Here is a 143,505-nt window from a genome sequence, read left to right as displayed (position 1 = left end):
CTCCTTTTGCGGTTCGTCGATCGTCACTCGAGCCATGGAAGTTTAAAGTTGCAGAAGCGTTCCCCTGAATCTCGTAACCACCGGATGAGCCACGGTTGGTTTGGGGATTTATTTACGATCACACATACCCCAGCAGTGCATTGGAAACAAGGGCCTCGCTCATGTCGGTGCCGGTTGGGAATATGGAAAAGAAAGTGAAAGTGCCATTTCGGGTGGAAGGAGGCAGCCTTTATCCACTTTTGCATGCGGTTTTTGTATTTCCACAGCTCCCGGAGGCGGTTGTTTGTCGACTCTCCACTTTCGGCGGATATATGTTGCTCGAATTTGAACGGTACGTGAAACAGGGCCCAAGTTCGTTCGATGCATTGTCTGCCATCTGCCATTTTGAAGCTGCTCATGTACAAACCTGAATATCCGGGAAGGGTGGGATCAGCCTGCAGACGACAGCCGTCAGACAGAGCGTTTGCGGATAGCTTCAGCGATATCTTGTGGGTGTTGCTCGACGACATATGCTGAATTGCGGTTGGTCGGATGCTTGATTAAATGGGAAATGTCACCACTTTCAAGTATACGAAACAAAACCTATTTGAAATGAATTGCCAAAATTTGCTAGGATTGCCCTTAAACCCTCAGTGTATTGATATTTCTGCACAATTTCTAAAAATGTTATGCGTTATATAAAACTCAATTCTCGCCCGGTTTGATATTCTACTTATACGCCTTATTTAACATTCCCGAGACAGCAATGAGTATGTTCGTTCACTGCTCTGGCAATGTTTCGTTTTCTGTTTGTACAAATTGTGGTACTATTTACTCCACCAGTATACCACCACCAGCAACGGTTTGCAATTGCTTCCGGCTTTCCACCTTGCAAAGGCGCGGAAAACAATTCACATCCTGGCCACCACATTTAGCGAAACAACCAGCACTCGGTGAAGGCTTTCTTAATGGAAAAACTTTTCCGATTTTAACATTGCTCCTCGAGGCTGCTCCACTCTAATGCACTTGTTTTACGCTAGTTACTTACTCCATTTCCGGTGCCGGCACTTGCAAGGCGTACGGTTGTTTCTTCAGTTGTGTTGTGTTTACTCATTGTTCCCATTTTTTAGTTCAACCGCGATTTTGTTTATTTCTCGTTTCTGAAGCATTTGAAGTTCCGCGATGGAAAGTTTTCCCTTGTGGATGGTGTGCTTTATTACATCGTAATGTAAATCAGGAGGTATTGCATCATAATGACACTTTTGAATACCGTTGGTGTGAAGCTAAAATTGTTTTTGAGTTATTTTTCATAGATTTATTTGATGATTCAACCCTGGTTAGTACGGTTAGATAAGAAGAAAAAGGGGAGTTCACAAACACCATACCAATTGGTAAAATTCCCATAGTATGGTAAAACAAAACTAGTCCCATTAATGCAATGTGTTGGCAATCAACAAATCAAATAGAATAGAAAGCTTTCAACCTTTAATGGCAATCCGCTAAGTTGTTAATATTGTTCTGCAGTTCTATAATTAAAATTCAGATTATTTTTTTAGATTTATAAATCTTTGGATGAGAGATTCATGAATACTAAAGAATCCTTTATGTTAGAAGAACAGCAAAGCAAAACTCAGGAAATGTAAATAAATACGGGAAGAACGACACCCTTTTTTGTCGCATGATTCACGCCAATCAAAGAATTATGAAGATTCATTACGGTGTCCAAAGATTCATCATTGTTTGAAGATTAGAATCTCAAAACATTCTCGAATCAAGCTGAAAGACTGTTAGGTGAAAGATCAATGTGAATGAATCTCACCTAAAGATTCATAACGCTTAACACTAGTCAATATTAGTGTTGGGTCGTGCGCTACTGTGCTAGCCAACACACACTGCACAGTAAAGTGTGTCACTACACACGACACAGAAAAAAATTGTGGTACCACAATGACGTTTTACCAAATAATTTAGTCAAAACGTTATACCAATAATGTGTATGAACCGTTCTTTGGTTCCTTGGTGTACCAATTCCATAACTACCATAGGATAGGAGTAAATCGTCCAGTCATTGGAATTTTGAACATCGTTATCACATAATCGAAATATTATTATTTGTATAAAAAAAAAATGACCCCCATACGAAACAAGGCTACAATTGAAGCGTGATAGGCACAAATATACTTGAAATAAAAACGAAAAGAATCTAAAATTCCAAAAGCAGGATTTTCGAACAGATCAGCTTTTAACAACTAATGATTTCTTATAAGATTCAGTGTTCTTATTTAAAACACTGGCTCTAATTGCTTAAGGATTACATATTAAGGTTAAACTACAGCCCTTAACGAGCATGCATAATATCAAGCAAAATTAGGCACCTTATTCGTGTAGTTCCTTAGAAAATGTATACTTATTTTGTATTGTTACTTTTGCACCCTTTTGTGATTATTTTTATGCGCATAGTTACCACACTCTGCACACACTTTTTGAACCGAACATTTTGACCAATCGAAAAGGTGTTGCTGACTAAATAGAGATATTGTATGACTGTATGACACTTTACTGTGCTAGCATAAATGCACAGCACAGTAAATTGTGTGTGGTACCACACAGCGGCACATCGAAAAGAGTTACTTTACCCAACACTAGTCAATATACATGTTTATCAGCTTACCTTACCATCAACGTATGATGAAAGCTTCCATTGATATTAACACACATGTGTTTCGAGGTTTTTTTTAGTTTAGTTTCGAAGTTTTTTTTATAACGTCACAGAGCATGTGGGGATGGACAACTTTTTAATACCTTCACGATCATAAACATGGTATTCTCAAAACAGATCATAGTTTGGTAGCTCGTAGTGTCATGCTTTCCCTGGATTTTATAGACTGCTTTTCATTCAACGTGTCTCACCGTGTGTTCATTCGATGACAATCACATATGTTTCCATTCCCTCCTGATTTCTTGTATTTGAAATTATTCACGATAGAAATGAAGTTCAGTACATCAGGGTTTTCTTGTACATTATAACACATATATCAATCAAAATACAGTTAATTTCAAAAGTATAGGGACAGTACCAATTCTTTCGTTCTTGACTAAGTTTTGTACTAATCCAAAACTTATAAAAATCGTCATGCGGAATCCACAACAATTTTCGTACTTTATGAGAAACCATCAGTTAAACTGGAAACTGTTGTTCCAGCAAATAATCTCTGGGAAACCATATAAGTTCAAGCGTTATTTAAAGATTACCACTTGATTGCCTGGACTTGAAAAATATACTTATATATAAAATATACTTATGTTGTTTTCAACAAAATTATAGTACAATAACATCAGAAACTTAACAAAGTTAAATAAATTATGCAAAACAGTAGAAACCTGTACAGAAAGCGCCATAAATGTTAACGCGTAATAGAACAAAACTATATCGGTTTCTCAAGGTACTAACAGTTACAAAATAATGTATTTTGTAGACTGGATGAAAGTGGTTATAATGACCGAGATGCACCTACTGCATTACCAAACTACACCAACTTTGCTCAGGAATTATTATACCGAGATTTTTAATGATACTACATATAATGCGCATAGTACACTAAAATGCGCTAGGACACGACATACTTCATGAGCATAAGCATAATATAGGGAAAAATAAGATAGCTATTATTGACGGAAAAGAACAATACAAAATGAAGAGATCATAAAATATGGCGTGCTAAGAAACACAAGAACGGATAAACGTTGCGGAATGTGATGGTTCAATGGGTTCGTGATCATTATTGCCGTCCTAGGGGGTGCCCGAACGGTTACGCAGGATAAAAAATCGGCTAGTCCTAACCGACACTTGGACTTTGGACACTTGGACGGTAACAACGCGATTAAACAAGAAAGCCGATTTACACGACGATATTCACACTATACCTTCATTTTTTTAGGTTTACTGTATTTGGCTTCATCATTTGAATTGAGCGAGACATTCAAACTCACTAATTATCACTCACTAGCGGCGCCAAATATCCTGATGACGTTTTTAGTAGATCATACTACACGGATCAACCAACTGGTTGGTTGCTCGTTAATGTTTCACACCATTCTCCTTTTCAGTGGCATCCACTTAATATCACAGGCAAAATGTTTCCACTAGTTTTCGTCGCCATGGGAGATTTGATGTGCCAATTCTAAAAGTTGGTTTTACAGTTCAACATTTCAATGGGGTAATTAAGGTGCTGAGAAGATGTGACGTCATTGAAAACCATCTGTAGCTGTGCATCTAGCATGAAAGTTGGTCCTACATTTGATGTGACGAGTGGTGCCAACTCTATACTGGAGCATGGAATATTTCCATCAACGGTATGATAATTGCTTCGGGTCACTTGACGAAAATGAGTGCGTTTTAATGGCAGTTGATAGTTACAAACAGTCGAAAGGATGTTTCTGGACTTGTTTATCTCGTTTACTGTGACTATGACATGGGAAAGCTTCATCTGTTTGGAGCAGATTGCAGCTGTCAATATGATAAACCAACATTGACATTATTTTTTCTAACCATTATATGTTGGTCTTGGTCTCTGAAGTTCTCTGCAATAATGTTAAGTGGTGCATAATATGTAGTGTGCATTATTTCAAACAAGTTTTTGCATTGGTCGAACGAACTATATGTAAGTTATGGGATAGACCTTGCTCTTTCGAGTTTCAAGAATCAACTAACTATATTTCCTGCTTAACGACTATGCTTAACGACTAAATACAATCTATTCGTATCCTTACGCTACTCACACTTATATCCTATACTATCGTCTTCTTCTTCTTGGCGTAACGACCTCTTGGTCATGCCTGCCCATTAAGGACTTACGAGACTTGTTTCCCTGTTGTACGTGGATAGTCACTACTCTCGTACAGGGGAGGGTCCGGTCTCGGTAGGGACTCGAACCCACGCCGTCGAGGTGCTGAGCCTCGGCGCTCATGGGCCGATTTTCTAACCGGTGCTACCGCTCGGCTGTCGCGGACCCCCCCTTATACTATCTTACGACAACTAATTTGTACATAGCACCCTGTGCCGTAACGTGTATACTATGATTGTATACATGGCCTTGTAGCGCAATCGAACAATTTTCATTAAAATCGAATGTTTCTGGCCATTCGGTTTTAATAGTTTTTTTTATAGTTAAACGCAAAGAGAAATGAGAGGCATGTCCTGGGGTTTAAAGGTTAAGTAGTGGCATTTTGTGATAGAAAGTTCTGTCATATTATCGCATTATTTTCCAGACAATTATAACTCATCTTTAACAATATGTAAAAAAAACATAAAATCCTTAGAACAACACTTCGTTAATTCATGCCGGATTTTATACTTAAATATTGAACCACTTATCAAACCAACCAGCATTTCATAATCATTGTTAGTTTCTTTTCCTTTACTATGCCTTCACACTTTTACCGCAGGAAATGTCGTTTTCATTTCCTCCTCGTATAGGATTTACTGGGCAGCAGTTACATTGCAGTGGTTTTTCCTTTTCTCGTTCAAATGCCAATATTTTTTCCATTGAGCAGCTCATTTGCCACGGACAATCGACCACGAAAAATGCGGCGCCGGCAGACATCCAGCCGTTGTGTGTGCGAGTGTGTTTTTGTGTGCACTTCCGATCGGCCCAAAGGCGCTTCACTTACACCCGACCTTCTGCACCGGATATCGGTGTCATTAAATCTGCCCGCGGAACCGTACCGACAGCACTGTGTCCGGTCCACCCCACCGGGCTGTAAAAAGTAGGTTACCCGACCATTAAACGGACCAGCCCGAGGCCCCCAGGAAGGGTGAAACAGGTACGTGGAAAAAAGCAGACATTTTATGAGTAATGTGCAACATCGGCAATCGACCGGAACGGGAAATGTCGCTTCGTGGGCTCGGAAACAAAAAGAAAACGAAACGGGTGAACTCGGTGCCACCATCGCCACATGCCTGACCACGGACAATCGGGGCTTTTGCCATCCTTGCGGATCAATTAAAATGCCGTTCGAAAGGAAATGGGAACAAAATCGGTTTGGTGCTCCCGGCCGTTCCGCTGGGTTTTTCACGGTGCCGGTTGGCGAAAAGGCGCTTGTTTGCCGACCGTTAGCCCGTAAATCAATATAATTCGCTCATAAAAATGGGAATGCCCTTTTTCGAAGCGAGTAGGCCGACAGCGCTTCCTGTGCATTGCCACGTTGTCCCTACTTCCGGGACCTTGCCGCAGAACCGTGCAGAGGATTGATTTTAACTTCGCACAACGCAAACACGCGACCCGCAACGTGGTCGATCGAGGATCGTGTCGTGTTCGATTGGATTTAAATTTACGGTGGAGCCCTGGATTGCTCGCGGTGCAATGTAATAAAAGGTTCCGGTATTAATTATACACCATGCGGGACGTAAGAAATGTTTGATGCAGTAAAAGAACTTTAAATACCACCCATAAAAATCGGTTCGGCTCTATTTTATGATGAAGCAGGACTGCGTGTGCAAGTTCAGCACGCCAAGCTTTAGTATTAACTAAAGTAAATCGATTTTGTTTATAGTCTCTACTAAAGAAAATATACGGTCATATAATGTTTGGCATAGCACCAACTTACAATACTGCAGATAATGGTTCGATTTATTTATTTTCTATCAAATGAAATGATAATCTGCTTTGAAATAAAATCGGTTGATGGAACATTGACTTTGAAGATTTTTAATTCGTTGAAATAAAATCAAATAATTGAGCAAAAAGCTATCGAGTATAACTCACCGTTTGAAGTATTTGATCTGCAATATGTTGTTTGTTTTTAGGTTGGACCAAAGGAGTTGCCCCGAGCGATGCTATTTTCGATGCTTCCAGCAACACCAAACATGCCGCACTTGCGACGCGGGGAGAGCAAAGGCAGGACGAAAAATTAATAATCCCATCGCCACCCCGTGGCTGCAATGCAAATTGCAAACTTTTCGGTGATAAAATCTCAATAAAATATTCACGTTCGATATGGAAATTTGGTGCTTTCCTTCGCTCCGACCGCGTTGACCTCTGACCGCGGAGCGTCGTCCATGATGCATGTTGCTGATTATGAATTCTGCTAGCATCGGGAGCAAAGCGCACCACAATATTGGGGGCCCAGAAAACAATGCAGAATTCCTTTGCTTTTGGCAAAAAATGCTAAGCGCGGTGACGGTGGGAAATGGGATGATCCTCCGGTCGGTCGATCCGATGATTGCAAGAAGTGAATCGCAGCGGCAGCTGGCAAGAAATACTGTTTATCTGCATCGAGTGCCCGTTCGGAGTTTGATTTAGTTAAGCGTCCCGACGCTCGATAAGTATCCGAAGCTGGTGTGGCATTTATTATTTTTTCGTCCTTTGCTGTGGGGTTGGGATGCGATTTTTCATCGGTTTACTGCAGTGGCCTTTGCACACTCGACACTGCGGACAAATCGAACCCGAGCGTCGCCCGAGCGGCTGCCAATATTGGAAAATGCATTTGACAAACGACGCCTTCGGGTTTTGGGCGCATTTGCAAAATTAAAGAAAAAGTGACGAGGGCAAGCAAGCGGTGCAATGGTCGTAAATGTCAGCGTGGTGTCACTTTTGGCGCCCATTTCGAACGACGCCATCGTGATGACGCCCCACAGCCGTTTGTTTATGCAAATGGAGTACGCTTGCACCCTTGCTTCCCGATCGCAGTAGACCGCGCTGAGTGCTGTGCTCTGTTTGTTTTCGATCCCGATGTTTGTCAGTTGGCCCGACGCCATCTTAGTTAGCTGTGAAATTTAGTGCCGCACGAACCGGCTCGAAGCTCTGTGCTTTGAAGAGATAGCGAGATGAAGTTTGAAAGCAACGAAGGGACTGCGGGAAAGCAGCGCGGCCCCAGAGTGTCGTGCGTCCCCGGTCTGGACCGTCAATTCTTTCCGTACGCTTTTACGAACCCTGCTGCCGGCGTTAGACGGGCCGCCCTGAACCCGGGCGATATTGCGAATCTTCACGAGCGCATCACGCACCTGCGTCCGCTGTGGTTCGAGGGCTTCCAGCTGAACGTGTCGAAGGGGTTCGGCGTGCATCGCACCGTCGGGGCCAGTTGGACCCTGAGCCACGTGACACCGACCGGTTTCCGGTTCGGTGGCCGCTTCCAGCACCGATGCGACGACAGCGTTCTGGTACGAACCGTGTCTCAATATCGGACGGCTTCTTCTTTGCGCAACTTTTCCTTTTCCGTTCGACTTTGTTCCAGAAAACGCCACTTGTAGCATTCGACGTCAACCCGAGCAGCCTGTCCTCCAACCTGCAGTTCCTGTACCGGCCGGTCCGTTCACTCTGCCTCGAGCTAGGCCTCCAGCTGCGTCCCAACGAGGCGCCGCACGTCGAGGAGCTTTCGCTGCAACATACGGGCACGAGCCGGACCTCGACGGTGCGCTGTTGCATGCCGGGCTCGTTGGACTCGTACCGGCTCAGCGTGGATCACCTGGTCAGCCTGACCAATCGGCTCTGCGTCGGGGTGGAAGTGCTGTGCGAGGGACATGGGGAAGCGCAACGGACGAGTGTTGCATTTGCTGGAAGGTAGGTGTACATAACGGCCACCGTGGAGGGATGCTTAAGCACCCGGGATTAAGTGTGCATCTGCTAATTGCTAACCTGTAGCCATAATTATATGCATCGCGATGCACTGATTCAACGCAACCCATCCCACAGTCCAGTGTTGCGGAAAACCTGTTGCATAATTCGAACAATCATAATTAAATATTTCGTTCATCACATGGCTTTGAATGAGAAACACTTATTTACACATTTCTAACTGAAGCATTTAACAAAGTTTCCATGAACATTTCAAACGATTTTATTACATGATCCTCTAAGGTCGGCAAAGGTTAATCTTCTAAACTCCACTTGGACGAATATCGAACTACTGAAAAACTCTTCATGATCTCATGTTTGCTTTTCATTATAATGTTAAAATGCTATACATTCTGCAATAACTCTTGAAAATTATACTACATTTTTGTTTTTTCGTGATTCTGTTAACAGATATAATCGGGAAACGTGGACACTGGCTGCCACGGTGTCTCCGTTCGAAGCGTTCGATTTAAGCTACTGGCAAAAAGCCTCCTCCAGGCTGCAGCTCGGCTCCTCGCTGATCGTAAACCTGCCCCAACGTCGTGCCCTCGGCAGCATCTGCTATCGGTACGAGAATCCGGGAACGGTATTACGCGGTTCGTTCGACTCCGACTGGACCGTCGGTTTCACTTACGGCAGGTAGGTGGCAAAGGGCTGAGGGATGCCAGGCCGAATTTGGGACCAATTAAAACGGAAATTGAATCCGCCCACCGTTTCCCGTTTATCTCTCTTTTTCATTTCACATGCATCGAAATGAAAACCGAAAAAATCCGGCTGCAAAATACAATCAATCCATGCGCTGCGCGTATCTCCCGACCGCATGCTGATGTTAATGATCACCGGCAATGATGATGCTGATGATGACGATGCCCGGAATGGCGGGTGCAGGAAGCTTATGCCGGACGCTTTCAGCCTCTGCCTGAGTTTGTTGTTTTGCATCCCGAAAAACACGTTTCAGTGTGGATTTCGGATTGATTTGGATTCTAATTTGCTCTGATCATCGCACTTCTGCTGCCGTTTTTCCCCATCCGCCACGAAAGCCCTCCTTCCGCACTGTATGACCACTGGCCCGATGTCATCGAATTAGCGCCTAGCCAAACCTGGCACGTGGTTACGGAGTTGAGGGAAAAAGTACTAGTGATCCAAAGAAAAAAACCGAACGAAGCGCATATCAACGTCAACATCAGCCTGACGGGAAGATTAAATGACAGCGGAATGCGCTCCAGCGGTGTGACCACAGGCCGGCGACCCCACACACTGGCCTAAATTAGTCCGATGGCTCGCAGCGGACATCATCGGCTCGGGTGCAATCGAGTCGTGGTTTTGAGTGGAAATACACCGGCGGTGATAAAAAAAAATGGGGAAGTAGGTTAAGCATGGTGAGAGACAAAGCCGGGAAAATTGGAGGCGAGCATTTCAACTGCCATTAACACCGCCATGTTTTTGCCGCAAGTCCCTTCTGCTCCGGGGCTATCTGATCGAGTGCCTTACTGTGGATTGGCCAGGTTATTTCGCCTTCCGCTTATTTGTGTTATTTTTCCTACCGATGCTGAACCGATAAAGGATCGAATGTGGTCATTCCTATTGATTTCGTTTTAAATTCATACCATTTTGTTCATTTTTACGAACAGTGTAACTCGTATCAGTAGCAGCAATAATCGACGTTATTGTTTTAATTATGCTAAGGTTTCTGCTACTCCGACATTAATTGGATGGAAATGGAATGTTCTTTAAGCTCAAGCATACGTGGAAGTTCAATCAGTCGCTCTCTATTCTGCGAATATTTTCTTTAGCACTGTCGTCGATAAAAGATTTGGAAAGCTTTACCAGCCTGTGAAAACGATTCAGATGCGATAATTGATTTCACTTCCAGGGTTTATTAGTCCTACTGGCAAAAATTGAACAAAAACGTGAATGAGGGTAAATTTGAAGTGGAGCTTTTTTTTGTAGTTTCTCCGCAATCCAATAAATTTATAATAAGAATACTTTTCATCGGCTTTTGCAATGCGTAGAAAAGTTTGTGTTCATTAGTTATCAATTGATTAAATGCCACGCCGAATTTCAGCTTATCCTGCTGGTGTTTCGTGACTAATTTCACCTTTTTATATGATTAAATGTATTGAAAATTGTGATGAAAGTGGCGTTTCTAAATAATTCCATAATTTTAATTAGCTCCTTCAAACGCTACCGGGTTCATCGAGTACTTTCCAATCACCAGATGCCAGGAATCTTGGAATTCATGCCGATGGCATGCAACTTTCGACTCGAACCACTCATGTCAGGGGTTAAACGCGAAACGAGAAGCGGAAACAAGCTCCTTTCAAGCAGCATGATTAGCGGGGTAAAAGTTCAAGTTGACTTTATTCAAATACACATTTCCCATTTGCAAACGGGCCTTTCGGTGCGGGCACAGTAAGCCCACAAGCTGGGAGAAGGTGCGAGCGGAGAGAATGAGTAGAAAAAAATATTCCTTCTGCCAGGAATGGCTAATTTGACCAAATGCTAGATGGCGGGTCGGTTACAGTGGTTTGCTGGTGGGTCGGATGCTGGGAAAAGTTTTGCCAAACGTGGCTTTCAAAATTATGCCAGGGAGGAAACATTGACAGAAGACATGTGCAGTTGACCACGTTTTACCCGGCGAGCGGGGGCTGGTCAGGGGTTTGACTTTATTTAGCATGTCAGCATCTGACCGTTCTAGAACCGGCCCCCCAGGAGAAGCACCCATTTTGTGGGCTGCTCGTGAAGGCATTACAAACCTGCCAATATTTCCTTGAGGGAGGGATAGTAATGTATGGAAAAGTTTTTCGTTGATTGCTTTTCCGGATTCCGCAGGTATTGCTTTGTGCTAGTTAGGCTTTCGGGATAAAATGTTCTTCTGTGTTGGCTTAATAATTTTAAATCCGTTTCTGTGTGACTTTACATGGACAAGATAACTTCTAAAATTTTCTACTTTAAACAAGTTTTACTATTTTATACTGATGACTAGCTGATTAACCCGATTTCATCCGGGTAGAAATAAATTCCACACGAAAGAGTGTTTGCATTCAGTATCAGTTTTCAGTTTAACAATCTTAAATTTTGCTATGTGTTGAAAATTTTAGTATTACCTTTAGTCGACGAAACCATGTAAATATACATTTTGCATACATTACCTAACTATGCTTCCAGCTTAGTGCAAGCATTTAAAATTAATCTATTAAAGCAAGCATGAGAAAAACTGTGCCTAAACCACTGTTGGACCAGGACAACAGACAATCGACGATTATTTAAGGGCACTTCTACCATCAACCCGCGATATTAACGGTGTCAAATAGTGTCTTTGTTTTAAACCCGTCGCATCTGTCGTAAGGTGGATGTCATCATAAATTTTTAGATATTTTATATCGTTCAAGTGATAGAAAGTTGTAGGCAGGAAGGAAGCATAAGAATGTTGGACATTTCAAACTTGAAAAATTGGCTTTCTTATAATTATGTTTGATTGAATTGATTAGACAGATTTTGTGTAATTGAGAATATTTGCTACGTAGGACAGATGAGATTGAGCACACAAACTGTGACCATTCGATTTAGTGACCCCAAATTGTACGAAAATGATACCCATATTGCATTGTAACCATTGTTGAGCCAGGGAGTACGATGGTAGTCCCCCTTACCCCTTCCGCCAAATGGATAAAATATTATCACAATATGGCTACATGTTGAAATAGTATGTGTACCAAATGTTGTAAAAATCCATTCCATAATTGTTGAATTATTATTATTTTTCATCTTTTTAAGGCATAGGTATTGTGAAGGGGGAAAGGGAAGGAGGGTATTAGAAAAAAAATTAGCTACACTCCATCCAAGTTTGACACAGATACACTAAGTAGATTTTGCGCTACATACGTGTGATAAGAATTAACGTTTTTAGTTTTGAGCATTGCTATTTTTTACTGAAGAGGAGAAGGGTAAAGGGAGACTGGGCTAAGATTGAACATTATGAGTGACGCCATTCGATTCAGAAACCATAAATACTGCGAAATTGATACCCATATTGCATTTTAACCCTTTTTTTAGGGTAGGGGGAAGTATGGGAGCCCCCTTTTCCCCTTCCCCTGGAAAGATGAAATTTTAATCCATGCTATGTCTCTACGTAAGCAGCATGTTTATCATTTTTTATGAAAATCCAATCACTAATGGTGGAGCTATAATTGTTTTTCATTAATTTTAGAGGGTAGGTGTTCGGGAGGGGTAAGGTGGTATGGGAATATCAACAAACGAAGTTCAGATCATTCAACCATGGAAAATTAGCTACCTTCCTGCCAAGTTTGGTGTAAATCGGCCCGGTAGATTTTGCGTGATGCGATCACATACATACATATATATATATATACAGACAACGGTGACTTTTATATATTAGATTTGGAGCATCGATCCGGTATTTAAGAACGACTTGCTCAAATTGATAAACAAAGTTAATTTAATCTTAAATAATGCTATCACTCGAGCCATATATTTATATTGTTACTTGCATAAAACTCTCGAACGTTGCCGGTCACTATCAGCATGGGTAACGGTAAATATCAGCATAATCATATTACGACCACAATTAAAGCAACCTGCCCGGGGTGTAATTATGTTCGTTTCCCACTGTTTTATGCATCATTTGGCTTCACCTTCCGGCCAAGATTTATGATTCGACTGTTTACACCCCAGCCATTTATCCCGCGATGCCATGGATAGCCGCCCACGCAGTACGGTTGGGTTTGCTGTTTGCCGGGAAGATGATACCCGGAGCTTTGTTTAATGATTTGACGTTCACAAAAAACGACTTTTCTAACCCTCTTCCCGAAAACGGCAATGAAACATGGGCAATTCGAAGAGCCCTTCTTCGCCAACGTCTATCTCGGTCCCTAATGTATTGTAATTTCTCCTTTTACTTTCTTTTTGTTTTGGAACAATGTTTTACTACTACATTTTTTACGAATAAAGGTTTTCTTTTAAAATGGGTTTCGTGTGCCTTTTTCAAACATTTCTCATTGCCGAGGGTGGTGAAATGGTTGACCGAGGGAGTGGGAAGGGAAGTTTAGGCAAAACCCAACCATCCCCAAGTTTCCGCAACCTTTAAGCGGCTGCGAGCGAAAATTTCTGTAATTACTCTCATTGGTGCGATTAAAAAATTAAACATTTATTATCTTCATTAATCCTTGAAGAGTTTTTCCTTGGGCCGTCGGAGACACCCAGGCCGAGGGACGGCGCGGGAAAGGTTGGAAAATGTCGTGCAAATCTGCACGAGTGCGTCTTGTTTATCCAAGCGGAATCCCGTGGCCCCTCCCTTACTCCTTGGCATGTGCATTTTGTCTTGTGCTTCAAATTTGTTTCCCGTTTTCTTAGAAAAGATGTTTTTCACATTTGCGGGCCCGCCTGCCACCCCGCCCGAACGAGAACTTTTCACCAACCCATTCATGCTTCATTTGCCCCACCATTAGCTAGCTTCCCTTCTACCACATCGGGGTTCTTGAGGCGTTTTTTTTATTGCCGCGCTATGTTCGGAGAAGGCAAAGTTTGCCGGCGGAAAAAGCACCTGCCTGCGCCCACTCGCCCACCCGTACACTCGATGCTCAATTTTTCTTTCTGTGAAAATTTAATGAAGCGATAAATTTTCCCCTTTTCGCCCAAAAGGCGAGCTTTCCTTCCTCCGGGTTGCCGCCGATGCGATAGCTCTGGATCAGGGTTCCGTTAAGAAGCGTTTCCTTTTGTAAGCGCGAATGGTACGGGTTGCTCCACCGGACGGGTGATAAATTCAGTGCTGGCCGTGGGGAACGTTATACGACTGCTTCGGGACGCGGGCCGACGAAAGGGGGTTGGTAAGGCGGTGTTTTGCTGTTTGGCGTCGAGTTTCGTCGGTAATTAAATTTGATAGAATGCCGATAAAAGGCGAACAAAACACCACGGACAAAGGCACAGCGAACCGGGACGGGTAGGGACGCAAGATTAACGGGTTAGCATCGCCAGAGGCGCAAAAGGAAGCGATTGTGGTGATTGTTGAATTGGCTAGCTAATGAGAACGAAGATAAACAATTTGCGGAACCCGAGGCGCGATGGAGACGCATGGTAAGTCGAAGTTGTGCGTTCGTTCGCCAAGAAGGCAAAGATAGAGGAATGTAAAACCGTAGTAAATCACTCACATGTGATCGATTGAATTTGCGGGGGTGATAAGCATTCATTGTACCCAGTTCAGCTTCAAATCAATTCGCAAGTTCATCTGTCAGGTGTTGTCTTCAATTGGCTTGAACAAAAACAGCATTAAGTAAATCCTCCAATCAGAAGCTGAAAAATTAACAAAAGTTTCTGAACCATAAATCCTTGAATGTTATAAAACAACAATTTTGAATCCTTCTTGCGCGTACAACACAGTCAGAATTGATGTGTTTAGAGCTGCTTTCAATCCTTAGCTAATATTTTTAACCTATTATAATTAGCGTTAGGTCAAGTAACTCTTTCTGATGTGCGGTACTGTGTTACCATGCTAAATTTATTGTGCTGTGCTTTTGTTGTTGTACAGTAAATTGTCATAAACATTACTATTTGTTCGGTGACACCTTTCGATATTTATTTCACGTTTACTTGCGTTGTGTAATTTCAACTTAAAAGATTGGATTAAAAATTGTGTGCACAATGTTTAAGTGAATTTCTTACACATTTTTTTATGGTCCCAACAAAACATACTCATAACTCACAGTTAGTGTATTAAAATTCACTCGAAATTATGTTAGATGAATTATGTTTTCGCAATTTTACTAGTTTTTAACAATGTTTACCGTTTTGTTTTTTTCATGTATTTATTAATTTTATTTGGAACAATTGTTTGCCGCTTGGGCTTTACAAAACATGACTTAACACTAGCTTAGTTGGATTGCGGGATTTGGGAGGGGATGCGGGTACGGAATAGGGAGATGGTGATGTTGTAGTCAAACAGGGTACTCACGGCATTGAAGGCCGACAGCGAGCGAAGTAACGGATCGTTCTGGCCATAAATAGTACGACGAGTGGGAAGAAGGTAAGGAGGTCTATCGCGAAGATGACGCGAAGGGATATAGAAGGGTAAGGACGATAGGAGGAGAGGGGCATCAAGGTTATGGAGGAGAAGGTTTGCAATAAACAAGGATTGGGAGGTCGCGTGTCGTTGCCGAATGGTTTGAAGCCCAAGCAAATGACAACGCGCAGGGTAGGGGGGAATAGGAGTTTTTACATCATCGGTTTTTTTGGAAAATTCTCGTTTGTATTGCACAAATAATACCGGTATGCTAGGTGTATGTATAATCGGCATTTGAAACAAGACTTGAAAATTATTTTTGTCCAACTTTCACCAGTGAATACACTTTAATGTATTGACGGTATGGCACTTTCTTGTGTCACCACAATTTGTTTTCATAGTGCGTGTGTGGTGCCACATTGTACTGTGCTGTGTGTGTTGGGTAGCACAATAGCAACACTAATTATGACATAGCATAATTGACCAACATTAACAATAAAAGTATCACTGGAATTTATTTTATAAAAACTTTAATATTGTAATATATTCTAAACATTAGTTTTATTGTCAGTTTGTAAATATGTTCTCTTCGAATAGATAATTATCAACAGCTGGAACATTCTATAGTATATTTAAAACGAAAAACAGTTTTGCAAGGATGTTCCTGCACACTTTTCATCAACTTTGAATTTCGAATAAAGCAATGCAATCTATATTTCACATCAGAATTCATGACAATATTTGTGACACTGTGTTAAGTTCCTCCTGCATTCATCGTCTTCCGTTATATGCGGTATGGTTTGCAGTGGAAATGCATTTCCCTCGTCTGCACGTTTCCAGAATATCGCTAGTTCGTGTTGTATCGGAACAACACCGGCCACAGAGCTGGAAGTTCAAGCGAACCCAAGGAAGCACAGCCAAGAAACCGTTCGCCTGCTCGGAAGCACGTAGGCGATATAAATCCCAACCGAAGCACTTCCATGACTAATGGTAGCGAAACAGGCTACCGACCGCGCGGTGGTCGGTTGACTTCTGAAGATAAATTTTCAAATATTATTCAGTCGAGAAGCTCATACACTGAGCCTGGCGGATTTGCGAAGCTAAAACATTCCCTCGATAGGGCTGTCATTTGATTATGTTTCGTAATCGTTTGCGTTATGATTGAGGTTTTCTGAACCGCGCAGCGCTTTCACGGGATAAAATAATAATCGAAGCGCACACCGCGCTACCAGCGTTACCGACGGCATTTTCAAAGGACCTGGCCGCCCAAGGAGCTTCGATATGCTTCGATGCCACAATTATACCGCAGCACCAAGTGCCTTAGGATTTTTTTCCCTCGCTAGCTTTGCTTCTTCTGCTTCAAACGAAAGCGCCGCTCCAGTGTTGCTGAGGGCAGAAGCTTGAAAATTTCTATGCCGTGACGAGGGAAACGAGGACTAGCCAGGGGGCGGTGGTGGATTTTCTTCGTGTCTTAAGCACACAAAGGCTGACTCCGGACCCACGGTCCCAGTTCAAAGCGACGGCTTTTGAAGACGTGTACCGGTCCGATGGATTCCTCGAGTGTGCGCCAAGAAGCGTAAACATTTACGACAATCTCATAAAAATGCTTTCGTTTAAATTTCCGTACGAGCGGATGGCCCGTTATTGAAGGCATGTTCCGCCAACGATGACGATTAACGTGGGCCTGCTCATACCCGGAAGCGAATGGTTGAATGCAAAACCCCCAGTATTCCGTTGGCCAGCTTTTTCACTTTTAAATTAAATTTTCGTCTTCGAAAAACTTTACTAGTGTAACCTATTTTTTTAACGGGGCAACTCCGTCACATGTACGTTCAAATTTCATTCTATTTGATGTTTCGGAAAATAATGAAAAACGAAGCAAAAGAAAAAACAAACTAAATTTGCCTCACATTCGTTCAATTAATATCAATCTATATCTATAAAATTCTTGTGTCACGGTGTTAGTGTTCAAACTCCTCCTAAACGACTGAACCATTTAAACTCAAACTTTGCACACACGTTCCTTAGGTATGAGAATAGGTTTTTAAGTATGTCTCATATCTGTAAATTTTATACTTTTTTAATTAATTACAATTTTCTATCGTCATACATTGGTTTGTTTGTTTTGTTTACATTCAGCAATGACACATAAAGTGAACTACAACAAGTATAAACGGACACAGCAACATGCCTTTTGACATACTGTGGTGGTGAGTTTAATACAAAAGTGGTGAATTTAATTCAAACAAGTCGTTTCATATAAGTGACGATAGTAAAATCGTTGTTAATTTTTGGTAATAATAACTAATGTTGTTAATTGGTGGTAGTAGAATATGTGTTCAAATTATTGTTGCTTAGAGCAGTGAGAAAACCTTCTCATTTACCAGTGTTGTGAAAACGAATTTCAGTATAGCTACTACAGCGAGGCTATGAACTCGCGAGTAGGGACGAGCATGCTTATTCGTCACGTTTACATGCAATCCAACGTGGCGTTAGTTTTACTGTTACCAGGACAAAATGCGGCGCATAGTCATGATAGAACAAAACGTGTGTTCAAACATTAATGTCGCTGAATTTAGTCCGACAAGCTATGATTAGTATCGAGGATCGTTGCATGGTAATTAAAAATTTACCGCTAAGTTATTATTATGTTTTAAGTTCGCCGAATCGAAGTGCATCTATTTTGATGGACACTGAAATAAGTCGTGAACTGCAGCATAATATTGCAGTCATGTTGGATATCGTTTCTCACAACGTATTAATGTTGACTGATGAACAAGCATATGTTATTAGTGATTTTGATTGAAGATATGTTAAATAAGCGGTTCCCTCTCAGTGTCAACTCTTCAATATGAAGTATGAACGATATGGCAGAGGAAATCCGCAATACGCGAAAATTCGATATACGCTATTGCGTTTGGTCCCAAACATTCGCGTACTGCGGAGACCAACTGTACTGTGTTTCTCCTCGCAGGTGATTTCAGGCAAACTCTTCCCGTAGTGCCACAATCCACCTATGCTGATAAGATCACCTGAGCTTGCCTTACTCATCGGTGTTGTGAAGCAATTTTGAAAAACTTTAGCTAAGCATAAACAGGCACGTCCAAATGCTACAGGATACATCAGCTTCTACTTTCTCCAAACAGTTATTAGACATCGGCAATGCACCTTAGCAGTTTCTTAAAAAGCTCTAATAGAAACCCGATTTAGAAAACTAATATGTACGTCATACATGGCTTACCAGGCGTACAAAAAACATCGTTCATTCAATTGGTCTGCTTGATTAATAACAAAATAAGAATGATAATCATTAGCAGTCTCACTATAAGCTTATTACGACGTAAAAAGTGTAAATACAATGGATTAATGTACTTAAGAAATATAATGTGACCTTTAAACCAATTTTTAACAACATCAAACGGGTCAGCTAGTAGATTGATATTAATTCACGGTAAGCGTCCATTTAGCAATTGCAAGTGATTTCAATCAAAAAATCAATTTAATCTAGACAAAACCATGAATTTGTGCTTTGCTAATCATTTTCGTGATTTGTCGTAAATGCGTAAGTATTGGTTGCTACTTAGGATCCCTTCATCCGACAAAAGACAAGGAGAATAAAACTTTCCATTTGCGTCTTCTAATGTTTGAATTTAAAGCACGAACAAAATATAAACGGGAAAACCACGCAAGTAAAAATGCTAATGGCACATTTTGCTCGGGCCCCTTCCAAACCTCTGCAACCGGTGAACCAGGATACCGCAAAGTAAAGTCCTTCGAGCGGTAGAGAGAGAGTGTATGCGTGTGTGTGCGAGCGTTTTTAAGTGGCACTTTGGCGTTAAAAATGCTTCAACAACAAACAACGATCCGACCGGGACGCCGGGTGTCGTGGCGAGAAGCGCGTCCTGTTGAATTATGAATTACTTTCAAAACCGAGCAGCTGCGATTTATCATCCGGGAGGGGGGCTTGGATGAGAGCATCCTCAATCTTACAACGGAACGAAGGGGTTCCGAGGCTGCCAGCAGCAGCACTGCTCGAGCGGTCCGACTGAAGGACTAATTATGCTGCTTCCTCGCGAGCGCTATGTCCTTCATCTCTGGCGACACGTTAAATTCAATTACCAACCATCCGCCAACCACGTCCCGAACGTGCGTGTGACGTACGCCGGAAGCCGATGGAAGGGCTGCATCCACGGTCCGGAAGTGTTTTGCTGCCGCAAAGGGGTCTCCTTGGGCCACCTCTCGGCGACAAAGTTTACCCTGATTAAATGAGCGAAAGCGGGAAAACTCGGTTCATTTGTGTCACTTTCTGACGATGCCCGGCGAACGCGGTGGGGCGGCGGATTTTCGGGGATAAATTGAATATAATCTTGAGTCATCCGCGCTCGGCTGGGTAAGCTCCGGTTGGCACGCGGATTGAAGCACGTTGAATAATTCAACCTGCCCGGGGAAAACCTGTTACATGGCAACGCGGTGATATCGGTTCATCACGGTGGCAGCTTTCACTTCGGGTAAGTAAAAACAAGTGAGTGGATGGCGGGGTATCAGAATCTAAAAACGGAAAAGAAGCAAATGAAGGAAATGGTGCGTGCCGACAACAAACATCCGAACATTCCGCTCGCCAACGGCTTCCCACGGACCTGCCGGCTAGCCGCTTGACGATGGAAATCATTTTTCATTGCCTCGATTGATTTTCGTTTGAAACATCGCTAGGTGAATGAGGAATAAAATTTTAATTAAAACGCTCAAGATTTATTGGCCGAAACAAGTGACTTCGGGAGCTTATCGGAGGGGAAGTCAACATCACGCGAAAGTATAACCAAGGAATATTAGAATCGGTTGGCACGTTGCAAACTTGGGTTATTCGCGGAAAGCACGCGCTCCTGCCAGGTTCCGGGCGGGTTTGCTGGACAGTTGAAGGTTAAAAATAGGAAAAAAAAATCCATCACTGCATGGCTGGGGGGGTTTAATTGAAAATTAATATCTCGCTAAAACCGTGTGATTTACCGGGATTTCGAAAGTGGCAGAGTTCGCGTCGTAGCGTGTGATCGATGAGTTCTTCGCCACTGGAAACGTTGCTTATTGGACAATTAAGATTTCTCTCCCCTCCGAAAAAACGAACCTTTCCCGGTTGCGTAGACAAAACGGCACTGCAGCCAAATATTTATGGACCAACATTTAATGAACGTCAATAGAGAGTCATAATATTGCTCTACAAGTGCGTCAGCTCGGTTTGTGCAATATGTCAGTATTCATATTAAAGGCAACATCGTGCACGAAAGCGGGCCAGATTGCTAGCAGATTCCCTATTCCACAAGAACACTCGGCAGCAACCGTAAGTAATACGATTAGTGTCGGTAGGTTTTTGTTTTATCCACGGAGGTGGGGGTTTCCGGTGGTTTGCTCGTTGCATGTAACAAATTGCTTCCGACCCAAAAGGGGAACTCTATCACGGGAAATCAGCCTGATGGGTTTGTGGGCTAGAAAAGATGACGTTACAGTTCCGAGCAAAAGGGCCACTGCATCACACATATTAAAATAACAGTTGGATTGGAATGACAGCGTGTCGAATGTTATTACCGAGGGAAGTAAACTAGGTATCTCCTGTTCTATACAGGGAAAACAAATTGTCTGTTTTGAGGTAAAAAACAACTTTTTAATAAGAGTGATTCGTTTCGAGAAACAATATTAAAATGATTCAAATGTAAAATTGTAAAAGGTGACAAAGTGAGCCAAAGAATGTCTCTTTTGTTTCACCTAAAGAAGATTCTCATGAGGACATGGCAAATTACAGGTAAATACTTACGATATTCGGCGTCGAAGGGAATCGCCCGACTGGTTGCTTTCCAGCTGGCCACCCAAAGCCAAGGCCGGGACACATCCAACTTTAGCTCGCAACTGTTACGACATAATTTATGTTAAGTAGATTAAAATCTTTTCACTTCACTTCTCACTTGTCGTTCGTATTTTTTCTTTTTCCGGCACGCTGTATTGTTTCAACGTCCCATCGCTTCCACTGGTCCGAGTCGGGTTTTTGTTTTTGGAATTTTATGTAGGGATTTTTGCGTTTCGCTCCGGTTCGCCAAAGTCCCGGTCACCGGATGGGGAAAGGGGACGGTGCGGGGATTTAATGTACACGGACATTCGCGGAAACAAAACTGTCGCATCTTACGGCGAAGGGACGAATGGTTTTACCATAAATTATGCAAAAATACAATAGATAATACCGGTCGGAGACATACGGTGTTTCGGAGTTTAGTCCTACTCGAACGGTTCGCTTTTCTTTCTTTTACAGCCAACGGACAAAAGTATGTACACTTTGTCCATTTGAGGACGCGCTGGGATGAAATAAAGTTTTCTCGGCTGGGGGTTTTCCGTACTTGAATGGGTAAGGCGCCGGAAATGGAGGACAAACTGTACAGAAATAATACAGCTTCGTTCCGAATCGCAAAGTAGGCGAAAAGGGTTGGCATTAAAAATTATGGGAAGAAAGCAAATCGAATCGGCCAAGTTCAGAGCCCGTCCTTCAGGTGTTTGAATATGTAACAGCCGAAGTTCCCGCTCAAAAAAAAAACCAAAAGGTATACTGCAATGCGCCACGCTTCGCTATTGGCGAGGCGGTAAACACTCATCCGGAGGCAATTTACCTCCGATGACGAAGCGCGATGACGTTAAGACGTCCCGCTGTCGAACCCGAAGACGATCGGAACAGATCTTAACAGCGTTTCAACCTCAAGTGCGGAAAAAAGCGATCCCGTTTACAATTCAAATAGAGTTTACGTGGTGCTTTACTTTTCCAAGCGGGAAAGTGTGTGCTTTTCTCTCTCCCTTCGTTAAATAGAGTTGTCGATTGGTGTTGGCGATGCTGTATCAAACAAGAAGGGCGAAAAGAAATCAACGCAGCAAGGTACAACAAACGAAGGTGGGTAAATTTTCTACCAGCAAGAAAGAATTAGTGGGGAGGGTTGTTGGAAAAGTTTTGCACGCCAGGTCGATTTGCATTTGGAGCTATTTTTTTTTTTTGTTTGGGGGTTTTCTGCCTTCATGCTTCGATGAACACTTCTCGTCTGCATAATCCCATTGGACAGTGGCAAAGCAGAGGCAGAAAAAAAAATCCCGACTTACTCAATGAAAGGGGAGAGTGAGGGTGAATTTGTGGGTGTGGAAGCTTTTTTCCTTTCAGAAGACGACACGATGAAAGCAGCTCCAACCGACCTCTTACCTCGAATGTGGTGAAAAAAATCGTTTACAATTCGCTCGTTTTCGAGAGTCTTGCGCACCACTTTAATACGCACAACATTTTGCTTCGGTAAGAAGATACTTTCCTTGAGGGTTTGTCCATTTTCGGTTGCTTCGAATTTTTCGGTTGACGAAATATTTTTTATTTTAACACTTGTGGTGCTTCTTAATTTTTCACATGGGGCTAACAAGTAGAAAGGAAACTAAAACAAACCCTGCTCGATTCGGATATGTCGGTGTGCGTAAGAGAGCAAACTTCCTGCCAACCGTCGGTGCTCCATTTGGTTCGCCCTAAGAGGCTTAGGTGTACCGTTTGCAAGGAAGCGGATCCTGTGAAAGCATTAATTAACGTACCATTGCTGTCTTAAGCATGCAGTCAAGATGTAACGTAAACTCACTTCACGCTGACGTCTCCTTGCATTCACACACTCGCACACACGCCTTCGTATCCTTTTTGTCACACGCTCCCTGGGTGTAATCACTCTGTGGTGCAAACCGAACCGAATCCCGTCGTACGACATCCGTCAGATAATAACATTAATTAGAATCCCAGTCGCTGCTGAATGCCATTTGCACAATTTTGCGGGCGAAGGGGAGCGGGGGGCATGTGGGCGGAGGTTCCACTGGAAGCGTCACTGCGATCCACCCGGCGACGTTCCGCGATCCCATCCACATCCTGCTGTCCACGAGCAAACGAGCTCCGAGAAGCTGTCGACTTGCCAGAAATAGTTAGTCTTCTTCGCCAGTGAAAGCTTGGAGATGTCGCCCTTCCGTGTCCCCATTCTTTCACACACCGTGAATCTGCACCGACCGGAAATGCGTCTGACGGCAGGAAGCCTTCGCTCGCTGCGCGTTCGCGAAAGGAGTTAAGCGGATGCCGGAGACCACCCTAGCCGACGCCGGGAAAAGGAAAACTAAACGCAACAGACCGCGTTCCGCGGCATGAAGTGAATGGTTCATTTAAATTTCAAACAAGTCCTCTCCGTCCCGGAATCGTCCAACCCGTGCAACGAACGGGCACTCGTGGGGTAGAAGGATTTATGGAGATGTCCTTGAAGAAGCGTGCACGGATTTCCGTACTGCTCCGCGAAAGTTAGTCGATGTGATGAAGTCGGTGGTTTTGGTTTTGTTTCCGGCAACAATGGTCGTTCGGGTGTGCTTTGGTTTCCGAACATCAAAAAGTAAGCGCGAAAACAAACCGGTTTCCGCGTGAGGAAAAACATAAGCCTAGAGGGTAAAATACTTCACCTGGTTTCAACGGGAAACGGGGTGGAGGCGTTCGGTTCAAATGACAAATTGGGTAAACACTAAAGGGATGGAATCTTACCAGCGAGTCGGGACTTGGTGGATATTTCTCTTTCTACTCTGTTGCGATGCAAATTGCCCGACCGTCGAGTAGCACTGGATAGTATTTGCACTTGACACCTGTCAGTCTGGACGCTTGCCGTACGTATGGCGTCAGTGCTGAGTATGTCCGGTGTTTGGTGCCCAGTACGAATCTAGCTTGTATTACTAATTAGCGAAGAGGAAGTAATGAAGTGAACACTGTTTTCTTGTTTAACTAGGTAAAACGGCCCGGTTACACGGGCCCATGTAGAGTCTATTGGGGGCTATTAATAATAATTTAAATCGCAATAAATTACGAATTTCGGAAATCTTTGCAAGGTAAGTACCATTGATCTTCTAATTGCTAGCCGGGGCGAGAGTACAGTGCTGCTACAACAGTATGAAGAACACATTTGGTCGATAGCTCGAAAAAACACGATAATTACGCGATCGAAGTGAAGGTAAAGAATACTGAATCATTCTCACTCGATCTCACTCTTTGGAGGCACAAGATCAATGATGGAGTAAATTTTATTGTAAAACAATATCAATAAAGCACTCTGAAGGCTATTTTGTCGGCCTATCAGGCGGATATCCGGCCGTTGGCCAGAAATTTGACCGTATTTCCGCGCACTTTCTCACCGGCACGTCTTTCCATGCGCATGTTGCCTCTCTGCAGTCGTTCCGGCCTTAGCGTTTGTAGGGGCAACTTCCACGGAAGAACGTTTATATTCTGACCATAGAGTCTTTGACTGTTTGTGTCGATTGGATTTCCTCAACAGTCAGACAGGGAAAAAGTTTTTAGAATTTTATACCCACCACAAGCTAAATTGACCATAAACAACACTTAAAAAATGATTGGATATTGCTCCATTTTAACATGCAGTTTAATTATGTTACAATTTTCCTCAACGCTATAAAATACGTAGCCCCGAATGGATCCGCACGATCGCACGAGATGCTTCTTACGACTAAGATAATATATTTTCAAACCAGCCACGGATTGGCGTACTGCAGCCGAACATACCGTCTTAGTATAACATTTTGGCGATCAGAAGCATTGCAATCAAATGAATCTCCGTTGGAAGCCGCGCACTTTGAGAACGACTCTTCTCATCAGCAACCTCTACCAGCGAAGGTTTGCAAAAGTCCGCCGTCTGCTTCGTGGCGCGCCATTTGTGCTCAGATCGCTTAAAGTGACTTTCAAGGAATAGTGTGACAACATCGGTGTCACGGTTGTTGAGCTGCGTTTGTCGAGAGAGCACTCTTGCCGATTCTAGTACGGGGTGAAAATAAAGTGGTCAGCGTTATTGGAGATCGATAAAGCGTTACTTGCGATCGCTTACCTGTGTAGTGTGAGGCATTAATCGATATGCAGGAATAAACGATAGCGTAGCTGTCGTAATTTATGGCAACAATTTCTACATGACCATCTGGAACGAAAGATTTTCAAAATTGCTTTTGTTTTACCTTATTTTTTCCATTTTTACCGGATTCACCACAGAAAAGCTGCTAACAATGGGTAGCGGGGTGCATTTTCATATGGTATTCTCTAGTACTTAGGTAACAGTATTTTGTAATGGTTATTTAATGTCTTTTCTTTTTTTGTATTTTTCATGTTCTCATGTTTTCATACTGATTATCAATTTATGCTTAAATAAAAATAAAACAATTTGCGCTGCTGGATTTTATCAAGGACAAAAATGATCTGCTGGACGTTATCGAGGAGAACTCCCCCTCATTTTAGTAATAACTTAGACAAATCTTTGTTATAGCATGATCAAACAACATCCAACCGCAGCTGATAAGGTTGTCCCGCTGATGGCACAATAATATTTTTACTCGAAATAGAAAACTGGTCGAAAGGAAAAATGTTGTTTAACTACGACGATGTTTACCCTTACCAATTTTCATGTAAAAGTTTGAACGTCAATTACTTTCTCTAATTTGTGCGAGCCTTTATTTTGAAAAGGTCTTTGAACAACGGCGATACGTAGAGATAGTCATTTTCTTTTTATAAGAAACATCAAATGGTTTAGAGCTGCTGATGTGTGTGTGCGAGTTTATCATAAGCTATTAATGTAAAGCCTCTGATATGTTTGCAATGGCTTCCTTGGTTCTCCTTTCGTAGCTACGTTAGAGCATTTTTTCCATTTTGCTGGCATGTTTCACATACTTACCAGGTTCACTGTTTTTGGTCGTGTTGTACCGTTCGAGGAACTTTGGCACCTTCGAGTTTTCAAACACTTCCGGTTCCGCTACGCCACTGACATAGATCGGTGAGCCTTCTTCGGTGATTTGGTATGACTGCAATATATCATAATGTCCCTTCTCTCCAGCCTTGTAGTTCATCACCACGCAATCCTCCTGCTCGGGATCGGATGGATCGTACAGCCGGCGCACCTCGTACCACGTTCCAAGATACTGCGAATGGATTGATCCTGTGTAAAATTTTACTGGCAACCAGTAGCGCCGCGAAGAGGGTGTTACCTTTGTTTCATCGAAATTGTAATTTTCCTCCATTTTAAGGCACGTTGTCGTAAAGATCACGCTATAGCTCGAACCAACGGCACACCACAAGCACAGCGCCAGAAGCGACCATTTCGGAAACGAAACCATTTTCGGTAAACTCGTTCCACTCGAGCTCTCGCTTTTGGGATACCGATGGGTTAAAAATGTTTCGACGTAAAAAGTTTCGGACGCCCCTTTTGTGATAAAATCTTTTGTATGCGGCGCTGAAATGACTCAAAAACTGTGCACTTCCAACCCGTACGATCTTCTCAAAGAGATGGTGCTCTCGCGATCTTCAACCGCTGGTTCAGATGAACGCCAAAACTGCACTGCGGGTTGCAGCTGCCGAACTGCGCGTGTGATCAAGTACAGCGCGATAGTGTGTGTGCGATGCTGATAATAGCATTATACCAAAAACGAACCGTACAAGCAAAAAGTTTTCATGCGATTCTCGGTAGCGATCGGGTAGTCAAAGGAGCAATCAAATGAAGCGACCCAGCTGGCCCAACGCAGCTAGTCAACTCCAGCCATCTCCCATCTCAAGCCCCCAACCACCAACCAAGACCGTAAGCATGACAAATCGCAACCAACAGCGCGGCGAACGCTAGAACAGCGCATCAGCAAATCACAGCCACGGTCGGAACTTAGTGATGTGCCAACTGAATCAGAGTGAGTGAGTGAACCAATTCATCGCAATAAATTAATTGATTCAATTCACAAAGATAATTACCAAGATGATTCAATTCACCAAGGCTCGTTAATGATTCGGATTAGTGAGAATGTATTGACTCGGTAAGAATGAATTGGCTCAGGGAGAGTGGATTGGCTCACGAAGAGTGACTTGTCTATTTCGCGAGCTGAAAAATTGTTCAGTTTTTCGATGGATAATAACTCAACTTTGGATCAACTGAACTGATCTGGTACCCACTGATTCCATCGAAGAAATGCGCAGTTTTATGCTCGTGATATAGTCAAAAGCTAATTCACCCTCCCTGAGCCAATTCACTCTCCCTGAGTCAATTAACTCTCAGTGAGTCAATACCTTTCACTGAGCCAATACAGTCTCACTGAACCGAATCATTAACGAGCCAAAATTAACCAACCATTAGGGAATTGAATCAATTCATTTATTGCAATGAATTGGCTCACTCACTCACTCTGACTCGCCTTGCTCATCACTAGTCGGAACCCGCATCGCGAGCCACAAAACTGCCGAAAATTAATCGTCAGCAGAATGCAGCGTCGAACCTTCGACATGCAACCCCACAAGCACCGATCGGAAATGACTTGGGACCGACTGATCCAGTAACACGGAGGTAAACAGACAACTACCGCGACCTCGTTATGAGTTGTAGAAAATTGTGGAAGTAAGCTGTTAACAAAACAAAGTGCGCCTGATGGCCAACTGGAACAGCATAACAGAACGGTTGACCAATACCTAGCTGAAGAATCGCGGACACCAAGGGATGTTTCCAAACAACGGCGACGGAAGACGAAACGGAGCGGAGGCTTAGGTGTAGCGATGACGAGGGGACCGAGAGCTGAAGGGTCAACAAGTTTGGTTAAAGTAAATAAGAACAATTAATTGTAAAACAAAGGCTCGCAATTTTGACCTGGAAATGCCAGGGTTAAGTCACATTAGTACGCGTCGAGTTTTACTTCTTTGATCGATTGGTTTTACGTTTAAGTCAGAAGAAACGTTTCATCGGGTAAGTTCTAGTGTTGTGCCCTATGAATCTTTTGGCAAGATTGATACATATGGATCTTTCATCTAAGATTAATTCACATGAATCTTTCACCTAAGATTCATTCAGATGGATTCATGAATCTCGTGGGATTCGAATCTTAAAAGGTTGATGAATCTTTCCAATCCTTCATGAATCTTTCATGAATCTTTGACGAATCACCATGATTCGTTATTTGGCGTGGATCATGCGACTGAAAAACAAGAGGATCCATCGGCCCATGTTTAGCTTATCAGCTTTTTATCAGCTGATTCATGAATCTCTAACACGCAAAGAATCATTCAGATTCTTGAATCAGGATCTGGATTTTACAACTCTAGTAAGTTCAGTTTCACACGTTACGTCTGTGCTAACGATATCGTTATCAACTGTGCACAAGGCTAGAATGCAAGAGTAAAACACAGATGCACAAAACTCACTCATTGATTTACTGTAATCGGTCTTCTGCTCTTCTCATGCTATGCTCTCTTTCTTTGTTGTATTTTATTTCTTGCTCCAATCTAGGCATTCGTTTTCCATTGGATGACGTGATGCTGATGGCGGAAATAGAAAAAAAAAAACGCTATACAAACTAGCGGTTTGTGGCAAACAAAACCCTGCGAAGTATATGCACAAACATTCAACGTTTTGATGTTTCAAGAACAGTTTATGCACAGTAAAATCTACTTTCACTGAGGTTTTGCTAATTATCGAAGTTCGCCTTGAATGTTCCATTTCAGTGAAAAGCTTATTATGAACGAAAACCCAAATTGCTTCGGGGTCCTGTAAAACTTTCCCTTTCCGCAATGCAAATCCGTCCGGCGAGCGGGCCAGATTTCATTAACTTTCAGTTTTCGTTCAAAACTTTGCATCCTCAGCGCCGATTCTCGTCTGTCTGAGTTCAGCGCAAAGCTTTCCGCAGGATATTCCGGCGTGTGCTCGAACTTGCGACTAATAAAAATTAGCCATAGTCATTAGCGAAGAATTTTTAGCTGATCCTCGTGTTCTCCCGATGGCTTTCGTCATAGTTTGAAGTTGCATCTCGACACTTGGCATTGGTGTAGAGTAAATTTCATCGAACGGGCAACTATTTTAAAGTGGAAAATATTTGGGACCAGTAGTAATAAACTCGATAAAAGTGTCATTGAATTGTGTCATAAAAAATATCTCCAAAACGATTCTAGGTTTTCCAAACACACTTCACGATCTACATCTAGAATAAATTGGATTGTCATAAGCAGGGTTGTTTTTCATATATTTTCTCGTAAATGTAAACTCTATCATTCATTTTTATAGTTGAAATGGTTATGTTGTTTTATGTTTGTAGCGTATATTGAATGTAACTAAAACGAAGCATTTTTTTATGTGTTAAAATGTGTTTTCCGTTTAACTCATTTTTTGTTTGTCCTACTACCTGGTTTGCACCTTTAAATCCCATCAGTATACTTGCATCTGTAACGACAGTGGTAAGCAAATTAAAATTTCATCACAAAGTTCCGTTACTAATCTTCCCCAAGAACCTTTGCTTGGAGATGTGCACTCACTTAGACTGGCTCTGCTCTGTAACGCGCATATCCTGCCTCACGAGGTACTTATCGACAATCTTGTCCACCACGTCGCGGACCGATGGGTTGATCGTTCGCTGCTTCGACAGCACCCAGGCAGCTTCGGCCGATTTGGTGTCAGAAATGTTCTTGCAGAAGTAGATCACCGCAAAGTTGTCATAGTCCGTCTCCATGATCCAGTAGTTGGAATTGTTTGGAGCTAAAACGATGAGAATGGTTGGGGGTATTCACGATCCGTCACGATTGATGAAGCGACCAGCGTTCCAAACTTACGTCCACCAAACGTTACGTTGAACTTTCCCTCCACCGGGAACTGATCCGGGAAGCTGACTACTGCCTTGCCGATGCTACATTTGACCGTCGTATTCGGTAGCCGTTCGCAGCAGTTCTCTACCTTGACTGAACCGTCATCTTGGGGTGTGTACGTGGCGTACCCGCAATCGCAATCCTTCTCAAAATGTTGATCGTATCGTAGAATCTCGTACCAGCGGCCATCCACGTACTGATAACCGGTTGTCATGATCATCAAAATCGTTCGAAAAGATATCAATCGTTTGACCACAAGCATCTACCTACCCGTACTAGATCGAAGTACTGAACAATCGGTCGGCTTTCCGGATCCGGACACAACTGATTGACGATCCTCTGAGCGTGGAGATCACCGGGTACGCCAACAATCACCAAACCGACTATTAGAACATCCCAAAAGGGGACTTTAGACAACATAGTTTCACTATTATTTAATTCTGGGTATTAAAGTAAATAAAACGCCACTGACTTGTCGGAGCAACGGCAGGACTCAGACTGAAGTATTACTTTCGGAAATTAAACCACCCGTTAGACGATTATAACTACTAAGTACGATTAATCGGCTCCAGGCTTTTTACTCTTTTGCTGTCATCTCCGGTTGTTTATTATAGTTATTATTTATGGGTGTAAAGATCATGCTGACTTATCTGCTGGTTACGCTATTGCTGCACTGGCCTATAAAGCGGGAGCACTGCTTCATCGCCCTACACCGGATCGATGCGTCTTGCTTACTCTAGTTGGTGTCAAACGATGAGGGGATGCCTTCTCTACAAGGGTGGTAAAACGACCGAACTCGGTGCTGGTGGTAGTGACGGCGTCGACGGGCAGCTGATCAGATAAAGCAAAAAGAGGGAATCGAAACGTTTATAGAAGATCCTCGTTGCAAATTTTCCTTCATTGAGCGTGAAGGATAGACACGTACAGTTCCTCGGTTTGATTCGTGCGGCGCATATGAGCCTCCTCGAAGTACGTTGTACGAATGTAATTGATTCGAGTCAGTACACCCGTATCGGTGATTCTCTTCTGGGAGCGCGTCAACAACCAGTACCCCTCGACCGACTGATCCGACTCGAGGTATGTCGTACAGGAGTAGACGATCGCATAGTTCACGTAGTCCGTATCCACTATCCAGTAGTTGGTAGCGTTCAAACCTGACGGGCGACAAATCGAAGTTCAAGATCACTCCTTCAAAGCGCTTTGAGATGCAGCGCCACTTACCCGGCCCAAGGCTAATGTTTAGTTTGGCGACCGTTCCGTTAGCGGAAGGCTCTTCGCTGAACAACCCGATGCCAGAGAACATTTGGAATTTCTCATCCTTTGGAAGGAAGCCGCTGGTTTTAACCTCCAGCATACCGATCGGCCGGCTGCTCCGATAAAGGATTGTGACGCATTCCAAATTGCGTTCGAAGTCCTGTTCGTATCGTTCCCGCTCGTACCACACTCCTAAGTACTGAAATTTAGTGAACAAGTGGATGTTAATTAACGATCTGCAAATTTTTCTTTACATATTTTATTTTGGCAACATTAATGTAAATGGTTTCTAATTATTGATAATAAGTTTTAAGGATATAAAAGTGCAAAGAAGGTGTCCGAAAAAAGAGCAAATGTTTTGAAAATTTAAAGGCAAATCTATTTAACATTCGTATTTTCTATTTTAGAATTTTAGGTTTATCCAGTTCATTTTCTTCTGTTTAAACTGTTTCATGTTACATATCGAAGGAACTTTCAATTCAATTCAATTCAATTTCCATTTTCATTATTAGTTTTTGAATTATTTATGGTATCGAAAGTTTGTTTGTATTACTATTATTGTTTTTGTTTTAAAATTATCTGTAGAAATATTCTACATACTTCAACCCGTAAAAACATACTTAAATAATTTCAAATATATTCGTGAAGGAATTTGACAAACGATTCAACTATGTGCTTGCAAAATGCAAAATAGAACGAGCATGGTATAAGGATTATCACATATTGGTTGACAGACACTTAATGCATTTCCTTTTTCTACTAAAAAAGTAGTTCTAATAACCTCCTCATAAAATTCGTTTAATTTAAAATACGTAATTACCCATTAATTTATGTTCAGTAATCATAAAATCTCTATTATAAACAAAAACGCTCATTCAAGCTTACAAAAGATCCATTCGCAGTGCACAGGTCATGGAAACGAACACCCTTTTATGGCGGACCTGATCAAACGGTCATCCTTACAGTCAATGACAACAATGCCTACCAAGCTGCAGACTACCTTCCGCCTTCTGGAAGTTTCTGAATAAATCATTGAACTAATGTGGAAGTTCAACTTGCTCCCGCCAACCCCGTGTGTCCAAAGATTACATTCCTCTAAACTGTCATCGACTTCGAATGTGCTTAGAGACGCGAGACTCAAGGCGGGTTATGCAAATTTGATGATCGATCCAACGGCCTTGACCAGGCCGTTAATAACGCTCACTAGAGTGTCCATTGCCAGCGCGAGCTTTTTTGTCCTCTCCTGCGTGTTGCATTTATTCGCGGTTGTGCGCATCAGCAAGCGTGGTCTTACAATACGGCGCGCACCCTTTAATCTGCAGATGAAGACGATGCCAAGCGTCCGATCTTCGGCTACAAATTGGGAAGCCACACTTATGCAATGCTTTTGACGACGACAGTCACACGCTACTTCTCGACCACAGCGGCAATCGGTCACGAAACATAATTAAAGAAACTTCATCACGGGCAAAGGCTCGGCATTCCGAAGAAGAAGAGCCCTCAACGCCCACCGGCGGGCAAAGGAAAGCATAACAAACGGTGACATCGTTAGGCGCGTTGGTCGATCCCGGAGCCTGCTTGGAGCAACCGCATTAATGGCGCTCGAAAGGGGAACTTCGTAATGTTTATGTAATATCCGCGGCAGATTCGACCCATTTCGAAAGGTTACCTGCACTGTTGACATTTTGTGGTAACCATCTTCCGTTACTGTTCATAGTGTTTTATCTTGAAGACTCTTCATGAAAATATTGATGGATTTTTAGAGTCACAAAATATTCTTACCTTTTCAACATCTAAATTTTTCACAAACGGCAAATTAGTCGATAGCACTGAGCAGTTTCCATCTTTTACAATGAATCCTTGCACCTGATGGCTACCGATCCACAACGCCACAAGGAACGCGTAGACACTTACGCTGGACATTGTAACTGTTTAAATTCGCTCGATTTTTCAAACTTCAAACACAAACTTCTTTATTACACGTGCGCACTTTTAAACTTTCGGTGGGATGAGGTAAACGCAGATGGAGATCACTGCAGGCTGTCTGCCTTCGCTTTGATCCGTTCCGGTCGAACTCCAAAAGAAAACTGAAGATGTTTTGCCAAATCCACCGGCTTAAGATAAAATTGATTACGAGGCAGCATCTTCGCTTTCTGCGCGCTTCCAATTCCGAGCATGTTAGTGGTGGACTAGCTTTCGGAATTCCGGAATCGGGTCCGGAGCATAACACTGGTATCGTCAAAACCTCCAGAGCAGCCTGGGTGTAATAGTGTGATTTGCTTAAAAAACGATTACGAAATGAAGTACAGAATTCAGTTAAATACTTTTAATTAAATTTACGAAATCTTCACCTCCTAATCCGTTAAAATATGAAACAACAACTAAGTCTGCTTAACGAAAAATTAAGAGCTGTTTGAAAACGATTAAACGTTCGTTCGTGTACATCCCTAGTTGCAGCGCAGACGACTTCGTCGATATGTTAAGTGCTTTGCATACATTTAGGAGTAACTACAAGTATATGAACTTTTTCCAGAGGCTGCCAACTTCTCCTCACTGGCAGCTAAATGGAGTGTAAATAATGTGCAAATGGAAAGGGATGGATTGTAAAATACTAAATAATGATTTTAAAAATGGGACCCGTGGTTCCTCCTCATCCCGCACCACATTAGGTTGATTACGTAGCCGAATATTAACGGTCCCCATAACGGTTCAAACAGTCGTAGGTTGAAGTTAACGTATTAAATGTATAATGCCGGGGCTTCATTGACTCTTTTACCGAGAAAACTCTTGACCTTATACGCCAAAAATGGTATCAAAACAATTAGATACCTCACAACAGGTCTTAGTGTTGTATGTTTTAATAATTAGTTTTTACTTTCAATTCCAGATGAAGCGAGATCAAATTGAGATGTAATTAATAACAATTGTAGGTTCGGAATTAAGCATATTGAATACGATTTCGACCATCTTATTTGCAAGTAACAATTTGTTTCACATTTTGTATAGTGAAATGCTTACAATTTTGCTATTTATTATTTACTCCTCCATAAGGATCTAATATCGCGAAAGTATTGCTGTAAAATGTTGCAAAAATGCTGTTTTACAAACCCGTTTTACTGACGGTTTTTACGCTTATTTTGGCATCTGAAAAAATAACCATATTATTTGTAAGCATTTCCCAGTACACGAAAGTTAGTTCATCAAAACTTACTCATCGGCGAAATGTTCCGTAATGATAAGCTCATCATCGACGATTCCATTTGCTTCCTTCAGCTGAACAATCTTTTCCCGCAGCTCCTCATCCTCCGGCAAGGTAGGCGTACGCGACAGCAGCCAGTAGTATTCTATGGATAGACGAAGGCCACATCAAACATCTCTCTACCCGGGAAGTATGGTGCACTAACGGGTCAGGAACTTACCAAGTGATCGCTCCTGACCGATGGGTTCACAGCTCCAAACAATCGAATAGTTCTCGTAGTCCGTGTCCAGCACCCAATAGTTTGATTCATCGTTCGCTACGAATGGCCAGCGGAGGTGTTAGTGTGCGAGACGGGAGAGATGTACATTGTTATCGATAGCGTCTGCCGGTACGCCAAAACTTACGTGCTCCATAGAACGATACGTTCAGCTTGGCCTCGAGCACGTCCACCTCCGGATAGCTGAGCAGGGCCCGTCCATCGACGGCATACAGCAGGCCATCGGTGAGCCGGACGGCAGAATTGAACACCCGGATCGAACCGTCCTCGTACCGGCTATACTCGGCCGTTACGCAATCGGTGTTTTGCTCGAAGCTGGCCTCGTAGTGTTCCAGATCGTACCACAGGCCGAGATACTGGCCTCGCGTGAGATGAATGTTCAATTAGAGACACTACACTTTTTCCACCCGCCCTGCCGACCTACCTGCTCGACCTGGAAGTCCTGCACGACGGTCACATCGGTACGACACGGTCGCTCGAAAATCGTCCCCTGGGCAACTCCCAGAACGACGCAAAGCAGGCACAAATAGTAGTTAAACATGGTGAATCGGAGCGGCTTTCGGTTGCACTATGTGCGTTCAACCCCATCGGGAAGCCTTTTTATATCATCATTTGCATAGATAAGAGTCCACCCGTGTCTAATTGACGGGAGCCCCAAGTGGCGGGTAAGGTGTGATAACGGAAATCTTCGACTTCGATACATCTCCCGGGCAGCATCTCCCGTGTATCATTTTCGCTTCCAAACCATCATCATTGGAATCGTTGGGGTGTTCAACATCGGTTCTTCCCTTCCTCGGTGCGATGACTAAATGTGCGTACCTTGACGAACCCCTACACCCGCCTGTTCCGATTTGTTCTCGAACAACCGTTTTGCGCGAGTCACCGCGTACGAAAACAAACCGTGGAGCCGAAAATTGAAATATCATTCAACCGGAAGCCATCAAATCGTGGCAGCACTGGGCATGCACGAGTGAACGTTACATAAACCCAGACCACCCCGTCGGGGCTTCTTGCGTCAAAGATAACCCCTCACCAAGCTGGCCCCCACTGCGTATACCTTACACCTTATCTCTTCGGGGAACTGCGGGGGACGGTTTCCTGTGAAAGGTGGCACGGCAGGTGATTTCGGAAACAATTTTATGCACGACTGGCATCGAAAGGAAATTCATCTACCGGTACCCGGGTTTCCAGTCGCGGGCAGATTTTAAGACAACAAAGCCCAAATTTGCGGCGGATGGCGTGATAGGCCAATTTGGCGAGCAGGGAGTGCCTGGTAAATATGGGAGCCCCAAAAGAACCTTCTCCATTCTGCGATAAGGGTGGAGGAGAGGAAACAACACACATTTTAATCATGCCATGTTGTGCTGATACACACAGGTATCGTTCCTATCTCGACCAGTGCGAGTGTGATTCCGATGTATTATCAGGACAGATACTGGCACCTGCCTCGGTTGGTATAAAATCAATACCCAGTCCCGATTGGAACCAGCAGTTAGCTTGACGGAAGAAGAAGCAAAGGGTGCACACTAGAACCATGAGAAACGTTACGTTCCTACTGGCCCTGGCGCTGGTCGTCGGGTTGGCGTCGGCGGGTGCCGTCTTCGAACGGGCCTGCCCGACGGACGTCGAGGCCAAGCAGTACTTCTCCGTGGACGCCTACCTTGGCAAGTGGTACGAAATGCAGCGCTACGAGAGTGAGTTCGAGCTGAACTATGACTGCGTGCAGGTGCGCTACGAGCTCAACGATGACCAGTCCGTGTCCGTCTCGAACTCGGCCTACAATCTGTTCAACAGCTCGACCATCAACGCGCTCGGCCGGGCGGTGCTGTCCTTCCCGGATGAGGAAGTCATCCAGGGCAAGCTGAATGTGTCCTTCTTCGGTGCACGTAAGTCAAGCATAATTTCCTCCCACTCGCTTCCAAGATCGAGCACCTTTTGATCACACGATTTGCCTGTTGCTACATTGTACAGCGAACGATCGCTCGAACTACTGGGTACTGGATACGGACTATCAGACGTACTCCGTCGTTTGGTCCTGCGAGGAGCTCGAAGAGAATCTCTCCGAGGAAAGCTTCTGGGTGCTCTCGAGGACGCCCACGATGACCACCGACCGGGACGCTCTGTTCCGCATCCATAACATTATGCGGCGGTACATTGACAGGAGTCAGCTGCGATTCACCCGACAATTGGATGAACAGTATGTAGCAAGTTGGAAAAGTGTTCCTTGCAAGTGATGGCAGCATTAACCGTTTCCTTTTCTTTTCTTTAGGTGCCCTGTGTTTTAGCTCCACTATTAACAGTAAAGCGATCTCTTCCAGTCATTACGGGAAAAAAATGGAATATAAAGTAATCAAGTACAAATAAAACCATTCGAAAATTGTTTTTAAATCTGCGATGAAGAAAGAATGAGTTGAAAAAGTAATCATTTGTATTAAATACTGCCCATTGTGTAATGATGCAATACATAATAAACACTCAATTTACAACATAACATAAAATTAAAAAACATGTATAAATATGTAAATGACCAATTTCTAAATAATTTTAAACAAAAACCCTCAACCCCTGGGCAATGATCAATTTTGATACTTTCATGGTGAATACGCCTGGCTGTGTTTCAATACAATATTATTTATTCCCCCGATTCTAATCGATACAATTTTTCATTTTTTTAAAGCAAGATTTTGGAGTGTAAACAAAAAGTTTAATTGATTGTTGTAGGATTCAAAAATAAATCACAGCATTGTTACTTCCAACAATGCGTGTGACATAATGGAGGAACAGAATAACACAGAATAACAAAAATGTCCCAAACAAAGCTTGGCTCAGATGGCACATGTAACTGCTTTTAAGATATGAAATGTGTGTTCTTGGCTATGTGTATTGAGAATATTTAGTCAAAAGAAACGAATTACAGAATAACTGGTACATGGTACTACAACATTGCTCGTGGTTGATGGCACAGATTTAAGTTAAATGCCATTTTATACACAATCCAAAAGCATAAAAATAGAATCATACAATTCTTTTCATGATTGAAATGTTTATTAGCTCATCTCAGAGCTCGACAGATTCGTTTCCAGGTAATTAAAGGGATAAAATGTATGTTTCAACGTTCACTTAAACCGTCAGAAAAGGGATTTATTGTTGATGCACATATTTTCGGCACCTCGTTTGGTAGAATAATGTGGCTTGCTCTCCTTAGGGTGAAATGCAACCTTGTCTTTTGAATACAATCTTCTCCTTGATCACTTCAACTCCTTCGTTTTAATACGATCGAGGGCATCTAGAATAAGTAAAAAACAAATTAAACAAATTATAAGCCAGCCAATGTCTATAACAAGACCACAAATTCCTTCTAAATACGTACCGTTCATCCGACTGGTTTGGTACCTCGAACTTGGACGCATCGCCGTACTTCTTGACCAACTCATCCACTCGCTTGACCACAGTCTCGTCGGTCGGGAAGGTGGGTGTGCGTGAAAAAATCCAGAATCCCACTACCGAAGGGTGAATACATTAATAACGACACGACGATACGACGATTATGTGGGACTGTAGAACAATACTTACGGACATTCTTGGAGGAATCTTTGAAGAAAGGCTCACAGGAGAAGACAACCCCGTAGGAAGTGTAGTCCGTGTCTAGCACCCAGTAGTTGCTACGATCGGGCGCTACATCGAGTATGGGAAATATTTACTATCGGCTGACTGTTACTGGAGATAGATATGTTTAGTGCAACTTACTCGCTCCAAAGAAGGCAACACTCAACTTGCCCGGCTGTTGCGTATCGTCCGGGAAGGAAAGCACGGCGGTTCCATCAGCAACAACCCGCGTGTTGTTGGCTAAGCTAAACGCACCGTTCTTCACGGAGATGGTATTCTTCCCGGTCGGCTGGTACTCGGCCACAACGCAGTCAAGGTCCTTCTCGTAGAACTGCTCGTAGCGTTTGATCTCGTACCAACGGCCAGCAAAGTCTGCCAGCGAAAAGCCCTGCTTTACTTGCACGTCCTGTGGACAGGCCTCGTCCGAGAGCAGCCCCGAAACGGAAACTAACAAACTACCGGCCAGCATGAACACTGTTAACCCACGCGCCATCATTCTGCAGCACAAGAGTCACTTCAACAACGTACCGAACCTGAAAGAACCTTTCCGGATGACTTCACGAACCCAACTGACACCGAACCTTGATCGACAGCTCGCCTCAACTGGCGGAACTGATCGGCCTACGGATTACCGGGTTCCGGAATACAAACACACTTACAGAATCAACGAGTCAGTGACCGACAGGAGGATGGTTATTGCAGTGTTCGGTAGCGTGTTCTCAACTCACGAAACGACTAGAACAAACACTTTAGGTAATTATGCGAACATCAAACCACCGAATCTCCACCACCACCAAGTCGCTGGATGTGTTATTCGTCGTCTGCTACAATGTTTGCCTTTGAGACGGACGATGCTGTTATCGCGTCGTTCTTTGCAGGATGTCTAATTTTACGAATCGTTGTGATTACTTGATCGTCTGGCCAAAGGTGCAACATGGCTTCTCACTCTCCCGCCTTCGCTCATACGTTTGTTTTCATTGCGATAACCCAAAGGTGGCGTTCATGTGTTCCTCGATCGGGAAAGTGCCAGATTCAGCCTTTGAGCGGATCCACCTCCAGAAATCATCTGTTGCTACGATCGGACGGTAGGTGTTAATTGCTTTACAGGGATGTATGGAATAATCGTGAATATATTCCAACAGTAGAAAAAATATTATCAAATATGCGACCTTTGCGAAGCTCAGTCTATTGATGAACTTATGTTCCAAAGGTGGTCAATTTCTTTTAAATACTTCATAATTTTTTTACAAAATCTGAAACTTCAAAAGCATAAACTAAGATAGAGACTCAGTTATGTGTAATAGCTGTTTTTGTCAATAAGCAAAATTAGTCATGTTAAATTAGTCGTGCTAAAGTTAAATTTTACGGAAAAAATGTGGATAACCTCTAATTTCATGTCTGTATGTTTGTGTTTGCAGTACACAAAAACTCAATTAGGATATAATTTAGGAAGCCCCCTAACGGTCAGGCATAATCCAAGACGGTAATTACACCAAAAAGAATATACTTGGTTTGAATACACCACCAAATCTATTAACCCAAACTGATCTTGCTAAAGAGACGTTCCGGGTCTTTTCAATGATGCGGTTTGTTTAATGTGTTTAGTTTATGTTGCTACATCTGATGGAAACTAACTCCCTATTCAACATTTGATTCTCACACGCTGTGTGTTACGCAACGTTTTTATATTATTTATAAAATATTCGCTCGTTTAAAAGGAACCATCTTTTTTGTTTGGTTCGAGTTTCTTGGTTTTTCATATTTTTGGGTTTTTATTTAACACTGGAATTTTACCCGTATGCTTCTTAGCTGCGGTCAAAATGACTGCTCTTTTTAACACGTTACAAAACATTACTTTTGAAGATTCGTTAATCGCTACCTTTTCGTATATTTGTTGACTATCGAAAAGACCGCAAGGTCCAATTAGTGATCAACTTGGAGATATTAACATCGAAAATTGCGTTACGGTCAAATTTACTGCTGTTTGGATTCTAGTGTTAACAAACGTTTGTCACTAAGAGTGCCCTTTTTCGGATTACTAAATATTTCAACTCTAATCGTTGTTCAATGTACATAAAATGAAGTTAGGATAATTTTATTGACCTTTATATATAAAATTAAGATTCTTATTTATGGCACCATAGGATCCCACTACGATACGTAGAGGTCATTTATTGACATGGAGGGAAAGAGGTCACCTCAGGATCAACCGAGCAGCAGCTGTGGGTAAGAGAAAAATCCACATGAACATGTGTTTCCCACATATAACACGGTGGATAGATGCTTGAGTTACTTACAACTGAGGATCCTGAATAGTCGTTCGGAGATCATCCTCATCTAGATACAGGTTGACGTACTCTTGCACCTGTTGCAACGCGGCCGGGCTCAGCTGGGGTGTACGGGAGAGAATCCAGGCACTTTCGGCACGCAGCGTATCGCCGACTCCGAAGCAACCCCAGACGACGGCAAAGCTGTCGTAGTCCGTACCAAGTACCCAGTAGTTGGCCGAAATGTCAATGTCGGGATCTGGGGCAACGAAAGCAACTCCAATACGTTAGACCACCGTGCGATGGAAGGAGCTCGGTGTAGACTTACTTGTTCCGAAGGTGACGTTCAGCTTGGCCTCCAGCGGGGACTCATCCGGGAAGGCAATGACAGCGTTGCCAATGTCGGACGAGCGAGCCTGAGCCGGTGGGACCACCATGGAGTTGAACACGCGCACACTTCCGTCGGCGTTCAGTGAGTACTCGGCGGTAACGCACTCGCCACCAAGCTGGAACACCTGCTCGTAGCGACGGATCTCGTACCAGAGCCCCAGGTACCGGGGAACGTCGAAGTTTACGTGCACCGGATGGTTTGGGCAGGCACCGATGCCGATCTGCTGGGCACTGGCCAGCTGAACCAGGCCTAGGACAAACGCTGCAGCGATCAGTTGAACGGACTTCATATTTTGGCAGTGGAAACTGTTTACTGATTGGAGCTCAAGGGACTGTTTATACCCAAACAAATTCGGCCGGACTCTTTTATACAACTCTTTTGGTCGGACTTCTCTTATCAAGAAAACCAGAACGATACTAGATCGAAGATAAACGCGTTGGGTGAACAACAGTATTTACTACTTCACTATCGTGGTATCAGCAAATCAACTGCAGATATCGATAAGCACTATCGGGCACCGTCCTTTCTTTGCTAGGGAGATTTTTGGGAACGATTTTCGATAGCCATGTTATGTCACCCTTCCAGTGCATTCGGCGTGGGAACGACAAGGACATGTCCACCTAGGGTCTATAATCTGAGCAGAACGCTATCAGCTGTAAATCAGATTTTCCGGTACCGATCAGGTTGCTCTTTAAGTTGTGTGCGAGATCGGACCTTCTGGAAAGAAAGTGTGTTATTGTGCTATCGCAGACAGCGCGTGTTCGGACGATAAGAAATGGCACATATTAGGTAGCTCAAGGATGGCGGCACAAAGGGAAAGGGAATGGTTATTTGCCATTTATTTGGGCAATTTAGGCACATGTTCAGGCATACCCTTTGGAACGGTGAAGTGTTTTTATAGACTCAGGCAAGCAATAAATAGAGGTATGGTTTGCGGCGTTTTTATTATACAATTTCATAATAAAACACACAAGCAATCAATAGAATGTTTAGTATAGAACTAGTTTTAAATTTATGTACCAAATTTAATTTCTTTTGAAACAGGTTATCTTTAGAGAAGGTATGGAGAAATGTATAAAAAACATTAAATTATTTACATTTAAAAGCATTAGCATTTAATTAAAAGCATTAAAGTATTTTATTATGCTTTAGCATCAAAGTAAAGTTTCCGAGAATTTTTAACTTTTGTCAATATCTCCTTTTGTTTTGTTCAATTTATTTATTATTGGTTGTGTGTTTTAACTCCAGCAAACGACGTAACCCCGGCATCCTTCCGGTTCGGTCTATTTCGCAACGGTTGATAATATTAACAATTCCGTAGTATTTCCTATTGATAACCCACGCGTATCAATGGACACAATCGAATTTACCTGGCGCGTGTAAAAAGGAAATTGATAAACACACGTTGTCGATAACGGCCAGAGTTTTCGTGTACCTGCAAAATCAGTTTTTCAGCTACAAAAAATAAATAAAACCGGAAAATTAATGTTTGCGGTGATTTCAATTCCTGATATTGGTCGGATCATAACATATTATGTTTTTGCGAAAGATTTAACGGCTCCAATAGTTTCACAGTTTATAGTAATTCTATTCTGGGCAACTATATTCAGTTTATAATTGTGACTAATCAATTATGATTAATTCTTAAATTCTCTAATTCTTTCGCAAGACGCATACAAAAGCAAACTACTATTTTAGAATAAATTAAATCGTGTGCAGCGATTTGAAGAAATGTTTAAGTTTCAATTTTACATTTTTTATTTCGATTTCGATCAATAAAAGAATTTTATTTTATAAATATATAATCCATAAGTACCATTATATTTTCAGTAATTTTCAATTGCGAAGATTGATGTCATATATGACTTGGTAATTATAACGTAGTAATTATTTAGGCGCTAAACGATTTAAAATATTGTTCATGCAATCGTAGAAAAAAACTGAAGTAGTAATGATAAAACTGCTTGCGAAACGGTATTTCTTTAAACATTTTAAAGTTTACATATTACCGTCAAAAATCGTTTTTGCTAGTGTAGCTACGATTGCATACATTTTGGCGTAAAAAGAGAAAACATTACACCGTTACGTTAAAGGAAGTGACTTGCATTTGCATCTAAAACATAGAATTCGTTTCAAACGCTAACTAAAAAGGGAAATAAAATGGTTTTTTCACTTTTAATAAACTACATTCCTTTAGAATTCAAGAGTTTAATCATGCTGTTTTATAACCATAAATTTCATCTAAGATTTAATGACTTTCTAGTTGGTTATAAATAAATATATGGTTTTTTAACAAACTTGCAGGATTCTCTTACATTTCTCTCCAACCATACACGTTTTCCAAACTCGAAGATGACTCATTAAAATTGTACATTTTTCATGTGTCCCTGTAGACCAAAGAATGGACTTACCACTCGAACCACCTCACCTCTCCGACTCAGGGCCGGCCTGAGAACGGGAACAAAAAAACACCCACTCGCTTTCATTACCAACGGCTGCATCAATTAAAAGGCTGTCGTTATTGAATTGATAATATTCTTACGCTTCGATAACGTCCCACATTACCGGATTCGGGATGCGTTTGGACGGTGAAAGCGACCTCCGTTTCCACCGGCCACCGTGGGTGTGTGATAACGCGTCCGTCCCTTCCCTTTGGCGGCCATTAATTTCGTTCTGTTCATTGCATTCGTTTATTACACTGCACACATTTTCGCAACCATTACGTTCTCGGTGCGGCCCCACGTGATTTCCATTATGCTTCGGTGAATGCTGCAAACTCGGTGCGGGTCCTTTCTTCCCCGCTAGAGAGTCCTTCTTCGATGAGTTGCTACCACTGTTCCTTTGGAAAAAAACGAAACGAAACAGCAGAAGGATTCCGAAACCCATTCCTTTGTTCACTGTCTCAATCAACAACGTTAATGTACACAAAATTCAATTAAATTATTTATTGAATCCACACCCTCTACTTTTTTTACGTAAAAAGTTTCACGGATCGAAACGGTAACTTTCCAGTTTTTTTTTCCAAAAACCGATATACAGTTTCAGTTTTTGCTCCATGTAGCCCGCTGGTCGGAATGTGCACAGTTTATTCTCCCTCCAACCAAATTTGCGACAATCTACCATTTTCAATCCGCTTGTGGATGCCGAAATGCGAAATTAAGTGCATAATATGTGCACCACGTGGGGTACGATCGACCATTAATGTGAAACACTTCATCCCGCACCCAAGTTTATTTATTTTATTTTAAATTTCAGGGAGAAAAGCTTTATCTCATTATTTGTGATATGTTCATTCAAAAATGTCATCAATTTATAGAATTATTGCAATACGAAATTAAACACAATAAAATAAGTTAATTTTTATGTTTTCAATTTTATTAATTCTTTTTCACTAGAGCTCTACATTCGATATTTTATTCGGACCCTTATCCTTTCCCTGTTTGCACTTCTCGCTCACTCTCTCTCACTCTACACTCTCACCCTCTATTCCGCTTTCATTCTCGCTGCAGCCTTTTCGCCCTGGATCAGCGTCATTATTGTACCGGAAAAATGATTGGGTTTAGTTTGATGATGATTGATTGGTTGATTCGCTAGCTTCTGTATGCTGCGTTCTTGACCGCCGACTCTCCCCTCGCCCCAAATATATGTACACAGAGACTCATTTTACCTCCTATTAGTTCGACTGTTTTCCGTTTTGTGTTCTTGTCTCATTGCTTGCCGACCACAAACCGTTTCGACTTTTTGTGTTCGCTTCTTGCGTTAAGATACAAGTTTATGTACAAAGATGGTTCGATGCCTTCTGCTTCCTTCATGTATACCCTAGCCAAGCTTTCAGTCCGACTACACCAATCATTGGTTGATATTAGTTGCCTTGTTCTGCGTCACTAAGAGATGTTCATAATGTTTGTAGTTAGTTTTTGGTTTGACATTGCTCCCGATTAGAAACGCAAATTCTCCCTTCGGATGCAAACATTCACCTTCTTTTTGTCTTCCTTTCACCCTCATCTCTGGCGAGTTTCCTCTTGTGCTACTAGAGGCTCCTTCTACTCCGTATACTACACTCTAAAATGATATGGTAATCTTGCTTGCTTGTATTGTTTGTCTTCTGGTTAAATGCTGCATTCTTATCTTTGCATCATGGTACTCTTTTCCTCGCCCTCGCTGTTTGTGTTGTAATAATTGATAGTTATTGCGATTTTATCTGCTTATTCCCAGCGCTGATTCATCACGCATCGGTAAGTGTTTTATTTTCCTGTTTTTTTCCTTTTTGTAGCCTAACGCCAAACACCGAATCTTTTTCTTTGCTTTTATTGGGTTTTAACTACCATGGGGAAAATAGAAGTATTCAACACACTCGCGTGCGATAGTACATTTTTTGTTTCTAATTTTCTCTGAAATCTTCTACTTTCTATTCGATTGGTTTTACTTCCACCTACTTTTCACTACGGTTCCGGAAAGAGACAAACAGGTACAGAGAGACTTGTTGGATGGAGAAAAATGGGACATGAACAGTTAAAGATAATTCGTTTTATTTATTTTTTAATGAGTTTGACAAAAATAAAACAAAGAAAAAGGAAAAAAACCGTATCGGGTTGGCCCAGTTGTAAGAAAATAACTGTTTTGGGTTGGTGAAGGGAACAAACTGAACAACGAGTATAAGTGATTTGAAGGCGAAGGATTTGTATTTGTTACGGTTTTATTTTATTTCACATTTTTTCTCCTATTCTGTACAGTTTTTCTTATTTACAAGGTTCATCCATCCGAGGCAAAGCGTTGGCGTCTATCGGCAGGACGAACCCGACTCTCCCATTTTTTTTCGCTGCTCTGCACGAAATGGTCGCTCTGTGTGTATAATAACTGAATTTCTCGATGCCGGGTAAAATAATAAAGACGAGATTTACTATTATAAACAATAATTCATGAAGTTTATCCATTGTAAAGAAAAATGAAAACTAAAAATTCCAAAGTGCCACTCAAAAAATCTTTCAGAATCGTCAAACTATGAACGCTGGCGTAAACAAAAGGCGTGGTTAAGACCATGCGAACAGGGTGCGTCCTCAGAGACCCCAGCACCACCACCATCACCATGCAAAACGTATTCCGCAAATGCAGGCAACCAGGTATTAAAAAAGACCCTTAACCTCGACCGTCCGGGGAGGGTCCGAAAGGTGGGAACCAAACCCCCTTCGTGGATGCGTGTGCGGTGGGGCGCAACATGGTGCGAAACGGATACGGCCGTAAGCGATGTCATTATTGCTCCGGCCGCACACATCCCTCTCTGCAACTCGGCGGGATGAATGTGAATGGCGCCGTTCACGCACTCGTTATACGGCGCACCATTTTGAAGATTCATCCCCCTTTTGTTTTAGGGCTCGAATCGTCAAATGGCGGCGTAAAGTGGTCCGCCGAACGTAAAGCAAAGTGAGGAGCGAACGTTCAAACGCGTTTCATGGGAAGGTGGAGAGTGACTAGAAACGAAAAACAAAAACATCCTTCCGACTCGTGACAGAAAGAAGGAAACGGATACGCAAGTGTGAAAGACCGAGTAATTATATGCTCTGCGGTGTTTCGATCGGTTGCCATGGAGTTCTTCTGCTCACTACGCGGTTCGGTTTATGCGAATCGTTGTGCGTAGTGTGCTCTGTTGGGAGCCAAAAGTACGAAAACTATCTTTTTGAACCGAAAAAATCATGTGGGTAAGGATTGATTATTTTGCAAACTTCCATTAAACAAAAAATTTAATAATAAAAGATAGAAATATAATAAACAAAAAAAGTGAAAATGATTGCCATCATTTTGACAGAAAAAATACATGGCATACGCCATGTAATTTGTTGAATCGTATCACCGCCTCCTTGATTCGAACCGAATCATACACAGAACAGTTGACCAGCTAACGAGAACACTGGGAATGTCCTGACGAACGGACGGACCAGCACGCATCGACCGCTGGATGGATGACTTCTATCGTGTCTAAACTATTTCCGAATTACAACCACAAGAGTAGATCATCGCGAAGGCGGACCGCCGCGTATCGATGATCGAATCACGAGAGGAGAATTTGTTGCAGGGGGGGATGAAACCAATAGAAAGAATTGGAGTAAAATTGTTCCGACTAATTCCGTCTTCGAGGAGTATATTTATCGTTATGTACAGCATGACTTTGACTCGCTCCCTCTCTCTCTCTCTCTATTTCAAGGCGAGATCACGTCACGCGCATCGTTAGAAAACTGAGTTGAAACTGCGTCTGCCATTAGGATACCTTCGACTGTGCTCGTTTGTTTGTTTCGTAATTCATTTTGCTATCATAGTTCTAGGTTTTGCTGTTTCGTTAAAAAAAAGCTCCGATTTCTCACCGCTAGTATTTCATCGTCTTTCTGAATGCGTGAATGTGCAAGAGAGTATTGTTTCCTGTTACTTCTTTTTTTGTTGTTCTGTACACAAACTATAAACTGACTGCTTTTAAGTACTTCCTTCCGCTACAAATGTGTATCATACACTCCTGCTTTACATACTAGTTCCCGTGTTGGAGGCGATCAGAGGGTTGGGGGGGGGACGAATTGGAGATGGATATAGTTAAGTTAAGATTAGTTAAGAACCCTTCCCACCCCCGGCCCTCCCATTGGCGACGATTCCATGGCGGGTCTCTCGGAGAAGGGGGGCGGGTAACGCTCGTACGGGAGTATGATTGTGTGCTTAAAAGTTACGCTTTAGTTAACAGTCTTTTTGCGCTGTAGCAATCAGTGTGCATCTCCGGTCCCCTCCAGCCAGCCCTCTCCAATCTCCTACCTTTCTCCTCCTCCCGATTAGATTTCCTTTCGCCCTTCTTCCTTCCCATGTAAACTGTACACTCGTTTTCGTCATTTACAAATGTCCTTACAAAAGAAACAAATTCTACAGTTCTTGCTGATGGATTGATACTAAAATTAAAATCACATTCTTGGTTTTTTTTTTAATTTCTTGTCTTACGATGATCTAATGTCCCACGGCAACGGGATACCGCAGCGACCGAGGAGCGTTCTACACGCTTCCTTCCGTGGAGTGGCTTTACGCCATTTGTAAAGAAACTCAAATCGCACACCCCCGATGGTAGCGTGGGTTTTGGTGGCCTGGCAAGTGAAGCGGGGGGGGGGGGAAAGTGTAGACAAGTTTGACTTAATTTTGCCTTCCCGCCGCCGCCGCCGCCGACGTCGGTGCTGCCGCTTTTTAGAGTAGAATCTTCCCGTACACAATACTGGATATGAAGGGCTCGAACGCCGTCAGCTGCATCTCGCCGCCATCGATCAGAGCGTGAGCTTTTCCTCAAGAGTCCACCGTTGCCAGGGTGGTGGTGTGTTGCTGGGGTGGCGGAGGTGGCGGCGGCTGCTGCTGTTGCTGTTGATCCGTGACCGTCTTCGGGTGTGTCGGTGGCGGTGATGGCGGTATCCGGTCCGTCTGGTGGAGTGTGGTTCCCGCCGTGGCCGCGGATGGCGTGGCGGGCCCTCCGCTGTTGGCCGGTCGACGTTGGCTCCAGCCGGCCGCACTCCGGTTGGAGGTTTGCGTATGCTGACTGTAGCCCGAGTCCGACCCGAAGCTGGAATCGCGCGAGTACAGAGATTGAGCGCCGACCGCGGGCGGTCCGCCCGGGCCGGTGCCATTGCGGAACGTGGTGAACTGTGGCAGGATGTACGGGTACGCGGCCACTCCACCGGTGCTACCCGTCCCCGTGCTTCCACTGCCGCCGCTACGGTCCGAGTAGGTGTGCGAGAGGCACCCATCGTAGATGAGTCCCTCGTGGAAGACGGGCTCGTGGTAGATGTACTGCGACGGATCCGGTGTCGATATCACCGCAAGGTGGCCACCACCACCACCACCGCCAACACCGTTGCCATTACCGTTGTTCGCTTGGTGCGACGCGTTCCGTCCCCTTCGGTCGGAGGACCGCGGATTCGTTCGGGATCGGACGCCGACCATGGATGGCGGTTGATGACTATGATTGTTGTTGTTATTGTTGTTGATGTTGCTGTGCGGCAAGCACGCCGCTCGATGGTGTCCTCCGTTGCGGAAGATGGTCGACACACCACCACCACCACCCGCTGGCCCACCGTGGTGGATCAAACCGGAGGAGGCGGACAACTGTGCGTTGATGCGATTCCGTCGCTCGACCGGATCGAGCAGCTCGTCGTCGATTGTACTGTAGTAGTTGGCCCGGAGCGGACCATGGTTGTTGTTGTTCACGCCGTTCAAATGCTGATGGTGCGGGTGATGATGCGGGTGCGGATGGTGATGGTGGTGGGTGGCGTGGTTATACGCCGGCGGGGGTAACGTCATCAAGGCACGCTCGTCGTACATCGGTGGCAGCACGACCGGATCACACCCGACGTCCGGCCCTAGGCCACCACCGCCGTCCACCACCAGTGCGTCTCGTCCCCGACCACCCCCCCTTCGACCGGATCCACCCAACGTGGCGGCTGCCGGGTGCGGATGTTTCCTTGCCCGAAACAGTCCCAGGCCGGAACTGAGCGAACCGCCGGTTCCGGTTGCTCCGGCGTTGGCGCTACTGTGACCGCCGTTGCCATTGGTATTGTTATTCCCGCTGTGACTGCTGACGCAATCGGTGCTGGAGTTGGAGTTGCGATTACTGTTGCTCGCGCTACTACTATTGCTGCCGTTATTGTTGCTACCATTGCCTGCCCCACCACTCCCGCCGTTGGCGCCCGGCTGGGGCGGCCCTCCACTGGTGCCACCTCCACCTCCACCACCATTGCCACTTCCTCCGCCACCGGGTCCGTGTCGGGGATGCAGCGGGTGGTTGTTGTCGTTGCCGGACGACGATGAGGACGAAAGGAGCGAGTTCCGTTCGGTTCGATTGCGATCGAGATAGCTCCCGGGGAGGGTACTTCCACCTACCGCCACACCTCCTGCTGCTCCTCCTGCTCCCTGACCGTCCGCTGCCGGTACGGTCGAGGTGGAGGCCGTCGTGGCCGCACTGTTGCTGCTGCCACCGTTGCTGCGATCGTGGTAGATCGTGGCCACCGTCGTGCCGTCCGAGGGCGACTTGTGGAAGGACCGATCGCCCGGTAGGCTCAGCTCGTCCTCCGCGAAATCGTCGTCGGACTGAATCGGCGGCTCCGAGTCCGTGTCCCGGCCGACGTGGCCGTGCTCCAGCTCCTCGTACACGTTGTCGTGCGAACGGTACGGATCCGGGCCCGGCGAGGAACAGATGAACAGGGGCGGCGACCGTGGCATGGGGTAGCCGCTAGGATAATGGATCTGCTTCGCGTGCAGCTGCAAAGAAAGGGACGAAAAGAACAAAGAAACGAACACGATTAAAATCGGCACCATCGGTTCCACACTCGTCCTCCCCCAGCAGCCTCGTCGACTCTAGCGGGGACCATCTTATTCCAAGAGCGCGTTTTCCCAGACCCAGAAAAAGGGGGAAACCGAGATGACACTCGGAGAGCAACACCATTCACACCATGGAGAGGGGTTGTTGCACGATGTGTGTGTGTGATAAAATCGCGAGAGTTCCTTCACTCCACTTAACCTAACAAAGAATAATGAAGCAGCGACCGTGAATGGTTCGCACCCGTCAAGAGGACCCTCCATCTCTCCGTTGCTGTATATTGGGTACTTATAACAGGAACCGTTGAATCCTTGCTCCGAAAATTCATCGCACAAAAAAACAATACACTAAACGAGCAAATGTGTGTGTATGAGCACAAAAGTGTCAGATTTTCACACTTGACGCCTCCTGTTTGACACCATGCGACGGTTAGGGAGCCAGACGCATTATTTTCCCGTGCTGGTTTGCTGTTCTAGTGGAACGGATTTTCAAATCGTCATACAAATGCAGCACTTCAAAATTATCTTTGCCTATTGTTACAGGCCAACGCATCGCCAGATCAAGTGAAAGACATAGCCCTCAATGTGGTATGACGTTAAAGTACAGTTCACGAGTCTGAGTATAGGTTATTTACAAAAAAGATATATTGAAATTCAGCAAATGAGACTGCATTCGGTCAAATGAAAACAATGTATTTCAGGAAAAACGAATCTTTGGTACACCAAACAGCTTGTGCATAATACAAGTTGATAAACGTAACGAAAAATAACTTTCATCCTTCTTTGAATAAAAAGCAATCAGATCTATGAAACATACATTAAAATAAGTGAAAAGTGTAATAGAAACCAATTTACCACTCAACATACTGACTTCGTAATCTCCACATGATCTGAACACAACAACGACACTAATAGTTAAGAGACGTGATTGTAGGATGTATTTTAAATGACAGATATGCTACTCGTTAATTCCCTGGGTTTTTAGAAATTTTTCCCAACGGTTACATTTCCGCCACTCAAAATTAAGTATCCTTAATAAGTTCATGTAACTCCAGAAATATTGTCTTAAGGTTCCAATAGCGAGGTAATCAGTATCAATCTAACTTTAGTTATTGTAACCGAAGCATGTAAATGTATGAATAATAAATATTCTCTACTATTTATACTACGGTAAGTATAATTATACACTTATTATGAAACTTATTCGAGCAACTCAGATGACAAATAGAAACAACTAGAAAATGAATCGAAGGCGTTTCCAATTATGGACGATGACTGATTCTTACGATTCTTTCATCAATAATCTTATTAAAAAGTTTTTTCTTGCCACCGCTTAGCAATTGTTGTTAAACTAAAGAAAAAAAATTATACTCATTTTTACCGGTAGGGCTGGTAACTTAATTCTTTCCACATCATTTGTGCCGACATTCTTGCTACTAAAAATAAATTATATTCTGTTACTTTTACTAAGAACCGTTGAAAAGAATAATTGATTTTCTTTCAAACCAAAATAGTCACCTATAAATCAAGCCACAAACATATGAATGACTGACAATTGTGAACCGAAAATGATTTTCAATGTAAGTGCCTCCCAATGACCAAAGAGATTGAAATGTCACCCTTAAACCCTTCCTTACTGTAGCCCCTTTCAACTAACAATTTTTCCGAGCTTCGGGTTCAAAGGCGTTCAGGCGAAAACGGATTTCTTGTGGCTGGATTCACGACGAAATGAAACCCAAAAAAGAAGCGTCGCTGTGTTTGTTTAATGGTGCAAACTTTTCGATGAAACAAGTGAAATGCCATTATCGAAACCCCATTAGGGCACCTCCGACGACGACGACACCGACGGATGATGGGCGGCACTGGAGTGCTTCCCATTTCTTGCGCGATTCCCGAGCATCCCTGTTCTAAATCCCATTTCGCACAATACGCCGGGCAGAGGCACACGGGGGAGAGGGAGCAGAAGAGGGTAAATGCATTAGGAAGTTTTACCCGTCGGGGGCGCGATTTCTTGCCACAGTTCCGATTGCCGGCGAACTTTTGGTCCGCCGGCGGGAAGTTAGAAAATCGATTCGAAAGTGTGAAATTCGAACCACTTGAGTGAGTTTTATGTTAACAGCTCCAAGTCGACGGACAATGCACCGATGTGTGGCCGATGTAAGTGTGAGCACAAAGCCAACCATGTACCCGCAGAAGAGTTGTGCAAATACCGCCGGTCGGGATTTTCGATCGCTCCACTTCCGGTTTTTGGGAAGCCAAAGGATATCAACGCCCGTTTGCTGTACGATCTTTTTATTTGCTTTGTGCTGGCGTGTTAGTGAAGGTTTGTGGGGTGTTTTTTTCTCCCCCAGGATTCGAAGCGTGTGTGGGTGGGTTGTTGTTTGCATGCTGATACTATCACCACGACCTTCCCCACTCCCCTTCACACCATCAGCAAGAATTCAAAAATCCATCGGGCTCCACTTTCTGGCCTTTTCTTCACGCCTTTTGTGAGGTGGAAAGTTGGCTGAAGGCAAGTAGCAAGATGTAACTGAATTTGCTCTGCTGCTGCGGACATCCTGGCACAACACGCCACCACCTCCACCCACGTCTTCATATACGGAGTCACACAAATTGTTCATCCTTGCATTCGCACACATTCAAATGTCAATGCTCAGCTTGCACACTCTGGTGGCTGAGGATGGCATTTTCCACAGTAAAAGGCAGACAGTTGAACACAATCTCTCTTGGTACATGACGGTTGTATGTGTGTATGTGCAGTCATTGTCCTTTTGAGGGGGGAATGGATGGATCGGGAATCATCCTTCCACAGAGGGCTTTTCTTGGCGGGAGACATCGTGCAATCCTGGAATGCTACGCGAACGAAGCTCCCAGAATTGTATTGCACTCCCGGTAAGGGGGTTGCAATTGTGCACATTATCGTACGACCGGAACTCGTCCTCACTCGAGTAAAACTCCGACAGTTTGTAAGGAGCTAGCAGAAGGCGGATGCGGTGCAAATTCGAACTCGCCGTTCGAGCTCGGAAAAGCATCACCGACAATGGCAAACTTATCGCCACCACCCACTGGGGGTGGCTTTCCTTCACTTGCGAGACGCAGTAAATGTGCGATTTCCTTTACCATCCTTGGCAACGATAAAGGCGAGCAAGACAGATAACCTACAAATTCCACACCGTACACACGTTCACACACCAGAAAACACAATTGGTAGGGAAGAGATTGGAAATTGCTTTTTCTAGTTCCACATCGAATACAGCAACATCATATTTATAACAATATTATGTTGAGTTTCATTTTTTTTTCCAACATCGAAATCAGAACAGCATATCTGGAGATTATGGTGTGCGAAAGGGGAAATCCACGATGCACTTTCCGGACGTACAACAAAGTGCATAATACTGCCTTGCAGCGGACAAAATGTCGGATGCACACCTGCGACACAACGGGATGGGCTGCTGGTGGTGGTGGTGTTGTGCAGTCGGATAAGATATTTTTATGAATTTCCAATGGTGCACAATCTTCCGTGCACTTTTGCTGAAACCGATTTTGCATTCAAATTTTGCAGCAAAGCGAACGTGCGGAATCCGTAAACAGCATCGCGTCGTGCCATCTTGACAATTTCCCCCAAAAAGGTGGTTCCGCCGGTGGCACCGGTGCGAATCGGACCCACTTGCCTCGCGCTGAAGAGACGAGCATGTATATTGTAGCGTTTTTCCGAAAATATATGTACATATTTAGATGAGAGAAGGCCCCGGAAAGAAAGCTACCGAGCAGAAAGTGTGCAAACGAAGTGTCTTTTCCCGGCTCGAAGATCGCAAGAAGCAAAACCCCATTGCGATCGGGTGGTTTTGAGCGTGAACAGGGTGGTGACGGGAGACGGATGAAGTGTTGAAAATATACCATTGGGGTACTTGAGGGGCAGTGGCCCTGGTCACGTACGGCGGGGCGCGGTTGAGGCTTCGAGCTGAATGGAACAGTTGATTGTTCGTGTTCGTGTGGATATCATTATGCCATAAATGTAGAAACGGAGCTGCTGATTTTTCTTCACCATTTGTGGACGTGTGGACGTCCGCGGGAGGATGACGAACCACGACCCCGGAGGACAACGGACCACCACTCACACACCTGCCTTCCCCCCACACCATGCTCGGGGAGCTAGCGAAGGCTGGGAAAGTTTGTACAATAAATTTGGGGAATTTGAATTCGAGAACCATTATGATAAGCACACTCTCAAGGGGTTACGTTTCTTTTCATACCACTGCCACCGGTGGTAATCCCCGCCCAGATGATGAGGGCTTCCATCACCCATCATCAGCACACTCGAAGTGCCATAAACGGATGGGAGCGGTTTTGGGAAGCGAGCGGAGACACATGATTGTGAAACAAGAAACATGATCATCCACGATCTAACATCACTCGAGTATAACAGCGCATTGTTTGAACAACAAACAGCGTATCAGCATTACTGTCTAAATATATGCGATACGTAGAGTGTTTGAGAGAACACAGCGCGGTTTGGAAACAACGCGCGCGATGCGAGAAGAGAAGCTGTACATTTTGATTTGTGTTGCGCGCCAGTGTTTACCTTTCGTTTTATCAAAAACACACCACCCCTTTACGAGTCGCAAAAGGGGCCCTGGCGATGTGAGGGAGGGGGGCAGGGTGCGCAAGAAATGGCCACTCGACTCGCGCCCCCTCGACGACGATCGTGGAACATCATGCGCGTGCGTCTCCGAAGGTGTAGGTGAAGTACCACCTCGCGAAGATGATGAACGGGCGCTGCCGGGCGCGAGCAGAACGGGTTGACCATCTGCCGTCGAGCCCGGGTCCGCCGTTGGTGTGCTGGTGCGCGTGTGTGGTCCCGCGAGGGATAAGGGCCGACGACCACCCAGATCGCGGGAGCAAAACCGGGAGATCGACACGATCGCTCGTAGATCTCTTCGTCTCGTCCGTCCGCGTTTAAGACGTCGTCCGTCATAAGAAGGTGTTTTGTCTTGCGTTCGATCAACGTGTCTGTGTGTGTGTGTCTCGTGTGTTTCTGGTTTAGGCTGCAGCCTAATGCCGTGCGCGATAGGATAGGATAGTGTTCGAATCCTTCAGGGAGAGGAGTTGACATCGACGACGCGGAATAAAAAATTACATAGAGAAGTGGCATGGAAGGTAGGAATTTTTCCCCCATTTTCCCTCCCATCGACTACTTCCACCCCATCCGTGTCGCAAGAAATAGATTCCTGTCGGCCGGCTTTACGGTCTAACGCGCTCGAACGCGCGCACGTCGATCAACGTTTTCTCACTGCCCAACTGCTGCTATGTGCTCCGTTCCATTCCGTTTGACTCAACTGACCGCAGGAGTTAACCCCTCTAATCCCCTCCCATTCCGAGGATCTCTATAGAGAGAAGGTGGGGGGGGGGGGGGGGGGGGGAGGAGGAGAGAGGTTGGAGAGCCTGAGCAACAGACTGACGGCCAGCTCTCGGGCTGAGGTGGAAGTTTGGGATGAAACTAAATATTATTGGTTTCGGGAGTTTTAGCATAACAAAAAGCCACAAGGAGGGGGGCGCGGCCGCCGGTGATAAGCGGGGAATCTTCTCCGGGGGGTTTTCGGTTTTGTTTTTGTTTCAACAAGAAAACAAGATACCCAGACCCATTGTTGGTGGGAGGAATGCGGTCGCCGGCCGGCCGATGCTGAGCCGTGTGAAACCTCCAGCAGGCAACTGGTGGCGGATGAAAGTGCAACCTGATGTGTGAAGATGTTGAAAGGTTTCACACCAAAGCCGTTTTTTTCTCCTTCGTTTTCCTTAATTTAATTTTTTTACTTGCGTGCATTTTTTTACTCCACTATAGTGCAACGGAATTTAATTGAAATTATTTCAGACCAGTCGGTCAAAACAAATGGACGTAAAAATCAATGTACGCATTATTAGTAACAATTTTAATTAAATAAACACACAATTTTACATTATCGAAACCAACACCATTGCATTGAAAATTTTCCATAAAATTAAGAAGCTTATCAGAGAGAAATAGTCCAAATTCAGTCACCATCGTTGATTGTTTACATCCATAGAATATATTTAGAAGAATTATTTTGAAACCATTTAATAATGAGAAGATTCTTTTGGAAGATTAAAAGAATTATCAAAAATAGATTTAACATGTCTGTGATTTATAATTTGATACAACGTTAAAATTTTGTATCGAAGATATAAATATAAAAATAAAAAACTACAAATAATAAATGCAATTTTTTTAAATACAAAACAACCACTATATTCGGGATAAGATGATCGTAAACAAAATTAAATTAATCCAATATGATAAGCAAAACGATTAAATGAATTCACTATGAAACATCGGAGCGAAAATAATTGGATATCAGGCAAATGAGCGTAAAAAATGCGTATAAATTATCACAAACATGTTTATCCAAATTATTCCATGTTGCGCGGCTGTTGCCTCTCCGGTTCGGGTTTTAGCATATTTCCCGCCGGTCTATAAACCGTCCGGCCGGTCCAGCTGTGTGTGTTTGTGGTTTCGTTTGGTGATTTAGGTGAATTTTTCTAAAACTGCCTAGCATACCGTTCGCCTAGCGTTTATCGCATAATTTAGAGTGATAAGCGTTTCACGGGCACGGCTTCGAGGCGTCCGATCAGGCCGCTGCCTTTGGAGCCATCTTTAGCCGCGATAAAACTTCCATCCTGTTCGTGGCCGCAGGAGGGGACCGGTGTACCGATTGTTAATTAGCAGCGACACGATTGGGCAAAAAAGGAACACCATAACAGCAACAACACACAGCTGGAGGAGTGCATAAGGAAACCTTTACGAATCGCGGAGGAGATCGGAGCACTCAAAGCGCTTTGCTGGAAAGGGTAGAGGAGGTTTGGCTTCGCACACCGCTTGGCGGGAACCGAACTCCGGGCCTCGCGCAGCATGACGATGACCACAACGCGCCCGACTGCTTAAGGGAAGGTGATAAGGTGGTGGATGGCGGGTGGAATAAACATGTTTGACAGCATTATTACACAGACACGAAATTTGATCATCACACGCCAATCATAATTCGTTTCGCACTCACCCCTAACGCGACGAGAGACGGTTCCTTGGGAGGTGGCGGTGGTGGGTTCTGGTAGGCTTGACCGCAGAAGAAAAATAAAACACGAGCCCAGAAATGATGGAAACACTCGAAACTTTAAACCCTCGGTCGGAGCGAGTGAGGTGGAAGGCGCAACACTGACGACGGTTTTCCTTCCTTTCCTTTTCATGTCAAATTTCGAAGACAAAATCGCCGCAAGCCTCGTAGGACATGTGTTCGGGCGCAAGGAGGAGGAGGGAGAAAAGGAACCGAAAAAAAATGTTGCGGGACGACGAGGTGGGAAATGAGATTTATTTCCAAAGGCCCGAAAATGGTACGCCAGAATCTCACGTCGTTCGTAAATCATCATCCACGAGGTTAGAGAAACGGCGATCTTCCCGCGGCAACGAAAAGGGGTTTGAGAAGGCCTTTCTAGCGCAAGGCTTGCGGGTCTTTCGAATTGGTTTTGACACAAGAGCCTTGATTTTCTTGTGGATCCGTGGATATACCAGCGAAAACGCGAGTACACGTCCTCTCTCTCTCCAATTGAATGGAACCTTCCTTCTGGGTTGCGGAGAAAATCTAATGAAATGTAAATGGAAACAAATAAATTAACCCCCAGAATAGGCCCAGACTCTCACACACGCGCACCCAACGTGTGGCGGCCTTTCGGTCCAGGCTAAATTATTGGGAAACAACAACGGTCCGACGCGTCATCCTGTGCGCGCCCAGAAGCACCCCGCCGTGGTTGCCGCTTTGCCGTTGCTCGGTGGATATCTCACTCAGTCCCTCGCGTCGCAGGACTTTCCACCGATGGAGAAATAATTCCACACTAGAGCCCGAAAGATAGGCGATAGTTCTTTTTGCCTTTTTTTTGTTTTTTGGAGATCGCGGTCCCGAACACCCCCAGCGGAGGTTCCCGCAGGGTATGCTTTCAACGGTTTGCGGTTTACGGGGGAATACAAATCTTCCCATTTCTCGCTGCCAATGGAATGGAAGCGAGTTCTGTGGACGAAGACGGCACGAAATGCGATACACACGCGCATGTACCTCCTCTCCAAGCGCGAGGAGGGCTCTCTGGTATGGAGAACGGCTAGGGTTTCACCTTTCGGGACACCACATCGTCACACCACGTCGCATCGAGGACGCATCATTTCACTTCCGCGATTATTATTATGGTTGTGTAACATCATGATTGAGCAACAAACAAGCAAACAAACAAACACGTTGCTGCGTCGCTGCAGTGGAACGAAGGAAGGACAAAAACTGTCGACGCGAAGGAGCGGATAGGAATGTTTTATTATAATTCCTTCGCCAGAGACCCCGCGCGCTCGGTCAGAAGAAGACGTGCGCGGCAGGATGGAAGGATCAGGTTTTCTCTTCGCCTCTTCGCTTTTCGGGCCTTTTATCCGGGAGTTCGCTTCCAGCTCTTCCAGAGTTTGACTCAAAATCTGTTCCACTCTTCTGGTGGTGTAGGGGCAGAAGAAGGTTCGTTCTCACGTGCGTACAACACACAACTCCCGGACGAGACACTTCGAGGCTTTGAGGCTTTCGTCTTCAAGACGGTGTTCTGGAGTTGGAGTTCACGTATCTCTTGTAGGCTCTGGCTGCTGCCCGTTGTCATTGATCCTTTTTGCCCGCTCAGGAGAGCACCCCTCCTCCCATCCCTCCTCTGCTTCAATGCCACTCCCCCCGGGGGAATGCTCTGATGCTTGTGGTGTATGTCAATTCACCGCACAACAACGGGTTGCTTGCAAGAAGACCAAGAAGTGAAGATTTTGTTTGTAGTTTAGAGGTTGTCATGCGAAATCTTCTTGGCGTGTGGAAGGCCGCAGGCGGGTAAGAACTATTGTCGTCTTTGAAATGCTTTGACAAGGTTTGTCGTAATATTATGACAGTTTAGTCTCGTCAGAAGATCGAGCGCATAAAAGGTGGATAGGTTCGTTCCGGTGCATTGTTCCCGTCCATCCGTCGTGACCGTGAAGTTCCTTTCAACCCGGACCCGGGGGGGCGGGAAGGATCGGATAGCAAGCGGTATTCGCTGCGCTGATTAAGGGAAGAATTAATCGTTCGTTGGATGGCTGTGGACGCGTTTTATTCCGATCTCACAAGAAAAAAACACCGACCTAAATGAAAGCCTACCAACATTTTATCAACTTCCAAAATGGAGGAAAAAATGATCATCAAATATTTGTTCACAGATAAGAGCTTGAAGTTGAATTTAAATTGAATTTTTATCAAATGAAAATTATAAACTGGTTTGTTGCCAAATATAATTGAAAACGAAGAGGAACACAAAATGCTGATTAATAGAAACGGTTCAAACGAAGGGACGCACCCATTTGGCGCTTGTTTGCCGATAGAATAACGATTTCGATTGTTGTGGAACTTTTCAAAAGCGTTCTTGGAAACACACATCCTATAGTCCTTTTGTAGGCAATTGTATAAATTCTGTTATGAATAATAATTGCCATAAGATTTGATTTCACATGCAGTCGGCATGCGGCTCGCAAGGTTGAATAAAAAAAAGAACTACATCCACCACATTGACGGATGGTATCAATTTTCCGACTCATTAAAATGGAGTGAATTTTTACGACCGAATTGAATCGACCGCTGATGGACGGAATACTGACACGTTTGGACAGTCGACGAGCAAAAAGGACCCGCGGCCAGTTGTTCTTCTTGCAGAGCGATCCTCGAACGCAAACGAGTGCCGCAGCATGTCGCAAAGCGGAATCATAAAATGCGCCAATACGATACGAAAGCGACCGGTTGTAAAAGGTGGAAATTAAAAATTGATTACTGTAACAACAACACGGCGTGTCCCTGTGTTCCTTTCCCCGCTCGACACTACTCACAGTGTCACATCGACAGAGCAAGCAGAGAGAAAGGCATTGTCGTCGTTTTGTGGTTGGCCGTTCCGCCCAGACAAGCTCAGACGGAATTATTCAAAAGCCGTTGTGTGTGAACTGAATTTTAAAAGTGCCACCGAGGGAGGGGAAGAGCGGACGCGGGCCGCTTGGAGGGTTGTGGCGGGGGGTAGACTTCATAAGCCGTGGCCAAAAAATATGTCACTTGAAATTATCCAATTTAAAATGATTTAATATAATCTGACAGAACAAATTAATTTTGACAACGTACCAACACAGGACGCCGTGAGGAGCTAAATGAAGGGGGTTGGGGAATTTTGTTATCGTGCCCCGACGTTAGACAAACGGTGCCTCCTTCCCCTCGAGCAACCTGCTTTGTGGTTGGCAAAGATGGCGCAAGCTTGTGATTGCAGGACTTTTCCGTTATCGATTGGTGATTGTTTTTCGAACGGAAATGTCTTCACCTACCTCCATGTTGTGATGATGATGGTGATGATGGTGGTGCCGCATGACCAGCGGATGGTGGCCCAGATGGACGTCCGGGTCCTCGTACGTCACGGAGTGGGCCGCCGACACACCTGTCGCGTCCAGATGCGGCGGGCCCCGGGTGGGCGTCTTGCATGGCAGGAAGTTTTGAACTTTTCGCTTGTGTCTGTGGAAGGAGAAGGGAAGCGAACGGTGTCGATTAATTTACTGCGAACTCACACTAAGTTGTCTGGAGATTCGGAAAAAAGGACAGATTCTCGCTCTTTTTCTGGAAGGTGTTTTTTTTAAATGATTGTATGCGTTCTTCGACCGGATTCCTCCCGTGCCACGAAAACTCCGCTACGACGGGCGACCTGTACAGTATGTTCCATAAAAAAATGCGAAAGTTTTCAATGCTTATTTTTGGGTAGCTTCAAACGTTATGTTTACCGTGGTGCAATCATTTGGTAGTAAACTCTGAGACGATGTCATCCAAACAATGGTTCTCAAGTAATAAAGTTGAGAAAAATCTTCGCAAAGGAGATTGTGACTAATTCAGGGCTCGTCCAAAAACACATTAATCAAGTTATACCGATTGCGGGATGCAACGATCAGTCCTTGGATGGACCACGTCCCCGAAAGCAAGGAAGTGTCCAAACATGATTTGAAATGTTCATCCAGAGTCAGAGTAAACAGTCATCTTGTAACAGACCGAATTAAACAACTACGACTGGAGTTCTCGAAACGTTTGGTTTAAACATTAAAATAAAAGATCGAGGACGTTCCAGAGATCCTGAAAATCAAGTTTCCAACCAAACATGCGGCCAAAGTTATAAATTTTGCGTTTATCAAGCTGAATTAAAATGTAATACCGAGGTTACTACGAACGTTTTGAAGGACCACGGTCTGACAGCTTCAATTGCCAAGGCGTGAATCTCGAAAACAGACTTATACATTGATAAGGTATGTTTTCGAATCCGAACCCGTTTGGAGAAGGTGATCGAGAAAAATGGTAGGCCTATTCAGTAATGTGATCATAAAAGTTTGGAAAAACGATTTCCTAACTAAAATTAAAATTTTTTCAAATAATTTTCTATGAAAAAAATTATTTGAATCTTAGGTATCGATTTCCGCACTGCTTTTATGGGACATACTGTAGGTAATTAATGTGCATGATGGCACTCCACAGGCTGAAGAAAAAAAAATCACTCTTTCAATCCCGAGGAACTGTGAGGTATCCTTCAACGTTTTTCTTCCTTTCCCGTTGGTAAACTCGTCAAGTGGCCGCCGCTTCGGATGGATTCCAGGCCCCTCTCTTCTACCCAAGGAAATCTTTGGCACCCGGGAATTATGTCTCAAGGACCCTCTCGCGGTTGCAATCGGTTCGGAAACTTCGCCATTGGTGAGGTCGTTCCATTCCGCCACACACTAACACTTTAACTACTCCCGTGTGCATGTCGGGTTCGATCTCCCGGCTGGCGCTGGTGGGTTTTTTTTCCACAACCCGAAACGCACACCGTGATGCCGTAATTAGAGCTGTAAATTAATTCCTACCGAACCGAAATTCCAACCATTTCCCTCGCCCTCCCACAGGACACGGTCTCCACCGAGTGTGAGATAATCGAATGGAAAAAGACCACCATTACCCGCTCAACCACAGAGGTGTGTGTGTGTGTTGTTGGTAGCAATCTCCGTACCCTGCATCGATGGCTGCATTGCTAATTAACGCGCTAATTATCATAGGAAAATTAACTCCTGGAACGCAAACACGGCGAAGGAGAAGGGGGCGACGCGAAGGGCGTGTGAATAGTTGCACATTACTTCGAGACCAACACCTCCCACGATGGTGTTGGAAAGAAGTCTGTGTGGCCCCCGGGGCGGGTGGCGGTTGTAATAGCCTTTCGCTTAATAATGCACCTTAAACCTCACTGTGTGGGTGTGCGAATGTTTTCCCAAAGGCACGCGCCCGAGAGCATATCGCATCACACTGTAATAAACGGGTGTTTCAAGTGGAGAAAATAGAGGGAAAATCCCCCCTTCTCCGATAGCAGCTCCGATGTTCGGCTAGACGGGGTTGCCTTACATTGTTCGATCAGATTCGACATTGCTCCCAACTGGCAATCCGTCGATGACTCTCGGATGGCAACATCGATTGATTTGAAGGATGAACAAGAACACCCCCACGGGGAGGGGGTTGATGCTGACGTACGGTTCTGGCAGATTTTGACGCAACATCATCACACACACACACTTACAGGAATGTTGTTCGCACCACTGTCGTTCGATATCGCCGTCGAAAGCTCAACGTGAACGCAAAGGTTCAAGTTAACGAACCAGCCTTCATCTTATTTACCGCATGATAGAGCATCCGTTTTTTTGTTGCCCACCTCTTTTGAGTGTGTGTGTGTGTGTGTCAGTGTGTTTTTTTCCTCCGCCTCGATAAGAATAACGCACCACAAACCAGACGAGGAGTCGGCCCGTATCCTTGGCGGTATGTGCTTGACAACGTCGCAGAGCTTATCGAAGGAGGACACTCACTCACACACACGGTGCACACTATGTCACCGCCGCGAGTCCTGGTGGCGTAAAAAAAAAAAGAGCTGCACATCAAATCAAATTCATATCACTTCTGTTATGAGGTCATGCACGGCCGATTCAGACGTACGCGCGGCGCGCTCGTCGACTTGGACAGATATGAGGACAGATAGCATCGCGTACCATGGGGTGAGCTACCGTTTTGATGGATGGACGAAGGGCCGTGGTCGAACAGGGGTGGGGGTGGGGGGGAAATAAAGTCAGCATCTGCAATCCTGCAGACGACGATGGCCCCGAAAAGGCCTCGTGAAGGAAATTCTCGTTTTGGGATTTTCACTTCATCATCCAGGCACTGTAGGGAGGAGGAGGCACGGGGAAGTTGTAGTTGATCCCAGGGAAAAAATAACCAACAACATCGGGCGAACGTGTTCTTGTGCCCTTGGTAGAGATCAAGTCCACCCCTTCCCCCACCCGAATGTCACAAATATTGATTAACATTACACTTTGTTGTTTCACTTGCTTCACCAGACATTTCTCACCGACTCAAGTACACTCTTGTTTTCTCTCACATCTTCTTAGCTTTCTCCGAACGAGTTCGAGATCGAGTTGAACTTTTATTGCCACTTCGGGAGCCTTCAAAAGTCCTAATGCCCTATGGTACACGCCCGATTGTTTCTGTTCAGTTCATCATCCGGCAAGAAAGAAGTGAAAAAAAGCTCCCGAACATGGGTTATTTGATGCTCGGGAGTGAGTGTCTGTGGGTGTATTTGATTTATCTCATCACATTCACCGGACCGGCCATCCTCTAAACGGTGGGCCAACTGACCGCCCGTTGGCTCTGGAGATCGATGACGGATTTGAAGGATGGATCGACCAAATCCGGGCAAATGTCATGGGGGATGGTCATCGATTAAAGGCACTCGCTGAGCTCATATTTCCATCCATCGGATGAAAGGTGGCAGCAGTTTGATCATTTGGTGAACGCAGGGTGTCCACTCAGATTATGATTTCAAATTCCCGGTTCTTCCCCGGTTTTTCCCGGTTTTTTCCCAGCTATTCCCGGTTTTTTCCAGTTTATACAGGTTTACTACATTTCGATTGCTCATAGTAGATAAACTTATCTGTTATATGTCTCTATGGTTTCTAAGGTAGTTTAAAACTGCATGTAAGTTATGTGTCAAAGAATACTTTAAGGAAATTACTTCAAAATTTTCAAAAACAAAAACTCTTGAAAAACTGAAGGAAAACAAGGACAACCCATACGGGTTGGGATTATACAGAATCGTAAACTGAACTTATATTGCAGCAACACACATTTCTTGAGCGAATATAGAAGAAGAAAATGTATATAAAGATGTTGTAGAACAACTTCATTTTTGACATAAAAAACAAATTAATTTTTAATACGGCTTAAAAATAGAAATGAACCATGTTTTTTCTTCGCTCATAGAATTTTCTCAATCATAACATATTCAACAAAAGAAGAGATGTAGCATACCTGTTGTACATCTTCTAATATTTCTATCGAAATATACTTTCATAAACACGTCAATACAAATGATTCATGTTATCAAAATTTCAAGCAAACACACCAACAACTCAAATGACCTACATTTCACCAAGATTAAAAACTGACCAGTACACTCGTCTAGCGAATGCCGGAATGCAATAAGATCCCATACCAAAACAACCAATACACCAAACAGAGAGTGGTACCAGTTAAAGGTAAAAAATACTTTATCCATATCAAACCATTGCTGACAAATAGAATGAAACATACATAATTATTTCCGTACGAATAGTAATGACCACACCGCGACCGAAATTCTATCCAAAGCGGCAATTTTTTTGCAATCATAGAAATCGATCAGATCATATCCGAAAGTTACATCCATAGTGACACATTCATAGCAAGTGCAGCAAGAGATTGCACCGCGCGCGATAGTCCCGAAACAAGCAACCTTATAAACTCAACAGGATAAAGGATCTCAGCAGGAAATGTTGGTAGAAGGACAGGAGTTTTCAATTGAAATTTCAAAGCACGGATTTGAACGCTGTGAATATTTTCGTACAATATCATAGGAGGTGATTGGCTTTTCAGCTAGTAGATTTACTAGATTTAAAGTAACTATTTTGGCTACTATCTGAAGCATATACAAAGACATTTGGTTGATTTAAACAGATGATCAATGCTTGTACAATTTCAACTGGAAATCCCCGTTACCATGTTACCAATGTTAACCCTCGATGCGTTTGTCTTTCGTACACATTGCTTCCCTGGCGACAAAATCATCATGCTTTCTCACTTTGTCTCTACGCCGGCACCACTGGAAGAAACGAAAACGCAATACGGATACATTGAACCTTCAAACAGTCGACAACAAACGTGGCCCTTAACAATTGAAATGTAGTGACAATTTTACATGAAAATATAATTACGCTACGAGAATAAAATATGTAAATCTCAAACAAACATTATATGAAAAATATTCCCGGTTTTTTCGGCTAAATTCCCGGTTTTCCCGGTTTTTTCCCGGTAAAATTAAATTCAAGGCTGATTCCCGGTTTTCCCGGTTTTCCCGGTTGAGTGGCCACCCTGTGAACGGAAGCTCAAACCTGATGAGTTTTTGTTCACGAAGACTAATGCAGCATTGTAGCGAAATTGCAATTATCCGGAGGCCGTTTTTCATTTTGATTCATTTTTTCGGTGATGCTTAGGAAGTTCAGCGATTGTGTAGCAGGCTGTCCAGTTTTTGGTGATCGTGATCCGGTTCTTTTTCCTGTCCCGATTCAAGGTGCCCACCGTTGGCAACGCATCAAGTCGTCGGATGGATCCGTGAAGGATTTATGGTGCAATTTTCTCCTCCTCGCTCGAGCGCCCTCCCAACAACCCCGACCGACCGGAGAATCTCCGACCCGCCACCCAGTGCCTTACCCTTTTGACAGCTTATCACAGCGGGTCTGGAAGAAACGTCTCACGCCGGCTGCGCTTAGTCCTCCTCCTTGCCTTGGCTTGGAGAAATTTAATAAAGTTAATTTATCTACCAAGCGACAGGTTCCCGGAGCCGGTGCGAAAACCGGTGGTAGGTGGTGGTGGCGGATCCTTTCTTGCCCGTTTTTTTTATGCCCCGGAAGCGGAAACCCAAGATGACAGTTTCACCTTGGGCGAAGCTTGAGAGAATGCTTCGGGGGCTGGCGGTGCTGGTGTGTTGTGGCTGAGGAAAGTTTTCCTTGTCTCGGCATTTGGCACAATCTGGCGGAAAGCTTCCTTACACACACACACACATACATACCGGAAAAGCTGATGGTATCACGTTGGGTTTATGTGTGATGACCCGGGTCTTGACTTTTATTAAACTCGGAACAAACTTTCCCAATTTTACCACCTTCCATTTCTTGGCTTCTAAGTTTTTTCTGCTGCTCTATCCTTCTCTTGCTCTCTCTCTCTCCCACACACACACACACACACTCTATTTCTTCTTCCACCTGAGAGTAAAAGGTTGAGGAAACGTTCCACTTGAACCCAGGGATAGCAGAGTTTTCCTTCTCTTCAAGAGCCAAAGAAGCGGACGGAAGGATGCACCGAATCTTTGGCAAAGAAACTTAAAAACTTAGATACATCCCGACGACCCGGTGCCACCCACACCAGATGCACCGAGGCCGAGGGCGGGCTATCGGGTGTGGCTTTTATTTTGCGACTCGTCGTCCAAAAGGTGAGCGATGAAAGCAACGTCCGGCCAGCGGTATACGGCATCCGTAGCAAGAACGCATGACCCCTGCTGGCAGAACGTCGTGCCGTTGCAAGGATGCTGTAAAGGATGAGAAGGAAGTGTACGAGATTACGTCCGACAAAAAGTGTCATCCAGCCGTAAAGTTAAACTAAAGTCAATTTCTCCCCGGGTTCGGTTACAGTTAGGTAGGAAAGCCCGGACGTTGGAGCTCCTTTCCTTCGCCGGTTCGCGAGCGGGAAGGGGGGAAGGAAAGTGAAATGATGGTGGATGGTGGCGGTGACTTGCCCTCCGGTTTGATGTTTGCTGTAAGCATTAAACCGACCATCGGACATCCGGGCATCTCCAGGTCCGCTACCTGAGGGTGTGAACAACGTCCGGTGCAAATCCGGACAAACGATTGGGGGCTTTGGCCAGCTTTTCAAGTTTTTGCTCGTTCAAGCTTCCATGAACCGCCCACGTCGAGCAACCTCCCACCCTCTCCGCTGGATTCGAAATCAATGACAACTAGTCGAAGGAAAAAGTTTTCCCCAAGCGATGGGAGGTTTCGTTCGCCCACGTAGGAAGCACAAACGAGTGAATACAGAAAAGGATGTTTTTTTACGTGCTTTGTCCTCGTTTCCTTGTCCACTTTTCCTAGATTTGGATTCTTCTTTAAACTGCTACTTGACGGGGGAGAAATAAAAACTCGACAAGTTGACAACAGAGCCGACAACCGGACGCGACGACAAGCTAAAGTCGTTGGTTGGTGTGTGGTGTACGAGCGTGATGGAATTTCCGGATGAAATTTTCATCAACCTTTATCCTTCCTAACCTTCACGGCAGAAGCAGCACCACCCACCACCCCCGAGAGCTGGTTTGTTCTTAACGAAACCACGCCGGTAGGAAAATGAAATTTTCGATAAAAAAAAAGACTCGTCCGCAAAATAGTAAAGATTTTCCGCGTATGGTCCATTTTTATGGCCGGGCAAAGAGGAACGGAGGGAAAAATTGGATGAAATTGGTCGGTAAAAAGTAGGATGATCCATTTTATTTTACGTCCAACCCCCCAAAAAAAAGCCGGTCCCCAAAGAGGATGGCACGGAGGAAAGCTGCCGAAAATCTATTCACCGAACCGTACGTGTTATTGCCATCGCCGCCTCCCGACGGATTTGGGGGCACGGGTAGGAGGCGAAGAAATAAATAGCCGGTGTTAGCCTGCTAATCCTTTAAAGCCGAACGGATACAGCTTTAATTGTGGGTTTTTCCGAGCGTCCGTCGGTCGGAGATCCTTCCGCACTTTTTCGACCGGATGCTACACTTCATCACCTTTTTTTGCCATCTGCCTCCCTTCCGAGATGGGGGGTCCGGAAAACCGGAAGGCGTGATCGGTCCCCACGCAAGCCACCTTACCTTTTCCGGGAAAAGGGACACCATTACACCGAGCTTTTGGGGACGCATGGATATTAGTTAGCCGGGAGGGGAGGGGGGCATCCGAGAAGGACAACTATGGAAACTCACTCTTCCGTGCCAGCTCCAATTGGATCACGTTGACCATTCGTTTCGGTAAAAAATAAAACTCCCAACCTTTTGGGGACGACGAGACCGAGCTGGGTTGACATTTTCCTGGCAGGGGACACTCGGCTCGGTTGGAGTGTTAAATAAATATGAAAGAATTATAAAAGGTAAACGGCGACAGCCAGTGAGAGATCCTTGATCGCCGGTCAATGTAAGCGAAAAGGCGTGTAAATTGAAATGGATGACTTGCCGAACGGGAAAGTTAAATTTTTACGCATCCTTTGGGGTGACGGAAAGATGCGCATGAGTTAAAATAGTGACAGGGTGGATCCGTAGTGTTCCGATGATGGCACACCGGGCGGAAAAAATCATCCCTATCATGTCTATTTCCGTACCATCAGACGCTGGGAAAGTGGAAACTAACCCCGGTGCTGATTCGTGCAAACACAATTCCTCTCCAGGGTGCCGCAATGTCATTCGATGGAAATTAATTTGCATGCGGTGCATGATGCTGTAATGTTTGTGGCGCGGCTGCCAGAACAGAATAATTCGTCTTCGCTTCGTTCCAGCCAAATGGCAAAGGAGGGAAAAGACTCGGCGAGGAAAGTGAACATTCGACTTAATACGAAACTGGATGTACAACACTGACAGCAGCTGTCATCTGCATTTGCGTGTCGAAAGTTCCCATCCCATCCGATATAGGATTTTCCATTTCTTTACAAATCTCCTCACCCTGGAGCAAGTGTGCAACTGCTCCTGTTTTCATTTCACCCAAAGGGCGCACACACACAGATGGACGAATGCAACCGGGGAGGATTTTCCCGAGCATGATCCGGAAGCGGGAAGGTTTCGGTCGATAAATCCGTACCGAAATCCTTTTACGCTCCCGCGGTACATGCGGTGTTTTGGGTGTCAGCAAGTGGTTTCCTCCTTTGGGGAAAGGGCACGACGTCTGGACGCCCTTTCTATTTACCCTAGCGTTCCACACACAGACAAATAAGCCCAGAAACACCCAGAGAAATCATGGGGTTCAACCACCGAATGCGGCCAAAGCGCACGTAACGAACGGGTTTATCTTCATTAAATGGATTAAGGCGGCACTGACGGAGTCTCGGGTTGCGTATGTTTGTATCGCCTTGTTTTCCCCGCTCTAATCTTAATTAACATTCTATTTTCTAGCGTCTCGCATTGTGCCGCTTTCAGTTGATCTGAAACTCTTAGGGGGGGGTTTTCCGAGCACTTGCGACTCGAAGCATGACCGAGATGGACACATTTTTTTTATATTAATTTTAGTTGTGGAACAGAGTTTCAGAGTCGGAAAGCTGTTCAATTTCCATACCATCCAGTACGATGCTTTCTATTTTAATTCCAAAAAAAGGACGAACGAATGAGGAAAACATTCGCGACGGGCACACCATGTGCTTCGTATGCGAATCATGTCCGGTGAAGTCGGCCCCTTGTCAACATGACACCCGCTGGTGGTACAGGGGAAGCAAAAGCAAGAACATAACAGTACAACCTACAGGGGGAAAAGCAAAACGTTATTTTGTCCTCCAACAACCCATATGCTCATAGGCCTCTAAACCTACAAAACCGGTTCAGGCCTAACATTATTCCCGTGCCGGAAGCTTTCGGTGGTTTTCGCACCAAAGCCAGGTTCCTGCCTTTCAAAGGTGGTGGGAAAGAGAAAAGAGTGGTGGTGACGTACCCGCAGACGGCAGACCAAAACCAACTACATGCTTGGTGGAGTGCTGAGGGAGTTTTCTGTCCCCATATTTTGCTGTGGCTATTTTAATACCTCAAAGCATCCAGGAGCAGCCGGCGCAACAGGGGGGTCACAAGAAAAGAGGACGACGAGGAAAACAACCGAACGAAAAAAAGGTTTATTACATTGATAGATTCATAAATTAATCACAACACGAGGGAGAGATAAGCGCGATATACCTTTACTTGCCATAAATTATGGCCCCCTTCGAGGGATCGAATATGGCGGCGGGCCAAGTCAGGAGTAAAGAGCTCACTCACTCACTCACTCACCGACTTGTGGCTCACCTCACCTCACCATCCGCAGGATGGACCTCGGGGCACCTCTGTATGGCGAGTGTGATCGCGACCAGTGTGTATATCATCCGCACACGAACCCTTCGGAACGCGTCGGACGGACCAAGAATGGATGATCATTATTTGGAGTTCCTCCACTCCGCTCCCCTCCCACCGTAGATCGGTAACGATGATTACACGCACCAAGCCACAACCGACCAACACCGGGGTATGCTTTATTCCTCCTCACACTCTCTCTCTCCCCTCTCACCCGTGCCTTTTAAAAAGGGAAATTTTGGTTAATGTCGTGTTCGAAATTTATGGATGAACGTCCGAAACGAGGCACCTCGTCGGGACGTCGGGCGATCGTCGTCGATGGCTGGAAATTATGTAAATATTCTTGATCGGCGAGCGTCAATCTAGCCTCAATCTAACCGGGCGCCCCAACAGACGGAGTTGTTCCAGCAAGTGTTTGTGGCAAAACTTGTGGGGAAAAGACAAAAATAAAATGCCCAAAATTTGAAAACCCCTTAAATGGGAACAAAACACTGCCGAAAGGGAAACTGCTTCTGTTATGACTTTCGGCAACACACACGCAAGCACCCATCGATCGCAATCGCTATGGCACGATGCTGATGCTGATGATGATGATTGAAGGTATTAGGAAACCCGGGGGTTTGGGAAAATGTAAAGTGTGGACGTTGGAAAACGTGTTTCTTCTGTTTTACCCTTTTGTCGTTGTTTATATTTTACCGACCGGAGATTGTCGAGAATACGGAATGGACTGCAGTAACAGCGATGCGAATCTTGTTGTAATGCCAGCTTTCGCCGTCCACCCTTCGGGGCAACCCTTAGCGCGCGCGCGTTGTGCGTGCAGATTCATGTGAGAAAACATGAACAATGTTCCCCGAAACAACAAAACACCCAAACACAACAGCAAAATCCAAAAAAGATACATGGAAACGAAGCAAAACTACACTACACCTTGGCCAAACGCCGTAAAGGGGAGCAAAAGCGCCCTGGCCGAGATGGCGCGATGCTGATGGTGCCGAAACGCGAACTCCTCGAAAGTGCTTCCGCCAAAAATGGCTATTATGTTTAATTGACCGAAAAGACCAACCCTCCCAAACTCGGCTTTGGGTTTCCTCTTCCCACCGACCGGAGTTCCTAGCACAGGATCGTCGGACTCCACAATCCGACAGAAGCCGTTTGGCTCTTTCTCTCACTCCCTCTCTCCGCGCCAATGATGTTTCCGCTGGTCGCCTAGTAATTTATCTTGTTATATCTCTGCGGCTGTTGGGCGGCTGGGAAAAGGCAACTGGCTGGCGAATCGGGGCGAAAGCCACCACGGTTAGGTTCTAACCAGGCATCCAGGGTGTGTACGGAGGCGGAAACCGGCGGCAGAAGACAACACACCAATTCGCGAACAGCACTTCCAGCGAGTTCAGCGAGTTGCTCCGCAAACCCCGACAAAACCTGACAAATCGAGACCGACTACATCAGACGTTGGGTCGTGTTCCGTGTATCTGCGATGCTAGAAACCCCCATTCCCGAGCAGAGGGGGTGGGATGATAAATCTTGCGACCGAGGAGGAAACAATCCAAATATTTTCCTCACGAACAACAAAAACATCATGAATGATGAGTAACTTTTGTGACAAACAAAGCTGCGAACGGGTTTGAAATGAACATGAGTCTCCCACCGATCTAACGGCGCTTCCCACAGGTGGTGGTGGGAAAATTTATCCTTCGCCAAGGATCAGTGATAAGAAACGCTCGAAGTAGGGGGCAACAAATTGTAGCACGAGAGGAGCGTTATAAAATTTTCCTCTACATTTAATTTCTCCAATGAGTCATGCGAGCAGCGCCAGGACGAACGAGCAGCATCACATTCCGGTGAGTTCATCTTTTGCAGCGGCCATTGTTGCATTGGATCTAACCGGCGCCAGAAAAGTCCCTTGACGGCAGACAGTTCACTGCAATAATGGAAACAGAAGGAACCGGCCCAACCGAGCGGAACACATTTGAACAAAAAAATGCCCTTTCCTCTCCCGTGGTACCTTCCAAACGCCACGCCACACACTTGATATGATGCTGGTGTGCGTGTGTGTGGTGACAGGACGGATAACACTTTATGATAGCGAAGCAAGGGCGGGATGAAGGGATAAAAAATGGTAAGCTAAAAGTGTTACTTTTGGCATGTAGCAGCCCCAGTTTCCATCGTTGCCGCTTGCGGCCAAACATAACTCTTGGCAGAGACCAAAGCCGAAGAGGTTCCGGAAAGTCGGCAAAACATCTGTCGCGCCAAGTTTGGAGCCAAGACCGAGGCGGAGCGGAGCAACAGCATGTCAAACGATGTCTTGAGTGGCGTCCGGGACAATAATCGAGTGGAGCGCTGCTATCGTCTTCGCAATTCTTCGGCGGTGCACGCACGCTTTTTTTGGCGTGTTTTCCAAGAAAACCGTTCACATTTCCAGCTCACCCCGTTCGAAAGAAACCCGGAAACCGGGTGAACCATTTATTCCCTCACGAAATCGGAGAAATTAATTTAGGAAGCGTTCAATCCGAAAGGCGAAAGCGTAACCTCTTACAATACATCCGTTGATTCGGTAATCACAATTGTGCCCATCGTGCTCGAGATTTGGCTCAAAACATGGGATAATTTTAATTACCGAACGCCATTTTTGGCTACGGATTCCGGGGACGAGATTTCCCGTGGGGATTTGGTTCCGTTCTCCCGCACGCGGAAAGTCTGTGGAAAAACTCGCTCCAGTGACAGTCGGGAGGAAGTCGGGAGTGGCGTAAAACTTCCCCCGAAGAACGGGCGCGCCGGAAACGGTGGAGATTAGGGGATTGAAATCACTACAGAAAGTCCGGGGGGCCGCTTGGGAAAAAGGCGGACACAACAGTGCAATTTTCCGCTTGATGTGGTGAGAGCAAAAAATCAGACACAATGGGCAAAGAGTAGCAAAGTTTTCTACAATGTCTCCTGGTGCCTCTATCCCAGCATGCCGGGCCGATCCTTCGGGGACGGCATCATCGTCGTCCGGCGTGGGCTTACTTTCCGTTCCGTTGGCCTTTTTTCTTTTCACTTTTTTTTATTGTCAACAGAGTGGAAGATGGGGTTGTCCTGGGGTGGGGAGGAAAGCGGAAATCCTTACAGCACCATAAATTAGGCTACACTGCCGCACCAATAGCACCGAAGCGCAAGTTGTGGCAAGTTCTCCTTGGCGGATCCCGTGTAGGTGGTGTAAGGAAACAAGTTCACGAAGAAAAAAGAATTAAATGAAAACGTGCCATCCCGTCCACGGGGCGGAGGAGGAGGAGATGGTGGTGGTTTTTGGGAGGCAAAGCCCGGAAAATGGATACACACTTTTCCTTTCCTTTCAACCCTCGACAAGCAGACAAATAAAGATCAGGGGGACGCGACTTTGGGGGAGGTCGGGCTCAAGTGAGTGGACGAAAATTCCATTTTCTCTACCACGTCACAAACGCTTCAATGGCCGCGCCCCGCGCCTCCTTGCCGCCCCCAATGGATTGCCCTCCATTGTGCCGGGGAGGTTGTTCCCGGACGGAAAGCGAAGAATGGCGAAAGGGATGTGTAAGAATGGCTATTATTCGCGTATTTGCCCTCCGCCAAAAGGGAAAAGGGACAAGAGAAGAGAGCCCGGGGAGAGCGAGTTTAAAAGAATGACACTTTTTATTGTGGTTGGAGACGGTCGCCAGAGACACAAGCAGACGTGAGGTATGGTTAAAAAAAACAAAGTAAAATGTTGCTACATCGTAAGGATGGCTAAACGGAGCCAACTGTTGGATGGAAAAGCAGCAAAAGGAACAAGGAAAAACAATCGAAAACTTCCCGGACGTTACTTTTAGTTACTGTGTTGTGCTGCAGAAGCTGAGGACGATTCCATCGCACCTCATCAATACTACTCGAGGCGTAACAGAGCCAAGGGGTTCAATGGAGCATCCTCTAAGCTCCCTGACCATCCCCGGCAAGCAGTTGATTCCTTTAGGGTTCACATTGTACCGAGCGAAAGGTCGACGAATGTCCTTTCACATCGGTTCCGTGAAGTGTTTTTATACCATACACATACCACAGAACACACAATGTATCGCATTCTTTGCAACGCACACTCCAGAGCTCAAGTCAGTCACACGCCAGCAATTTCCACAAGTCTCATCAGTTTTCCATCACGGAACGCAACCAACCGTTTTGTGGTTTATATGTTTACAACAATATGTGTCATTGGGTTGGAAATTACCTTCCACCACAGAGGCTCTGACGAGAGGCGAGTAACTTGTGACAGCATAAATAAGTTTTCCCCCCTTACGTACAGCACGTGCCAAAACTGTGTCACACTGAGTGTCGCGTGGAAAACCCTTTAACGAAACTTTTAAGACTAATAAAATTTCCTCAGGGCGAGGCGAAAAGGTTTTCAAACGGAGAAGCATTGAAAAATTAACCTTCCTTTGTGTTGATCTTTGGAAAGTGTCCCAATTTCGCCAATCCTTGAGGCGTCACTGTAACGTTTTTGTGTGCTCGCTTTTCCACAGCTCGACGGGCCGTGCCTTATCTCGTATCACCCGTTCCCAGGCTGCGTCCTAGAAGACAGCTACCGTCTCCGTTTCCTAGCAATGCTCACACATCCGCTTTCCGTATTTTTTCCCCCATCAACCCCGACATGCCAGAATGAGTGACTGCGGTCACCGTGGAATGACGATACTGGTGTCTTATTAAATTGGGTGACGGTCGGTTGGAGAATATTAATAAAGGAAAATAGCAGCACCGAGCGCGGTAAGGGAAGGAGGAAATGTCAAAGTAAAATAACTTTAGCTCGCTTTTGCAGGGTGACTCCCCTGGCGACACCGCAGCAATTGTTACCCGGAAGTCTGTGTGTGTGTGTGTGTCTGTGTTTTTGTTCCGCTTTCCACACCAAGCTTAGATATCCGCCACTTTGCACCGTGAAGGATACAGGATTCATCGTCACGAAACCGCAGCTGTCTGGCACGGTGATGGTACGGACGTGACAAACATTCACAAACGGAAAGGAAAACAAACATCGAACCATAGCCACCACACACACACGCACACGCCTCCACACTTCCGCAGAGCAATGAAAATTAATAAATACGAACTTATAAGCGGCGTACTTTTTCCTCCCATCTTCAGGAAGGCAGGCCTCGGAGTCTCGGAGGACAAAAACATTGGAGGCCCCTTCACGGTTGAAGTAAGCGGAGCGAGACATCGTTGGTGACGTTCGTGTTTTCCTCATTCCTGTAGCCGGGGCGAGACATTTCAGTGACACAAGTGCTGCACCGAAGGGATTCGGTTGCCGCTGTCAACGGATAGTTTTTCATCTTGCTTTTTGTCCTTCCGAGGAGATTAATTGTCTGAACGATCCCGAAAGCGGGCGTCTGCTGAGAGGAAAACCGAGGAACTGCCTCCTTTTGCTGCGCAAAGCAAACGCAAACGATGATTGAAAATAGGCAAACGACAAACCGAAATGAAAGATGAAGTGTGTTGAGTTGTTCTCAAGTGAAAATTCGAGGAAAATTTTCTTTTGAACTAACAACTACCAAACCCACTCGCAGAGGCAACAGATAGACGCCTTCCCACGACAAATGGACGAACGGAGGGTAAGGGTCGGGAAACACTACACTTGGGCCCTGGGACGTGAGACCAATTATCGAGTGTACCGCTTGACGATGACAGCGCCCGGGGTTTTCTCGAGGGAAGGGCGGCGGACCGAGGGTCCTTTTTTCCGAGGAAACATAAATCACTCCAAACACAATGCAAGGACGATGGAATGCCGGAGAATTTGGCTTTCTCGCTAGCTTGCTGCTGCGTGTTTATTTGTTTGTTGAAAGTAAATCATGCGCCATTTTCTCCACTTCAGCATCCGCAGACTTCCGGCGTTTGTTTGTGTCTAGCGACGAGAGTTGACGAGTTGAGGCAGCAACAAGCAGAACTAAACTAAACCAGCCCAAAACTGTCCATGATTGATGAGCGAACGAAGCCTTTCCCCCATCCGAGCGCGCCAAGTGAAAGTGCAGTCTATGCTGCAAAATCAATTTGAAATAATATTTATCCATGGTGGAACAAACACCCGACGTCTGAAAATGGTCGCATTAGGACGACCGGACCACGGTGGAATGGTAAGATCGATTCCTTCCAGGGGAAGAGAGCAAGGGCGGATGGACCGAAACCGAAAGCCACAGTACTTCGAAAAACCCGCGGAAAGATGTGCTGTTCATTTGAGAGATAAACTGCGATGCAAAACTGCTGACGAGTCTTTTTCCTACGTCTGCGTAAACAGTGGCGTTTTGATGAGTTTTAATCTTTTAAGCTGCTTTTTACGGCCTAACTCTAGATTGGCAGGGAATGGACGGGGCGCGCGCTAATGGAAAGTGCTGCTCGGCTTAGAAGTTACTGCGAAAACGATGGAAGAGCCTATTCTGACGTCTGACGGGCAAAGACGAACGGGCTAGAACATGATGAATATTTTACCGATTCGTACTCGGAAAACGTTACGACGCGAAAATGAAGTCGTTGAGTTGCTTCGCTTCGTTTTCATATAGGGTAAGTGCACCCATAGTGGAGCTAGTACCAATAGTGGTTGTAGTGGAATAAAATCCTAGCTCTACGCCGATATATATATACAATGAAGTTATTTGTTCTTCTATGAAATGTTCTTTGATCTTCTGCGGAGTGTTCAAAAGATGAACCATCCCATTCCGTAATACAGAAGCGCCAAAATTCATATTTTTTAAACAGGTTGTCACAACATGCTACATTCCTTAAGAATCTATAACGAATATCATGATTTTCTTAAGGCTATAAATCACTACAAAATCATTAAAACCATATGATTTCGCTACTTACATACTCCAATATAATTGATTTACATGAACTTAGTGCATTTTAGCATAATTTTATTATATTTTTATAGTTTTCACCATAGAGCCACTATAGGCACAAAAACCAGAGTTGTTCCTATAGTAGCCATAGATTTTTTCACAAGTAACACACAAAAGAAAGGAACGAGTATATTTTAGTTTTATTCCGTTTTTGGTCAATATAATCAGGTAAATGTAGTGATTTTATTCTGTTTCTACAAAATAAACAAAGCGGAACTGGAGGGAATCGAAAAAGCAAGACTTAGACGGCGAAAACAGGCTCAGCAGAAAGAGCAGAGGAAAGAAAAGACAAAGCAGGCGAAGGATACACTATAAAGCATATACTATGGTATTAGCTGTAATATTGAAAGCATTTTTTATGAATTAAAATTGGACATATTTCGGTAAAACAATACAGTCTTTTCAATGACAATGCATTGGTCAAGGAGTATTTTACCGTTCTGTTTGAAATATGCTTCAAAAATAAGTTATAGGCAAAATATATTCAAGTTTTTCGTACTACCACCACTATAGGAACACGATACCACAACTATAGGAACCATACCACCATAATAGGAGCAACCGACTAGGAAGAAAAATACGCTTTTTTCGTGTATTTTGTATAGTTTACGGTGAAAATAGATGTTTTTCAGAAGAAAAGTCATGTTTCGATCATAATTGATTCAAATATGTAGAATATTGTGTTCTTAACACTCATAAATTACACCTAATTGGTATTTACAGTACTAAGTGCACCACTATTGGTACAGTTACCCTACCTGTTAAAGTATTTTTCGCTGCGCAAGTTTTTATCAAATGGTGAGAAATCGTTCAATTTTCAATGAGAAACAAGTTAAATCAAAGCAAAGAGTGGTATTTGTATGTTAGTTTGATAGTTTCCCGTGGTTGAGCGAAACATTGAGCTGCTGAGGATAAACTATTCTGCGCAACAAAACGTTCGGTATAATTTATGTATGTTAAACACAATGCAAATCACACGTTGCTGTGCTGTTGCTGTGGATGAAATGTAACGTTTACAAGCGCGCCGAAGATTTTATGATCTGCACAACATAAGCATTCGCCACCCTTTGGCCGTATAAACAGTTCATCATCCGCTTTCCACGCTTCAGGTACCTTCTAGGTACCCCCTAGGTGTGTGAAAGTGTTTAGTGCTTTTGTTTGGACAAACTTTGGACGCCGGACGTTCCTATCAGATACGTTTCCACACACACACACATAGGGTGGTAAACTATAAAGTGCAGCGCCATTGCTACGCGCGCAGCAAGCATCGTTAAAACTCCCACTAGTAGTCCCCCCCCCCCCCCTTCACCGTCGTCCGTCAAATGCATGGCACGGGAAATGCATGTGCATTATTCCGTTGTTATAATCTACAGCAAAGATTTATGTTTATGTGGTTCACTATTGTTCGCACTGGGGCAATGTAACAACGAAAAACAAAACGTTGGCGAACGCAAAGCCGCGTGGGCGGAAGTTGATCGTTTTCCTTTTCACCGAGCGCGCGCGTCAGGATGATGAACGGGAAGGAAAACTGTTTGTGAAAACAAGTGCACAAAAAGCGCAAAAAAGCCTTTATTACTGCTGCACCGCGGATCGTTTTCCACGGAAGCGCTTTTCCTTCAACGTCAGCATACGCTGACTGCGCAGAGACCGGGCAAGGGAGTAGTTCCAGTTCCTAGAGTTCGCTGTCAACTTCAATTGTCTCACGGGACCGGAAGCCGTCGGGCGGGCGCGAAAAACGACTGACAGTTGATGGAGAGAGCTTCAGTTGCCATTTCTCTGACGGAGCGCTGCACCAACTGTGTGTGTGTGGATTCGGCAGCGAAAGCGGTTGATTTAATGAGCGGCAGAATCAAATTGATGTTTCTTTCCAGCGCGGCCACGGTTAGGTGGTAACACCCACCCCCTCCCACCCGACATGGAAAGTCCTTTTCCGTGAACGTGCAGTTGTGCGCGCACACAAACACACATCATCATCATCGTCATCATGAATATTCATAGCGATCGGAGTTCTCATGCGGGTTCCTTCCGTCGGAGTCCACCAAAACCAATTGCGATGGGTGGGAGAGGAGGGGGTTTGAAGAGGGGAAGGAGGGGGGGGGGATTCTATTCGCATCGAGGGCAGCACCGTTAGTTCCGCGTCGTTTGCCGCAAGTGGCCGTACGAGGTCGCGAAATGTACATACACGCCATGTCCATGTCCCCGACCGTGGGGGAGGGGGGCAAGGCAAAGTGGCACAAGTGCAACGGGAGAGCAAGGAAGGGGAATCCCTTGCGATTCACGAGCTCTAATTGAAATATCTCAAATATCTTAATTCGTTTAATAAACATGTAAAAAGATTTAATTAAAACCACCGTACATGGAAACGATCTTAGCCGAGCGGGGGAATGGGTAGGTGGAAGGGGTGGTTGGTGGCGGTGCATACATACTTCTGTGGAATGCATGTACGTACCCCACACTCACTCCACCCTTCCGCCACGCTGTTGGTGGTCAGTGCAAATTAAAGAAGTCCCACCGGGGGACTCCCAGAGCACGGAAGCTGGTGTTTTTGGAGTGCCCTAGGATGAAAGCATAATATGCTGCGATATGCTGTGCGAAACCAACCGCATACGCTGACCCACCATCGCCACCGAGAACGATCGCTTTCAATGTGAGATTGAAATGCAATGGCGACGCACACCCACACACCAACACAGACACTAGTAGGTTGACACCGACTGCAGATAGATAAAGACACTACTAAAGCTTGGACGCCCAGTTGAGCGGTTGGTGGGTGGGGGTGTGGGAGATCGCCGCCGGGGGTGTGGGGAAAGATTTATGAAATCGTAAAGTATTGGTTCATTTAAATAATTGAATATGCAAATAAGGTGCATGTGCGAAAAAGCGAAACGATCTGCGCGCTTGTACTACGCGAGCGATGGGTTTCTGTGTACCTGGTTTTATGTGTGTGTTTTTTTTTGTTGTTGCATTTTGTTCTCTTTGCTACCATTGCTTAATGTGTATGCAGTGCAAGGCGGGAATGTTTGTTTGCGCACTGTTTTGCGCTTGTTTTTGCGATGCATAAGGTACGCGCCGAGCGAGCCTCGGCTGGATGCGATGGATCTGGAACTGTGAGATATTTTCTCGTTGCTTTTTGTTTTTGTCCAAGCAATCTCCCATATGTTTGTGTGTGTTTTTGTGTCTGTATATCAGCTCGAAATGCACATTCCAGGTGCTCTAATCCTGCAGAAATTTGTCCGGTGGAGGAGATGAACTGGTCCGGATGGGAGCGGAGTTGGATATTGGTAGCCCTTTCGTTGGGAGCATTACGGGAGGTTACGGTACACACAATTCGAACACACATGCATACTCACATATATCTGGCATTGCTCCTCTACCGCAATGAATGGCACAGACGGACTTCAAACGATTGCAGTTTAAATAAATCTTTTAAACCCCGTCCCGGAACGCCGGAGTACGGAGCGTGGTGCATAAGCAGCGGGACACGGTAATTGAAAAGGTAAACATGTCGCGTCAATCCGGCGGCAATGGGATGCAGTGGTCTTTCACGTGCAGAAGGCCTTCGCAGGGGAGGGGTTCGCTAAATCTATCTTTGGGAAAATAAGAGGGAGATTCGTCCGCAAAGGCTGCCCCGGATTTAGCTCGGAGAAATCGGCACTGAGGAAGCTTCAAGAAGTTGATTTGGTTTGATTGCATATCTCACAAATAAGCGCACAATAAATAATCGGACATTATGGGTCGACGGATTTGTGAACGGTACATTTTGACATTGCACGACATTGCTGTCGGGACGATTGTTTACATCGAGTGCATGTGCCTGAGTGCAGAGTGTCTAAATGGAACGAGTCACAAGTTCCAGGATCCATCACAAGATCAAGGCAAAGACTATTTTGTTGCCGCTCTGTCATCTATAAAGAATATGAATGTGATTGCGTATATGTACGCTTTTAGTTCCACGTCTCTTAGGCAATGTTTTATCATATTTGAATCAGGCAAAAGATATGGAACCTCAGAGACCTCCTAGACCTCAGAGACCACAGCAGGTCACCGGTGCACTATTAATCAAACCCCTAGCGATTTCATTAACTGGATTTGCAGTTGAATTGATGAATATTTGCATAAGGGAGTTGCGGTCTCCAATACTTGTTCTCTGCCGTTCATTACTTTGAGGTGCTCAAGGAACTTCTTCGACCGGATCTTCGAAAGTGGTAGCAAAGAGATAGGTAGTAAAGAAGAAGAACTGCGATTGATTGGGAGGGTCGACTAGGAAGATGATTAAAAATGAAGCTGACCCAACTTGAAGCTGTTCTCCATCGACGACAAAATGATTATTTACCGTACGGAGCTGCCGGGGAGATAGCCAACAGGGGCGCGCTCTTTCGTTCGTGCAGTTTCGATGATGCAGCATCAGCGGCATAAGCGCGATTTGTTCCCGACGCAACTCCACAACTCATCATCGTCATTATCCGCATCTCCCGGCGGCATCGTTATGGCGGCTGGCAGATATTGAATTCGTTTCCGTGACTTTGTCTATCGCGGGCGGGAGTTTTCTTTAGCTCCAGTGCCCACCGTTCGATTAGCAAGCGGAAATGGCGTGGAACGAAGGGGATATGTCTAGGGAAGGTTCGGTGCTCGGGATCGCTCCCTCACACACCTCTCTCCTCGCGACATGTTTGTGCCATGCAAATACCAAACGGAAAGATGCATCTCTCTAACCAGTTTGCTGCGGAGTCGGAAAAGTTTCGGAAGCGATCGCGCGCGAAGGCAGAGAATGAATGTCTGGCCTCCCCCCCTTTTTGCTAAAACAACAGAATATGACTTGAGTTTTCTGCTGCCTTACACGAAATGGATTACATTCATTCCCCGGGCCGTACGATGGACGGCTCCCTGCATTGGAGGAGCGAACCCCAAACGATCACACGCACCAAGAGGTTCGCAACGTATGGTGGCTGTGAAATTCGCATCCCGTTTATTTTGCTCTTTGTCCCTCCCCAGCCCCACATCCCCTCTTACAACAACCACCAGCCAAGGGAACCAGGAAAGAAAATGACGATGGATGGAAGATGAATCCCGATGTCGTAAGATTCATCATCTTCTCCGAATCCGGGCCCCCGGCGGCACATCACGGGCTGACTGAACCGTCGGTCGCTATGGTTGCTTGCTTGCCTGTCTGCTCCGTCGGTAGCAGAATGCCCGGAAGGCAGCAAAGCAGCGGAGAGAGTAAGTGGAGAATAATCATGAAATATGAATCGAGCAAAATGCGTACTCCGCTTATTAATGCATATTTGATATTGATATATTGTTCGGTAATGACGTTAGGGGACTTGGGTAAACAAGGAGAGGGGAGGACAAAGAGGAGGTAAACGTGCAGCCATTTGCTGCGGTCCTGATTTTTTCCTCCCGAAAAGGGGGGGGGGGGGGGGGGGGGAACTCCATGCAAACCCAGCGTTCGGCGGTGCACTTTTACGACGGGCAGCCAAAAGGGCAACCGAAAAAGGGATGTAAATATGCAGGAAATCCCGACCGACGCCGACAAACGGGCACGGGAGGAGCTATGATGGTGCGATAGGGTGGTTGCTTTTGTTTTTAGGGTTTGCTTCTCGTCTGACAGAGATTGCTTGTAGTTTTCGCAATGAGTAGGGGGACGAAAATGGGCGAAGAAAAACCCCGAGCAACAGTAAAAATTCAACCAAGAAGCATTTCCACCCGGTCGTCATCATCTCGTATAGCTCAAATCCTAGGGTACTAGTTACGCCAACAATGAAAAAAAAAAATATACATGAAAAAGGATGAAAAGGATTCGCCGTAGGCAACGCGCTTTTCACGCCAACGAACGCACCCACCACCCTCCGTCCCGCGATGCCCAACGATGCGACCCTTAATTTTATCCACATATGTTCCTCCATCACGAGAGCATGGCATGTGTCTTGTGCCATTTAGGGGGTTTTTTTTTAGTTAAGGAGGTTTGATTCTAAAAGTGAACACGATTCACGAGACTTCATTCGTGCGGATACGATTTTGCAAGTAATATTTCCGCTTTTCCACACCAATCGTCAATGATGGCGAGAGAGCTTGTACGGTTGAGCGCAACTGAATGTGTGAGGAAATGAGAAAAGAAACCGACCTCCGCACTGTCGACTAATAAAACGACAAGTCTGCATATGCATATATGCGGATCCGAGATTTTCCTCCCCTTCGTCTTTGGAGAAAGAGAGAGGGGGTAGAGGGATAGACTGTCGTATTATTTTCCTTTTAATTCAATGGAAAAGCGTAAAACTTCAAAACCCTTTTTTATTATTTCCCCTCATTCGAATCGCGGCAAGTGCGCTGAAGGGTTTGCGTGGTTTGTGTGTTTCTCTTTTGTAGAACCGCTTCCTTAACCGTCTCTTTGTGTTCGTGCACACTTCTGTGGTTCGCTGGTTTCACACGTACAACGTATGTGAGCATACATACGAACACACACACAGCCACAAAAGGCCCGACGAACGATGAAGCAGAGCACAAGCTGCTTGTTTTCGTAGCGCTGAGGATATGCTGAGGATACCGGTTGTTGACTTCCAGCAAAGCGAATCTACGGTTTGCCGAAGTTTACGCGTGGTGTCCTCCCCCTCGGCGCGAATCCTTTTTCCCATTGCCCGGCAACCCTTTTCATACATGTATATTTTTTCCCCTTCAACCCGTTTCAACATCCTCGTGCGGTCGGAACAGACTCGCTTGAATGATATTTTGTTTATGAAAAGTGCGTTCTTTGGTTTTAGGCAGCAAACGAACATTTCTCTTGGTTCGACGTTAAACGCGACCGCGTCGGGAAATAGATCGCTCCGTGCTATTTATTTTATTCGTCGCACCAAGTCCGTTTTCGCAAGGTTGACCTTCATTCCTTGCCCGAGTTGAATGAAGATTGTTGTTGGTACGCATTGAGGTTATTTTGGTTCCATCTCGCAACAGTACCCCATCCGTTGGGACGAAAAATCACGGCGTGGCATTATTGCCAGGGGATGACCATTTTTTTCGAGGATCGCGTGGAATGTGACGGCTTAACGCCGCTGTCGTGATTTTCAGCCCATTCCGGAAAGTCATCCTCGTTCTTCCTGGTAGCGACCCGGTGTTTATGGCCCGGGTCGAATTTATGATCCGATCCTTCGGTCCTTCATAGGACAAGGATTAGATAAAAAAAAATAGAGTAAAACAAGCAAACGTCTCAGTGGAAACGAATAATGGGACGTCTTTAATCGGATGCTTCCGTCCTCCCTAGTTCTTTAACTAAGTTTGAAAAATCCATTTGTTTTAGAAGGTACGAAAGTCCAACCCTCACGAGTAGCGAGAGGAGAAACCAATGCAAACACTAACCCCGGTGTGGTGACTAGCTCAACCCCGAAAGAAATCTGCTGAATCTTCATCATTACCATCGCCGCTAAGCCCTTTCGCTACAAAAAAAAAAAAAAACGAAACCAAGGGCTTGCATTTCAGCACCACAAGCCTTTAACGAGAGCGAGTCCCTCTGCGAATGTACGTTCTAATTTAAAATCTCACTTGCAACGAAGCGTAGCTAAGGGGTGTGAAATTGAAACCTTACTCTAGGCGCACTGACAGAAAAGGATTTTCAGTGGTTTTGATTAAAGAACAACACGGGGACACAAGCAGGCAAGCGGAGACAAACATCCGACCCTGGCACAACGGGATTACGTGCAAGGATTTGGCCTTTCACCAACACACGAGCGAGCAAGTATTTTCATAGTTTATGATTGTTTTTTGTTTTCTTCTTTTCTTTCACCCTCCCCTGAGAGTGTGAGTGTTCGGTGAATGGGAACGTGTTAATAATAAAACTGTGCACGACCCTCGGAAGGAAGGCGCGCCACTTCAAGAGATTCGGGGGCTACCGGTTTTTGGCTTTTGCCAGCGTTAACGTTTGCCGCCACAACCAGCATTAGGGCACCGGTTTTTAAGATAATAATAACAGTGTCCTACTGTCGCCACCGTTTTTTTTTTAATTTTTGTATTCCGCTGAAGGGTACTCGCGCTCCTTATTAAAATATAACGACTTGGAAAAGGGTAAACACCGTGGCGCATTGTGAAGGTAACAAAAGCCGGTTCTGGTTACCATTAATTCTAGCCTTTATGTCTTCGTATTTGAAAAGAAATACGAGTGCCAAGATAAATAGTATGCAGAATAATGGTTGAAAAATGCTCTCCAGCAATAACCGGTGAAACCCATTGAATGATGATGTTACGTGAGACTGGTTGACGTAAGAAGAATCTTTACTCTGGGCAGTCGTAAACTATTCGGCTGCAATATTAGATCTCATCGTCGCGATATTTCATTTCAATTAAATGGTTTTAAATTTACCTCCCCGATACGCCCAAAATGTCAATGAACCGCATTTAGTTTCATACTTTTTACAGGAGAAGTGGAAACCAATCACTGTTGGGAAGAATTATGGAAAAGCTTCGAAACAACGGCATGCTTTCCAGTAATCCTTTTCTACTCTCATTTTCTCCTCCAGCCAAATACATTATGCTCCAACGGCTCTTTCGAAATGAAGTTTCCATGAAAGATAATTTGGCAGTTATTGCTGCTCTTGCCATCGTCTGTAACCGCGAAATAAACCATTTTCTTATTCCTTCCGTCAGTCCAATTACTTTTTGCCCATTGAAAAGATGTGCCCTGCAATGCCTTCGAGACAAACGCAAAAGAGGCCTGAACGAAAGGAAGGAAGGAAGGAAGAAGCGGAAATTGCTTAGCATTACAATTTTACCAAACATTTACAACATAGCTTGTTTCATCGTTTTTTTTTCCTTATGCCAAACCGAAGCCCTCGGTTCGTTCCGGTTCCACTGTGGTCCTTCCGGGTTCGCTACCGTACGAAAGATGCTTCTCTGTGCGGTTTCAGTTCGGAAACATTTTCGGAAACATTCATATTTCACATTTTCTTTGTGCCGCTCCCGTTCGGGATGAATTTATAAGTACCTTTTCTTAATATCATTTCACTTGCGTCGCTCGCGCTACCTCGGCATTATGAGGAGTCGGAAGTAGCGTCATGATTTAAATATCGACTACGCCCAGGGAAACTTTCGGCTGCCGTGTGTTGCCGTAGTACGGTGACGCCACTCGATTTTTGAATGGAATTTATGGTTTTCGGTTTGCGGGGACGATTCGAAGCACTGCCGGAGGGACATCGTCAGGGACTGTTCGCGTTGTGTCTGTTCATCGGGAATCTCGTGGGAGAATAGCACCCAGTCATCATCCGCATCGTCGTCGAAGTGTTCCGGAGCCCGGAGGGCAGGAAGCGACTCAACGTTTGTCGCCTGAAAAAGCAGACCAGGCAGACGGCAGAAGGATAATGACTTCCAATGTTCGCCTGGTCGGGATCTTGCTCGACGTCGAGGACCACTGACGTTCGCGATGATGGTGCGCGTTTGTGCCGATAAGTACCTTCCAATTTTCTACTACCGGCTGCATTAACATTATCACAAGAACCATCGCTGTTGAATGGCTAAACATATTTTCTCGTCCCACAGTGCGTTCGGGGGTGTGCTGGCAACCGTCAGGAGAACTCCCTCGCAGCACCGGGACACGACGAGGCAGAGATTTCTATTCTTTATGTTCGCAGGATTCGATTGCTTGTCAGGATTTCCTATCGGATCCAATCGATCTTTCAACAACGAAAGCAACAGGACGGGGCGGGCCAGCTAATCATCGGGAGATGCGAGCGTGTCCCACGTGCGATGGAAACCCCTTTCCATCTCCGGCACACACACACACCAACTTGAATGGGGGAAATTATTTCCGCCAACTCCCACCGTCGCCCATCAGCCCTTGAAGAGGCGATGGAGGGAACATGTTGAAAGCAGGAGCACGCGCGCGCCCCCGAAATCAGCACCATAATCGTGTTACAGCTGACGGTAGCCATGGGCGACGATGGCCTGCCTTAAAAAAGCGGACGACAATCCGCAAGGACACGGGAGGGATTCCAGGACGAGAGCCGGCCGGTCGGACAGCTCTGCCTGAGCTTAGCAGGCACTTATTAGTCGGGTAATGAAAACGGATTATTATCCTTTCGGCACCGCGGCGGCGTCAGGCAGGATGGACGTGATTAAAAGGGCGGAAAATTCACTGAAGCTGGGTACAGCTGGCTGCACTTGAGTTTAGAATTTGGCAAATGATTGAGATGGTCGCACGCGCACGTCGCCGATGCGAGGGCGAAGCGTTTAATTAACGTTTGCAGTGAAGTCCCCGAGCTCGGGGACATTAGGATTAACTCTCGCCGTTGAGAATTGAAGGTCTGCTAAGGACGCTTGCGAAATTATAGAATTTGACATTCTCACAACGGTTTGTAAAATAGACCGTTAAAGTCTATTAATTCTTAATTTTATAAATGTAAAAATTTATCGATTCCATGTAGTTAATTTTTATGTCTTCAAAAATAAAATTTTCTTTTTAATATTGAAAATTAATCGCGGTAAAGTTTCAACCGTAAAAATCGCAGTAGTTCTAGTAATAAAATTTTACAAGCAATCATGCAACTTTTCCCATCAAGATGGACGCTTTGAAGAAGTAAATGAACACAATTAAATTCCACATCCGGTCAAGATGTAAACACTTGGCAACAAAATCTTCTAGGCATCGAAAAAACATAAGTGTTGTTTGAAGTACATATCGATTGCCTTTTCATTGTACAGAGTATGTAAAAACTATGCAGCATATCGGTTATACTCGACCATTTTCGCATGTTGAACAGGATCGGCCCTGCGCGATTGGAAAGGAAAAATTCAAACGGCAAACATAACATCCACAAAACCCTTCCGAGGTTCGATGAAAACCAGCTGCTCGAACCACCCGAACGAAGCAAACCAAAAAGGGGTGGAAATGTTGATGAAATTAAATGTACTTGATTTCGGAGCGAAGCGCAGATTAACGCGATTCTTATCGGTGCCCTTGGTCTCCGTTCACTTCACTTCAGCCGTACACGTGCTGGTGTAGGGGACGGTTGGCGTTGGACGTGTAGTTGAGCATTTGTGAAAGCATTTGCAGTTCATCTCTCGGGTTTGTCTCCCGGAGAGTTTGCGAGTAGGCGGGTCGGATTTAGACGTTCCTACGATGGTTGTGATAAATAAAACATCAAGCTGCACCATCACCGATTCCCAGCAGTGCGCAAGAAGGACAACAACGACGGAGCGTGGCCTAACAGCGAAGCGTTTAGCATTTGCTATTTTATGTTAAACAACTAGCGAACGTTTCGTTAGCTGACCGTCACGGCACGTGCTTAGATTTTTTCTTTTATATTCTGTTGATTTACTATGTTCAACATGGATGCATTGTTTGCAATTCGCGAAAAAACAGGTCTACCACACAAAATAGGACCAAGAGTTTTAAACACAAGTTGCTTCAACGAGAAACTTAACACAATTTCATTGCAAAGATTGAAAACCATACGCATGCGGTACCACCATTTGGAACCATTTTTACAATTATCTTTAAGTTTCAAAGAAGCTCCGTAAGGCTGGATTAAGATGTTCCGTCGGTTTATTACCCCCTGTTCGAGAAAGTGGATTATCATTATAAAACGATGATGACAGCGCGGCTCATCATCACCACCGTGGGCTTGGGATGAAGGTTGGCTCATTAATAGAATTAATGTAAAAACGAACCTCCTACGAAACGAAAGCCCCCTCCTAACGGCCTGGCGAAAATCTAACGCAGCTTCCATTCTCGTCGTCCTTCGTGCTATTTGCTGAAAGCGGCTCCGCATCGTCGCCTTTGAATAAGTGTAATTAAAAGGAATCAGGCACACTAAAGCAAGTGACATGACGCACTCATCCCCATTTTCCCCGGGGACACATTCCATGAATGTGGGGGGGTTCCGCCGTGTGGGCGGTGGGTGTGGAAAATTGTAAAAGCACTTACATCCCACTTCGTAATGCCGATCCGGATCCCCGACTAAACGCGACAGCTCTCAAGGCGAAGCAGCCCCCGAGACTCCGGGTGATGAAGGAAGGTTATTTGGCGGAAATTTGAGCTCTCAAATAATGGGCCACCGCCATTCCCGGTCCGCCCCCTCTAGAACGCCCCGGAAATGCTGCTTTCAGCTTGCGCCGTGGGCCAGGAATCAGAAAAGTATTTGCATGGAGCGGTCTCTGATACGCTCGTGGTAATCATTATGAATACGTCATTATGCACCAAAACGATGGCACCGTGTTTCCACGTTTGTGTGCTGCGGCCGTGTGTATGTGTGGGAGGGATTATAACATGGCCGAAAACAGCAAAGTCCTCGGGAAGTTCGCCTAATTCGCCGCGCTTTTGGAAAAGCTCTGACCGAGCCGTGCACGGATACTTCCCCTTCCCTGTCGACTGTGTGAAGGCATAACCGAGGATCATCGCGCTCATCCACTTTCGGCATCGTATGTATGTTTCCAGAGGCCACTGGAAGTCGGCTACACAGTGGCCGATTCGGGCCAGGAACCGCGGGACAGAGTCCCCCCACGGTGCGGGGAGTATATTAAAACTTTATTAAACACATTACGATAATGACTTTCATCTCGTGTGTAGTAAGGTTTCGGAAGGTCCCGGACAAATTTTCAGGCCAAAGCGCCGACGGCTGCAGTCAGCGCTGTAAATTGGTCGCCATTCTAATGAGTAGGCAGCCGCAAGGACATGACGGTGGGCTTTCGCAATTTCAGCTCCCAGCGAAAGGAACGGTACATGGGGAGGAGCGGGTGGTGTACTCTGGAAGCAGGGATTTGTTCGTAAAAAGGATAACTCGTTCGAAAAAAAAAAACCATCCTATGCGACATCGCCCGTTATGAAGTAGGATAAACTCTTTCGGAGGATGGGGAGCCGAAATTCGAGAAGAAAAGCTCCAAAGGAATCAATATTTAATTCATTTAAGGGCTCATAAGACGAGCATCTTGTGGATAGCACAGGCGGACACGGTGGTAAGCAATCTTCTTAACGATGCCACGTTAAATAAAACGAAAACTGTCATCGTCTAGCGAGTTGTTGTGAGAGCAAAAATTGAAAACATTCTAGGTTATTGAGGAGCGAACATTTGAGTTGTCTATTCAGTTTAAACCATCCCTCTGATACTAGGAATACATTCCCTCGCTACGTGGAATAAGCTGAGTCGTATCATGCATCTTCCGGGAATTTAGCATTATAAAAGCTTACCTAATTTGCTTCTCTTGCGGGAAATGATGACAAGGTGGCGATGAAAATGACTCTTGCATAATTGTATGCATGGCAAAAATTAATATCGTTTTCGTGTGCGAGACGATGAATAGTTTTTGCCAGTTCTCGTGGGAGTGAAGTGACAATTTAATAAGCTCGGAGCAAGATGAAGATTGAATTTTGATTTAAAATTAATGACACGATTAAAGAGCCTTGAAGTTAAAGAGAAGTTAAATATGCATCTAGAACAAATTGTTTATGATTGAAATATAAATGCTAGATGCTGATTTTCTAAACTTTGCTACGTGTATAAAATGATATCCGCAAAACGCACTTACCAAGAAATCTAAGGATATTATATTTTTAATCTATTCATATAGCAAATCCTTTAAATGAAAATTATTTTATCAAATGGAATGAGGGAAATGGTAAACATCACCTTGATTGCTAATCAGCTAGCTTGGAATTATTTTTTGATGAAAAAATGTATCCATCTTTCATGTTGGAACTACACTGTTTATAAAATAAACTGTACATAAAAAAAGGTCAAGCTTTCAGCAAGGTAAACAAAGTCAACATTATGTTCTAGCATGAGATGAGTTTGGTTTTCTATTTTTCTTCGTCTTTTGAAGGACTTCGATTGCAACACACATCAACCAAACGTTTGATGAATAAAAAATTTCACCGTTCTTCGCTTTCGTTTCATCATCAGCGAAGGAATGCCCTGGATGCTCCCAGCCGTCGATTTGACCTTCCCGTGTGAAATTGATACTGACGAAAGCCGAAAAATACACAAACCAGAGCATCATCACCGGGACGAGACGATGGGGCAAAATAAAAGTGTGACACCATTTCGCTGAGGTCATGTCAACGTCTCGTTCTCGGTGACCAGTTTCGGCCTGTCATCAAACGGCTCATTTCATTAGCACTCACTCCATCACTCGCATCGCACGAAGACGGGAGTGAGCAGGTCCGGATGGGGCCAGGGCCCTGCGACCTGTTGCCAGAAGAACTGTCTCCAAACGAGCGACGTTCCGAGGGCGTCCCCCTGCAAGTATAGGAAAAATCGCACTGATTGCGAAGGAGGCGCCCGGTCGCTTTCTTCGATGCCGACGGATTCAAATGTGCTTAACGAAGCGATTGACGGCTGGCAGGAGGGTGAGGGGGAGCAGGAAAAAAAGAGGCCAACGAAAAACATAATGCGGACGCGGACCGTTTGATGCGCCTTGGGTAGGCAACGAGAGAGATGACGGTTAAAATTGAATTTAATTTCATGAGAAATGTTATCGGCATTTTTGCGCACTTTCGTGTTTTTTTTTTCTCTGGGAAAGGGGGCAAGGGAAGGGGGAGGGCGGTTGTCCAAATGGCGCATTTCTTCCTTAAAGAACCACCGGCCTTTATGCATCACGCTATTTTTATTATGGCTTTCATTTTGCTTTTCATTTCCCGACCCGGACAGTCTTTTTCCCATCTCTTGCTATTATGAGCGACAGGACTTCAAACGAAATGCAAAACTACCGCCGACCGTGGAGGGAACACTAAGGAACTTTTTTTTTCCTCTTCTCTTTTTGCGACCTTATTGCCCCACGCTGTCGTTTTATGTGCACTTTCTGCACAAAAAGGATCTTCAGCGCTGACCTACATTCTGCTGCTCCACCGACCGTTCGTTCTCCGATAAGGATAATTGCATCCCCAATAAAGAAAGGCCAAAGAAGAGGGGCGGAAAAACGAGAATGGCGGTTGGAAATTATAGCGTTTTTAATTTAGTTAGCACATCCCTACTGGACACACCGTTCCGTCGGTGCCCAAACAGCTGGCAAAAACGGAGATCGTCCCTTCTCGTCGACAGCTTCGAACACATAACGCCAAAAGTCAAACGACAATAAGTTCCATCTTTCGATCGAGTGACACCACCACCAACGACGACGACGACGACGAAGTGTCCGCTATTAATTTTAATTTTCTCCTGGTTTGCATTTTGGGAGAAGAAAAAATAAAACGCTTGGGTGAATGGCAAGACACAGATAATGGGCCTCCGGACCCAGAGTTCGGAGTGTGGTGTATCGCGCATCGGGTATCGGTGCATTTTCCTGGGTTCCCACCCGTAGCGGCCATTTTCCAAACTGTCAGCACGTCGGCCCTGGAAGGCGCTAATTTGGTGTGCAGTTTAATAACGGGTCCCCCTCCCCCATCCGCTTTCTTTGTATTGCTGAGTGTTTTTCTTCGACAGTGCTTTCGTCCCCGGCTAGCGCGCTTCCGGCAAAAAACGTGAGGGCTTGAAAATGGCGCCCGCTTCCGGAGCGCCAGAACAAAGGACATATCGTGCAGCACCACGATGCAGATATTCCCGTCGGGCCCCGGGAAGGGAAGCCCAGAGACCAGAACCAACGGCCAGACACCATTCTGTAAACCCTGATGACACTGAACGTGCGGACGAGCGCGCCGGGGATTCACGCAAGAAGGAGCGCACTTTAAAAGCTGACCGGCTTTTCTTCTTCACTCCGGCCTGCTTGGGTGTGGAAGAACTTGGGAGGCCAAGCAGAGATCGCCATCGTCAACAGTAGTAGCCCGAAGGACCCATTACACGTCTTTTTGCGAAAACACGGACGAAAGCCTCTTCCGCTTCCACAGCCAAAGACCGAGAAAGGCACATTAAAACATTTTCCTAATGGCCTCTAAAACCATTACCCATTATAAATCATTTTAGAAAGCGGTTCGCTGTAAGCGCGCGTGACTCTGAGGCGCGTCTGGCGTCTGGTCTCTCTCTCTCTCTCTCTCTGTGTGTCTTCTGCCGGCCGGAAAAGTGATAGTTCCCAGGGCAGGACTCACGGGAACACGGCGCTTCCGGTCGCCGGGGCACCAAAGTGTTTCCTTGGAAGGACAAACCACCGCTCACCATCGGTGGCACTACATCTTAGATTGCCTCGGTGGGAAGTGGTTTGACCGTCCGGGTCGTGCCGGAGTCACCTTCGCCAAGCTGCTGCCGCTGATGCTGATGCAGTTCTTACTCGAGCACCCTTGGGAGTTGTTTTTGTTCACACTTTGTCGCTGTCAGGGAAAGCAGTTTTTCCTCGGTTAGCGGGAAAGCTAGATGCATCCAATGAATACGCAAAGGGGGTCGGGCGTACAATGGAAAGTACTCCAGGGCCAGGCGGGCATCATCCCACCCGGGCAGAACTCGAACGAGCCGGGAGCAAAAACGGTGCTGACGAAGACAACTTCTCGATTTTCCTTCCGATTCAACGCGCAACGACGGTGGAAAAATATCGCCCACTAAATCCCCTTAGGGCATGGGTGGCTCTTTTGATCCCGACTGAAGTGCTTCCCCTTCCTGTCCCCCGATTGTTCGGGATGCCATGATCAAGGCAGGTGCAAAGTGTTGGTGCATCGCCTACGTCAAAACGGGGAGCTGATAAAGTCAACATCTGCTGAACTCATATTTATGATTATCATTCTTAGCACTTTCTTAAATCAAGATTTATTCTCGAAATGTGCTTATTGAATTATTGACTGTATGGATTTCCATTTTCCAGCTCCGGTCGTTTGATGTTTCCAGTATCTCGCAGCTTATGGTTTGCTTCTAAAGAATACATTTTAATTTCCCCCTTCACTTCTTCGGATCATATGCGACATCACAACTGATGCCTTTCCGTCGTCTTGCGAACGGGATTCGGAAATTGATCTGGTTCAATTTTTCTCCCTCCCGCCCGCATTTATTTGTTAAGCCTTACATCGTAAATTTAGCTTTGAGGGAAGAGCACACACGCACGCGGCGCTGCTCACCTGCCCGATTGATAAGGCCGGGATGATAGGGCTTCTTCCCAATTTTCGTATCCTCCCATCACGTCTTCCATTTGATTAGATTTCCAGCGATTTGTTTCGCGCTCGCAGTCTCGACACAAAACCCGCAACGTACCGACAAAAAAAGCCAACAAACTCCACCTCAGCCGTGAATTTGTTTGGCATTTTTCCCTTTTTTTTACCTCCGGAAAAATATTTGATTCTTCACTTCGAGCTTATCCTCCTCACGTTTCCGACACAGGCCTTCAAACCCGGTCGTAGCACAAAAATCGGCAAATTTTTCAGCGAAGCAACAACAATCTTCTCCAATACACCCTCCCCTTCCATCACCACCCTCTCGCTCCGTCAGCCGGAAAAACGCACTGCGGAGTGCCATAAATAAATCGATAGCTTTCGCATTCACCGGCTGACAGCTAAGCCCATCGATGTGTCAAGCCAGGCTGCCGTCGATTGCCGCCGGGTGTACGAGACACCCGGCCCAGGACACTCGGAAGACTCGAGAGAGCTACTACTTTCGGCTTTCGACTCTCGACTCTGATTGATTGTATGGCACACCTTACCGCCTCTCCAAGCCACCGATATTTCACCTCGTGCGAGATTGAGGCTCTGTGATACCTCTTCGCTGGAAGATATATAAGGGAAAGAATCAAATAAAACTTTGCTGAACTCTATACGTTCGGCACGTTGTCGGTGGCACGGCGGAAAGTAATTTTTCCCCAGATCCAACACTTCTGGAGCAGTCGCTTTTCCCCCCAGTGGGAAAGCAACAACCGGGAGGAAATCAATCGTAATGGATGTCTTTTCTAAGCTACGGTTTTATACGACACGCGGCCAACTTCGATCGGTGTCTGAGCGAGCAGAAGCTTAAAGAAGTTTTTCCTTTGGAGTAGATGCGATTCCGAATCCCACAACGGGCTCGGGAGTGAATAAAACGACACAGGTCCCTGTATAGGTGAGCAAATAGTTTTCCACGACTGTGAAGCTGTGTCGAGTCCGGCCTTTGGTAAGTTTGACCGGAAACGGACGGTTGTATACCGGTGAAATCTATTTATCTACCCCATTCCTGCCGCTCCAGTTTATCGAACCCAGTTCGAAATAGGAATTAGCCGTTATGCCGAGAGTATTAGCTAACAAACAAGACAAAACTCACAAACACATCCGCCCGTTTGTTCCAAACAAAAAAAAAGCTACACGTGCTTGGGAAAACGCCTTACCCGTGCTGGGAATCCTTCTCACATCTCGGGATCGAACGAATCGCTACAAATCTAATTTAGTATCGCACAGCCGAGGGACGTCTTTCAATTCACGGGTTTTTTCTTTGCTTTACAAGCCCTAGCGGATCTTCGTTTTTCTCGCGCGTTCAAAGAACTGCTTCGCTTGCGCGTTAATTTGACAAGGAAAAAGGTAAACAGTTGACTTTTGACTAGTTTGCTTGGCATTGCTGCACGTACGAAAGGAAATAAATACCAATAAAAAACACGAGCCGCTTCATCCGAACGGAAGAAACGTCTGGTAGGACGCAGCCAAGCGGAAGCTTTCCACGAGCCAACCGAAAGAGCAACAAACGAAGCAAATCATTGCGCTCGAAGGCGTCGCCGAGAAGCGACAAACCTCGGGGAAGCGCACGTAAAGGTACGGCGTGAGGCGAGGTCGCAAAATTGGATACCAATATTTGATTTTCCGGTCGACGGCAATAGGGAGACCTTTCTTTCGTCTTCCTCCGCGCCAAGAAAACTTGAGAGTCGATTCCCGTCTTCGTGGTGGCGAAGGAAGGCCCCACTTGGACCATTCCGGGATCGGGATCCCGATAAGGGAAGGGAGATTAAGGGGTACAAGATGTGAGCGAAAAGCATCGCGCGACCCTTGTCAACCGGCCGGAACACGGACGGGCGGGTGTGTGTGGGCGGGGGTTTGGCGAGGAAAATCTGGTGGACGAAATTACATCAATAATTCATGTAGCTTGGATTATTTCTTCCCGCTTCAACCGCCCCCCACCAGCACCACGCTGCTCGCCGTGTGCGGATCGTGACCAAAGTGTTGTCACACCTGTCCCACGATTTACGGTGGTCGAGTGGCGGCGACGGCAACCGGATTCCGGTTCCCGATTTGCCAGGGTCCGATCCGATGCGGGTTCGCCATTCTCTTTTTTCTTTTTTTCGAAAATAGCCGTCCCGAACGATCGAACGCGTGGAAAAAGGTCCGGCGACTATTTGTTTATTTAAATTGGTCCATCGGGGGAAACCGTCTCCGGCAGTCCAACATTTCGGGAGGCTCGGGAGCGAACGAACCTTAGCGTATTTCTTGCGTATGCTTTGCGAGCAGCCACGGGAATGGCTGGGCTTGGAAAAGAAAGCCGCCCCAGAAGACTCGTAGCATAAACATTCGTAGCAACAAATGCGAACGCACCCGTGCGATATGAGGCGGATGCCTGATGATTTGCATATAATAAGCCGCTTTGTGCGAGATGCTTAATGGCGACCGGGCGTGTATCGATTCGCGGTTTCCCCGGGATCGTTAAACCACATTTGTTCGGCGCGCCTATTATTGACTCACAATTAACCAACTAACGCTTCTCCGTTCGCTACCGTTTCAATCCCTCGTCCTCGTGAGAGGCATTATGGCGTCGAGGAACGCCTCACGACTACCATATACACAGAGTCAAATGTAGTTCCTGACAAACATACGCTGTCCATATGGGAGGAAACCTCCTCGGCGTTGTTCTGTGTCGCGCGTAACATGCTCGTAAACTGTGTACAATGTGGCATATTCGCTACATATGAGTGATGGTTACAAGCGAAACGGGAGATACACGCAATCATATCGTCATTTCCGCCCTTAAAGCTTCCTCCACGGGAGGTTACGTTGGGGGGGGAACACCACTTGCTCGGAGGGACACAAGCGCGGCGGTGAAGGTGAAGTAATAAATGAAATATGATTTATTTGAGCATTAATATGAATTAATGCAACCAAACGACGGTGACGGTGCATAATAAAGCCCCGGCGACACGCATGTGCAGGGGGGCGGGAATTTAAATGAAGTACATTATCCGGTTCCCTGGTGGACACCGACCTGTGCGTAATAATAATTTCTGCAAAGTATCGGATTTCTACCGTTTCCGTTCGCCGAACGTGTTTTACCGTTTAAACGATTCGCACACAATTGAAACTGTAAACCTTTTTTCGGGGAGCGCGTGATTGTTTTCAGCGACAATAAATAATGGCCGATGTGAATATTCAAGATTGTTTGGATAAGGATTCTGTAAACAGACACAACACGGAAAGAGATGCACTGAAATTTACTTAGGCTTTAAAACCAAAACTAAAGCCTTTCAAATGAAGCAAATTTGTTTGTGTCTCTTTGGTATTGTTGTTAACCATTTTTGGTGGTTTTATGCATATTTGATATTGTAGTTGGATTTGTGTAAGACACTTTTCCCGAATTTACAAATCGCTTAACAAACAGCGAACAACATCCTTCAGTGCTGATAACATCAAATAAAATTAAAAACAACAATTTGGCGAATCCCCGCTTAACAAAACGTCACCATCCGTCAGCTTTCGTCGGTGGACGCGCAACAAGCAAAGAGACATCTAAAATGTTTATCTGTCACATTCTACTGACCTCCAGCACCGTTCCACCCGGCTGGCCACTTCGTTTGATTCTATTTCTTTCCCCTTTCCTCCCACTTTGTCGGTCCGTTTCGGAGAGCTAAACTGTTTGGTGAAAGATGTTTGTTTTGAACGGATCGGTGTATGCTTTGAGTGCATTCTTCTACTGCACTTCTCCTCTCTAAGGAACGGTTGGCTCGAGAGCTTTTGCTCGTTGCACGAAATCGCCAAATTTATGGGACGTTGAAACGTTACACAACGTTGCTTAATATGTATGTTTTCGTGTCCTGTACCTTGTACTGGGGTGTCTCCTCCACCAATGGCGAGGATACACTGTTGCACTCAACCGATGGCAAGCAGGGCGTGCACCAGTGGTTGAGATTTATGCTTCATGACAACTCGTCGACCAGACAGACACCCGAGAGGACATCTTTTGAACGAATGGGAAATGTTTCTAGCATTTTACGAGTATTATTTCGAGCCGTTTTTATTATGGTGTAGAAAAATGTCAACGTGAAAAACGGAACTCAATTTTATTGCGGAAAGATAAACTCTTTGAACGATGTGTATGAATTCGTCAAGGTAAATCAACATCGGACGTGTGAAAAACAAACTGACCGCGGAACAAAAAAAACGTTCGACCAGTCTCAGCAATTAATGAAAATTCGTTTTCGTAGATCGAGCAGTCAGAAAAAAGGAGTAAACAAGCTAATTGTTCATTCAAAAAGACATCGAAAAAAGGGAAACCGCCGGGAACTGTGGCAACGCTCGGCTTGAGCAGGACGCGGAGCAAACAAAAAAGGGATGATCCATTTTCCGATCCCGTTTGTCGTGTTCCTGCAATCACCAGGCCACGGTGACAACGCACGTATGCCGCATAAGGTTTGAACACCGCGAGATCAGGATAAAAGTTCAGTCATTTTTCTATTTTTCCTTCGCCCGGTGTCTGGATCGGTTGTGAAAAATGGCGATGAAAACAAGCTCCCAATCAATTTTGAGCTAATCGAAGTGAGCACACACATACACGCTGCCATTTTTTTATCTGTGTCGGTAGCAAACATTCCCGTCAGCCACCCTGAAACCGGCCGCCCCTGGTCCGGTTGTTAAACTGAGGAAAGCGTTTCAACACACGTACCACCCACCCTCGCTCGAAAGCTTTTCCGATTTGGACGTGGTGAAAAATATCCAAAGCTGTACACCGTTGTGTTTGTGGTTCCACTTCCCGGTGCTGTGTTTTGCTTTGGCGCATCCAGTTGATTAGCATTTTATTGGAAAACGGTTTCTGAGGATATGTGAGCATGAGTGTATGTGTGTGTTTGCTGAGACGGAAAGACATTTCTCTTTGTCGAATAAATTTGCCTATCGGGAACGAGCAGCCTGCCTCGTAGCTGTATGCCGTTTGCCAATGTCCACACTCGTAATTTTCCGTCTACCCGGCACGATTGTCCTCCGTAGTGTTGCAGCAATTTCCACCGTCAATACGGCGCACGGAATGGGAGCAAAGGAAAGCCAAGGCATCGCCAAGTGCGCTGTCGTCGTCACCGTCGTTGTATGTTGCAGAAGGATGGGAAAAAGGACCATCCAACAGATACCACTAACCATTTGCATTCGATACATTTTGCACGCCCGTTATCTTTACCCGTTTCCCTCCCGCACCCCTGGGGGGAGGATCGGGGGATTGGGGTGTTTTACCAAAAGTGAACGGAAATTTCTTCCGGGTGATTTTTCACCGACTCAGTTCGTTTCGATGCGATTTGATTTTTCCAAACTACTTCCGCTTCCACTTCGGATTGTCATGCACACCGACACATCTTTCTGGTTTCCCCATTTTTCCCGCACCGCACTTGCTACTTTCCCAGGGACTACCGGAAGAAGGTCGATGTGCGAAGGAAAAGTAAACGAGTCCTATAAGCACTGGCTCCAATATGATTCTCCAAAATTTAGGGAACGCTAGTGACGACATCTTTCTCCGTCCATTCTCCTCGGAAATGGCACAACGGGGGGCGGTTGAAAGGGGGCAGGAGTGATGGTGCTGAAAGACGGCAATTTAAGTTCCCATTTGCGAACAGATTTTCACACGGGCCCACATTAAAGGAAAACGAAACGGGGGACGAATGAGTTTTCCAATTGCTGGGCGCGGTCTCACCCTCCGTGAAATATAAACACTCCATTCATGGACGGAAACGGCATGAATCGAATGGCCACGCGGGGAAGGAGCGAGTGCGCCATTCATGTAGCGGAGTTGCTTATGCTCGAGGGAAAATGTCTCAGCTGCTTAGTTCACGCGAGCGTTCCATCTTTTATGGTTACTTTTGAAGGCAACGGTGGCGGATCCTTTTCGAGATCCTTTGAGACGACTTCCTGTGCGGTGGAGTTGGAAATGGAAAATGTGGGCTGATTAACTACCGTTGACACTTACCTGAAAAGAGAACAAACAGAAAAAGGAAAGGAAATATTAGCATTTGGTGCTGCAGTTGGTCCTGCATATTTTGCGTCCCCATGTTTTCCCCTCAGAGGTAAACTACTTCGTTTTCATTCGTTATGGTTTCTCAAATAGGAAACATGTGTTCCTCCACTGAACGGGAATAATGTTTTCATCGGACTTCATTATGCACCTTGCCGCCTTTGCCGTATACTTCAAACACTTTTAAATATAGCACGGTGAAGATGACCTCTGCTCACCAAACACTTACTGGCAAGTGAATGAATCGTGGGCAACCTCTATTTCTCATCGTTGTTAAACTAACAAACCTTGTTTTTCCACATTGGTTTCATTTTCCTTCCCCACTAAACGATGTGCAGCCTGTTTGTGGGCCCGTGGTTTGCATTCATCAAGCACGGCGCACCATTTTCCCTCTGATGTTTCCCGGAACCGTCAAGATGAACCACTTAGATTAGTTCGCCACCACGCAGCAACACCACTTGTTTTCCTATTTGCACAAGAGACCACGAGGGCGCAATGAAAACACACGAGTTAACAGTTCTTCCGCCCACGCATACTCAAACCCTCCCCCGCACCCCAACCCGGGTGTGCCAGATGATGAATGTTTGTGGGTTCACACCCAGCACCCGGGAAAAATGTAGGTCAATGGTGCGCTCGTCATCGGTGGGTTCCGTTTCGCCGGATGCAATCGGATGCAAGGGGGTGGCAATTTGTTTTAGCAGATTTTAAGCACGGATAAATATTGCAAAAAGTCGGATATGCAATCGCTTTTATTTGTGTGCATTATTCCGAGCGGGGTTGCGAACACAAACCTGTTTGCTTTTACTATACCGGTGGTGTTTGTTTTTTGTGGCATAAAATGAAGGGTCAAAACAACATGTTATATTTATTTTACGCTCGCTCGTTCGCTGAAGTAATATTTAATGCAAAGTGGTTGAGTTTAATCAATCAAGTATAGACTGATTTATGGCATTTAATTATTCTCACAAATGCCTATCACGCATTCGCGCGGAAACATCAACTGGTTTTTGTAGTCATGCAACATACTTAATCTGTTTGTGAGTACCATAACTACCTTGTAACTATTAATTCAAAGTACCGGGAAATATAATGCTACTTGAAAGAGACCGGAATGTTATAGTCGCTACATAATTTTTGCATCGGAATGGTTAAGAAGCTTAGTCTAACGCAAACTAATATAATCTGCAACCACCATATTTTAAGTCGCTTCAACTAAAATTGGTGACATCTTTGCGGCGATGTTTGCGCCGGTAATTTTATCCGCCCCGAGATGACATTTCTTCGATGGGGGGAAGACAACTTTTCCAGCGAGTAAAATGCAACAGACCAGAGCGAAGCTCATCACCCGTATGAACAAGGCCAGGCGTTCACTCCGCTCTGAATTGGCTGCGGTGCACGAGCGATAATGATGGTGATAATGTTGCCATTAAAGCTAAAAGGTGCACCAAAAGGTGATTGAATGTAGATACATCGTCTGCAGCATCGAGGCTGGGGGTTGTACAACCGTTAGTGGCGCAACATCAACCCGCCTCGCCCCTTGTTTTGATCCTGCACCACGACAATGTTGGCCAAAGGCACCTGTGTCTGCGACGGCCCGAAGATTGGACGGGATATTGGATATCACAGGGTCCCCCCATCCAACCTCCTTCTAGCTGGCGGATGAGCGCTGATCCCTGTTTGATGGTACCTTTGTGCTCGTTAATTTAGCTTCAACCCATCACCCCATCTGCCTCCGAAAACTCTAGCCATTCCCTGGTGCGGATTTCTTTTTACAACTGCTGCTGCAAGCATCGCATTTGGTGGGGGTTTCCTCCCTACACAACTTTCTGGCCGTGAATGCTGCTGCTTCTGCTGCTCATCGGACAAACAAGGGATATTAACATCAAGTGTCTCCCTTTAATCTCTCTGGCAGAGCTTTGCCCGGGCACCTGCTCCTACAAGCACACACACAACACACACACACACATACACACATGACCATCCCATCCCGAGTTCACCTTCTTTTCGCCGATACATGAGCCTAGATAGCAACACAGCGTACCTTCTGCCCTCGCGGAGCGAAACACACTTCCGGAAATTGCACCCTCAAGCCCCGTCGTGCAACGTTCCTGGAGGCCAACGCAAAGGGAAAACCCCACCTTAGCCCTAAGGCCAGCTAATAGGGAACAGGGAGCAGCCGTGTGGATATGTATATAGAAAGCTTAAATTAAGCTTACATTATGCGATCGTAATTAAGATTGTATAATTTTATTAGTTTAACGTGACAATCTGCTCAGGTTCCGGGCGGGGGGGCTCTCTCCCCGTCGCCGTTCGGGTGTGTCGGGTCTTCGGGCCCGATGGCTGGATTGTTGTGTATCGTTGCTAGCAAGGGTACTAGAGCCCAGGTTCCCGGCGACAAATGCTACGCTTCCTTATTGGATAGTTTTGGTTCGGCAGTCTTAAAGTCACGTAAGGTCGACCGATTGTTGTGCTATCGGGATTTGCGATGGGTTTGCCAACGGGTCTTCTGCTTCGCACAAAACGGCAACAAACAACATGGAGTTTATTTTAACAACCTTCCTCCTCCTCCTTTTGGGGACAACAAACACATGTCCACAACAGCAATGGGGGAGGCTGAAAAGTTTGGTTTAGCAATCGATTAGCGCGATACAAATAAAAATTCCTATGCCGTACGCTACCCTCCACCGATGTTCCTATCGGTTTGGTCGTAGAAACTTATCCTTTCCTTCGAGTGTGGCTAAACCTTTCCATAAGTCTCCCTAGCACTGTTTGACCGGATAAAAAGGGGGGACCATAAGCACCCTCCGGTCGTGGCGATTTGCCGGACTGGCGTGTGGGCGCTCACATGGAAAATTGTGCGAGCTATTACGGAAAATTAATATTTGAATTATTTATCACCACCATCACCCGTCGAACTTGCTGAACTCGCATGGTCGGTCACTTTCTTAGAGAGAATGGAAAGAAAAAAAAATGCGGAAAGATTCCACTTTCTTGTACCATTTTTTCCTTCTTCTTTGACTTTCATCGCAACCCTAGTTCGTTCTACTGCGACACCCTCTCTCGTTCGTAGGCGGAAGGAAATTTGCGGTAGTAGATTTTCCGGATTCGGTAAACTTGTGCGGTATCCGGAAGCGGGCGGCATCAGTTGGCCCATTAAACATTGATTAGTACGCACTGTGTGCGCGAGAGCGTGCCCAATGATGGGTTTCGTTGATAGCTTTCCACCGTCTCGGGAACGAGGGGGGAAAACTGCTCCATGCAGCCTCTTTAATGGTGATTTGATTTCTGTTTTTTTTTTCGGGGGAGATCATCGGAAAATCGCGGAAGTTGTGAATAGGAAAAATAATTTCCGGTTGACTAGGCGCTTTAGGCGAAAGCAGTGAAAGCAAACCTTCGATTCCGTTCGATGTGGTCAAACATAAGAGTTTTCCTTTTCCGGGAGACACAATTTCTAGCTCAGCTGAGCAACGGAATAATCGATATCGTTTACAGATGTAGAATTTGATGTGTGTAGTGAATAATTTATTTTCCATTATGGTTTTGAGCGCAACAGATGTTGCTATAATAAAATTTGCAATATTGGAAAATATTATTGCAACTTTTTAAATAATAAAATGATTCTTTTAAAGCAACAAAAGCTGCTACGCATCATTGTAATGTATTTATTGAAGTGCTGTATCTTACAGAAGCTCACTGCAAATCATGGTTAAAGAAAAAAGGACCATAATCATTCCTAAACAATAATTTCGTACACCCACAGTGCGGTGTATTTATCATTAGAGACTGCTCATATAAAAAAAAAATTCTTTGGCCTTTGAAGAAGGTACGCGAAAAGACGAGCAGCCTAATAAGCACGACCTAAGAAAACCCCCGCGAAAATGGAACAATATTTTATCTTTACAGCACGCTTTCCACTGTCATTGTGTGTATATGTTCGTGCCGGTGTAAGTGTGCTCCGCCCGTAGGTTTTTGCAAGTTTGAAAGGTCCAGTTCGGGTTGACGGTTGGAAGGATTCTAGAAAATGCTTCCATCGACCGGAACCGGGTACCGGAATACGGATGCAGAATTTTAATTACTTCGTATCTATTTCAGCTAGTATCACGATGAGATTTTTTGTTTCACGGAAGCGAGAAACGGAAGCGAAACCTAAGAGGCCAAACATCCGCCGGAAAAGAGGTATTTTAGAAGGTTTAGCAATGTGGAAAAATAAAAAAATAGAAAAACCTTACCCACGGCACAATCAGGCAAACCGAAGTATAAATGGAATATTTTCCAACGAATTTCCCAAAAAAGTCTACCAAGAAAAAAAACATCATTCTCGGTTGGAAAATAAAAACCAATTTACAAATCAACCCTCTTCTACCTTGGGTTTATGTCGGGGATCCTTGGACTTTTGTTTTTACTTTTGACGACTTTCCACGAAGTCATCGGCTATTTTGTTGGTGCCACTGCCAATCAGCAATTTGTCTTTCCGGAAAAAAGAACCATAGAAACCTTTCATTCGTTTACCGGCGACAGACAAGCGTGTCATAATCCTTGCGACCAACCTTATACTTCTAATTGAAAATGGGGGACCGGGAAGAAACTAAATAGGGAAAATTAGTGTCTCTAGTGCAGCCGTAAACGGATCAACACGTCCGTCCCCGGGTGTACCCAATGGGTCCTCGTACGACGATGGAGTGTAAACTAAAACTCATATTCTGAACAACAAGAACAATATTATGTTAAGAAAAAAGGCATTTGGTTCGCTATCAGGTTTCTCGCTGTACTTCCGCTGAACGTATAGTATTTTTTTTTAATTTTCTTCCAACAGCTTTCTTTTTCCTTTTCTTGTAAGGTTTCCTAATCCACCGAAATCGGATTTTTGACAAGTTGATCCTACAAAAGCATTCGGTTTTGCCCGATGTCATCACCATATTGACAAGCGGTTGTTGTTGGTTCGTTACCGGGCGCTTGTTTTCCCGGGCACCGAGAGAGCCAATCATCGTGGGGCCTGGCCAGAAAGTCGACCATAAATCATCGGTACATAATCGGTGATGTCCATTTGCTCGCGTGTCTACCAACGCGTCGGTAAAGTGTGTTCGTTGATTAGGATTCCACGGCGTGCTAGGGGTGAAGGGAACGGGACGGCAGAAGGGACGGCAGAGCTAAGCATTACATCACTTGACAAAGCCTCCTAATCAACTCGGGAGACGCCGATCGGAAACCTAACAAAAACACAAACACACTCACACGCAGAACCCATGACGGACGTTTTCGGAATTTGAAACAACGCTCCGGGGCAGGTCGGGGCGTTTGTGTTCTTCTCGCATACGAGCCCGAAAATCATCACTCCGTCAAGCTCTGGGGCCATTTGTTTTACAGGCCGGAGGAGGATGAGAGGTACAGAACAACAACAACTTGCGATAAGCTGTAAATAAGCAGCATTACCGAAAACACTTCAACAGCTATGGTCGCTTTCGAATGTTCAGGTGTGTGAACGCCACCTGGGGGAACTATGGCGGACATAGAATAAAAACACACAAGTCGATTGAAAGTTTAGAGGAATGAAGGGAAGGATTAGAACAAGGACTGCGAGAGGGAAAGATTTATGCTTTGGGACGCAACACAATGGGGGAAAATGTTGCGCTGAAAGGAAAATATGTTATAATCCGTAATTAATTCCGTGGTTTTGAAAACCGATGTCCGTTTGGGCTGTGTCTTAACATTTTACTTTCATGGGAATTTTGTTCTGTGTCTGTGTGTCATTGTGTGGTAAGAGGGCGTTAGAAGAAGTCATAAAAAGTAAAGCCCAACACCAGCTACAATTCTACCATCACCAGCCGAGACGTGGATCAGACATAGAACAAATCATAAAGCTACAACACTCGAGACAAGGGCCGCGATCGTAGCGATCCTGAGAAAACAACGGACGAAAAACAAAGCTCATAAAAATCGAAACCCTCGAGAAGCTTCAGACAAGACAAGGCCGTCCGCGATTCAAAAAAAAAAAAACCCGAACCCCCGGAATAATGGGATGGCAAAAGAAAACAAAAAGGGATATCACAGATTAGTTCGAAAGGATAAAGGACGACCTGGATCCATTTATCAGCGATTACAATCGAACGCTCTTTCATGGTTGTTGATGTTGTTGTTGTTGCTTCGTTCCACTTGACGAAGTCTTCGGAGGCCTTACTGGTCCCGAAAAACCGATCGATCGGAAATGGAATCCAAGTGAACACACGCAGCATCGACGAGACCACTTTACTTCATCCAACCGGTGCGCTCGTGCGTGTGTATGTGCGTCGACCGAGATTTTGGGACCAATAATTTGGGAGTGTTTTGTTAGGATCAAAATCTTGCCGGGCCCGAAAGGACTCGATCGAACTCGAGAGAGAGGGAAAACCTTCTGTGAAAGTCACTTTTACTTTCGCTTGACTGAATGGGTTTTTGTTTTTGCTGGGCGACTGCTGCTTTTCCCCCGTGGGCGGAGTGTTTTTCCTTCCCAAGGACCCAGAACGTGGCTAACGTTCCATACGGCGTGTGTGTGTGCGAAGGGCCCAACATTTTGCATACTGATTGGGCCTTCCACTCTGCCTGTTTCCTTGGGTGCTGCATACAATACGACGACACACTTGAGTGTTATTGCTTTTTGATCGGATTTACCGCAAACATCGAGCAAACATCAAAAGCTCAAGTAAAATCGAGGGTTTAGCATGCTCTGTTCATGGATGGATCGTGCTTGCCGTCTGGCAATTTGGCCTGCGGATGGCTAAAACAATACCGCAATCTTGTTTTCACGCATACGCATAATCGGTATTCCGTCATTCAAACATCACTTTTGGCAGGAGTTAACTCGGAATACGATGTAGAAATATTTGGAAACACTTATTGTGTGTGGAAAATTGCCTTTCCGGCTGAAAGGAAATCAAATGAAGGACCGATGCCAGATATTAAAATCAAGAGCAACACTTTCCCGATACAAAAACACGTCCACATTTGACTCTCTTCTTGTGCAACCGGCATCCAGAGAACAACTCACCGAATCAGAGACATCACATCTTCAGCGTTAATTAAACTAAAGGCACCAACCAGACAGCCGTTCCGGGGGTAAATGTCGGGCGCCCGAGGAATGTGTCACCTCTTCCAGCATGAACGCACACAACACACAAACTTAAGTAGTATCTCGCCCGACTAGATCTTTCTACAAACACCGCTCGGACGCGTTTATCAAATACTGCAGATTGCCGTGCATTACCGGTTCAGCCGGTTCAGCCACGAGGAGTATGTGTACACTTCCGCCTCACGGACCGCTCGCGGATGAGAAGTGCTGTATCGCATTACGGCAAGACGGCTAACTTCTCGCGGAGGATGGGTATCGTTTTCGCTGTTTTTAATTAAATTTAATTGCCGCCACATACCCATGCCAGTGCCGGCTTGATTCTATGCTTTTTATTTGCCCGGCTGTGAGCATATCAGCGCGCACCGACCGTTCGCTTGGAGAGCCATCCCTAGAGCAAGCCACCCGAGGACCGGAGGAGGTTCAAGGATCGCACAGATAGAAAGCGTTGTCGAGGCGCTGCTTGAGAGAGTGTCATAAAAGAAGCACTCTGTTTCCTGGATAATTACAGTATTCTTGTTCTCACTTGCAAGTTCTTCGAACTTGTAAATGAAGTGTTTTATTCAGGCCATATATTTTCCTAGACGGAGTGTGGTTTTACTTTTCCATTTTCCCATGCTATTATGTATATTTTATGCAAGATATTTTCGCTAAAAACTCCTCCTATTTGGAACGACTCAATAATCCTTTACTTTACGTTGAAAAAGATCGATGATAATCTAGCCTAGTTGACAACAATTACTTTGTTTAATCGGCCCAACCAACACTCGAATGAATGCAGTAAGCTATCTCCGCAGTGAGTTGCATTTTTCCGACATCCCAACAGGATGCATTTTCCCTGCAGCGCAAAGCCAATTCTCTACCGATCCATTTTTTCCCCTCCGCACTGTTCATTCTGCAAACAGGGCGAACAAAAAAACCGAAAACCCGGAACAGGAAGCGAATTCCGGTGCACAGCAAGCGCCAAATAGCAACACGGGAAGGAAAATGCTGCTGCTTGCTGCTTAATTTCAAATTTATTGCAGTTTTACTAGTTAGTTTTACTTTTAATTATTTTAACGGGTGCAGCTTCTCATTTCCCTCGCTCCTATATACTGCGGATCGTTTTCCGCTATGAGTTTATTCTGTACCTGTGTGCCTGGTACTGTGTATGTATGTGTGTGCGAGTGAGGAAGCTTGATTTTTTTAAATTCTTTTACTTTCGTCAACATTTTTTGTTGTTCTACGTAGCGATTTCGCTATTCCGAGTCCCGCATTTTTGTGCTATTTGCGGTATTTCCCTTCGGGCGCATTTCCTCTTCCACGCGGTTTATGCGCCCACCAATACCCACCCAATCCACTTCCGCTGCACCATATAGAGCAAACATTTTCGTCCACCCCCCCTCACCACGATGGCGTACACTGGGAAACTTTGGCCAGTCTTTAGCATTTTTTTCACTCATCCCATCATCCCCCAGAACTTTCTCCCTTGCCTATTCCCTACCTTCCCCACAACCCAGGCACAAGTGGCTGGAGCACTTTTGCCTGGTGTGTGGTGCTTGTTTCGCGCCCTTTACCACCCGCCACCGTATTTTCGGTGTTGTTTTCATTCGAAATTTTTCCTTTCCGTTAAGAAGGAAAAGTTTTGCACTCCTTTTCTTCGCCACCCCGCCACTCGACTCGTTCCGAGCGGCAGACCGTCCCTAAGTTCCCCATCATTCATGGTGCAAAATATCAGCTAGTTTTTCTGGTTAGTGTTGTTGTTGATTTTTCATTATACTAGTCGGCAAGAAAGGAAGGGCTCGTTAACGTTACGCTTGCTCTTGTTTTTTTTTTGCGCAAAAAAGTCGTCTAGAAGTATAAAACTTAGAAGGATTTTTTCCTTTTTACCAGAGCACGATGATGTGCGATTTCGAAGATGTGTTGCTTTTCTACCAAAAGCTAATGTTCGCTATTTAGTGCATTTTTCAAAAGTTTTCCTTTGGATGCCACGGGAATCTTGGTTGTGCGCGAGTGAAATTGGTTTTCCGAGTTCTTTTTTATTTATTTAATTGAACAAAGTTGCCAACTTTGAATTATAACACAAAACAAGAAGAAGCATTTTGAACTAACAAAACATGTTTCTACCTACAGCTGTGGAAAATTGCTTACCGTTTACAGCAACTATTTTGCTTTTAATATATGTTAGGTCATACACGTAGCCATTTTAAATAAATGCTAACAAAATGACCGGCCCATTGTTTGCTGGTGAAGTTTTTGAGCTCATAATTCGCCATCAGCTGCAAATAATAGGGATAACCTTACAAGCGTCAGCGTCAAGCGTGTAGCTTTAATTTCCCTTGCAAAAGGTTCTCCGCCAAGATTCGTATCGCAACGGACGATGATCTTCCCTCGAACAACCACGACGGCGGCGGTGGCTATCAAGGAGGTCCGGCCAATCACTGGATGGGTTTTTTTTTGCTTCCTTTTATCCGCCTCAAAACGAGCCACCTCCTTTGGAGGCCTTTAAAATTTGTCCGGCCTTTTAAACTGCCTTCAGCTGACTCTGGTCCGGAGCTGCCTTTTGCACCTCACCGATTTTTTTCCGTGCGCTCGCAGTGGAAGTGTCTTGCGGCGGCCCTTAGCGGATCGTGATGAAGACATTTGCTCGTAACTCGCGTGACCTGTAGTAAATTAGCCCGCAGCACGGTGCAGCCAGGAACGCGACCGGGTGTGGTGGAGGGATTGCGGGAAAGGGGTTCATTTTCCTGTGGTCGAAGGGATTGCTGCGGGGACGGGATGGATTGCGCTTTACCAAACCCAACGTTTGCCCTTTTCTGCCGTGCCTTTCCCCGTCGAACGATTGCAAAATAATCGATCTTCACGAAGATGCTGCGCTGTCTGCACCAGCTTCGTGCGACGAAAGAATAATAAAGCAATAGTCCGGTGATGTGAGAAAGGAATAACAATAAGCGCATTTATGAAGCTGCCTTGTGATTGAAATCCCTTGGCAAGGGAACAAAGTCTGTAAAACTGTGGCGGAAAACAGGCGAAGCATTCCCCGAGCGAAGAAAGTGAGAAATCGATGGCAGGCTTGAGATTCGTTCCGTGCCCGAAACGCGATTTGATACGGCGGTCACGGCGCGGATCGTTGTAAATCCCACCCAACTGCGAAGAGTTCACCTTGTTCGGTATCGCACCAACCCGAGCAGGAAACTCCGTCATCTCGTCGACTTGGTTGACCGCGAGGCTTCGATTCCGGTTGAACCGGTCGGGGCGTAAGATAAAGATTATATGTTTACGTACACTCTTCATAAGTTTTTCCCGGCGTTCTGTCCGTCAGCATCGACGGAAAGCGATGGAAAAACGATCGGCTCGCACACGAAGATGACGGTTGCAGCCAGTTCTGTCGGCAGTTGGCAGCCCCGACCCGACGGTGTAAACAAACATTCGATCGCTCGATCGGTCGGCAATATCTGACGCATCCTCCCGGGAACTCGACCGCTTTGCCGACGCTGACTTCCGTGGCTCATCCTTTCGCCATCATTCGCGTGGGTCACGTTGTTTACTTCACGTTCTTGGTTTCCGGACATTCCGTCCGTTTCATTTTTCCCGTAAAAATATCATTCCCATTGCGGGAGGGTTATTTTAAGGTTGCAACTGTTTATGGCACACGAGACACACATAAAAGCCGTCGCTCGAGGGTCGGGAAACGAACCTCCCCCTCTCCGAGTATTAAAGCTGTCGGGAGCTGCGGCGGCACCACACTTGAAGATCATTTAAATATTAAGATCTTCCAGACGGGACAGCGGCGAAACAAACTCAACCGGGTAAGTCGCGACTTGAAATTTCACAGCCCTTCAACGATTGCGGCGGCAAAGGCATGTAGTAAACCCGAATGGAAACATTTTCAAAGAACATTTCCTACCTTTTTTTGCACCATTGCGTTCAGTCGAAAAGTTCGTTTCCAGCCACGGATTAACGAGAAAAAAAGCCACCACAAAGCGCGCGTCCGGACCAGGAGTTATGTTGCTCTCACACCTTTCCGTCGCTTAGAATCTCTTACCGTCGGGGCAGGAGGGTGGTGGGGAGGTGTTGGCTGGTCAGTTTTGGCTGATGATGATAAACGTGCAAGATGTGCCGGTGCAATTTCTTTCGTGTTTTTCTTTAATTCGCGCTCGAAAGGACAACGGTCGTCGGGCACGGACCTTTTGGCCACCGCTCGGTTTCCGTTCCGACTCGGGGGCTCTCGGGAGTTTGTTTTACTGTGTTTTATTTATTTTGTATGTTGGAGGTTTTTGTTGTTCTCCCGTTGCGTTAAGTCTTCTTAATTTCACTGGTCCCCCCCGCGAGAGTGGCACGAAAAATGAGCCAATTCCCTCCGGAAACAACAGCGCGCCGCAACGCCGGACAAAGCAGCTCGAGGTACGAATCCGTACCACCATATCCCTCCCTTCCCTGTCCCTACGGCTGGTGTGCCGGATGGTGGAATAAAATTGCAATAAATTTCCGTTTTTGTTCTCAGCCAACTTTCCCTGCCACGTTTTTTTTTCGTTTTCGGCGCTGGGTGTCCGGTTTTTCTTCACCCGGATGATATTTTCGGCTTCTTGGCGTTGTTATTTTTAGTCAACTTCTAGCTCGACTCGAACCGGCCCCAAATAAGCCCGCCAAGTGTTGGCCCTTTGGCGTTGAAAACAAACAAATCGTTAGGTTGGCTCAAGTTTGTTACAAACTTCTTCCGCGGATGGTAAATGTTGGAGAAGTTGGAGACAAAATTAAAACCGTTCATCACCGCAGAAGTCGCGGTTTCACAGTTGTTTTTTTGGTGTTTGCCGACGTACTTGCGAACGGTTACGAAGGGAAAATGGAGCAAAGCGCGACGGTCTCCCTCCTTCAACCGCTCGATCTCTCCTGAAGAGGAAGTCAAGTTCTACAATACTGCTAGGTGATTACGGAAGAACGGCGAAAAAGTGGATAAATGGGGGCAGTCGCCTTAGAGCAAACTGGATACGGACAAACGTAACCGCAGCAATTGTAGGAAATGAGCAATAGTGTCAACATCTGCCCGGGCGCTCGAGGCAATGAAAATATAAACAAAATATTGCGCCTCCCAAGCTCCGAAACAAAAGGCGAAGAAAATTCTCCTTCATCCCGCTTCCAGAAGAAGCCATTCAAGCGAGGCCCATCGTCTTGCCGAGCCGAGGACAGCCGAGACCAACGTCCGGTAGGGGCAACAAAACGTAGCAAAAAAAAAGGTACGACCGGACAAACACACGCGCGCGCGGACGTCGTTCTCACAGAATAATAAGCATAATAATCTCATTATCATAAATATGCTAATGATGCCCCCCTCCCACCAGCCCGTTCGGCAGTGCCCGATAATGGTAAAGCGTGCGGTGGTAGTTGTGGTGGACATATCGGCATCATCATCATCTGGCACCAGCGTTTTCACACGCGCGAACCCATGACGCAAACCGATCCTTGGCCACAATCCAATACCGCACAGCAGCGCACGAACACACACACACACACACATACAAACCGGGAGTTCAATCGTTCGTGCAAGTGGAGCACTTTTTTCCCATATTGGGATGGAGATGATGGCAACGCCGTGCAGATAATACCGGAACAACTTGTCCTTCGAAGATCCAGGAATGCTGGATGGAGGTGGATTTTTCCAATATTTGCCCGCCTTTAGACTACGATCTGCGAGATGATTATGCGTCGCATTTGATTGCCGGCGCAAATTGAAGTCTCTTGGCGCAAAAACGAACAAGTTTGGAATCATAATTCAAAACACAGCGGAATGAGAGATGCATTCCGAACTCCGGCACGATCCAATAGGAATGTGGCGCTTTCAAATAATTTGCTTCGTCGTACATTGCCCAGCCCGGCCATTTATAGCTTTTGTCATATGATTGCCGCTGCAAATTTAATTATTCAATATAAAACGAATGGAAAATTCAACGGGAACTCGAGCACAAGCGCTCCAAGCTGGCCAGAGTTCTTTTAGTAATTAAATGAACCGTACCGTCGATGGCCGATAGTTATTTGATGTCAAAAATACCAATCAACATTGACGCGCACAGGTAGGTAATGCTGGCACGAAATAGATACAGTTCTGAAATAATTCAATTATTTCAACAACCAGGCCCGGGGCCGCACGCGTACGTTGTTTCACGTTCGCGGAACTGTGAACTATTATTTCCGTTCTCTAGCTGCACGGGAAACTATAAACCAAATTCAAATAATTGCTTGACGGGATGGTGGAACAAAAAAAAAACGCGGCTCTCACACGGAGCGTTGCCATCGCGAATGAAATATTGTCACGTTCACGCATTCCGGGTCGCGTTTTCCTGCTGCCCAGCCATGCGTCACCCGCCGCGGTTTCGGGGATGGATTGACGGGATGCAAAAGTGCGCCGAAACGGGATGGAAAATGATGTCCGGAAATGATGGCGTAATCATGGGCCGCGGGACGATGAGAGCTGGAGAACGAGGAGGAGGAACACCATGTTTGAAGAAATTCGGTCGACTTGGCAGCGGTTTGGTGGGTAAATTGAATTTTTCTCCCCGAAAACACACAGATGTGACCCGATTGCGAGATTGGCGAATTTGCATAAACAATTCGTTGGGGGCCTAAACTATAAACCGGGTCGTTTCAGGACGAAGGGGAGCAAAGAGGTTCTCCGGAGACGTAGACAATACGGGGTGGCTATTTATGAATATGCTTCGGGAGCCAAGCATAAGAAATGTGAAGGCATCGGGGACATTCTGAAGGCATCGCCATTTCTGGACATTCTAAAGATTTCCCCGAAGTACCACTCAATGGACCACTAGAGCGGGATAGAGGTCCAGGAAATCATTTTCCAACCACTATATTCCCTTTGGAGTGAGCTTCCAGGAGGAGAGACATGAACAATATCCTGTCCGACACTTTATTCTTCAATGTTCGAACCTCGGACGGTCGGAGTAGACGACCGATTCTTTACCCCCGGGGAGTGAAGTTTTACGTTCAATTCAAACATTTAACGAACCGAAACTGATCGTTACGGCCTACAAATGACTGCCGGGCGAATGCGCCTTGAGCCGCTAATGGCTACAAAGCACACAAAACACACACACACGCACTAACCCACAGCCCGGGCCCACGTGAAGCTTCAACAGTTCGACTCCTCTCAACGTCAACGTCACGGTTGTCATCTTGGCCACCCACAACACTCCGGTTAAAGTTTCCTTCCGACACCTCTCCGGCGTCGAGTGTGTTGCCGTGGAGCTCCGGGCGTTACGCACTGTCTATCTTAGTTACTTAATTGAGCCAAAGTTCTTCCCTTCCCCCCCCTCAAGTCAATCCAACGCTACGGCAAGATGCGGCCTTTACATGGAGCGCGCTGGAGGAGTTTGATGGGCGGATTGTTGAATTGTTCCGTCTCGTCTCGTTTCAGCTTTATGACAGCATCATCCTCTTTCCGTTTGGGGAGGCTTATTAAAAAGCAATAAGCGAACAATGAATGACAAAAAATACGAAATCTCCTCACAACGCCCCCTGGGGGCGGATATTTTATTTTTTTCGTTTGGTTCCTTCCACTTTTCCCTGTTCGGCTTGCAAAGACTTGAAACCGCAGTCGTCCGTCGAGCGGTTCTTATAGTCCAGAAGGCAAGGTCTCTTATAGTCTTCTGCGGTGTTTGATCGCAGGAAGGAGACATTCAACGTAAGCGCCATCGCCGACGTTTGACGTGAGCGTCGTGTTCTTCAAAATCTCGAATTCCCGCCAAAAAGTGTGTTCCTAAATTAGACACTGCAAACATTCCTCAATCGATAATCAATGTGCTGGAACGATGAGGAGCTAGAAAATGAACCATCTAATGTCGATGCCGACAAACCCGAGCTCGGGAGTGTATCGGGACCACATCATTATCATTCCGTGACTGGAATCGCAGGCGTTCTGCCAAAGACAAACTGGTTGGAAAGTAACGGACGGTCGGATTTGGAAGTTTACATTTTGAAAACACAGGTTCCATTTCGCTCCCTCGGCACTGATCTCGGCAATGACGGCACCATCTCCGGCTGGCCAAGCCATCACCCGAAGCACCGGGAGACTTACGGCGTTTCTATGTTTTAATGAGCTTCATTTCGGCTCTGATTGGACTCTTTGGGGAATTTTTCGATTAACACAACCGACCAGAGTCCGTCAACTGGCCAGAGTCAAGTCATTTCTCGTGGCAAACAGCGCGCAAGCAGGCCTGCACAAGAAAGGATCGAGATGAGAAAAAAAGAAGCTAACCAAAACCAGCACCCCCCAACAAGGTGCCGCCCGAAATGATCATCATCTTGTTCGGTACTTCGGGGTCTTTCTCCCCGGTTCTCGAGAGCTCGCAGCGGAGGGAGTTGTTCATTTCTTCGCTCCGCTGCTGGTGCACAGCACTCCAGCTGGGCATCAGGACGACCCCGACGTGAGGGGGATCTCCGAAGAGCGTGGAAGAAAAGTGTGATCATTTTGTTAATGATGCTCCAGAATGAGTATTAGCTTTGATGATCTAGAACGGGTCCGGGATTCTCTCCCCCTCCAGCAAACGATTTCCCGCTGCGGCGTTCGGCGGCGGGGAAAAAATACGATGACAGTTATCTTCGCGAGAAAACCCCCTCCTGCCGCTTCTTATCCTCCCTCCGCTGGCTGTTGCATCACGAAGCCGGCTCCGATTGGAAGGTGGAGGTTCACCGGGGGTTCAGTTTTCGTTTAACGATCTGGTCACATCGAAGAAACAAGAACGATCATCATCGATGGATGCTGTTGCCGTTGACGCTGAATCTTTGGAGGTTGAAGAAAGAGAAATCCCAAAACTTTGAATCGAGAAGGCGAAAAAAGAAAAGATCACAGACAATAAATGACACGAAGAAAGATGAAGAAAGGGATGTGACTCGGACTCGGGGCCCCAGAAACTCACATAAACAAAACGAACGAATGAGCCTGCGCGGATAATAAGGAGAACTAATTCTAGTGACCGTCCTTCCCACATCCCCATCCACACCCCGGGGACGCGTATGTGTGTGAGTTCAGTACGGGCTCTGCACGGTTTTATGTGATAAATGTACGAATAAAAAAGCGAGAACCCTCAACCACATATCACTCGGCGAGCTAACGAGCCGAGCGAGAGAGGACATCGTTGGCCTTGGCGATCGCGAGCATTAGAAGCGCTGGCAGATGAAGCAAGACGCGAACAAGAACTTCACCAGCAGAACTCCTCCACATGGTTTCTTCTTCCACACGCGCGCGCGCCAGTTGAAATTGGGTACTTTAATGTTGTTTTTCGTTCCCACTTTAGTTCCAGTTTTAATGACTTCATTTCGAGTGATCGTCGCCCGGTTTCTCCCCGATCCGGCCGGTCGTGTTTTTATTTCGCCCCGATTGTGAACCGACTCCCATTTCCCAAACCCATTCCGGGTTGGGTAGGGATATAAATTTGTCCACAAGGCGTAGGACACTCTGGTTCGTTCTATCCTACTTTCCTAAAGCTATCGGTTATTTATCGTGCTATCGGTATATTCTTCCGGCGCGAAGCCATAGGTGTGATCGGCACGGTCGGCGTGGTTTTCCAGCAAGTTATCATTTCTTTTCGACAAACAAGATTTTTAAGGATAATGATATCGTTTAGAGCAGATTGAATAAATTAGAATAATTTTGCCATGAAAATTAAGATAGATGCTCAATCTTTTCAACGTATTTCACACAGACACTAGCAGAGATAGTTTCTTGCTCTGAAAACGAGAACGAAGTCAAGAATATAGTCAAGAAGGTACATTTCGGTGGCCTAGGACTTTCACAGTGCCCAGCTTAAAGTTTAATGCATTTAATCATATTTAACAACTATGTATTAAGCTATGCACATTTAGAATAAACAAGAAATAAAAAAGGAAACTAGTTCTGGCTTCGCTGGAAATTCCGCAGTGACGGATTCGTTGGAAAATTTCTGTTCGCTTTGAACTTTCTTTACTCCGATAGAGCGTTTTTGTTTTTCCGCCACGTTTCTAGGAACGCCTATCACAGATCATCATAATTTTCCGTCCTACCGATCAGCATACCGGCAAAGAGCGGACTTACCCGGTGAGGGAAAACATCTGTTGCTGCCTCTTCCTGCTCCATGCAGTGGGTGCTGAGTGTTTTTCTAGGGCCGGTTTCTATCATTTCTCCGTGTTCCACTGATCGCAAGAAAAGTCACATGCTAGAGATTTTAGTACATCATAATTTAATTCAGTCAGTTTCAAGAAGAGTACACGAGACTAGACCCGTGTTCTGAAAAAATGTTGCAAAATGATATCACGGAAAAACAACAGCCTTTTGGCAACAATGCGTTCAGAGAAAAAGCAATCCCAGAAATCATGGCTTGAGATAGGTTTACTTTCCGAATGAGAACATAAATAAAATTGAATTAATGTGACATTCCACTCTCGAAGGTTGCGTGAAGAGAGCATCATAAGTCCGAGTCTCAAAAGTTCAAAACTCGGTTCCACGAACGAACCGCCGCAGAAACAAAGACTTGCCGCCATCTGTCGTCATCGCTAAACGAACGATGCTACGGTTGTCACGGAGCTGCCCCCGAACTTCTTACTACGGACGTCTTCGCGACAGACAGCTGTCCGTTTTGGGCGGCATGTAACCTTGCTTCCGTAAAATAAAGGGCGCCCCATTCCGGCGAGCGATTTGGTTTCGATCATCTTTCCGCAGCCCTGGGCATCGGGGGACTTTTTCCTACAGTTTATAGGCCCTCCAGCCATGACGCGTACCGCCCAAGATCTTCCATCGGCTAAGCCGATTATGATGGACACCGCGGCGGCTCATTTTGGCCACCTTTTCTTCATTCTGTTTGTTCTCTTTGCGGACGCCGACGGTGACTTCTCCGAAAACAGCCCACGAATTTCGATGATCCGACATTTATTTCGTGCAAGTTTTTGCCCCGAAAATCCCGATGTCCACCTGCCGGTTTGCGAACGGGGAATGCTGGCTTGCGGTCGAAACAGTATCAGCTTAACGCTAAAGCCCGGTAGCCGACAGTTCAGCCTTCATTAGAATCGTTCAAAGCCGATCGCGTCGGTATCGATCTCGATGTATCCCAGCCGGCTCGAATCGAAGTGGTCATAAAATGTTTTAATCCTTCGGGTGACGGGTGGGGAATACAACCGGATGACAACTCGAAATCAAGATGACTTAGATTTAAGAATACCCAGTTAAAAGAAGGATGCAAATTAGAGTTGTGTAATTCAGATTCAGATTCATGAACCTGTATGATTCTTTGGGTTTTAGAGATTCATGAATTTTTCGATGAAAGACTCATGCATCCCAAAAATACATCAACTGATGAAAAGTAATGAACCTAAAATGGGAAGAAGGACTCCTTTGTTTGTCGCATGATCCATGCCAATGAAAGAATCGTGGAGATTCGTGACAGATCCATGAAAGATTCATGAAGAGTCATTAAGGTTTCGACAGATTCATGAAGTTTTAAAACATCGAATTCCTAAAAATTAATTAATCCATCTGAATGAATATTGGGTGAAAGACTCATATGAATGAATCTCGTGAAAAGATTCATTAATCACAACTCTAATGCAAATCTCTCGCTGGTGGAAACCTAGTATAATAAATTATCGGTATGTTTTAAGGAATTTCGTTTTTCTAAAAAAACACAAAATGATAAGTACTGGTAACAAGCCGATCGGGATAGGTTTTTCATCACAAACGCCCGTTTTTATTCCATACAATGTTGCTGTTTTCCATAAACAGGATAAGTGAAAGGAACACAATGTTCTGCGCTTTTGTTACATAAGTAATAAGAGGATGTCGAAGAAGGTCGTACCCAACATACTTCTGCTACTGTGGCGCGGCACGGCATTGAACAGTCATTCCCAATGAACACACACACACACACTCCGTATCACTCTTTCTCTTGCTTCATACGCCCCTCGAAAGATCGCGCACATTACGATTGAGGAAAAAAGCGCAATGATGCACCCGAATCTCCTAGCTGCACTAAGCATGAATGAACGAGAAAAAAGGGATCCCCACCCCTGCCCCTCCACCTCACCACCACCAATAACTGCAATTCCATCGCGAATTTCCAACCCGTGGAACATGCAAGATAAAACACCCAGCGGAGCCAGCTTTTCCGCCGTCCGGACCAGCAACAGAAGCAATCAGATGGTACACGAGCGCGCGCGCGCGGTCGGTGGAATGGTGGTTTTTCGGTGGAAAATTTATTACCCTCTTTGATAATAAATTTTACTTCCACGCACCCAACCCCCACCCCCCGCCCTCCAGGCCGCCACGGAAATGGTTCTCGTTCGATGTTGCTTTTCGCATCTGGTAACACAGATTTTGCCACCATTTCGGACTCACGTTCCGGTGGCGTGCGGGCGCGCGCGCATACACACGAACAAGGCAGCGTTTCGATTTTTGGCCCTAAAATGCCGGCTTTCTCTCCTCCGACCCTCACACCCCGGGAAGGTGTTTTCCTTTGTGCCGGTTAGTTGGTCGTTCGGTCGGTAGGTTTCTGGAGCAGTTAATGAGAAAAATGGTCTAACTGGCCGCATGCACCGACGTTGTGTGCATCGATGCAATTCTCCCTTCCCTCCCAACATCCCTCCCTCTTCCGACAAAGACAGGAAGGAAGGCACTTAATGGAAAGCATTCTCTCTTGTGTGTCTTTCCGATGGAATAGCGATACACACATCCCACTACTAGCTCCGGTACAAGGTTGCTGCTGGAACATTTCCAACCACACACACACATATCAAGATCAAGCCTCCCTGAAGGCCAATTCCATGCGAACCAGGCATGGCATGTGTACGGTTGCATCACTGAATTCCCAAATGAACCCTCCGGGGGATCGAAAACGGAGCGAACGGAGGAGATCTCTGGTGGGCGGTTGCGCTTCCGCCATCGGAAAAATAACTAATAGCTTGTAAACGGTGCTAAATTGCTCAAAAGTCCATACGGTGGTCTGGCGCCACCGGGGTTTTTCGATAGAGAAAAAACACAACCTATATTTTGCTTCCCGCGCTATCTCAACTACTCAAAAACACAACGATTGAAAGTTACAAAATTTACTAAAACAAACTCATATTAAAATGTATATCTAAACGTTGCGCCTTTTTGACAGCAACCACCACATGCAAAACATAATCAATTCAACACGGCACTTTTGGCCGCTTTCCCAACCGACAACCGAGTGGTTGTGAACGGCCATGTTTGCATCGTGGCGCAATCGTGCATAAAAGAGAACTGCGAGACGAGAACACTTGCGCTTGCACTTATCACGAACCACTTCACGCGGTGGTTTTGGTTTTACACCAGCGTGTGGCGGCAATGAGACGCCGAAAGCAGACTGCCACATGCTGAAACACGGGAGGAGAGGGTCTGGTAAAGCATTGATTTTATGATACCAACCAAACGAACCCGCCGACCGACCGATAAGTATCCCGTTCCAGCGAGGTGCAGGATGCTGATGAGGAGGACGCTGATGACGCTGTTGATGGCAGTTGAAATGTGATGACTCACTTAGCGCATCACCTTTGCCATCGTTAAGTCCATCATCATTATCTGCTGGGTTGGCAGAGGGCGCGAAAGAGCACCGTGACACCTTCTTGCCGCTGCGAGAATGGCGGGAAAAGCTAGTTTGAACGCACACGGCTGCAGATTCGCATAAAAGGACAAACAAAAGGAATCCCATGGAAACACGGTAGCGCCAGGTTGGCGAAGAAAATGAGCATAATGAAGGTAAATCACAGACTATAGAAGCAGTGAGGTGCGGAAAGACGGGATAAACCCGGGGAACCCCGCGGGTTCACAAGCTTCATGACTAATGAAGTAGAGCAAACCACCACTACCACTGCAGGGAGGGGGTCTTTTTCTGTTGTGTGCGACAAGGTAACTGACAAACTGCAGCATAATTGCAATTATCGCAGCCCTAGTCGACGCTTGCTTTCTTTGCCACCGAGTTCACGCGACATCACCAGCACCTTTTTTTCCTCCCTGTCGCCTCCCTTCCTCCCGCAACTACGAACGAAACGCATCTACGAACGCGAACAACTGGCCGACGCGCTCCCTCTAATTAAACACGAGAGACCTCCTGAGGAGGTCGGCCCCATCACAACGACGACGACGACGCCGACGAGTGCTTATGATGCTACTGTCATAAATTATGCTGCCCTCCACACACTCGCACAAACAGTTCAGCATAACCACCACCACCAAGCGGGAGAGAAACTGCAACCAAATCGAAACGATGGTATTTAAAAACCGCAATTATTTTAATTGAAGTGCTTCACGTAACAACATCATCATTTTTCACAAGTTTGTCTCCCGCTCGGTCGGTGGCAGCGATTCGTCTTTTGTCGTTTTTCGTTTCGGAGCAGTTTGAGGAGGGCAAAATAAAACAAACGTGAACCAACCGACGTGATCTAGCAGTCCGGAGGAACCTGCCTTAAGCAAGAGACCTGTGTGTGCAGCATCACAGCTCAAGACGGCGCTCAATGATGCCATTTTCCTTCTCTCGTTTCGCTCTTGCCTTGGGTCGGCCGTGCATTTTCTTTCTGTAGAGCCTCCTCCTCCTTCTAGAACCAAAGGGGCAAAAACGAGAAACTGCAACCGGGAGCCAACATAATTGCGGCATATCTCAATAAATTTCTTTCGAACCAAAACCATCACACACGGCATCATCATTTTCGTCCTACACGTCACCATTGGCACCAAATATGTGTATGTGTGTGTGCGGATGGAGGAAAAGGAAAACTCCATACCAACCGGTAGACAACGGGGGTACGGTGGAAAATAATTTCTCAATTAAGCCACACCGCCGCCTCGGTTTTTGTTTTGTCAGCCTCGGATGCTACTCCTTTGCTCGGGACTCAATTATTGAGCGCCCCGGCGTGGTTAGGAGAAGAGCGAACCGGGACAAAAATGATGATTAAGTTTTTGTGATATTTTTTTGCTTCCAAGGTTCTGCAAGAAGAAAAACTGAACTTCAAGCCCTTCCGAACGGGGACCAATTATTTGCAGCAGGCCCACTTACGACCGTGGAGACGACCACGGTGTCTTAGACTGCAGGGACGATGTTACAACTAAATTTTGTTTGTTCCATTTTTCGCGAAACACTGAACGTTCTGTTCTCGGCTGCGTAATCTGCAGCTGGCTTCTCACCGGGGCTCCCTTCTTTGAGCGCGATTTATGGGCAACACAACACAACACACACTCGCGAAGCGTCTGCGGAAGGTCTCGCCTCCCGGGGGCATTACTCAAGATGCCACATTGCGAACAAACTGCAGACGCATCGTCTTCGGTGGCAATTAGCAGACAGGAATCTGCCGAGGTTTCCTTCGCCCATGTCTCGGATGCACCCACCCGGGACTCCGAGCGGTTGCTAAAAAGGGGATACAAGATGGCGAACGTGCAAATAGACACGGCCATCGATCAGTGTTAGTCTGCCTGGGTCGATCAAAGGTTGTCACGTGTCTGATGGTGCGTATGCTGTCAGTGTGGGGTTCCCCGTCGCTCCCCAAGTCGAAATCAGGATGGATGTTGGAGACTACAAAGGTGTTCGCTATTTATCATCTACCTAGACTACTTTCCGAACATGCTGTTCATGTTCTGGTTGTGAATGGTGTAATTCTACACTCCAAACCACCCAACGGGAGCTTCGATCGGCATGTTTTACGACGGGTAGCAGTCGTCTGTCAGCTTCAAGTTTGCTTGAAAAAGTCAAGCACATCGAAAACGTCTAAATAGTATGATTATGACGATTAGTTTATTGTCACTTGAAACATCACAGGGTGGAGAGTTTTGTGTTTTAGTTTTTTGGAAAAATCTCAACATACGAATGATTTTCTTCAATTCCATACAAAAACTCTTGCTGCAGAACGAGAAATAAAATTTATCTAATCGAATTCAAAGAAATCGAAAGTCTATAAAACAGAATATGCATCCTAAGACCGTACAATCCAGATGAAATCAAAATCAATGCTATATTGAATTTAAACATACTCATCCCCATCGGCGCTAGGGTAATCTTTGCAAACTTCAGCCAAACACAACGAGCGTAGTGAAATACTTTTCAACAGCAATGCATTTCCAATCCATGCCAAAGAGGTCGACGCCGTCCTAGGACGTGCCTTTGCCAAAAGTATGTGATAAGAAGACGATGCTTTTTAGCCTCTTTCTTCTCCAGCTTTATCAAGTTGATACGTGTACCCTTTTCCATCCCTTCACAAGCACAAGCTTCACAAAGATTCTTTTTCGCTTTGACAAGAATAACGAAGGATAAATGAATGAATCGCAGCGCTGGGAAAACAACTATCGATGAAAGTATGTCGGAAAACAATCGCCTCAAAAGTTGTACGCGTTCGCTCTGCAAAACGCCACCGGGCGGTGGGTGAACTATTCCGTCGAGATCGAAGCATTTGGCCGGCAGTCCCCCTCTCCGCCAACACCCTCTCCTCACTCAACATTCCTTTTTGCTGGGCTATTTTTCCAGCAATTTCTATGCAAAAACAAACAACAAAAAAACATAATGCAACCGGGCATGACGGAAGATCGTCGGTGGGAGAAAACAAGTCCATCCCTTCCACGCTTTTAGCTACCTCAGAGTCTGTGAGAAAAGGCACACAAAAAACTATCACACATTTTCCAGCATTCTGTCAATTCCACCAACAGACAACACATCCAGGCAAGGAAGGATAAACGCTATTGGGTTTTTCCCCGAGCTCTCCCACGGGAGTCGTTCATTCTAAGGGATGGAGCTCCGTTATTAGCATCCTTATGCATCGCGTCAACCTCACACGCCGAGGTTCTTTGGAGGAGCGAAAAACGGAGCAACCCGATGGGGGATGGATGCATTTCCGGAAGAGTTTTCCTGCCCGGAACGCGAAAGGAATGGGTTTGAAAGTCTCACGAACGAACTTTGTTGACCCAAGCGAATGGAATGCATGTTTAGCTCGGAACCGTTTGTGATAGAGAAGCCATTTTCAATTTCATGTAGTTGTTTTTTGCAATAAGCATATTGGAAAACATAACTTTTGTTCTAAAAATAGAAACAAAAAAATAAAAAAATAGAAACGAATTGAAAATTGGATTAATATTTGCTAAATTTGGTTGTATTTGAAATCATTTGAAATCCACCGAAAACCATGAGAAGTCCCTCGTTCTTTTCGATAACAAATACCCGCGAAAAAAGACAGTGAAAATAGTCCAACCGATTCATGCTGCTGCATAGAACTGAAAGGCCATCTCGGTACTCTGAAAGCAAACGTAATAAACCCATTTAACCCAAATCTTCACGTGAGTTGAAAGCTTAATCGGTCGCAAAGCATTTATTAATTTCCCTTATCAAGCCCGACAGTGAAACCGTCGAACCTTCGTCGCACACCAGGCGCCCTTCGCTACGGCAACTTCTATCCATTGCCGTTGTCCTCTTGGCTATATCTTACAATTATGCTCGAGTTCTCGACAACATTCCAAGACGCTCGGATTCCATTCGACTGGAATCGGTAGCCGTTATGCTCGATTCCAGACCATTTATATTTTATTACTATTTAATCTCGATCTGCCATTCCGAGCAACATTCAGTGGGTCCTGTTTTTCTTCGCTCCCCCAATCGCAATGTCACACCCCCGCCGCCCTTTGTTTTCTCTCACCTTGGTAGCCGTGCTAGAAGCCATTTTTACCTTTATCGATCCGTAGCACAAGCGAAGGCAAGACTGTATGAAGACGAGCGTCGGTTTGTAATCCCTAAAACCGTTCACAATCGTTTAATATCCACTTATTGATAGCGGGTTGCTCTAACGAGCGGTAGTTGCAGACCGAGCTTCGTGCCAATCGAGTGTAGCATTTGTCTTCATCCTCTTACCGACTCCGATGCGCGCTTTGGAGAATGAGTGGACGAAAGTCGTACAAAAGGATCTTCTGCGTCGTTGCGAACCTCCTTCAAGTCGGGCCCCAGATCAAAACCTTTTGCACTTACACGCTCTTTAAGAGAATGGGACAGTGTGTGCGGCAAACGTCGACGCTTGCCCATGCTGTAATCCAGTTGCCGATTACCGACTCTATCGCTTTAAGTGGCCTATGCTCATCTGGTGACACCAGAAAGCGGCGTACCCTCGGGTGGGGGGAGAAAACGAACATCGAAAAGGATGATATGTGGTATCGGTTGTGCTCGGGCAGATACCCATTCGGTGTGTGCCATGTTTGATTGCGCTCGGTGGCAAAACGGGTGGTCTGGTGCACAAAGTTCAGCAGAAGAAACTGCTATAGCGTCGAGATCGGATGAAAATGGTGTCTTTGTTGGGAGACGCTTAATTTTGGAATCGTGTTCAATATTGCATTAGAACATGTTCAATTTAGAAACCCATTCTAAAGAATGCACCAAAGGCTAGGTAAGAGAAGCACGGGGCAGCTCGGCAAATAAAACGTAAAATAATTTATTTAAAAACCCTATCGCCATGAGACCACAACCATTTGGCGTTATTCACCAACCAACACCTACGTTTGAATCAAAGAAAACCTACGCCATCGAACAAAATTCTATTAAATTTGATATTTTTGACGCCGAAGACACCAAGTTCGGCCTCCAGAAACGTAATTGATATAGGTGTGAACGTGAAAAACCACATTAACGGGCGCGGACACCCAAATCGATCGATCGCGTCCGGCTTGTCGATCCGAATTGGTAAGCGATACCTCGCAACTAGTAACGATTTTCTTATACGGAAACTGGAGAGGAAATCGTATGCATGCGAGTTTTTGGGGGGCTAGGCCCAAAGATTTATGCCGCGCGGGAGGAAAGATATCAATTTCCCGCCCCGGTCGATGGAATGGCACGATGTGACGAAATGATTTTTCACATTTCTAATGAACCATGCACCTCGAAGGCGACGGATTTGGGGGGGATGGCTTCGTAAGAGTTTAAAAGCCAATATGGATAATCCAATAATCTGCCGACGACGAGGCCATTCGTTCGGCTGCCAAATTCTGCTTTCCGGGCGGTCACACGCTTGGGGGCGCGAGTAAATAATGCTTCTTTATGGAATGGTTTATTTGATTTAAAGCTTAAAATAAACCCATTAAAACAGACACATGATTAGAGTGAACCACGGCGTTAATGATGTTCCCTTGCTTCAAACCGGCCCTGGTTAGAAATTGATTTTCCAACGAACATGCTTTCGACCCTCCTCCCTGCTTTCCGTTTCGTGTAGCTTATACCGTCGAGAGGAGGGTACCATCACCATCAATCCCCAGCTACGGCACTTCCCGCGCCGAAGAGGCATTAGACAAACACACCATTAATCTTTCATTTTGTCACTGGGGAACACACCACGCTTTCGGCGTTCGACGATCGGAGAGGAGACTCAATATATTTTTCTTCGATCGAAAGAATTTTTCGTTGCCCGAAGGAGGTCCGCCACACACAGATTAAAAAACGGTTCCTTGAAATGAGCCTTGCGCGGTGCGAAATACCGAGCCAACCACAAAAACCCTAACCTAACCTGGCACATTAAACGGGAAAACCGCACGCCAGGGTCGCTCCCGGTCGGGTTGCGGTTGCAACCGTCTGGGGGCGTTCCCGCGACGTCGCTAACGCAAAATTCCGCAAAAACCCCACAGAAACGGGTTTTCCGGCTGAAAGCGAGCGCGCAACGCTTCCACGCACTCGGGCGATCTCATTCACTCTGTCTTTCCGTCTTGCTTTCGCTCCCGATGGTAGGGCATTTTCCCGCACGACGGTGGAAAAATGACAGGAAAACTCGTCGATCGCTGTTCCAATGGCGGGCAGCACACGCGCCGCGTCGGAAAACCACACCGCCCATTGATTAACGATCTACCTTGCGGTTACCGCGTCGGGGTGGATTTGTCTTCCACCGGAGGCAGCCGGAATGGCAGGAAGATTTTAGTCTTTTATTTTTATCTCCATCCACCCCGACTGCCACAAACATCCACAACGGTGAGTTTCTTATTTTCGACCGGCTCAAAAACGACAACCCGAACGAAATTCTCTCGAGACGACTCAGCACGGTGCAGTGGCATCACACCACCAAAAGCAAGCGCGAGCAGCAGTGTGTGCAGCATAGTATTTTCCTCACCCAATGCTCACTGGAAGGGTTTGTTGTTGGGCGCGGAACGGGGGGTAGCGAGAAAAATGTGGCCGCGCATAGTTGACAGAAGATAAGTACATCGTTTACAACCACGCCCAACGCGACCAATTTTGTGTCCCGACTGTCTAGTGGCGGACATTCTTACCGTCGATCGTGTAAGCGACGATCCTTAGCGTCTTTGAGAGCGAAGGAGAAACGGCAAGAAAGTGGCTCTTTTCCGCTGGCGGGCGTTTGAAAACGTGCAATGAATTTTCTGCTGTTTCGACACTTTTTCCGAATGGGAGGGAAACCCAAATCTTCTTTATCCTTAGGGAATAGTACACGCTACCCTTTCATTGAAATTGAATGTGGCACGGCAAGAGGAAACCGACATTGGAAACCGAAATAAAACTTTTGATGCCGAGCAGTTAAGTAACCTGAATCCGGTATGTTTCGACATCGAGTTTGGTCTTTGGTAAGACGCTAGACAAATTATGCCCTCTGAGTTTCGTACAATTTCAGAAACAGCATACGTTTGAAAGTGCTTGCAAGAAGTTCTACAATCCTCCATGCAAGCACTCTCATTTTCATCAATTAAATACTAAAAACATAAAAAATTAAATAAGACTACTACTGCACAAAAGTTGAGCTAGAAATGTGGAGCTACTTACTCTAATTGAATTTCTTTACTCGAGCATTTTTGCATTGCTCGACGATGATTCTTTACATACGATGAAGAAATATTTTATAGACACTAATGGTTGAAAACGAAGATGCTACTTATGCAAAGCCCACAAAACAAAATTCCCTCCCTTCCGCAAGCCTCTCATACAAAGTATCTTCTGGGGGCATTCAAAAACTTCATGCAAGCTTCTATAGTAGCTTCTTTTTTGGAAGCAAGTCTAAAAAGAGTAAGCACTGAAAACGAGATCTTTGGGTACTCCATCAATGTTTTGATAGCAAAAGCATACAAAGTATGCCTTCGGTCCATTTTGATCGAAATTTAAGTTTCTTGTCGAATATGTGTCTTTCTAAAGATTATTTACAAATGTACTGAATGGTAATTTCTCTGTTGCTTCGAATTATGTATCCCAATTTAAAGATGAAGGGAAATTTTAAATATATAAGGCTTCAATCTATAACAAAAATTGTAAGTAAAACCGAGGGTAGTTAAATATCTCAAGAAAACTTTCAAACATTAAAATATAGTTTTCCACAATCTAGCTGGCAGCAAATCGGTATCATAACACTTATTCAAAACTTACACAGCATCAGCCGCAAATCGCACGAAATCTTCATCATGAGAAATTGTTGACGAAATATTTGTTTAACCGTAATGAACCACAACCGCCAAGAACTTTATCCTGCAAAACCGCTCATCTGCCAAAAAGGAGCTTTAACGCTTGTCGTCCGGCTCGTCCTAAGCTCGGCGTAATGAAGAACAACAACAGCATCTCACTAAATGATAGCCCCAGTCAGACCGGGCAGATCGACAAACACGACCATTAAAGGCGGCGGCACAACCTTGGCCGCATCACGTAACTTTGCCATCAATCATGTTGCCTGAGAGGATCCAGAGGCAGGGATGGGGAAGGGCTTCAACCACTGCCTCGCACTGTTCCCCTTTCAAGCGGAAATCTATACACTATCCAAACAAAACAATCAACCTTTTCACAACATAAATATCATAAAACAATCTAGTGATCCCGGCACATCTCCCCGGACACCCTGTTCCAAGGCGTCCGTTCGTTGGTAGTGGCGGGTTTGTTGGGTAAGAGCTTACACTTTCAGCGATCGGCAATAGGAAAAGGGAGGTTGGAGCGTGAGTTTTCCAAGGAAAAACGAATCTTCGCACCGTCGCAGAATTTGTCCGACACTTTCCGCGCTCGCCTCGCTGAAGCAGCACCGGGCAATTTATCTACATTTTGCCTGCCTTCAACAGTTTCCCGGCGTGCCTTGCTAAGCAGCGTCCTCTCTTCGTGCGCTGGAAGGCTGGAAAAGCTAACCCGCTGCTTGCGCTCGTACGGCGCGCCCGTCAGGCTTTGATAATTTGCACTTTGTTTACCAACCGCCACGGACCGGTTTATCGTTGTCGAATGGCAAGTCCCCGCTCGGGGAAGCTTTTCTCGAGTCGTTTCCGGGAAACGGCGACCCTTCCGGCTGCCCATGGACACACGGCACCGAGGGAAAGTTGTCTGCAAAATCGTCCTTTACGTAGCACTCTGCTTCACTTTTCTGGGCCGGATCGGCAGCCTTCGGGCAGTACACAGCGCTTCGTAGTGGTGCTTCTGCTTGCCGCTGTGCGCAGCTAATTAAATTAATTGAAGCATATTTACAACAAACTTCCACCCGCTCGGCGACGACCATGGCACATGACCGGAAGTGTGCCGGACGATGTAGGAAACGTGCTGGGCTTCGGAACGGGGCGGGCAGTTTCTTAGTGCGAAATGATGAAGCACCCGGATCCACGAGAGTGAGAAAACATCTGAAAACGGCAAATGCTTCGTGTAGGAAGCTCAAAGTGAAACTCTCGGATATCCTGCGCTTCTTAAGAAGTTCAGACAAGTTCGAGTCCTGGCAAGGGGAAAGCATGTTTCCGGTCAAGGGTACAACACAGTTTGTCGCTGGTTGAATATCATGTAGAGGATAGCTCGGAATTGAAACAATTTAAATATTTGTCTGGTGTAACGCTAATATGGAAAACATCCTTTAACATAACCGAAAGTTTGAATAAAAAATGCGGGAATAATTGAGTTGTTCCCCGTTCTCCTTAGATAATTGTTATAAACCATATTATATAATCGTCTACAGGACACAAGCCATCATAATTTTCATCGGATCACCGGATTTACCATTGATGCATTAATTTGGTCATAAGAACCAAACACATGATAATTGCGTGTGAAGCAGTTTACATCTGAAGAGGGTTTTTAGTGTATCGAAAAACGGTAGGGAGAATCATACTTACTTCCACACTAGTAACGATGAAATAAAAATGACTAATAACAGCAGCACCGAACAGAGTGCTATCATGGCGGAGGTTTGGAATGAAGGGCCACTGTGGTAGCTGGCGTCAATGATCTGCGTTGGGAAAAGAGAAGAAGAGAACGAACATATTTTATTAGTGCGGGTTGACTTTTCAATTCGAGTCGGGTCTGTGAATATGAAATTGATAAATGAATTGACGAGGACACAAAGTGGACACAATGGAAATTAAACACTCAATTAATACCTCAGCTAAACGACCTCGGGGTCGAGGGCTGATTAAAAACCAACAATGTGTTTATGTGGGGGATCTCTAAGAAAATTTTTCTTTTTCATGAAAACAAAAACGTGGGAGGATGAATTAAAATATCAGTCATTGAATAATACATAGAAATAAATATTGAAAAAAAAATAGTTAAAAACAACATTGAAAACTATTACAGGATTACTAGAGAGAAATGAAAACGGTAAGAAAATTTGATTGGCTTTTTGGTTCAAGATAAGATATTAAGAATAACTTCAATGAAATTTTTAATGGCAAAACTTTCTACTTTCTACAGGTTCTTCTGGGCATCCATTCCCCCCGCTTGCATTGAACAGACGTCCTCTCAAGCACTTCTGTTCGTTTGAACACGGTGTTGAAAAAATGCCTCTGCATCAACTTGCTTACAACTTTGTTCCTATCAATGATTATGTTTTTCTTTTCTGTATCTTTTTCTCAAAAGTTTATTATTTAATGGGTTTCAGGACAAATATCCATCGGGCAACTACAACAACTTTCACCGAATCCTACACGATCGGAAAAGCTCAAAGAAACCGTTACCAAAAGGTAGGCACGCGCTGGGCAAATTGAAAATTTATACGATTCATTTGAATGGGCTGGTGGAATTTATAGCCATAAGCGCAAACTTTTCAGATAAAAATCCCATCAGTTCACTTTGCTCGCAGTTGAATCTCGTTACAAAAGCAACACACATACATTACATTAAAGTTTTTGGACTACTCGAAGACTCCTCGAGGCACAACAATACTTCGCGTCGATGATCGTAAACAAATAGGTGGAAGAAGCAGTGAGCAGGTGATAGAAGGATGCCCAAAGTTCCTGAAACACATGTATACAACTAGGAAGAACAGAAAAAGAACAAAAAATGCCATCAGCAGCGAAACCATCGTTTAAGTACAGACCAAAGCTCCATCCTTTAAAACTTTCACAATAAAACTTTCTACTTAAAAAATTCCCTCTGCATCCAGCCAAGGCAATATGACGGCACACAGCATGGTCCTTTGGGAATGCTTGGCGAAACAAAAACACATCGTTCCAAACGTAGATTGAAAACCCGAGCAATAAGTTAAAAGAAAACCCCCATTTCGTGGCACGAAAATGGCTAAAAATTTATAATTAAAGACCATAAAACAGCTCGAAACGATTACGAACCGATGGTTCCGACCCAAGCGGCCAAGGATGGGAGGTTGATTGAAATAATGCCCCGAAAGGTCGAGCAATGAAGCATGAAAATAAACCATAAATTTGTTCATTCGTGTGTACAACTTCGCGTTCCATTTCGAGAGAATTTAATTTTTCGCACCCGCGGATTGTTCACGGATTGAACATGGACAGACAGCTGTTGAAGGTTTCCTTTTTAACTTATCCAATGTTTGTCTAATAAGGGTCTTTTGTCAATTCCATTATTAATTAAAACTTTTTGAATTATTCAGGCATATTTTTCAATTATTAGATCGTCGATTGGTGTTTGCATAGAAAGGCATGAAAATTTTTAAACCGATAACCGAATTGACCGATGAAGCAGAAAAAGGTTTATTTGAAATCGCATACACAAGAATTAAAAATTTCTCCACGACGAAAACAAGGTGAAAACACGATGTTTTTACAATTCAGCTCAAACGGATCCGTGATTATCCTTTTGAAATATAATGTAATTAATTTTATTACAATTTTAGTTGTACATCTATAACATTCAATTGAGTACTTTTAGAATCGAGTAATATTTTACATACAGCAAATACAATGAACGCTTCCTACCACTCATAACAAATGCGCTACGATGTTTCTAAAATACAAATTGGATTCGTCTACCAAAGTCTAAACCATTTTCTTTTTAGAACCGGGCTACAGGATGCCTTTTTTCATCCCGCACTGAACGGGCTAAAACGTGGGCTTTTTCTCATAAAATGTAATTTTATTCGACATTTATAGTGCTGCTAATGGATTTCCAAAGACAACACAAAACTCGAACAGGAGCGAGGATCTGGAGGCAAAAGCATCTAGTATTCCACCCACCGAAAAAGGCTATGGACTTTACACAAAATCCCTAAAAACGACCAAATAAACCGGAGCTTTGACCATCAACCCAAAGCGAAAAACAAAGAATGAATGAACGAATGGCAGTTAACCAAATCTACGGAACGATAACTTCATGTTAGCCCTAGTGACACCATACAGCTTCACGTTTTTTGGAAGGTTCTGTGTTTTTACATTCAGGGAAGGAAAACTAACCAAATTTACCCAAACCGCTAGTGTTCTTTTTCCTGCAGTCGGAAAATAGGGCACACATTTTCCCTACGGATAACGGTAGATGCTAAAGAATGCTGTTAAGCCTCCATTCCATAGCACTGGAGCAACAATGGGTAGTTGTGTTCCTCCATGAACTTTTTAACTCTCTCATCCGTCCTATTCTCGTCCCAGTTTTCACATTCAAAAAGGAAATTATTTTGAAAGTGGACTACATGTGGTAGAAAAAGTTTAGTGAAAATAATATTCGGTTTGCATCGAGATTTGAGTTGTTTTAATGCTTTATGATATTTTTCGCCGGGTAAAAAATATTTCTAGCTGTTTGAAAAACAAATTAATAACAATCGCCAAACAGGACCGGTAACATATCGACACGAAACTTCAAACCTAACTTTCTATCTGCAAAGAGGAGTAGTGATAAAAGGGTTGTCAAGAAATTTTCTCTTTGTCGATGACGCTTTTCGAAAACCTACCAATCAAATGTACCTTGTACAAATACATCTACAAAACAATTTAAAAAAACCTTTCATGCTTTCCATTCAATCTTTTTAACAATGTAGGTCTTTTGTGGGATACCTTCCAGATGTTTGGTTAGATCTGACCTAATACCACGAGCAAACGCACAAACAATGACAGAACAATAACGGCCATGACGTCAATGACGCCCACGTTCCTATCAGATCGAAAATGATCAGAAATCACTGGACATCGGAATCCAAAGCTGCAATCGGTTGTCTAACGAAGTACATCACTGGAGGGCCAATGCCTTGTTGACTCTGGGAAGTGTTGGTAACGAAATGGTAAAACTGAAAATCATAAGCAGTCGGCATGCGAGGTAAACGAAAACAAAAGCCTTCGAGAGTGGATGCATTTTCTTTGCAGAGGCAAACCCTACACGATTGTGTGACCATTATCAAATTATAGCCGGAGGAAAAGGTCACCACATCACACACACATACAATGGTAGCATTGATCCTTCCAACGGGCTAGCTGCGCGTGTGTCAACTTTTCTCTTTTCTCTGGTACGATGCCCATTGGTTCTCGCTTGATTTATTATGATAAGGAGAACAAAAGGTTTGCAGAAAGAAAATAGTTTCCAACGAGTGGAGTGGAAAAATGGAACCGTCGAAGTTTGCACAGTACGTTGGTGTCCAATGACTTCACCTTCCGCCGTACCATCTGATTCCTCACATTCTTCGCACGCTCAGGGCTTAGTTCTTCTAAGAGGAAATCATCCCTTCCCATTTATTTTCACAAAAAAACATACGATGGCCAAGGAACCGGCAGCGAAATCCTAGCAAAGTCTCATAACTCACGTCAGTGGAACTAGGCGGAAAAATCGGGAGTGGAAACCCCAAGCCCGGCCTATGGAGTGTAAACGGGAACCATTCTCCTAAACCTCTCCCAGAAACCCTTCATGAGGTCAGGGTTTGGACTCATTGTCCGTTTTCGCAAACAATAACGTTTGCAAAAAAGAAAAACCCCCAACGCCGACACGGATACGTCCATTCGGGGGGGAAAGTAGAAAAAGAAAGAGAGATCCTTCGGGTGCGATAGGATGCAGTGATGAAAACGAACTTCTATTGAGGTGGAAAATAGCCTTCAGGTGCGGGCGATCTTGATCTGAAGGTGAAGTTTCTGCTGGAAAAGTGGCTGGAGAGTTAGCTGCATGAGTGGAAAAAAGGGTTCCCCTCGTGTGGTGATAAGAGCGATGATCTAGAGAAGGCATAAGTCCATCACTGGAGGAGAAAAAAAATGGCACCAGTATCGACGGTATATTTGCAGGGGATCCGGAGTGTCTGCCTTAGTGAACGAGAAAATCAATTTTCTATTGTGTCTCTAACGGTGGGTGAAACAAGGGGCCCAGTGTGTTGGAGATGGACGGGAAGGCAGTTTTTCAATTATTAAAAACCCAGCACAACGTCCGCAGACACATACGAACGCTATTGATCTGGCTTTTCCGTAGCTCACCGATTCCCTCCCCGCCGCACGCTCAAGTCAATCTTTCCTCTAGTTTGCTCTAAGGGCTGGAGGGGTAAAATCTCCTACAGCATCGTAGTAGGACCGCCACGGGCCACTCCGAACCGATACGGTGCACACGTGGAATAGAAAAGAATTATAGGACGGATTGAAAAGCTGGCTGTTGGCTGCATCCGACGCTCACCGACGGGTGGGTGGAAAAAGCTTTCAATTACAGTTAATCCGATCGACGAGTGTCGATGAGGTCGAGCTGTATCGTACACTGGTCAGTCGCTGCCCCAATGAACGGCCCTTCTGGTTGCGTTCAAATGGAGCAGAAGCGTACGGAATTGCGATGTTGGAACATTTTGTTTTTGTCGGATTCGAAGAAGAATCTAGTGTCTGAACTCACAAACTACAAGAGGGGTCTGTTTCCAAAACTGAAGCCGGACCGAACCGTGCGGCGGCTGCTTCAATCCGAACCAGAAGGATTCGAGAGAGTTCAGGCATATTCAGAAGGAACGATCGATCGAAGTATCGGCTATGAGGAGGATTGGTACTTGAAAATAGCAGTTGACCGAGCCAAGGATTATTATAGAATGCATGCCATGAAGCACCTGGCCAAATTTGAATCGCTTGTTGTTCAACCTCCCACCGTCTTTCGCCTGAAATTATTAATCCGAATAGCAGTTCGGGTGGAAAATTGAGTTCTGGACGATTGCAAAAGAGTGTTCTGTATAGTTCCCAACTGAAGACGGGGCATTTAAGAGATTATTTTCCAAAACTGCGGATGACTGCCGAAAGGGTTTCTTACAGTATTTAGTACGATGCACTGATACTTACCGGAAACGCCTCGCACATGTCGACATCACCGAAGGGACTGGCGGCACCGAACGGTGGCTGCTGTTGCTCCTCGTTGCAGTTGACCAGCTCCGCGAGAAACGGGGGCCGCGGCGGGGGTGGCACGAGGAACTCGGGAGGGGGCCCCGGCCCGCCGCATTCGTTGCCACACTCTAGATCGGGATCCAACATTTCCCACATGTAACGCACCTAAAGCCCTGCCAAAATGAACACCCGCCGTCGGTGGAGGACACGCGTCCTTTTTCCCCGAAACACTTTTCTTCCTCTCACTCGCTTCCTCTTTCTCTTTCTTTCTCTTCAAAACTATTGCTTCCCCATACGCACGCTGGATGCAGGCATTCACATTCGCACTTGATATTAATATGCCTCGAGCAATTCCAGTCGGGGAGCTTTCTATTTGCCACGGTTTTCACTCACGTTGTTGCGCCTCACTCACTTCGCGAAATTGTTGAAAAAACACCCAGAAGAACACCTACAGGAACCACACCACCTACACCAAAAAGCCGTTCGATGAGCCGAAGCCGTCGAAGAAGTTAATGCTGATGACGACCGGATCCTGCCGATGGCGTGGATGATGAGTTATTCGTTTCCTTTATTTTTCCAATATCTGCAAATAGAAGAGAATAGAAAAGAAGCACAGCCGATCGTTAATATACACATCAAAACCATTGGGGAAAGGCAAAAAAAAAACAAAAGAATGCGGAGAAAAACCTCATTAAAACTTGCGTCGCCTAGGATTCGGATTCGGTGGTGGTTGAGAGTTGGTGCACGCTGGCCAACGGTGGGATTCAGTATTTTAATTAATTATTAAAACTTTTTAATTCGTTCACAATTAGTCAGCAAAACCGAGCCGGGGCAGGAAAATAACCAACACACGCGCACCACTTCCCCCCCCCCCCCCCCCCCCCCCCTCTTCGCTTGAAAGAGGGCTCTCAGATTGTGAAGCGGCAATGAGTTTATTCCAGCGAAGCCTGACGTTGTGTGAATAGTAGAAGTTTGCTTCGATTAGATTTTCCCGGCAAAGTCCAGTTCCCTGACAGCCGGTGGAGGAGGAGGAGGAGGAGAAGAAGGCGAAAGAAGCTTTCCAGCGCCACGTTGACGTTCGGTAAACAGGCGTCGCGGCGATCTATGGAAAATGATGCGACTTTGGACGACGGCGGAAATTAAAACCATCCTTCCGTGGCATACGCCCGTCGCCAAAGATCATCCAACCCCGCCGCGAACTCACGGAACCCACGAGCGCCAAGCACAAACCATCTTCCTCCTTTGCGTTCGATCGATGGCAGCGCAAAATCGTTCACGAATCGATCCGGCTAAGCAGAAACCAGTCGTGAAGCAAAAATAGACGGGAGGCGGGGAAGATCGAAAAGACATGTTGTTGCCACGAGACCACGGAATGATGAACCATCATCGGAGAGCTATGCCGCGCAAGAGGGACGCCACTCGCGGACGGCGAAAAAACCTCGCCGAGGGCGATTAATTACTCCATCGTGATAATTGGAAATTTTATGGCTTAATTACGCTTTGTATTTTCGATCAGGCGGCTGAAGCCCGTCCCGAAGCTGACGTTCCCATGTTTTGCTCATCTTCCCGCCGGGCATGCCCTTGAAGAGGCGCCCATATTCGAAAGAACCGCTGGATCATTAGATCTCGAAAAAGCGGTTTATTTTGATGCAAGCTTTGTCTCCGAAACTGGAATGATTTTGAAAGGGAAAATCATGTTTCTGACAGGTTGATGAATATTTTTATCACAAAGCAGATCCCATCCACTCGATAAAATAATTGGTTTGAAACACAGTTTCGTCCTCCAAAAAGCACACTGATGTCACTTTGCTAAAATTAAAATACATTCTTACATACATTAAAGAAAGCAATAAACAACAAACAGTTTATACATAACATTAAATCAAACCGTGTCTCACTCCAACCGTTCCTTCGTCGAAAACAGGTTAAGCTGTGATTTTCAAAAATAAAAACTCTAGATGACGAAACGATTGTGACATGCCGAGCGGGCGGAAAGATGATGACGATGAGACCGAGTTAAATCTAGACATTTCGAGCTCGCTCTGTTCCACGGTGTGGAGAACAACCGATTCTCCTCCGTGAAATCGCGAACGGCGTGGCGTGGAAAGGCGGCTGGGCCAAAAGTTTCCATTGGCAAACGCAATCATAAAAGGAAAATCTCTATAAAACCGTAATCAGAGCGTGATAAAAATAAATCATATGATAATCCCTTAAAATTGATGATTTAGCAGATTGCGGATGGTTTATGTTCGTTTGTTCGCTTATTTTTATTTTATACTTCCTTGCCACTCAGCTGGAACCATCCATCCATGTCGTCCGCCCGGACTAAGGCGGCGGGACTTTTCTTTTAGGGTTTTTATTTTCCCCCTTACGGATTTCCTTGTTGGGCCCGGGTGTGCTCCAACGTTCATCACTTTGTTTTCCGCTTTTACTTTTCCCAAAGCCGAACCATTTTCTGCTCCTTCCGCATCCACCTTGTTCGTTTACTTAACCTTGTTTTTTTTTCACTGTTCGCTTGTTCTTTCGAGTATTCACTCGGTTCATTTATCGAATCACTGACGCCAGGCACAGGCGATGACGAGATGAGGATGATGATGGTGACGATTTGCGCGTGACCCACTTCTCTGTTTCACTCTCAAGCTTGGGCTCGCTTTTCCGTCTCCCACACCTCCCTCCTCCTGGCTGGAAGTGCCAGGGTTGGTTTTTGCCAGTTTTGTTTGCCCTTTCCTATCGCCCGCTCTCTGCTTGTGACCGCTGCAAGGGATGTGAATTGGGCAAGCATCGCTCTAGCGTCGCCCGGTCAACGAGATCCGATCTCGCCGCTTTCCCACCCAGTCGTCCGTAACTTTGCTGAATCAGTGTCAACAATCACTGGGCTGCTCCCCAGGCGCAGGCAGATAAGAGGAAAAGTCTAAGCGGAATCAATGACCCCGTTTTTTTGTTTGTGTGAGTAGCTCGTTTCATTATAGCACGATGGAGCCGCGGTCCCTGTCTTTCCGCCTTTCTGCACATCGTCGCAGCGGAAATGCAAACAAAATTAATTTTTCAATTAAATATGACGCGAGGACAGCGTTTTTTTTTCGTTTTCCAACGCGTTGAGCTGTGCTGTAAAAGTGACATGACAAGCCGGATATTAAAAATACATCCCATAGAACTTGACCGGCGTGATCGTGGTGGATATCACGGTACAGGACGACTCGTTTAGTGTTTTTACTTCTAGATTTAATCGAGGAAAGTTGACCACCTCCTGGTAGAACAATTTTAGCCGTTTTTAATTGTGGCATGGAAGAAGCTCGTTCTGGGTTTTTTAGGGGTATTAAGCTTCATATTGAATAGGATGAGGTACCATTTAAATTAGTGCACTTTCCTTTCTGTGTCGAGTGGTAACTGTTTTGATGGTAGCTTCAGCCAGGATTGGTTTCATTATAGCAAAGGGAAGAACGGTTTCGACAAGATGCGGCTTTGGGCAACTCACGTGCAAAAAGAATAAAACCGTACACTCACACATCCCCGAGAACCCAAGCTGTCTGGACATTTTACGTTTGTGGTCCCGTCGAGGTAAAATCCGGCGCGTCTAACGTTGGCGGGTTTCGGAGAGAGCTGAACCAGCAATGATTTGCGCCGCTGGGCAAACCCAGACATGGCGGGGGGAAAGTGGCGGCTGGAGTTTTCGGGAGATTCTTCGTTTATCTGCATGTTAGCATGCATCTCACGTTTCACGCCGTATTTCCACCGGCTGTGAGTGCTCGATGGGGAAGTTGGCGGATGCTGCATTGAGGCAGCGTTTTTCTCAATCAACCTCGTGGAAATAAACACGGCTTCACAGCCGAAAAACTTCACTTCCACTCTGTCCCGTTGACCTTTCTCTCGCTCTCTTCATCCAGGAGAACGCTACATAAATGGGAAAAAGGAAAATTTTCCGACTCCGCACGTCATATCTCTCGTTCGGCCGCAGTTCGTATGACGACGATGGCGGGAACACCGATGCGATGGGTGATAAAAGCCACCGCGTAGAAATAAATATTCACTGATATGTTGTTCCGGTTTTATGTTGCGGACTTCCCTTTCGCATCCCCATTTCCCTTTCACACCCTCAAGGCCATCGAACGGAATCCCTTTTTCCGCCGCACACGTCGTTCGATCGATATTTTTAGGACCACCGCCTTCCGGACCGAAGAGAAATAAAAGGGCAAGACACTACCGTCTCGTGCGCTTCTGTTCCCGGGCACTTGCTTCACAATCGGGAAAAAGGCGCTCCATAAAGTGGCAAAAGTTAAGAACGTGTCGATTGGAGTGGATTATTCGATTATGATCGATGAGCGCAGCATCGGAAGGAGATTACGATTTCGTCGGTATTCTTTATTTTCCTCACTCGTTCGTGTCCGCACCAGAAAGCTAGAGTGAATGCGGTGGATATTGGAAACTCCGAATCGGAAAGAAATTTAGTATTTACTACCATCCATCCGGATCGGATATACTTGTGAATCAGCTCAAACAGGAAACAGCACTGAAGCGACTTTACGGGAACCGGATTTTCTTCACCGTATAATTTCGAAAATGGATACAATAAATAAAACATTTACATCAATTAAATTTCTCTCAGCAGAAGTGTTTGTTTTGCAATCGATCGATCCATCCTATATTTCAATAAATACAAATAGGATGAGTTTGCGTATTGAAAGCATAAATCAACAACCGGAAACAATGGCACAATACTTCACACACACTCGAGATCTCGTCCCAATCAATGCCACATCAAACTTATCCCGTGTTGGATGGTTCATCAGACCGCACGTCGGCAATTTGCGTGCGTTCGCTGGTATTTTCCAGGCCCAACAGTAGGGAAAAACCACACAAAATCAACCCGAAACTGAAACCGAAACCAGAAACCTCTTGAATGTTGGAAACCCACGAATGGGTTAGTGATGGGGAAGGGTGAGGTTGCGCGAAGGGCTGCCAAAGTTGGGCTTGTCAATCGGGCCAGGATTTCCCGGCGTTTCCATGCGTGCCTTGTTTTTCCAGTAAACTCGCGCAATTTATGCAAAACGGTGTTCCAAAAGGTGCGTAAAGTTGGGGAGTGTGGGTAGGAGGACGGCGTTTTCCATTCCCTACGTGGTGCTTTCAACGATTTCACCGGATGAGTATGTATGTGCACGCACACAAACACAGCATTGTGAAAATTCTATCCGAAAGGATCTGTGCGCATAGATAAGGACACCTGTATGCGGCCGTATGTGGGTGCCCACGCTTAGGTGGAAAGCGTACACAGCTTTGGCTTCCCGAAAAGCGCAGACAATAAAGTTGCAGCCTCCAGTTTTCCCTTGTCCGCCCACCCGACCCCCTCTGCCAACTTGATAGGGAGGAAAATTTATGCTGCGGCAGCAATATTCGGCACCAAACACGCCATCACAAACACCTGAATGTATCTACCTGCTGTTACGCATGGCACACTCACACAATTTCATCCAACTTAACCACACGGCACGGAACGCACAGGGCAGTTTCCGCAAAACCGTACGGACGGGCAGTGGCAACGGGAAAACCCACGTGGCGTGTGGAGGCGAGTCCTTCGAACGGGACGAAAACTATCGGGGGTCATGGCTATATAGCGATGCAACATCATATCGTCATCACGTTTTCGGTATCGTGCTCCAGATAAACACGGACCGGACGGGAGTTGCTGGGCAGAGCAGTTTTCCGGGGAGCAAGGGGGGAAAAAGTTCAACCACGCGCGTGGTCTGATACGGGGTTAAGAGGTACACAACTTTTCCCGTGGGGTCCCCCGGTTGATAGTGAAGATATTTTGTGCCATAGAGCAACTGTAGAAGACATACAATGCCTCCGTTCACACAACCTTCCGCTGTACGGGCGAAGGTAGTTGGCTTCAACGTTTCCAAAACCGAACGAAAACCAAACCAAACAATGCAGCTTTGGTACGGGGAAGAGTTTTCCTGCTTCCCGGTTGCAACAATTCGTTGTGTTGAAGGCACCACTACAGTGGCTTGTATCTTTCTCAGGACGAAGCATAGGTGTGTTTGGAGCACTCCACCGTCCAAGACAATAATTCACTCCATGCTCCTCGTTCGAATTTACGAATTTGAATGTAACCATAAACGACAGCAACGTAACCAAAAGCAATCCCACTACAGCTTGATCGAGTGTTGGAAAACGTTTTAAACAACTATTGAAAAAGTGGTTCTACAACGCCAATGGTACGTGTTGGTGGGAGGGTTTGCAACACTCTGTGAAATTAGATGAACAAAACGAGAACCGAATTGAACGTAATTTCATTTCCTAGTTTTTATTACACGTTAGAAGAGTTTTTTTTTTTTGTGTTGATGGAGTAGAGGAAAAAAAACCCTGAAACCTTCTGAACAATCAAAAAAAAATTTGCAATAAAATTTATTGATGCAGTATTGAAAACACCTGGTCATTGTTGCAGTAGTGAGAGGAATGTCCACCGAAAACCCTTCGTTGGCAATTACCAGCGTGGGAATGTACCATTTTCAACTTTTTCTGAAGTTTACAAATTTCACTTCGACTAGTTATTTTCGTATGAATTAAACATACAAAAAACAACCAAACGAACACATTGCAATTTTCCCAGACAAAACAAAAGTGTCCTGCGAAGGGAGGGGCAAAGCAAGAGTAAGGACGTAAACCGGAAACGCATTTCGAAAGCTCTGACTAAAATACGTTCCACTTTAATGGTACTTTGGTAACGCTTGATTGAGAGGAATTAATGAATAGCAAATGCGCAAGTGACAGCAACGTCAAACTACGAGAGAGAGAGAAAGAGAGGGATAGAAGGTAGCATCGTAAATAAATTGCCGTTTCAAGCTCGGATTGATAGATATTAATGGTACAGAACGAATAACATGTATGTTGTTATTATCACAGCACGTAAAGGTTTTCATCGACCATAATGGATAGAATCAGGATCGACCATAATGGATGGTCAGGAGGTAGAGGGAGGGAAATAAATGAGTGAAACAGAAAAAGGACATTGCAAATTTTATCAACTAAACTGATTGTAACAAGGCGCATTTTCCACTATTCTGGATGCGGTTGGTAAATTAACAAATCGTATTTCCCAGCTCTCACAGGTATGTACACACATACACACACACACACACCCTTTCACTCTACCTAACACCTCCCTGGTACCATCCCAAACGAGACTCTATGCGTTGATAATGCCGCGATGTAAAAGCATGT

At 45.3% G+C, this 143,505-nt stretch overlaps 8 protein-coding genes across 8 annotated transcripts; 2 read left to right on the top strand and 6 right to left on the bottom strand.

The window, feature by feature from the left end:
• Positions 1-7,804: 7,804 nt before the first annotated feature.
• LOC131285043 (mitochondrial import receptor subunit TOM40 homolog) lies at positions 7,805-9,588 on the top strand. The gene is made up of 4 exons (XM_058313903.1): positions 7,805-8,137; positions 8,212-8,537; positions 9,003-9,230; positions 9,480-9,588. The coding sequence occupies exons 1-4, from the start codon at positions 7,805-7,807 to the stop codon at positions 9,586-9,588; spliced, it is 996 nt and encodes a 331-aa protein (XP_058169886.1).
• A 15,589-nt stretch (positions 9,589-25,177) lies between these two features.
• LOC131288016 (apolipoprotein D-like) lies at positions 25,178-26,892 on the bottom strand. The gene is made up of 4 exons (XM_058317113.1): positions 26,659-26,892; positions 26,349-26,592; positions 25,515-25,601; positions 25,178-25,444 (listed from the first exon to the last, which is right to left on the bottom strand). The coding sequence occupies exons 1-4, from the start codon at positions 26,785-26,787 to the stop codon at positions 25,200-25,202; spliced, it is 705 nt and encodes a 234-aa protein (XP_058173096.1). The 5' UTR covers positions 26,788-26,892; the 3' UTR covers positions 25,178-25,199.
• Positions 26,893-29,830: 2,938 nt separating this feature from the next.
• Positions 29,831-30,488, bottom strand: LOC131285042 (lazarillo protein-like). Its single transcript, XM_058313902.1, has 3 exons — positions 30,242-30,488; positions 29,948-30,167; positions 29,831-29,855 (listed from the first exon to the last, which is right to left on the bottom strand). Exons 1-3 carry the CDS (start codon positions 30,486-30,488, stop codon positions 29,831-29,833), a joined length of 492 nt encoding a protein of 163 aa, XP_058169885.1.
• A 556-nt stretch (positions 30,489-31,044) lies between these two features.
• On the bottom strand, positions 31,045-35,545 carry LOC131285040 (uncharacterized). Its single transcript, XM_058313901.1, has 8 exons — positions 35,429-35,545; positions 35,132-35,360; positions 34,948-35,043; positions 34,740-34,872; positions 33,311-33,401; positions 31,496-31,727; positions 31,200-31,428; positions 31,045-31,105 (listed from the first exon to the last, which is right to left on the bottom strand). Exons 1-8 carry the CDS (start codon positions 35,543-35,545, stop codon positions 31,045-31,047), a joined length of 1,188 nt encoding a protein of 395 aa, XP_058169884.1.
• A 993-nt stretch (positions 35,546-36,538) lies between these two features.
• LOC131285039 (apolipoprotein D-like) lies at positions 36,539-37,238 on the top strand. Its single transcript, XM_058313900.1, has 2 exons — positions 36,539-36,890; positions 36,976-37,238. The coding sequence occupies exons 1-2, from the start codon at positions 36,539-36,541 to the stop codon at positions 37,236-37,238; spliced, it is 615 nt and encodes a 204-aa protein (XP_058169883.1).
• A 1,033-nt stretch (positions 37,239-38,271) lies between these two features.
• LOC131285038 (apolipoprotein D-like) lies at positions 38,272-39,103 on the bottom strand. Its single transcript, XM_058313899.1, has 4 exons — positions 38,752-39,103; positions 38,578-38,679; positions 38,375-38,504; positions 38,272-38,290 (listed from the first exon to the last, which is right to left on the bottom strand). Exons 1-4 carry the CDS (start codon positions 39,101-39,103, stop codon positions 38,272-38,274), a joined length of 603 nt encoding a protein of 200 aa, XP_058169882.1.
• Positions 39,104-40,781: 1,678 nt separating this feature from the next.
• On the bottom strand, positions 40,782-41,557 carry LOC131286477 (apolipoprotein D-like). Its single transcript, XM_058315436.1, has 3 exons — positions 41,206-41,557; positions 40,908-41,154; positions 40,782-40,830 (listed from the first exon to the last, which is right to left on the bottom strand). The coding sequence occupies exons 1-3, from the start codon at positions 41,555-41,557 to the stop codon at positions 40,782-40,784; spliced, it is 648 nt and encodes a 215-aa protein (XP_058171419.1).
• A 7,013-nt stretch (positions 41,558-48,570) lies between these two features.
• Positions 48,571-136,491, bottom strand: LOC131285037 (PE-PGRS family protein PE_PGRS4). The gene is made up of 4 exons (XM_058313898.1): positions 136,246-136,491; positions 130,897-131,009; positions 61,004-61,187; positions 48,571-50,535 (listed from the first exon to the last, which is right to left on the bottom strand). The coding sequence occupies exons 1-4, from the start codon at positions 136,441-136,443 to the stop codon at positions 48,571-48,573; spliced, it is 2,460 nt and encodes an 819-aa protein (XP_058169881.1). The 5' UTR covers positions 136,444-136,491.
• Between the last annotated feature and the right edge of the window lie 7,014 nt (positions 136,492-143,505).

The sequence above is a fragment of the Anopheles ziemanni genome, chromosome 3, assembly GCF_943734765.1.
Source record: "Anopheles ziemanni chromosome 3, idAnoZiCoDA_A2_x.2, whole genome shotgun sequence".
Taxonomy (NCBI): domain Eukaryota; kingdom Metazoa; phylum Arthropoda; class Insecta; order Diptera; family Culicidae; genus Anopheles; species Anopheles ziemanni.
This window is presented reverse-complemented; position numbering and strand designations above follow the sequence as displayed.

Excerpts from the sequence above, each read along its gene's own strand:
- LOC131285043 (XM_058313903.1), top strand. The coding sequence starts at position 7,805 with ATGAAGTTTGAAAGCAACGAAGGGACTGCGGGAAAGCAGCGCGGCCCC. Across the intron at positions 8,138-8,211 it reads GATGCGACGACAGCGTTCTG|AAAACGCCACTTGTAGCATT; the intron begins GTACGAACCGTG and ends ACTTTGTTCCAG. Across the intron at positions 9,231-9,479 it reads GTCGGTTTCACTTACGGCAG|GAAGCTTATGCCGGACGCTT; the intron begins GTAGGTGGCAAA and ends TGGCGGGTGCAG.
- LOC131288016 (XM_058317113.1), bottom strand. The coding sequence starts at position 26,787 with ATGGTTTCGTTTCCGAAATGGTCGCTTCTGGCGCTGTGCTTGTGGTGT. Across the intron at positions 25,602-26,348 it reads GACCAAAAACAGTGAACCTG|ATGGTCATGTAGAAATTGTT; the intron begins GTAAGTATGTGA and ends CTTTCGTTCCAG. Across the intron at positions 25,445-25,514 it reads TAATGCCTCACACTACACAG|AATCGGCAAGAGTGCTCTCT; the intron begins GTAAGCGATCGC and ends ACCCCGTACTAG.
- LOC131285042 (XM_058313902.1), bottom strand. The coding sequence starts at position 30,488 with ATGACAACCGGTTATCAGTACGTGGATGGCCGCTGGTACGAGATTCTA. Across the intron at positions 30,168-30,241 it reads CAACGTAACGTTTGGTGGAC|CTCCAAACAATTCCAACTAC; the intron begins GTAAGTTTGGAA and ends TCATCGTTTTAG. Across the intron at positions 29,856-29,947 it reads ACAGAGCAGAGCCAGTCTAA|ATGCAAGTATACTGATGGGA; the intron begins GTGAGTGCACAT and ends CTGTCGTTACAG.
- LOC131285040 (XM_058313901.1), bottom strand. The coding sequence starts at position 35,545 with ATGTTTAACTACTATTTGTGCCTGCTTTGCGTCGTTCTGGGAGTTGCC. Across the intron at positions 33,402-34,739 it reads ACGGAACATTTCGCCGATGA|CCATCAGGTGCAAGGATTCA; the intron begins GTAAGTTTTGAT and ends GTGGATCGGTAG. Across the intron at positions 31,429-31,495 it reads AAACATTAGCCTTGGGCCGG|GTTTGAACGCTACCAACTAC; the intron begins GTAAGTGGCGCT and ends GTCGCCCGTCAG.
- LOC131285039 (XM_058313900.1), top strand. The coding sequence starts at position 36,539 with ATGAGAAACGTTACGTTCCTACTGGCCCTGGCGCTGGTCGTCGGGTTG. Across the intron at positions 36,891-36,975 it reads TGTGTCCTTCTTCGGTGCAC|CGAACGATCGCTCGAACTAC; the intron begins GTAAGTCAAGCA and ends TACATTGTACAG.
- LOC131285038 (XM_058313899.1), bottom strand. The coding sequence starts at position 39,103 with ATGGCGCGTGGGTTAACAGTGTTCATGCTGGCCGGTAGTTTGTTAGTT. Across the intron at positions 38,680-38,751 it reads TGTTGCCTTCTTTGGAGCGA|CGCCCGATCGTAGCAACTAC; the intron begins GTAAGTTGCACT and ends TACTCGATGTAG. Across the intron at positions 38,505-38,577 it reads AGATTCCTCCAAGAATGTCC|TGGGATTCTGGATTTTTTCA; the intron begins GTAAGTATTGTT and ends ACCCTTCGGTAG.
- LOC131286477 (XM_058315436.1), bottom strand. The coding sequence starts at position 41,557 with ATGAAGTCCGTTCAACTGATCGCTGCAGCGTTTGTCCTAGGCCTGGTT. Across the intron at positions 41,155-41,205 it reads GAACGTCACCTTCGGAACAA|TTGCTTTCGTTGCCCCAGAT; the intron begins GTAAGTCTACAC and ends AACGTATTGGAG. Across the intron at positions 40,831-40,907 it reads ACTATTCAGGATCCTCAGTT|CTGCTGCTCGGTTGATCCTG; the intron begins GTAAGTAACTCA and ends TCTTACCCACAG.
- LOC131285037 (XM_058313898.1), bottom strand. The coding sequence starts at position 136,443 with ATGTGGGAAATGTTGGATCCCGATCTAGAGTGTGGCAACGAATGCGGC. Across the intron at positions 131,010-136,245 it reads ACATGTGCGAGGCGTTTCCG|ATCATTGACGCCAGCTACCA; the intron begins GTAAGTATCAGT and ends TTCCCAACGCAG. Across the intron at positions 61,188-130,896 it reads TCATCGTTACTAGTGTGGAA|ACACAAGCGAAAAGTTCAAA; the intron begins GTAAGTATGATT and ends CTCCTTCCACAG.